This window comes from Biomphalaria glabrata, chromosome 3, assembly GCF_947242115.1.
Source record: "Biomphalaria glabrata chromosome 3, xgBioGlab47.1, whole genome shotgun sequence".
Classification (NCBI taxonomy): domain Eukaryota; kingdom Metazoa; phylum Mollusca; class Gastropoda; family Planorbidae; genus Biomphalaria; species Biomphalaria glabrata.
Genome location: NC_074713.1, coordinates 1,789,429 through 1,911,901, shown reverse-complemented (window position 1 = coordinate 1,911,901; position 122,473 = coordinate 1,789,429). Strand labels below are relative to the sequence as shown.

The 122,473-nt window shown below is 36.2% G+C and overlaps 6 protein-coding genes across 13 annotated transcripts; 3 read left to right on the top strand and 3 right to left on the bottom strand.

Annotated features, from left to right (window-relative positions):
- The first annotated feature begins 3,052 nt into the window (after positions 1–3,052).
- Positions 3,053–15,534, top strand: LOC106054482 (crystallin J1A-like). The gene is made up of 8 exons (XM_056023773.1): positions 3,053–3,282; positions 6,701–6,877; positions 8,065–8,151; positions 9,313–9,396; positions 10,179–10,335; positions 12,690–12,883; positions 13,691–13,830; positions 14,592–15,534. The coding sequence occupies exons 1-6, from the start codon at positions 3,219–3,221 to the stop codon at positions 12,880–12,882; spliced, it is 762 nt and encodes a 253-aa protein (XP_055879748.1). The 5' UTR covers positions 3,053–3,218; the 3' UTR covers position 12,883; positions 13,691–13,830; positions 14,592–15,534.
- Positions 15,535–17,662: 2,128 nt separating this feature from the next.
- On the top strand, positions 17,663–27,557 carry LOC129925010 (cell growth regulator with RING finger domain protein 1-like). Its single transcript, XM_056022862.1, has 6 exons — positions 17,663–17,819; positions 21,586–21,704; positions 22,636–22,807; positions 22,974–23,136; positions 23,670–23,777; positions 25,998–27,557. The coding sequence occupies exons 1-6, from the start codon at positions 17,695–17,697 to the stop codon at positions 26,514–26,516; spliced, it is 1,206 nt and encodes a 401-aa protein (XP_055878837.1). The 5' UTR covers positions 17,663–17,694; the 3' UTR covers positions 26,517–27,557.
- A 587-nt stretch (positions 27,558–28,144) lies between these two features.
- On the bottom strand, positions 28,145–35,607 carry LOC106051483 (adenylosuccinate lyase-like). The gene is made up of 2 exons (XM_056022861.1): positions 32,590–35,607; positions 28,145–31,663 (listed from the first exon to the last, which is right to left on the bottom strand). The coding sequence occupies exon 2, from the start codon at positions 31,654–31,656 to the stop codon at positions 30,208–30,210; it is 1,449 nt and encodes a 482-aa protein (XP_055878836.1). The 5' UTR covers positions 31,657–31,663; positions 32,590–35,607; the 3' UTR covers positions 28,145–30,207.
- Positions 35,608–35,758: 151 nt separating this feature from the next.
- Positions 35,759–82,833, bottom strand: LOC106054210 (TOG array regulator of axonemal microtubules protein 1-like). 5 transcript variants are annotated; one of them, XM_056022855.1, is made up of 24 exons: positions 80,757–82,833; positions 78,392–78,424; positions 76,075–76,219; positions 69,530–69,598; positions 56,018–56,092; positions 49,838–49,888; positions 49,110–49,252; positions 48,614–48,780; positions 48,139–48,416; positions 47,151–47,261; positions 46,494–46,678; positions 45,514–45,742; positions 44,817–44,985; positions 44,535–44,681; positions 42,974–43,079; positions 42,514–42,600; positions 42,055–42,203; positions 41,783–41,941; positions 40,637–40,763; positions 40,451–40,551; positions 40,049–40,244; positions 39,664–39,880; positions 38,718–38,804; positions 35,759–38,583 (listed from the first exon to the last, which is right to left on the bottom strand). In XM_056022855.1, exons 1-24 carry the CDS (start codon positions 82,635–82,637, stop codon positions 38,324–38,326), a joined length of 5,172 nt encoding a protein of 1,723 aa, XP_055878830.1. In that variant the 5' UTR covers positions 82,638–82,833; the 3' UTR covers positions 35,759–38,323. The 5 variants fall into 5 exon arrangements, with proteins under 5 accessions (XP_055878830.1, XP_055878832.1, XP_055878831.1 ...); XM_056022857.1 differs by lacking the exon at positions 47,151–47,261; XM_056022856.1 differs by lacking the exon at positions 78,392–78,424.
- Positions 82,834–88,599: 5,766 nt separating this feature from the next.
- LOC106077411 (RNA polymerase II-associated protein 1-like) lies at positions 88,600–113,528 on the bottom strand. 4 transcript variants are annotated; one of them, XM_056022898.1, is made up of 32 exons: positions 113,510–113,528; positions 110,298–110,535; positions 109,710–109,835; positions 109,483–109,523; positions 109,175–109,285; positions 108,908–109,064; positions 106,977–107,132; positions 106,584–106,718; positions 105,823–105,950; positions 104,325–104,426; positions 103,984–104,085; positions 103,513–103,680; positions 103,040–103,198; positions 101,888–102,025; positions 101,674–101,743; positions 100,639–100,742; positions 100,100–100,155; positions 99,847–99,948; positions 99,387–99,548; positions 98,601–98,733; positions 98,176–98,247; positions 97,909–98,018; positions 96,367–96,586; positions 95,858–96,004; positions 94,998–95,122; positions 93,999–94,202; positions 92,724–92,849; positions 91,638–91,795; positions 91,393–91,525; positions 90,776–90,941; positions 90,233–90,460; positions 88,600–89,407 (listed from the first exon to the last, which is right to left on the bottom strand). In XM_056022898.1, exons 2-32 carry the CDS (start codon positions 110,455–110,457, stop codon positions 89,267–89,269), a joined length of 4,140 nt encoding a protein of 1,379 aa, XP_055878873.1. In that variant the 5' UTR covers positions 110,458–110,535; positions 113,510–113,528; the 3' UTR covers positions 88,600–89,266. The 4 variants fall into 4 exon arrangements, with proteins under 4 accessions (XP_055878873.1, XP_055878870.1, XP_055878872.1 ...); XM_056022895.1 differs by lacking the exon at positions 113,510–113,528 and adding an exon at positions 113,252–113,355; XM_056022897.1 differs by lacking the exon at positions 113,510–113,528 and adding an exon at positions 113,142–113,228.
- An 87-nt stretch (positions 113,529–113,615) lies between these two features.
- On the top strand, positions 113,616–121,071 carry LOC106054212 (BRO1 domain-containing protein BROX-like). The gene is made up of 11 exons (XM_056022899.1): positions 113,616–113,771; positions 114,921–115,124; positions 116,526–116,621; positions 116,991–117,063; positions 117,598–117,706; positions 117,893–117,982; positions 118,948–119,033; positions 119,177–119,258; positions 119,524–119,674; positions 120,044–120,212; positions 120,335–121,071. The coding sequence occupies exons 1-11, from the start codon at positions 113,671–113,673 to the stop codon at positions 120,434–120,436; spliced, it is 1,263 nt and encodes a 420-aa protein (XP_055878874.1). The 5' UTR covers positions 113,616–113,670; the 3' UTR covers positions 120,437–121,071.
- The last annotated feature ends 1,402 nt before the right edge of the window (positions 121,072–122,473 follow it).

Below are 122,473 nucleotides of genomic sequence, written 5' to 3'. Positions count from 1 at the left end.
ATACACTTTGAAAGACACACATAATATAATAACAACAACAACAACAAAACATGGATATCAGATCACGTGGTAGGCACTTCGGATTGTTTACCAATATTCTCGCGCTGTGCCCGTCGTCACAACCCCTCCTGTCTTCCTGAGTAGGTCTGAGCTAATACAGACTACAAACCAATCTTCATTTCAATCTATGTAGACCCACTACAGTTCAGTGTATACTCTATAGGTCAGTGTTTCACAAACTGAATAGATGTTTCATAAACAAGGGAAATAATTAACTTAAAAGGAAGCCACCAAGTGTTCCGCTGAATCCCCCGAATGTGCGAAGTGTTCCGCTAAATACTCCGAATGTGCGAAGTGTTCCGCTAAATACTCCGAATGTGCGAAGTGTTCCGTTAAGGAAAATGTTTGGGAAACACAGGTTTAGCTAGCCCTATGTTTAGGTTTCCATTTCAGACCTTGTGATCTATAGGGTCAGTGTTTCACAAACTGAATAGATGTTTCATAAACAAGGGAAATAATTAACTTAAAAGGAAGCCACCAAGTGTTCCGCTGAATCCCCCGAATGTGCGAAGTGTTCCGCTAAATACTCCGAATGTGCGAAGTGTTCCGCTAAATACTCCGAATGTGCGAAGTGTTCCGTTAAGGAAAATGTTTGGGAAACACAGGTTTAGCTAGCCCTATGTTTAAGTTTCCATTTCAGACCTTGTGATCTATAGGGCAGATGATGTAAAGGTCATCTTTTTTTCTGTGGCCCAAGGTTTAAGAGATTGTCATGTGGCCAGCACAACGACCAACCGCCTTTACATTTCCCCAACTAATGTCAGGTACCCATTAGAGCTGGGTGGACTCAGAGGCGCCCTAAATATCCCGAAAGTAAAAAGCCCAGTCTTCACTAGGATTCGAACCCAGGTTCCCCGGTTCAGAAGCCAGGCGCTTTACCAGTCTGCGCATCTCCCATTTATGTTTAATTTGTTTAAAAGAGTTTGAATATTCGGTGTTAGTTCATGCTACGAGTGTTGCACATTTTCTATGCTAATCTATATTAATTTTATAGTTACCAGGCTATGTCCTTCACGCAGCAGGTACAGGCCTAAAGTGTGAAAATGTCCTTTATTCCATAATTCCTTTTGTTTTTACAGCAGTTGCATATTATCTATCCATCCATCCCAGTGACGCTGCAGCTCATGTGGGCTCTGGCCTGCTTCAGCACACCCCTCCATTCAGATCTCTCTCGGGCCTTTCGTCTCCACGTCCTAACCCCCAAGCTGTTGTAGATCTGCCTCAACACACCCCTCCATTCAGATCTCTCTCGGGCCTTTCGTCTCCAAGCCCTAACCCCAAGCTGTTGTAGATCTGCTTCAGCACACCCCTCCATTCAGATCTCTCTCGGGCCTTTCGTCTCCACGCCCTAACCCCCAAGCTGTTGTAGATCTGCCTCCACATCGTCAAGCATATTCTCCATCGACCGAATTCAATCTTTCATGTCCCCTCGAGCATTCCCGAGCAAGAAGCTGGCTTTGAAGGAGCATATTTGTTGATTTACCTACCGTCGGCACCAGTGAGATATAGCCTAATTGTTGACCTCCTTCAGCCGTAACGACTATGGTTCATCTCGTAGAACAAACGATGTCGCCCACACATCATTTCCCCCTCTCCACGCCGCTGATGTGACCAAAGGAACGGAATATCCGATATTGTTTGGGATCAGTAGCGCCGTAGGTTCCGCCCGACTAGCACAGAGAGATACATGCTTTCCATTAACTCAGTGAAGGGCATTTTTTACCTCACAAAATTCAATTTACGATCCGAAAGAAATGTCGTGTATGGAATTACACGAGAGTTTGTAGCCTATGTTTGCGACAATGCTGGGAGATCTTATGAAATACAGACGTTAGGCCTACTTTAAAAAAAGAAGATGATTACGCCCTACGCGTGTTCCTAGGTCAATCTAGTCATGCATGTTAATCAATTATCTATGTTCGTGCTATGAGTATGGTCTAGTAGCTAGACTATAGACTAGATCTAGATCTAAAAGCACACACAAGATAGATCTAAATCGTCTATGTTAAATATGATCTTAATGCTGTGGCATTTTCCGTCTCAAGAAACGATCTTTTCCCTTTGCAACTTCTTGTGTGACTAAAGAGGCCAATCCTTGATACGCAGCTGGGGTCACATGATGACTCACATGTTGGTATCACCAGGGGCTGTTGCACTTTTACCTTTCTTTCTACTAGGCCTACTGTTGAGCAACCCAGGACTCCTTCCTTTATGCTCGCTCTCCATGGGGATCTATCCAGCGCCATTTTTTCCCCAACTGTTATTAGTGTCGAGTTTGAAGAGCGAATTCATGTTGCGGCGCTCCTTCCTTCTGTTAGATCACCATACAGAATTTCTTGTGTAAGTCGATCTTGTTGCATTCTATGAACGTGAAGGCGTTTTAAATTTTAAACATAAATCAATCAATGAACAACTCAATATAGATCGTCAAGTGGAAGTCGCTAGTTTCTTTATTGAATGACCACACCTTCTTATCTTTTCTTTAAACAAAATAAATAAATAAAAATAAAAAGCAAAATATGACATAGGCCTAGGCCTATAGTTTTACACACACTAGTGACTTTCAAGTGTATAGCATAAACAAAACCAGCTTTAAGAAACAGTCATTTAATCTTGTCATCTGACTCTAGCTACACGGCAAAACCTTCATAAGTTAATTTAGGTTTAATCATCTGGACTTTAATAAAAGACTTTATAATCTAGATTCTAGAATCTAGTTCTACTATTAAATTATTACAATTTGATCTATAGGCTACAAACTCAAGATCTAGATCTAGAAGTTAATCTATCTTCTAGATTAATCTAGATATCTATTTTCTAGATCTAGTGACCAATGTAAACCAGATCTTGAAAGAAATGATTATCTTCATTTTTAGTAATATTAGGTCTAAGACAAATTAATATCTAGGTTACTATGCCAACAAGTAGCGTAACGGTAGTGGCGTCAAAAATCGTAGCATAGCCTAGATATTAATGATAAAGTTATAAAATAATAGAGTCAAGGTTGAGCATGACTTGACAATTTTTTCTCTAGAGTGTAGACTATCTATTCTATCTAGATCTAGATCTAGTTTTTGTCCAGTTAGTTTGAACATGATGTTTCAAACAGAATTACATAAACATGTATTAAACTAAGTCTATAGTTTAAACCAGGCCAGATGGCTGATCTGGAACAAAGAAAGATTGCAGCGATTGTTGGGGCTTGTGTGGCAGATGCAGCAGGTTCTTAACTTACATAATTATTCATAATAATATGAAAAATATGATAATAATAATACTATTAATACTTACTAACTTAGTTCTAGATTTAGATCTACTAGATCTATCTTTTATTGAATAGACATTATAGATCTAGATCTATAATAATAATATTGATAATTACTTAATATTATAAATAATTTATTCTAGGCTAAATTAGACTAGATCTAGATCTAGCTAATCTAGAAAAATACTAGAATTATATAATATTATAATTATAGTCACTATAGAATAAATAGAGATGATAGATCATTGATTCAGATTAATAATAATTAATATCATATGACTTGTGATATCATGACTGATCATGACTAGACTGTCTAGACCTAGATTCCTTTTTTTTTATAATATAAATAAAAGAATACATTTTAGTGCTATAGAATAAATAGATCTATAGATCTAGTAGTAGTAGCATAAATGTCCTAATCTAGACACCCTAAGACGCCTAAGTCTAAGTCCCCTAACTATAGTCATTGTAAGAATTAATGTATAGTCACTAATAATACTGGTCAGCCCTCTGGAATATCCACTCTAGTCTAGCTAAAGTCATTCAGATGTAGGATGTACCCTGTTGTAGATCTTTTTTTCTTTTTTGAAGCAACTTCTGCATTAGATAAGTCAAAATAAGATCTAATAGACTCTACTCTCTTGACTTTAGAATACCGGTAGACAATTATGTCATGTAAAAAAAGATTAGAGCAAATACGCTTACACCTAATTAGAAAAATCCATTGCTCTCAGAAGATATATCCAGAAATCCATGAATTTCACAAATTCACAGTATTTTTTAGAGAACCATGTAAAAGTAGTAAAATTCCCCTATTAGACCTTGCGATCTATAGGGCAGATGAAGTAAAGGTCATCTGTTTCTGTTAATGAAGGTATCATGTGGCCAGCACAACAACCAAACTGCCTTTACTTTTCCCCAACTAAAGTCAGGTACCCGTTAGAGCTGGGTGGACTCTGAGGCGCCCAAATATCTCGATACTGTATTAAAAATCCCAAGATTCAAACCTGGGACCCCGGTTTGAATGCCATGCACTTTACCACGCCTCCTATAAGAAAAATGTGTTACAAAGTAAAGTATATTTATATAGAAGATTTTTAAAAAATTAAAAATATTTGTTTTAAGCATTTATGCCTACTTCTCCCCCGAAACCCCCCCCCCCCCCCCACCACCACCACCACCACCACCACACCACCACCACCTTCCCTTAAAGCAGGGGTTCTCAACCTGTGGGTCGCGACCCCTTGAGGGGTCGCTTGACGATTTATCAGGGGTCGCCTAAGACCATCGAAAATATGGATTATATTTAGTGTATTCTTCTATTGCTCTGTATGTTATGGGAGGGGGGGGGGTCGCGGCAGAGTGGGGGATAGTAAAAAGGGGTCACCGAGCTTAAAAGGTTGAGAACCGCTGCCTTAAAGAGTCTGAGCCACAGTTTTGACATATTATATCATCAATTTTAATGCCCAAGAATAGAGGAATTCAAAAAATAAAATTATTAGTAGCAAGCAGACAAGTATTTAAAATTTAAAGTAGGTCAAGTACACTTACCCGTAATAATAATTTAGTATCTAGCTACCTATCAATAAATGTGATAATAATTTTTATTCTCTTAGATCTAGGTCTATTATCTATATTGTCTATAAAGCGATCTATATAGATTTAATTAGACTATAATATCTGTATTAATTACTAATAGGACTCTTAAAATAAAAGATGACTTGATTTGCCTGTTGAATGCATTATATAGTCTGAAACTAAACACTTAAAACATATTTCTCATGCTAGTCTGTATTTCTATGGATAATAAAGTTAGTATAATATAGATATGACTTTTATAGCATACAATACCATATTAGTATTAAAAATAAAATCATTAGACTAACTTACTTACTCCGTGCTTTTTTTTGTAATAAAAAATAGGTGCCAGTACTCAGTGATGGATTGCCTAACTTTTAACTACTAATAAAATGATAATAATAATTGTTAAAATACAAGAAAAGTAATAATTTCACACACACACACATTGAAAAAGGTGCCTGTACGTGCATACCGTCACAAAAAAAGCACTGGACTTACTAGATGTTACATCTGTTATAAGTACATCTAAAGCTGTGTTTTCAAAACTTTTTCCTCAATGAACACTTAGCATATTCTGAGTATTAAACAGAACACTTTGCTTATTTCTTAGAGAGATTTACTAGTTAATTATTCCAGTAGTTCATGGGACAGCTATTCAAGTCCTGAGAAACACAGTTTGGGAAGCCCTGATCTCTCTAGAGAGTATACTCTTAACATATTTACTTTTACACTAGTGATGCAAGTAGCTATGACATCTTTTGGGGATTCTAAATTCTTTCATCTCTTTATTCTAATATATCCTTTAGAAACAAGGTACAACATTTAAATATTTATACACCATTTTGACATTTAATCCAAAAAGAATATGTAATAAAGTAAAATTGTAGAGAAGATTTAAGTTTTTAACAATAAGCACATCCATCTAGGATGGCTGCCTGGTATGTGCCTCAGATTGTCATCACAAAATAATTGAAGATAATATATTCTAGCCCAAACATCCTGCAGCTCCTCAGGAGGGTGGTAGGCAGGATCGAACTCTGGACTTTTGTGACAAGAGTCAAGTGCATACCACCAGGGCTGGATTTAAGGGAGGGCAGGCAGGGCTACAGCCTTGGGACATCCACAAGAAAGATTTAAAAATTCACTTTTCGAGTGTTCAGCAACTTCGCATATTTTTTCTTAAGCGTTTTTTTTCTTCACATTTTTACCAACAATACTTTTAAATCTGACAGTTGGCATCACTGTTGTAGTTACAAACTGTCTACTTATAGTCAGTGGCGTCACTAGGGTGGGTGTCACCCGGTGCGGTCAGCTCATGGTGTCACCCCCTGCCCACCCTAATGACGCCACTATCTATAGTGTACCCATTATTCTCATAAAATATCTGTAGATCTACTCTGGGTTTACTACATTGCATAATTCCTGAAAATGTAAATTTTTTATAACTTAAGTATGCAATTAAATCATTTTATTATTTTAAATGAAGGAAAATTAAATTTATTTATAAGCATTCTCTTTCTTTTATAATATGGCATACTTTTACATATTTATATTTGTATAAAAGCTTTTGAAAAAAGTGTCCACAAAAAATCTGCCACAGGGCCTCCACATAACTTAATACCACACAACTTGTCAGCCATTGCTGGAAAATTGTTTTATCAATGTTAAATCATCTTGATGATGGCGATGCCAAGTTCTCTGTCTTAGTAGAGTCTAGATGTTTTCTCTGAAAAAGTATACCAGATTGTTTAGACTGAAACTGCCATTTCTGAATGTAATTCTAAATGAATTTAGCTCAGCCTTTGCACTGGGTCTACAATGATGATGTTATGCAAAGTGTCACGCAAGACAGAGAGGATGTGGAATTCTGGGTACCTTCTGCCAACCCTTATTACAAGATTGAAGGAGGAAGGAATACTTGTTATGGAGATCAGGCCTATGTCATGTTGAAGTCTCTTGTAGACTCTGGAAGTAAGCACAATTCATACCATTTTGTTAATTCTGATTAAGACATCTGTATGTGTGTAATTAAAAGTTGTCTTTTTTTCTGAAGGTTATGATTTTCCAAGTTAAATAATTTTTAAGCAGTTAATTAAATGCAGAAATGTAATTTATTTTCTGTCACCTAACTAAAGGGGTCTTAGTAATAGTTTCCAAAGTATTATTTATAATAGGTCTAGTAATAGTTTCCAAAGTATTATTTATAATAGGTCTAGTAATAGTTTCCAAAGTATTATTTATAATAGGTCTAGTAATAGTTTCCAAAGTATTATTTATAATAGGTCTAGTAATAGTTTCCAAAGTATTATTTATAATAGGTCTATAGTCTAGGTTCTTTGTAATGAACTGTTCAGGGGTTTTAATTTAGAGGTCTGTAGAATGAACAATTCAGAAGGTGCAATTTAGAGGTCTGTAGAATGAACAATTCAGAAGGTGCAATTTAGAGGTCTGTAGAATGAACAATTCAGAAATGGTGCAATTTAGAGGTCTGTAGAGTGAACTATTCAGAAGGTGCAATTTAGAGGTCTGTAGAATGAACAATTCAGAAGGTGCAATTTAGAGGTCTGTAGAATGAACAATTCAGAAGGTGTAATTTAAAGGTCTGTAGAGTGAACAATTCAGAACATGTGATTTAGAGGTCTGTGAAATGAACTATTCAGAAGATGTAATTTAGAGGTCTTTGGAATAAACAATTCAAGGAGTGTATATTTTAAGGTTCATGGATATCTTATGGATATCATTACTATTATTATTATAGCTTTTATATAGCGCTACTTTCATGCTTATAGCATGCTCAGAGCGCTTTGGTCCAATCTCATTTGTGGACCAGTGGGAGGGAAGGGGTATCTAGGAGTTGGTTTTCCATCCTGCCTTTAGGCGCTCAGTAAACGCAACTCTGCCCGAGTCGGATGTCGAACCTCGAGCCCCCTTCTAGGTAACCAAGACAAGCCAAGTTCAAGCGCACTTAGCCTCTTGACCACGCTTCTCATCATATGGATAGTGGTACCATCTTGTGCATACAAGCGCCTTAAACATTTTTAAAAAACAATACTTTTATATCTGATTGGGTGCATGCTTTTTATCTGGAGAGTAAGTTTTAGCTGGTACAATAAAAATGTGAAATATCTCTAATAATCTCATTACTTACTATATTATAGGTTTTAATTTAGAAAATCTGACAAAAGCTAACTATGACTTCTTTGGGCCAGAGTCTGAGTATGAGAAACCAGAATCAGATATCCAAGGTAAAATTATTTTTTTTTGTTACCGGTACATTGTTGTTTTTGTATGTGAATATTTGTATCCTGTCACATTTTGTCATCTGTTTGAGATCCACTAACTAATCTCAAACCCAAAACTGTTGTCAGTATTTTCTATCTACTTTATGTTTCTTGAATTATAATGGAAATGTCTTTGATTCTGAAGATAAAAGAAGAGTACATTGTTTTAGATGACTACGCAAACCCAGTTGCCACCTGAATACTTTGCCACACCTGATGTAGACAAAACTGTTGTCTGCTGGAGGTTTAAGTTCTTCATCAAGGGCTTTTCTTTGAGCCTCATGTGTCCTGCAACCTTCATGAGAGCTCTTTAGCTCTTACTGATGCAATCTGCTATCCTCTGTGCCAGTTAGGGCAAAATGGCACCTGATTTGATATTTATAGTACTTCCTTGGGCGCCTCTGTTAACCGACCTTTATTAAACTTGCTAAAAAGGATCACCTTCAGGACAGAAGGCTCAAAAGTAAAGTAGCAATTATACATAAAACACTGAACCATAATCTTCAAATACAAAAACAAAATTTAATAAAATACTCTGAAAGACACAAAGATAAAGCCACATTCCTCGTCCCATATGCTAGGAAAAATTTGTACAAATACTCTTTCTTCCCTAGTGCTATTAGAGCATGGAATGGGTTGCCTGAGCTAGCCAGGAAAACCAGTGACTTGGCAGAATTTAAGTCATTGGTTAATATGCATGACTAAATGCATGACGTGTAGGACGTAATCATCTTATTTTTTGAAGTAACGTCTGTATTATATAAGATAAGATAAGATAAGACCTTACAGCTGTAAAATGATAAGTAGTGCTTCTATACTGTCCACACTGGCCTTAAGCAGAACTTAGTTATTTTATATTTATAAGGTAGTCTTGCCAGCATATGCCCATTATGAAGCCAAGGCACCTTTGATAGAAGTGATCAGTGGTTGAGCCTTATTTGTTTTCTATAGAAGCGGCAAAAAGCGCTGTTGGAATTAGCAATATGGTTGTCTAATTCTCTAGACAGTGATTAATCTTTGAATTATAACATCCCAAATAATTAAATCTTATCTCCTATGCCTACTAGCAATTTACCCTTTCTATTTGCAATCATTGAATGTTTAATTTCTTCATTTTTACAACAGAGTCCTATCCTGTGAACAGACCATGGCGCCACGGATGCCTTAGAGATTTTATCAAAAACATTCATGATAAAGTTACACCACCAGGTAAAATTTGTATGACTTGCTTACTTTACAAAATATAACCCTTTTAGATTTGATTTTTTTCAATCATTCATGTCAATGTGTAAGTTAAGTAGACTGTCAGATTGAATTTAAATCTCTTTGAGAAAGCTGAGATATTTTCAGTTTTTTTTTTTCATTTCTTGTAAACATACGGACGTTCCTCCAGAAATGAATACTTCTTTGTCCTAGCTCAAACTTCTTGCAGGATAGCAGTGGGAATAGTGTCGGCAGGGTTTGATTCCCCGAAACTTTTGAGCACATACCACATGACCTGGCAGCCATCTTGGTAAATGCACTTGATCATATGATTACTCTTCATATCTATTGGCCACAGAAGTTGATGAATTGACATCATCTCCCCCATATAGTGTTTTAATGTCCTAGGCAGTTCGTACTGCAGTGTAGGGAAGGATACCAACCCAAGAAATTGAAAAGTTAACTGTACCAGTACTCAAATTGATAAAAATTTGAGTTGACCTTTAAGAAGATATTGACATCCATTTTTTCATTTACCGTACTATATCATTTACACAATGAATAAAAAAAATTATTTACTTTTAATGGACATTTAGGTCTTTAAGAGGACTTCACTTTCAATTATTTTGTGAAAAAAAATTGCAATTTAAACTTTTTAATTTCATGTTTTTGTATACCGGTATTGTAGTAATTTCAAAGGGGATTTTTTTTTTGTTTCATTGATCATTATCTGACCTCTGATCTTATATCTATTTAAAGTATCTTTTTGTCTTTATTACTTTCTAAAGGTTCTCCTGAGGATGACCAAATTGACTGCGCTGTCAGAATCATTCCATTAGTGGCTATGTATGCAGGTCACCCTCAAATGTTGGAAGTGGTAGAAAAAGGCCTCAGGGTCTTACAAGAATCTGATTTAGCTGCCACTATAGGGCTGGCTGCAGCAAGGTAAAAGGGCTTTTTTTATTTCTTCTTGCACCTCTAACATGATACCCAGAAAGAAATGTGATTCAGTTAAAACTGTTTGTATTTACACTTAGTGGGTACCTTAGTGCCTGACCTTCTCATTACCATTCAGCTGAAATTTAAATACATTGATTCTAATTTTGATATGTATATTATAAATGAATGTATTGTATTATCATCTCTGCCTTTGGTCCAGTCGAGGCCATATTCAATCTACCCCTTTCCTCTTGTCATCTCAGTTCTGGGTGAGTCTCTCCAACTGTCCCCAAGTGTCTTGCCCATCTGCATCCAAATCTCTGCACTTTGGATTTCTGGGCCATCTCCGCTTTCCCTTTTCATGTGGGTACTGAGTGCTTGTCTTGTGATGTTGGATATCCATTGCCAGCGTCTCTTCTTCAACGGGCTGCTGCTTTGTTTTTTTGCAAGTTCCTCATTGGTAATCATGTGTGGCCAGCTTACCAAAAGAATCTTCCTGAACAGGTGTTGAAGACCACCTGAATTTTCTTCTAATCTTATTTAATAGATGTAATATACTAAGTCAATTCATAACCTTAGAAACAAGGCTTTATTTCAATAAAACACGACTGATACACACAATAACACAGTACAGACTGGTCACGATTCACAGACTACGATAATGCAAACACGATTACAAATACTAGCACGATTACAAGCACGGGTAACACACAAGTTCATTTAACGATCACTCCATTCACCCCTCCTTTATTTCTTTCTGGGTCTTAGGTTATAAACATGCGTATGAAGGGAAGGATCCGGAGGTATCTCTGGCGTAGACTTTTCTCCTTGCATGTCGTAACTGTCCTGTACGGGACTCGAGTCAATATTGGCCTCTGGCATTGGGTGGCTCTCCTGTGAGTCACTGATGACTTCTGGCTGGTTGTACATCATTGGGGTGGGACTGTGTGAATTACTGATAGTTTCAGGCACGTAGCGACTCCCTGGTGAGAGATCCAAAGAGTCACCGACCTCTTGAGGCAGAATACCGTTCTCTGGTTCGAAAAATGTCCATTTTTCCCGCACGAATGACACATGCAGTCTTTGGCAGGGCATTTCGCTCTGAGATGCCGACTACCTCCACAAAAGAAACAATTAGTATTCACTGTTGCGATTGTTTCTGAGTCCACCATTTCTTCGGTTGAGATTGCCGATGACGAAAGAGATGACTCTACCAATTGAGGCGGAGTACTAAACGAACTGGATTCTTTTTGGGCCATGTCGAGAGTCTTGGCAATATCTAAAGCCATTTTCAAGTCAAGGGATCTTTTCTCAAGTAGCCTCTGTCTAATTACACTCGAACGCATGCCGCTAACAAAGGCATCGCGAATGGCGTCCTCTTCATTTTTGTCAGCACTGACAGCTCGGAACTGACAATCTCTGGCCATCACTCTCAGCTTGTGTACAAATTGATCAAGACTTTGATCGACTTCTTGTTTGCAAGTTGCAAGCAAATGTCGGGCCAATGTTTCATTAGGGGCCTTCACAAATAAATTCTCAAGAATAGAATTTGCTTCTGAGTATTTAGAACAGGTAGAAATATACTGATATAAGGATGGAGACACAAAGTTGCATAGCAGGTCAAACTGTTCGCTTTCACTAGCCCCTACCTTCGTTGCAAATCTGTCAAAACAAGAAATCCAATGTTTCCATGTAACTGAAGCATTAGTTGAATTAGGATGAGCATCCAGTCTATTGGGACGCAAAAACTTGTCCATTTAAGAATGGTTTTATTGAAATAAATTGTAATATACTAAGTCAATTCATAACCTTAGAAACAAGGCTTTATTTCAATAAAACACGACTGATACACACAATAACACAGTACAGACTGGTCACGATTCACAGACTAGGATAATGCGAACACGATTACAAATACTAGCACGATTACAAGCACGGGTAACACACAAGTTCATTTAACGATCACTCCAATAGATTACAAACATTACTTCAAAAGATAATTATATCCTATGCGTTTCTTGTGTCAATCTAGTCTTGCATGTTGATCAGTGAACTCTGACTAGTCATTTATTGGCTGATTCAGGCAACCCAAGACATAATTACTTGGGTGCAATCTTTAGCTTTCACAGTTCAACTAGTTTTATCCATCAAGATTTTAGTGGTTACATTTATTTCATTTCCGGTAATCAATTTTTAAGAATATTGGATGTGAGTTGTCTTTGATATAAATATTCAATAATTTTGCTGTATACCAAGTCCTAGCACATTAATTAACATTTTTACTGTTGTGTCCTTTTATATAAATTAATATCTGTGCTGTCTTTTGATTCTAATGTGTATCTTTTGAAAACTATGCACAGGATACTGGAACAGTATATTTTGCTTGGTGACCCTGGAGATGTTCTAACAACAGTTTCTAATAAACTAAGCGACGCTCATCGAGAATACCCCCAGGAGCTGGACAAAGCTGTGGCTGGGCAGATTCATCAAGTTGAGAGGGTCAGAAATGAGCCTCATGCTGTTGCGGTGAACAAATATTTCAAAAAGAGCTGACGTACGTTTTGTCATCTTACCTGTTAGACTTAAGTTCATTTTATATCAGGGTGTTATGGGGCTAGACACATGGACTATTGGTTAGGTTTTTTTAAAGCGTTCTTTGTAATAATGCTTGAGATTGACGAAACCTTGGTGATGCAGGATTGCAACAACATTGCTATTCTCACTAGAAGTATGAAATTAAGGAAGGAAATGGTTGCCTGGTCATGCGGTACGCAGGCTAGACTGTCGTTCGGTTGTCTCAATGGACCCAGGTTTATATCCTGTGCGCTGCCATTCCCTCTTGTCCTGTGGGATGTTTGGGCTGGGATGGTGGATTATCTTTAACTCTGAAGGAGCATCAACATTTTACAAACATTGGAAACATGTCAAACATTTGGCAAAACATTTTACAAACATCAGAAGAAAGTTTAAAGCTTCTTAAAACATTTCCAACTCTCATGCATGTGCATTAAAGGTGAAAAAAAGGGTGGGGGGGTCAAGTGCCCTGCTTCTCGTCTCAAGTTGATTTTTAACACTCCGGCTCGACATGGCCTAAATTGTGCCGATGTGCCTAAACTCAAAACTCAAACTCATTTTTAACACTGCTCTATTAGTTGCCTAACATTACTTGGAGAGAGAAACCTGGTTGGTTTTTGTGTTAGCCACATGACTTCTTGTTAACTGAAGGTCTTGGAAACAATCTGCTCGGCATAAAATAGAAATTTCACTAATTTTTACTTTTAGATATCGGTACGTGCAAATACGAATGAGTATTTAAAGTGTTTTTCATTAACTTCAAGCATTACTTTTTTTTTCCTCTCAGATTTGCCTGAGTCCTTTCAGTCCACTTTGCATGGTGTTGTCACTGCTGCTGGCTATGTGGCTGGCATTCGTTCAACCATTAAAGTAGGTGGTTGTAATGCGTCTCGTAGTGGTTTTATCGGTGCTTGTCTTGCAGCAAAGGTAAGAACTAGTAGCCATCACCAATACCATTTTTATCACAGTTGTCTGTCTGCCTTATTGATGTTTTACGAAAGGTTTAAAAAAAAAAAAGAAAGAAAGACTTAATGAATGGCTGAATGTTAGATTTATTTTTGGTGAGAAATGTTTGTTTGTTTTTCAAATGTGGAATTTTTTTAGAGGATGTCACTGTCGAGCTGAGGTCTATGGGGAAACCAGGGAAGTGAGTGGGATTAGGTAGCTATCGTGGACAATGTCAACTGTTAATTATGGAAACATTTCAACTCTACCTCATTTTCCCATGAGAATTTACATTTTTTAATCTGAAAAAAAAATTTCACTTTTTTTTTAATTTATCATCTGATAAAATAATATACTGACATATCGGTACCGGTACTGCAAAGTATGTAAAGTACGCCTTTTAGATCTTGTGATCTATAGGGCAGATGTTGATCTGATTATTTGACCCGGTTAACGAGGGTGTCTTGTGGCCATTACAAAGACCAACCGCCTTTACTTTCCACAATTCAAGTCAGGTACCCATTAGAGCTGAGTGGACTTAGAGGTGTTGTAAAAATCCCAAAATTAAAAAAAAAGTCTTCACCAAGATTTGAACCCAAGATCTTTCAGTTTGGAACCAAGCTTTTTTCCACTCAGCCACCTCAAGTGCAAACTTAACTCTTTGTTAATTCAAAACTTGAGTTTCTCTTAATTGTAAACTGTAAACTGGATTTTAAATTTTAGATAAATTGCCGTTATTTCAGGATGGCCTTGATACAATCCCCGAGAGCTGGAAGCTTAAAACCACAAGGTTTCCAGAAGTTTACGACCTTGCAACAAAGTTGGCGAAGTTAACTGTGTAATGGATGCTGTCCCTTTGATCTCATCAGACTGGTGTACATTGACAACTCAAAGTAACTCTTCACAGACTTTGTTTTTTTAACACAAAACTTTGTGACAGGACATGGCCATCATGCCATTAAATTTGAGCATCTTTGAATTGTTTGTTAAATTGGAGTTGTCAATAAACATTTCTTCTTGTAAACATTTCTTTGTGCCTAAACTCAAACTCAACTCATACTTTTAAATCTATAGTATATTTAGATAAGCGTCACTGCGCTAGTAGAAATTATTTGTGCATACTGTTTCAGATATACTTTTAAACCTATAGTATATTTAGATAAGCGTCAAGAACACCTTTTTTGTCACTGTGCTAGTGGAACAAAATGTTTTTCCTTTATTTTTATTTCTGGATGACAACTACCGTAGCCTACCTTACATCTACCACATAATCTTTTAAGTTCTTGTAACCTTCAATCATTCCAGCACCAGGCTAGAGTGAAACACATCCACTTTCAAAACTGCTGCTCAATAAGTTGAGAATGTTTCTTCAACACTCCAAGCTTGCATACATCTATATGAAAACTTTATGATAACTTTGGCGTAAATTCAGCAACGTCAACAGTTTGATATCTAATTTTGTTTTCATTTGTATGTATACAAGTATATGTGTTGAAAACATTGTAAATGATCCAACAGATTTATCATTACTTCCATTTACACTGTTGTTCATTAACATAATATAATTACTAAAAAAAATATATTGTATTATATACCTTTTAATTTTTTTTTAAATGTGCTGTTTTCAACTTTGTTACAAATTGATGTTAATTTAAATTCCACAGTAATAAAATTTATTATACCGTACATTCAATGTTTCCTTGTCAATTCTGTTTCATAAACATTTGTTTCATTTTTTTTGGTTATTAAAGACAGTTATGTGCAATGAACTGTACCAGCATATAATTTGCCAATCTCTTGCAAATAGCAGAAGACCTCGACAAGATTACAAATTGTACCGGTATAGGAAAAGTAAAAAATAGTACCCCATCAATAAAGGCAGAAGAAAAAATTCAGAAGACCAAATATTCTAATACAAAATGTCAAATGTTTATTTATCTAGATCTGACATTTGTGGATACCTAAATGCTGCTAGTATAATCATAGGCAACAAACAAGCTTCCCCCCCGCTCTTCCCCGAAACATCTAGGAGAAAAACATTCTTAAAAGCTAAAACAAGTTAACATATCTATGGCCTCCTTCAGTCGCGAAGCGACTATGGATCATCTCATCTCGGTAAGATGAATGCCTGGGCATTAGCTGTGGTCAGAATGATGTCGCCCACACATCAGTTCCCCACCTCTCCACGCAGCTGATGTATCCAAAGGAACGGCAGTGCCGATACAGTTTGGGGTCAGCGGCGTCGCTGGTTCTGCCAGAGTGTAGCACTGGGTGCTGCAAACTGCTTTAGGGTCACCAGCTCGTTTTTTTTCTCAGGGTTGACTCCCAAAGCCTTTCCCATAATTGGGTATAGCTGCAAGTTAACATTAAAAAACATCCTTTTTGGACACAATTTAAACAAAAAAAGTACCGTATATAGATCTTCTACTCACTGATTATTAAAAACAAACAAACAAACGCAAGAACTCCTTTGGTACCATTTATTGAATAAATGTCAACATTCAAAGTTACTAGTCTACAGTGATCATAATGTACATTTCACGTGTAATTTTTGGATCCTTGTATGAATGTAGATTATGTTTGCATCGATGTAAAACACAGCTCCTCCAGGATAATTAAGATACTGTTAGTATTATTCTTAGAAGATGACAAAAGTGGTCATCATTCACAGTGGCGGCCTTAGGGGGTTGCAAGTTGGGCAACCGCCCCAGGCCCCGCGCATGACAGGGGCCCCTTGAAAGATTCAGTTTAAAAAACCAGACCAGTTCTCAAAAACTAAGATCTGTTACTCCATATTTATGAAACCTTTTCCTGCATGTATAAGGCTATATGATACCAATTACCATATGCAAGCTCTTAACATGACATTTTTGGTTTCGAAATACCGTTCAGTTTCTTTAAAGACAGCATCTTATGACCTGTCGATTCCAAGAGACTATCATTGTTTAACACTTCACCTTGGCTTGAAAAAAAAAAAACACCAGTTTGCACAGCGAAAAACCAGAAAAGTTCCTCGACTAAATATGTCTGTGACCGTCTAAGCAACTATTTAGTGTCAGTTTTATTGTAGGCTAACTGTTCCGGTTTTCCTCGTAATAAATAGTTAACTTTCCGACTCCAGCAGGTTTAGCAGAAACTATTATTATCTAATTTGTTGATTTTTTAAATGCAAAATGTTTCTGAATCTTTAATTACATTGATTATTAAAAGGCAAAATCTTACAAGCAGAACAATTACAAGTCAAACGGCCAACAGTAAGGTAGGCCTACTATTTTTTGGAACAAAAATAATGTCTTATCTTATATGATACAGACGTTACTTCAAAAGAAGAAGAAGATTACGTCCTACGCGTCATGCGTGTTAACCAATGACTTAAATTCTGCCAAGTCACTGGTTTTCTTGGCTGGCTCAGGCAGCCCATTCCATGCACTAATAGCACTAGGGAAGAAGGAGCATTTCTACAAATTTGTCTAGGCATATGGAACGAGGAATGTGCCTTTATCTTTGTGTCTTTCTGTGTCTTTTATTAGATTCTGTTTTTGTATTTGAAGATTATGGTTCAGTGTTATATGTATAATTGCTACTTTACAGCGTCAGAGGTGGACGAGCCCGCTAACTATAAGTGGTACGGTATATATAGTCTACCCTTACGGCTCACATCCCCGCCTCTGACACTCGCCCAGGGCTCCACGCTCTGCTAAGGCCGCTTCTGTCATTCAACATCTAACCACGATGGATGAAGTAAACACACACATCGTGGAAATATTCAAAAGCTTAATGGCTATGGACCATAATAATATGGACGTAAAAAAAATTAGCACTCTTTGTTGTTGGAGCTACAAAAAGATGTATACCAAAACAAAAATGGCTAGTTTAACATTGCTATGGCTAGCAAGTTACTCCAATTTAACTTCAATTATTGTTATTGTCTTGTGCTTTTTTGCAATGACGATTTTCATAGGATTCGTTAGGTAATTGACTCTATCAAGATCTACCTAATAAAATCTCGTCTCAATGTTGTAATTTTACTATTTTTAGCCTTGGTCAGTTGAGTTGGTGTATCACTCATGATTTATCATTTACGACTACTCTAGAGACACTAGAGTACTCTAGACTACAGTCTTAGAGTCTACTGTGTCTGTGAGTCACTGAGTACTGTGTGTGGACTGTGTCAGTGCCACTGCTGACTGTGGCCTGTGCCACTGTGGCGGGCGACTTGTTTGACTCTTGTCATGTATATTTCTCACACAACTCAAATCATTCTAACTACGTGTCAATTCTGACATTGTCACAGTGACATTCTGTCCATCAATCTAGTGAATCTAGTCTAGCATTAATCTACATTTTTTTAAAAATTAACAAAGAAACTCGAATTATACCCGATCTCTAGCAATTTTTTTTTTGAATTAATAGCTACAAAAGTTTGGTATAATGTAAACAAATTAATCAAGGAACGGTGGATACAAGACAGAACATGGAAATTGATAGATGAGAGGAAAGAGGCCAAACGTAGACGAGATCAGAAAAATGAAACACAGGATCGCAGCCTAGCGGAAGAAGCCTATAGGGAAGCAGATCTGAAAGTAAAGAGAAGCTGTCGGCGAGATAAACGGGACTGGATTGAGCAGAAGGGACAAGAGGCACAAGCAGCTGCAAGCAGAAATGACACAAAAACCCTCCATCGTATTGTCCGAGATCTCACTGGAGCAAAGAGTGGACATGGGGCACCAATAAAAGACAAGCAAGGCAAAACTTTGTTAACGAAAGAAGAACAGGATGCAAGATAGGTAGAGCACTTTAAAGAGACCCTTAACCAACTGTCACCAGACCTAACTTACATATTCAAGGACCCCTCTCCAGACAATGATCTCAAGGTCAAGACAGACCCAATAACTGCTGAGGAGGTTACCATGGCCATTGCAGTGCTAAAGAATAACAAAGCACCAGGACTAGACATGATATCAGCAGAAATGCTAAAATATGGGGGACAGTGCATTGTTAACAGAATGACTGATCTCTTAAATCTCTGTTGGCGAACTTCAAAAGTCCCAGAGGACTGGCAAAAGGGAGTGATTGTAAAGCTTCCAAAAAAGGGCAACTTGGCAGACTGCAACAACTGGAGGGGCATTACTCTCCTCTCTGTCCCAGGCAAAGTTTTCAGCACTGTTTTGTTGAGACGGCTTCAACAGTCTGTAGATGAAAGGCTCAGAGAAGAACAAGCAGGTTTCCGAAGAGGCAGATCATGTACAGAGCAGATTTTCGTTTTACAAAATATCATAGAACAAAGTCTTGAGTACCAACAACGGCTAACAATCAGTTTTGTGGACTTCAAAAAAGCGTTTGATAGTGTCCACCGAGAATCACTATGGAAAATAGTTAGAGAATACGGTATCCCAGAAAAATTCTTCCAGATCCTACGACACCTTTACAGTCAGTCTAGTTGCTGCAGTAAAACAGAAGAGGGAACAACAGAGTTTTTTACAATCGAGACAGGTGTGAGACAGGGGTGCATCTTATCTCCCTTCCTTTTCCTCCTAGCCATCGACTACATAATGAGGAGAGCAATGAACCAGACTGCCTTTGGTATTCCATGGCATGAACAACTCCGATTGACGGACTTGGACTTTGCTGATGATGTTGCACTACTCGGGGCTACAAATAAATGCATTCAAGAAATGACAGAGAGCCTAGACAGAGAGGCACCCAAAATTGGCCTCCGCATTAACTTGGATAAGACTAAAATTATGCGAGTGGGATATAAGGCAAAGGGTGTCCCCGTCAGACTTGGCGAGTTAAAGCTTGAAGAGCTGGACAAGTTCACGTACCTTGGCAGCATCATAACAAATGATGGAGATGCTTACCATGATGTAGCGTGCCGAATAGGAAAGGCAGGGAGCATTTTCCAAAGGCTGCAGCCTATTTGGACTATCCAAGCCATTGGACTCGAGACAAAAATACATCTTCTCAACACAATCGTCATTCCAACTGCTACATATGCATGTGAGACGTGGAAGTCATCTGTCAAAATTGAGAAAAGACTAAATGTGGCTCAACAGAGATGGCTGAGACGGATTTTGGGAGTCAGTTACACAGACCGGATCTCAAACAAGGAAATCCTATGCCGAACTGGAAGTCGAACACTTAGTGAGGTTGTGACTGAGCGTCGCATGAGGTTTGCGGGACATGTTCTACGTCAAAATGAATTACGCACACCAAGAGTTGCGATAACATGGAAGCCAAAACGAGGAAAGCGCAAACAGGGACGTCCTCGTATTACCTGGCGACACACCTTCATGGAGGACCTCAGAACAGTGGACACCAGGTGGGAGGAGGCTTCAGACATTGCCAGTGACAGATCATTATGGAGACAGCTTGCCGCCCAATGCGCCGAACGGCGCGGGAGGACCTAAGTCTAAGTAAACAAATTAAACTTGCGCTGGACCGTCGTTCGGATTTATCGACGGTCGAGGGTTCAAACCCTGCCCGCTCCCATCCTCCGTCGTCCTGCGGGAGGTTTGGACTAGGAAGTAAACTATCTTCAACTCTGAAGGAACATCCGAATTATGTAAAACATATAATATATTACTATCCAGTGAATGATTTATCTGGGAACAAGTTACAATTTGTCGGTGAATGATTTATCCTGAACCAACTGTCTGTGAGCCAGAAGTCGGTGAGTGATATGTCGGGTGAACAAAAAGTCATGAACAAATTGTCATGGTACCGGTACCCTAAAAATATATCAACTTAGATAGTCTAAAAGAAGCAATTTAATAAAGTAGAATGTTAGATGACTAGGTCTAGAATTATTTACTATTTAGATCATTCAGTAGACCTTCTAGCTGTAGATATGATAAAATCATGTGTAGTACATTCTAAATTTACATGATTATCTTATCTTATAGATTATGTTACTTAAAAAGAGAATTACATGTCCCTATTTTTGGGATCTTATACTTTATCTGGCAGGCATTGACCTAAAGAGTACAACAGTCTGGCTTTATACTTATACTTAATATAGCACTTGAAAAAAACTTGAATTTCTTCCATGGTATTTTATAATACTGGTATAGATTGTAAACCTATTTTTTTCCTACAGATAATATATACGGTATGTCAATAATAGCCAATTTGAAATTAGTAAAAAAAATGGTCCTAAAAGCTGAATGTTGAAAGCTCAATCTGTTTTCCGCCCTACTGTTTTCCTTTGTTAGGCTTTGTCCTCGTCCTTATTGTGTCCACCTCTGGGCACACAGTTGTCTGGTAACTGTAAATGATTGCATGAATGATTACATTGACATATATGGATACATGTAGGAGGTAATAACCTAGTTTTCTTCTGTCGTCTTCTGTGGTACTGCTGTTTGAGAAATTGTGTGTCAAGAGTGGTATTGGCCTGTTCAAGCTAATTATCAATTGCTAACATGGCAGGGGAAAAAGAAGACAGGCTTATAAATTATTTAAGTTGAACTTGGAGCTTGATTTTGTTTCTTGTACCGGTACTTAAGTGTCTGTACTTGGAGCTTGATTTTGTTTCTTGTACCGGTACTTAAGTGTCTGTATCAACTATTGTACTTTATTTGAACTAGGTCAATCAACTTTGAAAAAAAAATGTCATCCTATTTTGTGCAGTGAATGAACAAGGAACTCGCACATACAACACTGTATTCTAATTTAATCTTGACACACTATGTACTGGACTGGGTATTGATATAATTTTGAAGGTTTTATTTTCAGCATCTCCTGGGACCAGAGTGGCAGAACCGGTATAGCCACAGGCGTGGCCCAGAGAAATATGGTGAAAGTGTGCAACCCATTTGTCTTGCACCTGGCCCAGACAAACACACAGCTCAAAGGTGATTAGCAGAGTTTTACTTTTAATGTCTTGCTAAATTTAGTGGAAAACTCTACCTCACCTGACCCTTAGACCTGGCTGTGTGGTCATTAGTATGCGCTTTGAACTGATTGTCACAATGGTCCTGAGTTCAAAACCTGCCTGCTTACGTCCCCTATCACCTACCTGTAAGTTTGGCCTAGGGCGTTATAGTCCTAATTTTTTGAAGCTATGTATTGTAACTATATTGTCTAGATGGCAATTAAGGTTTATAATTTAACAATATTGTCTAGATGGCAATGAAGGATTATAATTTAACAGTATTATTTAGATGGCAATAAAGGTTTATAATTTAACAGTATTAGCTAGATGGCAGTGAAGGTTTATAATAGTTTAACAATATTATCCAGATGGTACGGTAATGAAAGTTATAGTTGTCTATCAATATTATCCAGATGGTAATGAAAGTTTAAGACCATTACCACTTCCGGTGTTAACAACCCTGCGGAACCACTACGGACAACTCACAACTGGCTCAAGAAAAACTGGTCGCCCCCACCTCTGTTACATAGATGCATAAAAAGGGACCTCAAATCAGTGAACATCAATACCGACCATTGGGAAGACATAGCACTAGACCGCACCAGATGGAGAGAGACAGTGACCAAGAAAGCTATGGACAGCGAAAGAACATGGGCCTCAGCTCTGGAAGAAAAACGTACAATGCAAAAAAATGGCCAGCTCCTCTACCACCGAAGCGAAAGCCACCTTAATCTGCAATATTTGTGGACGGGAGTGTCTCTCCAAAATAGGGCTCCACAGCCACGTGAAAATGTGCGAGATGAACCATAGTCGTTCTACGACTGAAGGACGCCAACAATGAAAGTTATAATTGTCTGTCAGTATTATCCAGATGGTAATGAAAGTTATAATTGTCTATCAATATTATCTAGATGGCCTGCACATGAAGTTATCCAATCTGTGTCCTAGCAAGATCTTCATTATTTGGGGAGCTAAAATAAATCCATTCCATGACTTGATATTGAAAACTGGGAGACATATTTGCAGCGTGCTGGAGTCTGGGGACTATCTGGCTTTAGAAGCTCTTCATGCAGATCAAGTGAGGTAAGTCTCCATCTTAATAAAACTATTTTTTATTTGCATAATAAAAGATATTTATTGTATTCTTTTTTAAATTGTAGAACAGCCATCATTCTTATTTTCAACTAATGTTTTAGTTGGTTCTACCAAATTATTGAAATAGTAAATGATTGGGCTTTAATTATGTCAGTTTTCCAGAGGCTGGGGAGCACAACTTGAGCCTGCCATGTCCTGCAGCAGTTAGTAGCCAGATTTTAGGAGACATGCCTCGTGTACGTTATCCTGTATCTGTGTTCACTTTGGTCAACGATGAACAAATCGTTACATCTCTGCCCGATGAGGACAATTCAATTGTAATTTTTTTTAATTTTTAATAGATTTATCTTTCTCTTCTCTAGAATAATGTCTAGCTTATTTTTGTGTGTAATGTCTAATTTTATGTCAGTTAACTTATTTCATGTAATATGTATTGTCTTGCTACTATAATAGTTCCCCTTTCAGACCTTGCGATGGACAGATAATGTATAGGTCACCTTTTTCTGTGGTCCCTTGTTAACGAGGGTGTCATTAAGCCAGCACAATGACCTTTACTTTCTTTTTCCCCCAACTAACTAATGAGCTGGGTGGACTCAGAGGATCCCAAAATAAAAATAAATGTCCCAGTATTCGAACCCGGGACCCTTGGTTCCCAGAAGCCCAGCGCTTTACTATTCAACCATCACACCTTCCTTGCTTCTGTAGTCTAGCGTACCGTAATTCTAAGTTTAATGCTGAATGTACTGCTTAGTGATAGGATATAAAAACAAGTACTGTACAGATGTTGTAAGATAAGACTAGATTTGATTAGTACCTATGAAAAATTCAACATTGCTCTTTCTGTCATCAGCTTGGTCTAGTTTCAATCATTCACCTGCAGGATGACAAAGTCACACAAAATTCACACATCATACGCCAGTTTGTGAAGACTACAGGTGTTCAACTCTACTCTTTACAGGTGACTAGCTTTCAGACACTGATACAATAGATATCAGATACCAGTATAGATATATACAGGGTGGGGCATAAAGACACTTTCAGACACAGATACAATAGATATATCTTCAGATACCAGTATAGATATATACAGAGTGGGGCATAAAGACACTTTCAGACACTGATACAATAGATATCAGATACCAGTATAGATATATACAGGGTGGGGCATAAAGACACTTTCAGACACAGATACAATAGATATATCTTCAGATACCAGTATAGATATATACAGAGTGGGGCATAAAGACACTTTCAGACACTGATACAATAGATATATCTTCAGATACCAGTATAGATATATACAGAGTGGGGCATAAAGACACTATCAGACACTGATACAATAGATATATCTTCAGATACCAGTATAGATATATACAGGGTGGGACATAAAGATTTCCCACTTTTGGAGGGGGCACCATATAGGCTGTAGTGACAGTAGAGAGGTAGGACAGACAGGTTTTGTTTGGCCAGGTTCTATCATTAGAACATTTTGTCTTTCTTTTTCCCAAGCCTTCATGAATTAGACAGATGAACATCGTGACTTTGTTTGAAGCATATAATGAAAACAAACTATCTGTAATAGCGACTCTTTGGGATCAGTCAAAATATAGCTGTACCAGACAGGAAAACTATTTTGAAAACCCATTAAAACAAAATATTTTTTTTATACCGTATTCTTTCAAAAATTTAAGCTCGTTTTCCAGATACGGTATTTGGGTTCTTTTGATAGATTCATTAAAAATGTGAGAAAGAAATTTCTATAAATAAAATAAGAACATAAAATTAAAATGTTATTTAACCTTGGTTAGGCCAATAATAGAATATGCATCCTCCATTTGGGACCCCTCAACTCAAGAAAACATTAAGAAACTGGAACAGACACAAAATGGAGCAGTGAGATTTATAACAAACAGATATTAACATTTGACTAGAGTAACACCTTTAGTAAAATCACTAAATTTAGAAAGCCTTCAGGACAGAAGACTCAAAAGTAAAGTAGCAATTATACATAAAACACTGAACCATAATCTTCAAATACAAAATTTAATGAAATACTCTGAAAGACACAAAGATAAAGACACATTCCTTGTCCCATATGCTAGGACAAATTTGTACAAATACTCCTTCTTCCCTAGTGCTATTAGAGCATGGAATGGGTTGTCTGAGCTAGCCAGGAAAACCAGTGACTTGGCAGAATTTAAGTCATTGGTTAATATGCATGACTAAATGCATGACGCTTAGGACGTAATTATCTTCTTTTTTGAAGTTACGTCTGTATTATATAAGATAAGAGAGACCTTTATGTCCCACCAAATATATCATCAGACTTGCATCAGGTGGCCTTATTTTTCTTTCTCAAATGTAACGACAATTTGTTGTTCATCTTACTTATTTCTTCCAAATAATGTTTGTTCTTAAACAGAACATTGAAATGCAGTTTGGGATCAGCAGCGTCACTGGTCTGCCAAAAAAATAGCACTATGTGCTGGAAGCTGCGTAATCAGCTCTTGGATTTTTTTTCTCAGGGTTGAATCCCAAAGTGCAAGACAGCGAAGGTTTCAGCGTTTTTCCCTTCTGATAAGCTGGTAGTTTAACTCTTTCTCTCCGTAATTATTTACCACCTTCTGGTGGAATCAACGCTGGTATCGTCAGGAGAGAAAGAGTTAACAAGGTTATGAGCCCCTCCAGTGTAAAGCTTTCTGGTTTATGTGCCCCCCCTTCTCATGTCAGTGTTAACAGTTCTGAGCCACCTATGAAGACCAGGAGCTGTTGACTGGTTGTCAGAGGCTATTTGAGATGCATGCCGTTGGAGGCATTTTATAATTTATCAAGTGTTTATAACTATTATCACTTCCAGCAATGACAACCTTGCGAAATCTATCCCGTTTTTATATGCTTGTTGTTCTGTTGTCACAGATTAATAATAAATTACTGTAGACATTACTAATTAATGATGATAATAACGAGACTGTCTTTATCAAGGTAGATATATATAACTATCTTTTTATTTCCATCCGATCCTTTGCTTTCGCATAAAACATAAACAACAAACAATGACGTAACATCATATAATATTAGCACACTTGTAACAAAGAGTTGTCTTAGTGAAGATGTCATTTAAATTTAATGCCGACTTTGTCTTGTTCCATTCTAAAGTTAATTTCTTTAATGTTTTCAGCCCTTGTATTTATCAAGTGGTTCTGAAGTCAGTCGCGTGAACAAATCTGAAGCCACCTCTACAACTTTAGATGACTTCAGTCAAGAAAATATTTTGGATACCGGTACTATAAAAAGTGGTAAAAATACAAGAAACAATCCTAAAGATATTTCAAATCATCCTGAGAATGACAAAGACAGTGATGTAACCCATTCTTCCTCAGGCTCAGATAGTGAAGGGAGTGACGTAGAAGAGAAACCCAGAGTCTCTGAATGTGTTGTGTGTCAGTCCAGGCAAGCCAAATGTGCTCTCCTGCCCTGTCGCCATGCCTGCGTGTGTCTGGGCTGTTTCAAGTTACTAGACAGGTGCCCCATGTGCCGAGGGGACATAGACTCGTATTTCTTGTTAAGTGACAGTGATGAGGACAGCCTGGAAGAAGATAGCGTCACTGATTTACAACATCTGGCTGTCAGCGAGTATTTCTCGCAGGCCTGGGAGAGGTTGAACATTCGATTAAATACATTTCTAGGATTTCGGTAGCACAGGGCTGAAATCATCCTCTTTTGAAAGCCTTGGTTAAAAACCCTGTGGTTGTGCATATTTTAAGTACAATAGAATCCAACAGAATACTTGGGGAAACACAAACAGCAGAATAAGACAGAAGGAAATTTAAAAATTGATCCCTACAGAAAGTTCAGATACTTTCTAAAGTTGGAAGTGATCCCAATAATGACATTTTATTTTTGCTGGATATCTGGTTGAGACTGTCTTTCAATGAATCAACTATTTTTTCCAGACCTTGCGATCTATAAGGCAGATGTTGTGAAGGTCATCTGTTTCTGTGGCCCACTTTTAACTAGGGTGTCATGTTGCCAGCAGAATGACCAACCACCTTTGCTTTCTTCCAACTAACATCAGGTACCGTACCCATTAGAGCTGGCTGGACTCAAGAGGCGCCCAAAATTTAAAAATCCCAGTCATCACCAGGATTCAAACCTGGACCTCAATTTGGAAGCCAAGCGTTTACTGCTCATCCACCACGTTTTGAAATGTACCTCTATATTTAAAACCAAAATTTTGTGTTTTCACTTGAAAATGGATTATTTAAATTGGAGAAATTTAATTTTGAGGTAACAAGACAAAGAGTCTCTAACTTTTTTTTGAAATGTTTGAAAACATCTTTAGTCTCAATAGCAAAGGAAATATTGGTTTGGGACGACAAAGGTTGAAAATACATTGGGTTTATTACTAACAATGTCTCTTAGAGCAATATCAAATTTATCCTTTCAATTCTTGTGTTGCTAAAGTGTGTACAGCTTTAAGTTTGCCCCCTATCAAAGCAATATATTAAGACTGGACTGCCAGCTCCATATTTCTTGTAAGAAGTGAAAGATGGAGATTCAGGCTCCAACTGGGGACTATGGATAGTCTTAAGACTCTAGAGGCTAATCTGTTGTCTAGATGTCTTTGAAAAAGGTTGTTTTAAAAAGCATATCTCTAAATGTGCCATTTTCTAAGCCAAGTGTCTGTGATTAATTTCAAATAAAGTATTTATTATAGGCTACATTTCCAGGATTTTGGGTTTTATTTACTGTCGTCTTGGGTTTTTTTTTTGGTTTAAATCCATATAGTTAAATGATGTTTGCTCTAACTTAAACTTATCTCATTCCTTACACAGAGATAGATGGTGTCAGCAGACAAAAGAATAAGTTTATGTAAGAGTGCTAGTAGTCAGTTTAACTAGACATGTCCTCTGATTAGTTTGGCCCCTTCTCAACTTAAGAAATAAGATACCAGTAACTCAGCATTTCAGTTTCATTGTGTGTGACCCACTTATTTACATAAATTATCAAACTGATGTCAGTGTCCTGGACCAAGATACTTAGGTGACTTAAGTTACAAATTAAAGTCTCTTTCTACCCAGACACAGAACCAATTGTTGAAAGTAACACAATAAATCTTTTTGACCCATGGAATAGATTGAATTCTCCAAGAAAACTATTTAAGTAATGACTTGTAAAGTTTAAGTCTAATTAAAAAGCCCAACTAGGGTTTACACAAGGATACTCCTAAGACAATAACTGTAATTTATAATTCAATATATGTGTAGCTCATCATGGCTGTACAGACACACGCATACACAGGAAACAAACACACAGATACAGTGATTACTTCCAGGATGTCTTTAATTGATTACGCACATAAGTCAAAATAGTTCAACAAAATGTCACACAAAATATACATACATGACAACATACACATTGGCTGGAGAACTTTTGAAACAAATGAGGTTAAGTTAGTTCACCCTAACAAATTTTTCCATTTGTCATATTTTCTAAAAAAAAAAAATATTTGCTCATTTATCTTTAAATATTAACAAATTTAAAATTGTATTCTGATAGTTAAAAAATGCTCTAAGAAAACAAACCAGTTGACATTGAGCATATAGACATCACCCCATAAGTGACAGAATGATGTAATGAAACATAAAGTTTGTATTCTTATCAGATCATTTGCAAGTCAAAGGTCTGGACAAAGCATGTGATCTTCATGATGTGGAGTTACTAAGTTACTAACTAATACATCATTTCAAAACTGAATGGACTATTTGCAACAAGTATATTAAATTTATAAAGAATGTACTGTTATAATGTACTGTATCAGAATGGTCTGTTGTATATATATGTTAGCAACAACATGTCAATCTATAGAAGACCAAGACTGTATATATGAGCCTGGCAGTATAAAATACATTTCCGAAGTAGTCTATATACTGTCTAAATAAGACTTGAATGTGAAACAATCCTTCCTGACTCATGTGACTGCCATGTCTAGAAAAAGTCAAATGTTTTCTGGGTTGTAGAAGACATTCATAGTTTGTGCTGGCTATATTACAGGCGTTCAATAGTTCTATTTCAGATTTGTTTGTTCTCTCAGTATAGAGAATGATATTCATTTTGTATTTTTTTTTTTTTACAAAAAAAATGTTCCAACCTAGGCATTTTACATTTGGCCTCACTTGTAATGGACATGTTTCTATGTCTCTTCACACCTGGAGAAAATAAGTAACAAATATTCTGTCCTCTGCACAAAGGCAGGATGGGATACACTGCCTAGTAGTTGACAGAATGTTACTTTCTCACATAAAATCCAGAATTTCATGTTTCATTGATAAAAATCAATTTCGCTGCAAAAGATGCTTTAACTCACTGCTTGGCCGGGTAGGATCACTTGCAACTCTATGCTGAATGAGTGGACGGTCACATCAGGTAAAATCTGGCATTGACTTAAGTTCTGTTACCTGGCCAGGGATAACTAGATTTTGTTTTGTGGGTCATCCTTTGCATGAGCTAATAAGTATACAGGAGCAGTCAATATACAGGTGCTCATCACAATGATATCTGTTCAATTAATTAATAGAGTGGGCTCTATAAATACATACATACAATTTGAAGGATAAGACTAGATTTGACTAGGAGACTAGTCTCCAAAAATTCAACATTGCTCTTTCTGTCGTCAAGTTGGTCTAGTTTCAATAATTCACCTGCAGGACGACAAAGTCACACAAAATTCACACATCATGTAATACGTCAGTTTGTGAAACTACAGGTGTTCTGCTTTACTCTTTACAGGTGACTAGCTTTCAGACTCTGATACAATAGATATATCAGATATAGATATATATATATACAGGGTGGGGTATAAAGACCTCTGCCCTGGAAAAAATGCCATAACAACTGATTTAAAAAAAACAATCAAGGTGGCCACTTTTTTTTTTTCTTTCTGATTGTAAATTTTCTTGAGTTAATCAACTTTTCAACACTCAAGGCAGTATAGAAACTCATCTGTTCCAAACAAAGGGAAATCAAGTTTATAAAAACCCAAATAAACCTGAAAGTGTCATTAATGCCCTTCATCCTGAGCATGGTGGCAGCAAAAAAAAATTAATTAATACGGTATCTGCGTAAACAAAAAATTTCTGTTTGTATATAAAATGGATAAAAGACCCTATAAATAATGCCCCAAACTGAAGAATGAGCATTTAATTGAACACAACAAAATTTTTTTTTTAAACGCAATTTAACCAGAACATAGAATTGCTTGAAATTTTAGACAAAGACTTTTGTTACCGCTGAAATGTACTTTGAACCGTGTCATTTACAATCATATTTCTAATTCATCAGATCACTTGTATTCGAACCAAAACAATTTATTTGTCCTCACTGACATACTAGATTTCAAGCTTGACTGACTTGACCAACTTGTCCTTGTACTTGTCCAATACTTCATCCACTTCCGATTTAATAAATGTCTCAACCTGAGATGACGACATTCCAATAAATGTTGTGGGATTCACGCAGCCGTCCAGTTTTGACAAAATGGGCTTAAAATAGTCGTCTTTTTTTATCCTGTCAATAAGATCACAAGAAAGTCCTTCTTGCTTCATGACAGAAGCACTCTGTATTGCTAGACTACGGAGCTTCTCATGGCATTCCTGTCTGTTACCTCCTTCTTTTACCATGGCCATTAGAATGGCTTCACTTGCCATAAATGGAAGTTCATCCCCCAGTCTTTTGGCTATGACTTTGGGGTAAACCACAAGGCCTTCAAATATAGCCTGTAAAGTCATGAGAATAGCGTCTGCACCAAGGTAGGCTTCTGGAAGAACAACACGGCGGTTGGCACTGTCATCCAAAGTACGTTCCATCCACTGAACTGATGCAGTTTGTAGAGGGTTCATCACCAATGAGATGAGAAGCCTTGCAAGGGAGCAGATTCTTTCACATCGCATAGGATTTCTTTTGTAAGGCATAGCACTGGATCCTATTTGATCAGCTTCAAAAGGTTCTTCAAGTTCTTTAAAACTTGACAAAAGTCTAATGTCAGTACAAATCTTGTGAACTGTGGCACCAAAACTTGCAAAAACTGACAGAACCTCTGCGTCAACCTTCCTGGAGTACGTTTGTCCACAGATGATGAAGTGACTTTTAAAGCCTGCAAGCTCAGTAACCTTCCTATCCAGCTCTTCAACTTTGGCAGCATCTCCATCAAATAAAGCCAAGAAACTAGCCTGTGTGCCAGTTGTGCCTTTGACTCCTCGAAAACGAAGTTCACTGCTGACTCTTTCCATGTTCTTCAAATCCATGAGAAGATCTTGTGCCCATATACATGCCCTCTTACCCACAGTAGAAACTTGTGCAGCTTGTAAATGGGTATATGAAAGACAAGGGAGATCCTTGTGCTCCATGGCAAAGTTTCTTAGCAAAGCAATACATGTGGCAAGCTTTGGTTTAAGTATTTCCAATCCATCCCTGAGTACAATCAAATCTGTATTGTCACCGACATAGCAGGACGTGGCTCCAAGATGAATGATGGGAGCAGCTTTTGGGCAAACAGCCCCGAAGGTATGAACATGAGCCATCACATCATGCTTGAATTTTTGTTCTTCCATTGCCGCCTGCTTGTAATTAATGTTAGTCAAATTTTGGCTCATTTCCTCAAGCTGCTCATTCGTTATGTCTATACCAAGCTCCTTTTCGGCCTGAGCCAAATAAAGCCATAACTTTCTCCATGTTGAAAATTTTTTCTGATCTGAAAAATTAATTTTCATTTCTTTGCTAGCATAGCGAGATGAAAGTGGAGTCCTGTAGGTGTTGTAATCTGTGCTGTCTTGCGACATTTTTCAGCTGTCAACATAAACATTATAAATAAAATAGTTTCAAAGCATAGAAAAAAAATCAAAGAAATCAAAAGCAAGGTAATAAAGACACAAAATAAAACGTGCTTAGCTTATCAAATAAGATGAACAGAAAACAAGGAGATCTTGACTCACAAAAGACATGGGATACAATGAGCTTGGCTCATGACATTAGACATGATACGAGCTCGACTGGACAAAACAAAATAGGAACTGACCCCCCCCCCCCCCCCAATTATATACAGAGAGAGCTTTCCTTCTAAAGGCATCTCAAAAACTACATTATAATTGTCATAATATAAACAGGGCAATAAGAAATAAAAATAAATAAAATCCAATTAAATTATAGCCATAGCTAGCGCCTAGATAGATCCAGTACTTATGATCTAGCATGGAATACTATCTATACACTACTAGCAGGCCAATGATGGGCAAGTTAAAGGAATGTACACTTATATCTCTTAGACTTAGAAATATAATATATATATAAGTGAAACATGACATAGCACTAATAGCTCTATCTCTTCTATATAATTTACGATCTCATGTTTAATTCATGATGGTTGTCACGTGACAGTTTTCTTTCGTTGTTTTATCAGTAAGATCACGTGACTAAATGTTTGTTTACGCTTGGTGAATGAGGTCCAACAGAACAAATCCACGCACTGGATGTAAAGAAACTTCATAAGAAGTGTGTGAAGCTCATAGCTCTAGATCTAATCTAGTACAACTTTAGTACAAGTACACAAAAATAAATTTACTCAGATCTATCAGTTCTACATGCTGCCCACCTAAAATTAAAAGTAGTCTAACCATACCATGTGGACGAAACCAGGGTAGCAATATTGATTATATTCTATATAAAACAATAAAAATATATATATAATATACAAGAATCAGTCAAAATGTATTTACCTGCAGCCTTGAAAAAAAAACAATTATAAAGAACACAACAGGGTTACACAAGGTGGTATTGGGGTAGATGCGGAACACCAAGCTTCGGCAAAGGATGCCAGCAAGAAAAGGAAGTGACCACCTTGCTTGTTCCTTAAATCGGTTATTTTGGCGGTTTTTCTGGGGCAGAGGTCAGCTTCTGTTTGTGGACTGGTGTTAGGTCAAGTTTGGCATCCCAGTATATGATATCCTCCCCACTACATTTAAATTGGAGAAATTTAATTTTGAGGTAACAAGATACGAGTCTGAAACTTTTTCTGTTTGATCTGTAATCTTATTTCAATAGCAAAGGAAATATTAGTTTGGGAAGACAAAGGTTTCTTAGTGTAGTGTATTGTGGTCTTGAAATTGCATTGGGTCTATTACTATCTAATGTCTCTTTGAGGGTGAGCCATACCAAATTTAGATCATTTCAATTCTTGTGTTGTCAAAGTTTGTACAAGTTTCCCACACACCTGTCAAAGCAATATTATAAGACTGGACTCCAAATCTCTTGTAGAAAGTGAAAGGTGTAAAGTCAGGCTCCAACTGGGGGCTATGGATAGTCTTGAGACTAGAGGCTAATCTGTTGTCTAGATGTTTTTGAAAAAAAATTGTTTTAAAAAGCATATCTCTAAATGTGCCATAAGTTTTCTTAGCCAAATGTCTGTGATGAATTTCAAATGAAATATTTATTAGGCTACATTTTCAATTTGTCTTGTTCACTGGTGTCTTTTTTTCTAAATCCATGTAGTAAAATGTTTGCTTCAACTTTAAATTTATCTAAAGTTTCTTACACACAGATTGATGGTGTCCACACTAAACAAAAATTGAGAAATAAGATGACTGTCATCTTTGTTTCTTTTGTGTGAGCCATTGCTGTTTTTAATGGACCTCATTCACCAATCGTAAACAAACAACATTTAGTCACGTGATCTTATTGATAAAACAATGGAAAAAAAAACTGTCACGTGACAACCATCATGAATTAAACATGAGATCGTAAATTATATAGATGAGATAAAGCACCACGTGGCTAAATGTTTTTTGTTTACAATTGGTGAATGAGGTCCATTGACATAAATGACCAAACTAATGGCACAGTGTCCTGGACCAAGATACTTAGGTGACTCAACTTTTACTACTTGGATTCACTGAAGTTAGAAATTGGAGTCTCTTTCTACCCAGACACAAAGCCAATTGTTGAATTAAAAAATATATATATATATCTTATTGTCCCATGAAATCAGCCAAGAAAACTATTTAAGTAATGACTTGTAAAGTTTAAGTCTAATTAAAAAGCCCAACTAGGGTTTACACAAAGATACTCCTAAGACAATAACTGTAATTTATAATTCAATATATGTGTAGCTCATCATGGCTGTACAGACACACGCACACACAGGAAACAAACACACAGATACAGTGATTACTTCCAGGATGTCTTTAATTGATTACGCACATAAGTCAAAATAGTTCAACAAAATGTCACACAAAATATACATACATGACAACATTTACATTGGCTGGAGAACTTTTGAAACAAATGAGGTCAAGTTAGTTCACCCTAACCAATGTTTTCACTGGTCCTACTTTATAAAACAAAATATTTGCTCATTTATTTGTGGATTTTACTTGAAATATTAACAAACTTTAAAATTGTATATGGATAGTTTTTAAAAAATAAAATGTTCTAAGTAAACAAACCAGCTGACATTGAGCATAGAGACATCACCCCATTAAAGACAGAATGATGTAATGAAACGTAAATACAAATCTCTGCAGGTGTATAAAACCAATGGACGGAATTGAAAAGAAACAGAGACAAAAATCAAAAGATCAATACAATGTACCAGTAATTCTTCAGTGTTGACCAAGCAGTTCAGAATGTTGGAACCAGCAATAACACCAAATATAAAGAAAACAAAAACAACTCAAGAGTTTGTATTCCTATCAGATCATTTGCAAGTCAAAGGTCTGGACCATAGACTTGTATATACTGTATCCAGACTGGACATGGAGATCTTTTAAAACTACAAAAAATGTCATGAAATTTAAAAAGTTGAAACAAGGCATTATTTTGTTAAGTAGCTATAAGAGGTATAGTTGTTGTTTTCAACGCTAACCTATGTAACATATAATTTAATTTTTAAATCTAGATCTAGTAGCCTAATTGAATATAAAAAATTAGAGTACTCTCATCTCATAATTATTATTTTGCAATTTTTAGATACATAATCTAGAAAGATCTAGGTAATCAATCTATTTAAATGTACATAAGATGATTAAAATCAACACACATGAATTATTTTGATCTAGGATTTTAAAAACATTATCTCAATGGAAATGGCTTTGTTTCATATATTAGCGTGAATATATAGTTCTGTAATAGCCCATTCTAAAGAAAATCAGAGAAATGATTTTGTATTATTTCTACACTTTGAAAACTAAAGATCATTACTTTTCTAAGCCAGAAATGATTGATTGGGGTGACTTCCCTTAGAGCTTGAAAAAGAGTTACGAACATAAAAATTTCTCTCTATATATAGGTCTGTGAATCGATCAATTGCGGATAAGAATTTGTTTCCGGTTTCCAGTCTAGATATAATATATAAATTTATGGTCTGGACAAAACATGTGATCTTCACAATGTGGAGTTACTAATACATAGTTTCAAAACTGAATGGACAATTTGCAACAAGTATATTAGTGTACAAATATGTATATAGAATGTATTGGTATAATGTACCTTATCAGAATGATCTGATATATATGTATGTTAGCAGCAAGGTGTCAATCTATAGAAGACCAAGACTGTATATATGAGCCTGGCAGTATAAAATACATAAATACATTTCCAAAGTAGTCTACATACTGTCTAACTTGAATGTGAAACAATCCTTCCTGACTCATGTGACCGCCATGTCTTGTGAATGTCAAATGTTTCCTGCCTTATGTTACTGCCATGTCTAATGAAAGTCAAATATTTTCTGGGCTCTAGAAGACTCATAGTTTGAGCTGGCTATATTACAGCTACACATTTGATGTGGATGACTAAGAGCTACCTTCATGTCTTTGTGTTTATTTGACTGTAGCAAATAGTTCTGCAATTTCAGATTCCTTTGTTCTCCAGTATAGAGAATGATATTCATTTTGCTTTTTTTTTTTTTTTTTTTTTTTTTTTTTTTTTACAAAAAAATGTTCCAACCTAGGCATTTCACATCTGGCCGTAATTGTAATGAACATATTTCTATGTCTCTGCATACCTGGAGAAAATAAGTAACAAATATTCTGTCCTCTGCACAAAGGCAGGATGGGATACACTGCCTAGTAGCTGACAGCATGTTACTTTCTGACATAAAATCCAGAATTTCATCTTTCATTGTTACTAATGAATGTTTAACTAACATGTAGTTAGCTCTCAAACTAATCATCAAACCAGTACAAAATGAAATACACAAAGTCACTGTAGAAATAGTTCCTGGGTTCCATAATTGTTACATTCTCAAGCTATTTAGTTGACCTAATTGTACATTAGTTTCCGTGGCTACATAAGTGCACAACAAAAAGATGGATGTCGTCTGAATGATGTCTGAGTAAAAAAAATTGGCACAAGAAACAAGGTAGTAGCTAAATATTATAACCTAACTTTGGGAAGGCATATCAATAATAGACATGCTAGAATGAAATCTTCAATGAGATAAAGATAAATCAAAGGCACAAATACAAAATTTTCTCTCTACGGACAATGAAATAAGTCCTAAGTCAACTGAAAGCAACATAAATGTCAACATAAATTCAAAGGTAAAAAATAGTTCGTCAGATATTTTGTCTCACTTCATTATGACATGGAGCTCAATTGATACAGTTTCTAAATAAGCTCACTTATAAATATTTGATTCATATGTACAGTCACAAGTTTTCTTATTCCACAGAACATCAGAAAAACTGAACTTATTAAGTTGTTCCCATGAAATTTGAATGATATGGAAATTTGACTGTACTTAGAATCATTTACAAAAGAAAAACATGAAAATAAATATGATGATAAAATAAACAAAGTTCTCTAAATGATTATAGTACATGAAAGTTAAATATAATGATAAAATGAAATCCACCTTTGTAGTGTCTACCAATGGAGAACGCACAGTAATACAGTCTATGAAATACAACTGGACCAAAACATTAGAGTAGCGATGAGTGATTTAAAACAACTTAAGTCAACAATGCATCAAAAGAAAGGACAAAATTGATTTCGTTGCAAAAGATGCTTTAACTCACTGCTTGGCCGGGTAGGATGTTTTATAATTTTCGGATGTTCCTTCAGAGTTGAAGATAATTACTTCCTAGTCCAAGCCTCACGCAGGACGACGGGGGATGGGAGCGGGCAGGGTTTGAACCCGGGACCATCGATGAATCTGAACGAGAGTCTAGCGTGCAAACCACACGACCAGGCAGCCATCCTTGCAACTCTATGCTGAATGAGTGGACGGTCACATCAGGTAAAGTCATGACATTGACTTAAGTTCCGTTACCTGGCCAGGGGATAACTAGATTTTGTTTTGTGGGTCATCCTTTGCATGAGCTAATTAAGTATACAGGAGCAGTCACTAAACAGGTGCTCATCACAATGATATCTGTTCAATAAATTAATACAGTGGGCTCTATAAATACATACATACAATTTCAAGGGCAAACAACTTTGGTTCAAGTCGAAAATGTTTAAGTTTATAAATAGCGAAATGAAAAAAAATCTATCTTTATGTACAAAACTGTTCACCTGTTCCAGTTCATAGAAAGGCTTTGAATATAAAGTTATAAAATACAAATGTTTAAGTTTATAAATAGCGAAATGAAAAAAATCTATCTTTATGTACAAAACTGTCCACCTGTTCCAGTTCATAGAAAGGCTTTGAATATAAAGTTATAAAATACAAATGTTGTGAATGTGGTACACTGGTTAAAAATCAAATCACAGATTTCATGACTGGCTATAGTGATATCACAGGCAGGGGCTGGACTGGTATAATAAGAGATATAGCATTAACAGAAACAAAAATACAGAGTATAATTGTTTTGTTTTTTCTTCTAGAATGATTGATAGTAATTAAACATTTTTATTACTTAAATTTTCTTTGAAAACAAAGTGAAACTGGACTTCACACTTTAAAAAAAAAATTAAATTTAATTACAAATGCTTCAAAAACAAAAAAAAGTATTTTAAAACAAAAAACTACACTAGAAGTTTGATCTGTCCTGTTCATAACATTTTATTTTATTAAACTTACTTTTTACAAAAGTTATTCCTTACAAAAACCAAACAATGGTTTAATTTGATGTTCCTAGTTGTGTAGGGATACAACACCAAGTCAATGTCTTTTCCTTGTCTACCCTGTAACACAGTGTTCTGACATTTCAAAGTGCCTAGCTCATGTGTCCAAAAGACACACAGTAATACTGAAACTATTTGTACATTAATAAGTGGCAATGAGATGTCTATTTTAAAAAAAATATTGTGTCAAAACATTTCCTTGTATTTGTTTTCATTTATACCAATGAGATAAACAATGAAATTTACTCTTGCCTGTGTAGGCGGCACAGAATACTGAATGAACTATATATATATATATATATATGTATGTGAGCCAGGTCTATGAGTATTGAAAACCTTAACCCTCTCAAATGTCCAGTTAATAAGAATTCAGTGACCGTGCTGTTAGCTGTCTATCAAGCTTTGTAACATCTGCATTTGCCTTTGTGTGTTACTGGGCTCTGCACTGGCTTTGTCTAGTAAGGCTTGACCCATGCACTCGTACAGCTTGTTGACTAGTGTTGCAGTGGCCTGGCGGAGCTCCACATTGCCCCCATGCACCGCTGCCCCGCTGGCATTCATAGAGCCGAGCAAGTGCCAAACTAGCGGCAGCACGTGAAGCACAATGGGCTGCTGCTTGCGGGGGTAAACTTTTTCAACTAAATCTGAAAGTTAAATTCACACAGGAAAAATTGGACATGTTAAACAAGTAAAGATTAAATAGGTTTTTGTTTTTTGGAAAACTAAACTTACATGTAAAGAGATTGCAAAGTGACCTACGTTCTGACTAAAAACTTACATGAGACCTTGTCTACCATATCAGCCTTACTCTTGGATGTTGCATTGATGGCTTGGTTGGCAAATGGTTGAACTAACATGGTCAGATCTACAAGAAAATGAAACTAATATGGTAAAATCTGAAGGAAAATGTTTTGATATTTCAACTTTAACATAGGAAATAGGTTCAGTGTTTATTTTTAAAAATTGCAAAGGTAAAAGAGAGATAAGTCAGTAACTAATAAATGAATCAAGACATTAAAGGCGTATAAATCTAGCGCGTCAGACATTTACACAGCTAAAACCAACATGGAAATCTCCTCAAATCTCAAACAAGACTAAAATTAGAATCTTTAACTCTAATGTCAAAGCGGTCCTACTGTACGGTTCTGAAACTTGGAGAACAACTGAAGCAACAACAAAAAAAAAGTACAGACCTTAATCAACAGATGATTGAGAAATATCCTAAAAATACACTGGTACGACAAAGTAGAAAACTCCAAACTGTATATATAGAGGTGCAGATCTTAGAGAGGATGTGGAGATGGATTGGTCACACCCTTAGAACAGAAACCAACAACAGAGCTAGGCAGGCCTTAGAGTGGAACCCCCCAGGGAACAAGACGTAGAGGAAGACCAAAAAGAACATGGCAACGCAGTATACTAGAGGAATCCAAGCGGATCGGAAAGAGCTGGGAAGCCATGAAAAAACTAGCATGAGACAGTGGAGAGTGGCCTGTTTTTGCTGAGGCCCTATGTTCCATGCGGAACTCAAAGGAATGATGATGATGACAAAATGAATCACTTCAAGTGTGAAAACTTCATCCTCAGCGCAACGATACACACAGCCTGTAGCTCAACATTAAGCAAATTACTTTCATAAAATTTTTGAGCAGAAAGATTTGCATAGTGAAATAACATGGATGGGAAGAAACAGACAGATCAGGCAAAGTAGAAATTGGTCTCACCCAAATTGTCTATCAGTGCATCCATTATTTCAGCCGCTGTGGAGTAAATCTCTTTATTCTTAGAGCTAAGGTTCGGAGCCACGGCGCTGACAGTGAGAGAGATGACACTCCCCATCGAGTCTTTGATCAAAGGGACAACATCCAGCATCACTTTCAAGGCAGACAGATTGACTTTGGAATTAGAATCGGTCAGTCTGGGCAAAAACTTGTCAAATATCTGTCAAGAAAGAAACAAAATGTGCAATTACAAAATAAGCTAGGAGGTCCATCGATGACACATTTTTTATCAAATATCACACATGAGTTTATATGCCCATGTATTTTACCGTTCAGCAACCAAAGTTTTAGTCAAACTATGTTTGAAAAGTAAACAGAATTCACTGACCTTAATAATTTGAGAAGACACTACTTGAGGATAAGTTTCACACATGGCTTGGAATTTGGAAATGCCTTCGTATCTCTGTTGCCAGTTATTGGCCGCCAACAAATCTGTCATATTTTTCACTTCTTCCATGCGAGCTTCATCCGTTCGAACAAGAGGGCGACGCTGAGTTTGAACGGGAGCTGCACCCTCTGCAGGACTGGATCAAGAAAGAAACAATTATGAAACTGAGCTCAAGAAACTAAAAAAGTTTGGATGGAAATAGTTTGTGATCAATGCTGAGCTAGTTTAGTGTTGCTAAAGTGGAGCTGGATTTATTTACATTCATTCCCAGTTGGATCAAAGAAATGAAGAATCACACGAGCGAGCCCTACTAGACTACTAGCACAACAATGTACTACTGACCTATTAGCTGACCCTCCACGCACAGAAGAATTTGATCGACTACCATGACCAGACTTCCTTGACCTTGCTGATGAGAGCTCACTTGGCCTTTCACCCAAACCCTGGATATTATAAGACAAATTATTGTGAGTCACAGGTAAAGAACTCTATGTAGCCAATGTAGTCAAACACTGAAAGACTTCAAACCTTTTGTTTCAAATTGTCCACAACATCTTGAACATTTCTCAACAAGTTGCCTGGTAAATGTTTGCTCAACATTTTCTCAAACTCTGGGTGAGACATTAACATGTGCAGTATTTTACGTCCATAATATCTGAAAGAAATACCATAGAATGTCTCTTAGCAAGTCCATAATATCTGAAAGAAATACCATAGAATGTCTCTTAGCAAGTCCATAATATCTGAAAGAAATACCATAGAATGTCTCTTAGCAAGTCTATAATATCTGAAAGAAATACCATAGAATGTCTCATAGGAAGTCCATAATATCTGAAAGAAATACCATAAAACATCTCTTAGCAAGTCCATGATATCTGAAAGAAATACCATAGAATGTCTCTTAGCAAGTCTATAATATCTGAAAAAAAAAACCATAGAATGTCTCTTAGCAAGTCCATAATATCTGAAAGAAATACCATAGAATGTCTCTTAGCAAGTCCATACTATATAAAGACAATATAGTTTAGTAAGTCCATAGTATCTGAAATAAGTAGCTGTTCAAAGTAAATCAACATTTCATGAAGTCAAAGTATTTCTCACTGTTTCTAGCTCAGTATATAAAAACAGAAACTACCAAAGAAATATGATGGGGACTCCAGTGATACAGAAGTGAAAGAAGTATGACATTGAATTAATTTTTTTAAGGCATTGACATTACCCAGAAAAAGGATGACAAATTTAAAATTTAGCTAACAACTTTATGATTTTTATTCCCATGGTTTTAGCTTTGGAGTTTCTTAGAATAAGTGGGGAAAATGTTTCTTTCCAAACTGATGCATAAATACCATAAACACAACTTTGCTTTTTATGTCAATAAATATTGAAACAAATATTAAAATGTTATCAAGAAAGGCAGTTCATCCAACTAAAAATTCATTGTTATAAATAAAGTCTAAGTCATTGAAGGCTCAATCAAGGTCATTGTTTTGTTTTTTTACAGAAGCAAAGACAGGAGCTTGAGTTAAAAGAAGCAAAAAAACATGAAATGCTCTGGTCATAGAAATCAGTCATCATCACTATAGAAGCCTATCAAGGCCCCCAGTAGAGTCTTGTACTTCTTCTAAATAGTTTTAGATTCATCCAGAACTGAAACCAAACAGAACTTCCACTCACCTCGTCTCCTGTGAACTATCCATAGCAAAATTGGCAACAGTTGGCAACACCCTATCAGTTATGTCCTTGACCCCACTCAGTATTTTACCAGCACCCATTTTCTCCACAAGTTCAACTACAAACTGCGCCGTAGTTTTACGAATCTGAACATTCTTGTGTCTGTCAATACATAAAGAAAAGAATTTTGATAACAAGTAAACAGAGTATATCAAGAAGAGGATCTTCATTGTAAGCTAATACTTGAGTAACATTCAACTTAATCCAAAACTCACGAGGCACCACCAAGTATTAAGGCCAGCATTGCTCTCTGCGGGCTCAAGTTGTCCACCAGACTGCACAAAGCTTTGTCCACATCCTCTCTGATGAACTGATTACTCTCTCCCCCCTTGGCCAGCAAGGTTTTGGCAGTAATCTCAGCCTCCTGGACAACACAAATGTGAAAATGATCAAAACTTGTGTCATGTATTTGTTATGACTGACTTATTTTATTTCACTATGAAATACAATCTTCATCATTTAATGTTGGGGGGGAACAGTGATAGAGTCTGGACTGCACACTTCTGACATTCAATAAAACTCAAATCAAATTAATCCAAAGTCAGTTGTTTTATTAAGTTGTTTTTATTTTTTTTCTTAAATAACCACTAAGGCTAGGACGTATATGAACTATATTAATGTATCAAGTCCAGGCTGCATGACTGGTAACAAATCTGACTCAAGGCTGTACTTACAGTGTCCATCCCTTTCTTCAGTGATTGAAACATTTCTCCAACACAAACAATGGCTAACCTTGAAACCTGAGACCTCAAGTTTTTGACCTGGTTCCAACAAGAAACAAGTTGAATGATTTTATTCATTAGTCTTTCCTTCATAAAAGAAAGGCAAATTAAGTACAAGAAAAACAAAACAAATTCACATCAAAAGAAAATATTTCGAGTCACCAGTCTACTCAACTTATTTCAAATCAGCCATAAAAATTGTATGAATCTTCTAACAATGTTGAATATCTAAAAATAACTTTAAAAAAAAGGGAGTCACTAACCATACACAACATTGTTGAGACACTACAAGCTTAGCAATTTTTACTTCATTCATTACAGGAATTTTTGGAGCCAGGAAGATAATGATGCGTATAGTAATTTCATAAACAATAGCCAATGTATTAGGATGTAATGATGTTAACAAACTTACCTCAGAGACAATAGCCAATGTAATTGAATGTAATGATGCTAATACTGTATCAGGATGATATACACACATTCTCCTCAACATAGTGATGCCTTCACATTTGGTTTCCCTAAAACATCAAATATTTGTCAATTCATTTGTTCACCAAATTTTTGTATTTCAAGTAGTTTTTTTTAGTAACAAAATGAAAACCAACAATCTCAAAACATTGTAACAAAACACCTGACTGAAGCCTTACAAGTCAAAACATTGAAAGGTGACTACCAAAAATGTAGCCATTTGTACTAGTCTGATTTTTGTCAATTAGTCAAGTCTTTTATTATATAAAATTAAAACATTTTATATTAAAAAAAACAACTTGAAACCATAATCTCATAGTTGTGTTTTTTAAATTGTTATCAGTGTTAGTATTATGTTAATGTTAGTTGTTTCTTGACAAACTTTTTTATTTCAAAACTGCTGATTTTCATTAAATTTAAGATGATGAACAGTTAGTATTAATACAAACTATTCAGCATTATTAAAGCTAATCACCAACTTTGGGCCCATGTTTAAGATTATTTTAAAAAATTCACACCCATAATGTTTATGTCTCTTAGATAGTTAGGGTCTAAAGCATACAGAATGTATGTTTGTTATTATCACCAGTCTACAGTATGTGCCATTAAGACTAAGAGACTAAGACTAAGACTGCTTTATTGATCCTTACGGAAATTTGTTGTGATTACAAGGACTCGTTTCTCATATAAAGACAACACAACAGAAACATACACATAAATACAACAGACAACATGAAGAGTTCATTCAGCGACTACACACAGGTATCTTGGTGCATTTCATGTTCCCTGATCAAGGAGTGGCGGTGATAGAGTCTGACCGAGTGAGGTACGAACGAGTTTTTGTACCGCTCCGTTCTTGTTTTGATTGACAGCAGTCGCCCACTTCGCGACGACCTGGCGTAGTTCTGATGGAGCGGGTGGCCGTTGTCTTCCAAGATTTTTTCGATTTTTCTTAGGCACGTTTGTTCAAAAAGTTCCTTTAAATGTGGTAATGTTGTGAGTGTAATTTTTGATGCTTTTTTAATGATGTTTTCTAGACGTTGCAACAGTTTAGATGAGGCGTTGCCTTGCCAACAACTTATTCCGTAATGTTTCTCTACCAATCTATGTTCTGTATATTATTACAATCACTAATGTTTCTCTACCAATCTATGTTCTGTATGTTATTACAATCACTAATGTTTCTCTACCAATCTATGTTCTCTATGTTATTACAATCACAAATGTTTCTCTACCAATCTATATTCTCTATGTTATTAAAATCACAAATGTTTCTCTACCAATCTATGTTCTCTATGTTATTACAATCACAAATGTTTCTCTACCAATCTATATTCTCTATGTTATTACAATCACAAATGTTTCTCTACCAATCTATATTCTCTATGTTATTACAATCACAAATGTTTCTTTACCAATCTATATTCTATATGTTATTACAATCACAAATGTTTCTCTACCAATCTATATTCTGTATGTTATTACAATCACAAATGTTTCTCTACCAATCTTCTTGTTCCAGTTTTTTCATGAGATCCCTCAGTGCCCCTTCACTGTCTTTGAAAGGCTTCCAGTCCTCTGGGCTTTCCCCATCCAGCGGGGTGAAGTTGGACATGACTGGCATTGGGTAGGTGGACACTGGTTCGTTGCTCCTACAACACCAAACAAAAAAACACAGAAGCTTCACAATTAGTTATTGAGGCTTAAATTACAGTGGGGCTTTTTTTTTTTTTTTAAAAACTATTTTCGAAATAGAAAATCTTTTACATCGAGAAATCAAGACTAACGTTTTTAATGTCTTTCGTGTAGTCACAGCTGGGGCTTGGGGCTTAGGTGGATATGCTGCTAAGGGCTTGGCCAAGGGGCTTGGACTGTTGTTCACAATTATATTGGTTGGTGATGTCGGCCTGTTTAAACTGGTTCCTGAACCAGATGCTGAGCCAGATATTGACAACGCTGAAAAGAAAATTAGATTGTGTGATTATCTGAGATTTTCGAATGGCAATTCTGATCTCAACAGGAATACTTCTACTACTGTGGTGATTAAAAATATTTAATAGGCGTGCATGGTAAGTGCATTGGACTGCCACTAGTTAAAACCCTGCCTGCTGTCAGGAAGTTTCTGATTACAAGTCATTTTATTATTTTACTTAAACAAGCTGAACCAAGTTGTACACTTTCAGTCTAGTCTAACAAAGAGTGTGAACGCTTCTATTTACCCTTTTCAAAGAATTCACCATCAAGGTTAACATAGTTACACTCGGAAATTGAAATAATGAAAATATTTTTTTAATTTCAATTATGGCTTGACATGTAAAATCAAACAGTGTAAACCAATGATTACCAAAGAATTCATATATTGGATAGAATTTTGTTACATTCATCAATCGGCACTTAGAAATCTAAATAAAATAACATTGAAATGTAATTCCTAAGTTAAGATAGTTAATCTTTTTTTTTCCCCCTATGTACGTGAAGACCTACATTCAATCAGACTGTGGATACTCTCAGCACTTGACAGGCGTTTGAGTTTTTCTTGCTGGCGCTCTCTTTCTTTTCGAAGTTTCTCTTCTTTCTCTCTTTCTTTTCTCTCTTCTTTCTCTTTTTCTCTCCTCTCCTTCTCGATTCTTCTCCTCTCGTCCTCTTCTAGCCTCTGTTGATGTTTCATAGCAACTTTTTCTTTCAAAGACTGAGTCAGGCTCAAGTTTGTTTCCTTGAAGGGGCATGATGAAAGAAATACCACGATTAGATTTGAGAGATAATAGGCCTACAGGAATAGAAACTTTAAAAAGACTTCTTGACTCTAGCCAAGTGTGAAGTGTACAAAGTTTTGATCAATTTTACTTCCACACTAGTATACTGCTTCCATAGGTAGGTAAACATTTATTTAAATTGAACAAGTTCGACTATTATGTTATTTAAGCAATAGAGACAAACCCTTAGTGTAGGATTACTATTTAATAGTCGATCAATCGGAGGATGCTTAAAAACTTTAAAGTTGTCATTGTAATAAAAATGGGCTGAAAAGTGTGTGTCACTGTCGGAATATAATATACTTTGAATTGAGAAGCTGAAGAAAAGTCACAGAGTGTACGGAGTTGACTTTTTGTTTTTGGCCGGGAGGGGAGGCGGAGTGATAATGATACTAGAATTATACATGCCCAAAATATGAGTGCAGGCATGTGTTGGTCACACTATAGAGCGTGTCTTTCCAAATAAAGCCCATAGTCTATGTTGTAGAAATAATGATGTGCAGGTTAAAAAAAATAAAAATAGGGGAGCGAAGAGCGAGAGAGAAGGAAAGAGGGAGCAGGCCCTGAAATTTCATTGTAACAGATACATACACTCCTAATACTATTTGTAAACATTAATAAAGCATTTAAAAACCAGCGGATGTTTTTGCAAATTACATGTAGCTCTACAACAGATGGGTCATGTGCAAAACAATAAAATTAAGTCATTACGTCATCAAAATCTTCATCCACACCAGAGGTCTCTGAACTGTAGCTGGACAAATCAGCTGTGCTGTGCATGGCCACACCCACCACTCCAGCTGGAATGGTTTTGACATCCATCCGTCTTCGCTCCAGTCTGTCTTCATGAGTCGGAACAGGTGCATGGTCCAAGTTATTGGAGATATCAAACATACCTGGACAGAACACACACACACAAACATTAAAGTGACGCAGCAACTAAGGTAATTTAAACATGGCCATGTTTCTTAACAAGTTGTAAGAATCAAAAAAATTTGTTCATTTAATGTTTATTAATCTTAAACAGAAGACAGAATAAAAATAAAAGCTGAAAATACTGTATGTTAGCTGAAATTTAGATTTTAGATGTGAAAAAAAAATCACTCATTAATGCAGCCGTGAAAATAAAAATATGTCAAGCAAAATAAATTCATCACTTCTAATGCAAAAAAAAAAAAAAAAAGCTTTAACAAATGAAATGAAAACTGCTGTGTATTACTAGATCTATTGGTCAAAATCTAATGATTCAACTTTAAAAAAAAATATATTAATTTGCTGGATTAAGCCCAAGTAGCTTTAAATAAAAACCCCAGATAAACCCAGTCCCCAATAAATGTTTACCATGTTATGATTTGTATCTTAACCTACCCTTGCCCACAAGAGTGATGCCCTTGTCACCAAGGTCATCTATGTCTTGGACAACACTTCCTGGCAAATACATGATGGGTTGTCCACCAGATGAGAAAGATGACAGTGAGCCTGTAAATGTGGATTGGTCTATTTACCCTTTTCAATGAATTCACCATCAAAGTTAACATAGTTACACTTGGAAATGCAAATTGAAATTATGAAAATATTTTTTTAAAATTTAATTATGGCTATTAGAAAATTGTAGTTTTTTTTTTAAATGACATGTAAAATCAAACAGTGTATACCAATGATTCCCAAAGAGTTCATATATATATGATAGAAACATAATATTGCCAGGTTAGAGCAGATTAAAAGGTAGACATATTTTCATGACATTACTCCAATCAAATTTAGCAAAATTGTAAACATTCTCTGTTATCAGTTCCTAGAACAATAAATAACTAAAAGTACAGGTTTAACTGAGGCAGACGCAAACTCTTTGAGAACCACTGGTGTAAAGAAATAAAAAATAAAACTGTAAAATATGTAAGAAACAAAATTTAAAAAAATGCAAATCAAATCAAAATGTTACTGTTATAGTAATCATTATGAAATAAAAGCACATTTCACACAGTTCACTCTGGTGTTAGATTTTTAATTAAGTGTATTACATAAAAAAGAAAAGCTAAGTGTTTACAGACATTTTAGTGACATGGAAAGTGTACAGTTGTGAGTTGGCAAACAAAAGTAAAATAAAAGAATTTTTATTACAGGTACACATCCAGTAATGTGAAAGTTTTTAACTACTGTCTACACAATAACATATTTATTGTGTAGAGTCTCACAGGTACAGAAAAGGACAGGACAGAAATATTCTTCCACTCACTGGTTCTCTATTACACACAAACCTTTACCCATAAAGTAACATTCAGAGGGAGCACCCAAACTTTGTCACCCAACTCGTAAGAAAATGAAAGAAACACCTATGCCCAAAGGAATCACTTACCTCTATTGTTGAGTCTTCTTTTCTCTTTGAGTTTCGCTGTGGCCATCGGAGGGACAACTTTCCCGTCTCCCCCAGTGGGGTCATCGCCGTAACCTTTGCCTACTATTTGGACATCCGAGTTTTTATTCTCACGAAACGTTACCCCGCTGATGGGATTGTATTCTATGTGCTTCAATGTCCCTCGGCTGGGGCTTTCATCATTGTCTGCGTTCTCATTGGGTCGCTTGGCTTTGTTGTTGTTTATCACGTGGTTTGACTTGGGCTCTGGCTTCTTGACGCTGAGGATGGACATAAGGTCAGCAGGGATTAAAAACCAGTCTTAATTTTGTACGAAACTCATGATGTCTCATTGATTATCACCTTAGTATAAAAGAAAAACAAATATTTACAAAAGTTATTCAATTTCGTAGTCTAGTAGACCAGGAAATAAGTTGCCTGCAAAACTGCGTTTGATTGCGTTGGGTTTATCACCTACCTTTTCTTCGGCTCATTTGATGGGCTGCCACTGTCGTCCGAATGAGCTGAATTAGATGAGGGAGAACTCTGGTTCTTTAAGTTACTCTGTTTTTCTATTTTTTCAAATAGCTTGTCGGCACGTTTCTTAGATGCACTGTTGCGAATAGTTTTTAGGGATCCATTTATCTGAAAGAAGAAAAAGAAAACATTCCATACTTTTAGACTGGAAGATTTTTTTTGTTTTTAAGCTTAACACATTGTGTTCTAACTTTCCATGATGGATGCTAATTATGAAATGCTTTCCAACTCAATAGACCAGAAACTTATTTAGACAGAAGATGTTGTTTTTTTTTTCAAAATTTCTGTATATATTTGGTGTGTTTATTGCTAATATACCACGAGTATACTAATTAAATATCCAAGATTTACTTGTTTAAGTGTTGTTTATTGGTCACTGGTATTTTGCAATTCATATTGCAATATGGCAGCATCCTAACAATTTAGTTACAGCTTACCCCTGATCGAGACTCATCTGAGGCAGCATAAGCACTGTCGCTGTCATCAAACTCAGACGATGTCGAAATGGGCGGCACCTTCCTCCTGGTTGCTGATCCTCTGGCGATGGTAGCTTTACGAGGCACTGGAAATTCATCTTGACCTGACAGAAAAGTACTTTCATTTTAAATATGTTCATTCACTCTAATCAAGGTCTAAGCTTAAACAACAAAGTCATCTTAAAATGAAAACATAAAATCAAGTTTCCTTCTAAAAATTTCTTCATGAAATTATGGCTCAGTTGAAAAGTGGACCAGAATTTTTATTTCATCCAGAAACTGGAAATAGTTTCTTTGTTTTCTTTAGTGTTTACTAACTTAACCAACTGACCAATAAGTTTGTTTGTAGCATTTATAACAAGTTTTCAAAAAACTAACAGTTTGTCGAGAAAGAGATGGACACTTTAATCCCTTGTGTGGTCAACACTGAGCAAGAGAACTGCAAAAGCATCATGTCAAAATAATTTCCATGACTGATGGCCAGTCACATTATCTAGTCCAGCCCAGCAGTACATTATATGGGAGCTATTCAAGGATTAAACCCTTGACAAATGCTAAGATAAGACTAGAGTCAATGACAATACAATGCTTAAATAGGCTTACATTTAGTCTAAAAATGCTTTCTAAATTAAAATTCTCTGACAATACAGTACTTTTTATGTTAAATAGACACCAGATCAACAGAATACCTGATTTAAAAGAGTTTGAGTTGGTAACAAAGTCAGATTCATCTCCATCAACTAAAATAAATAAATAAAAAAAAAAAACAAGACGTCAGCATTAAAACCAGGTGAAATGCTAAGAGTTATTTGCTCTTGTTTCTAATACACACAAGACAAAGAGCAATAACAAGGGTATCTATGTACAGTGCATGTAGACAAGTCGTGTCCAAGCCTTCACACAATAGATGCTAATGATTCTGTCAGCCTTATTTACTTTATCCTTTCATGGTCCCCAAACTTCCATAACAAAATCAATGTCAAAGCATATTGATCTGTTCCAGGATCTGGTTTTGTGCTATACAAGTAGACCATACAGTAAGGAAATTAAAAATAAAAAAAAGCGCCAAGCAGTTAGGTCTTAAAAGAGTGTGACGTCTGAAAAATTCATGCGTTTACTTTTTTCCACACAATGAGTTGATTTAAAGCAAACTTAGACTGCAGGTCAACAAGAGTTCCGCAAAGAATTCTTCATTATGTGATGGCTGCTGTTTATTTTCTAGTTTCTAGACTAACAACTGACTGTAAGTGCTAGTAAGGAGAGGTGTCAATAGTAACTTTGAGGAGGAGGGACGGGGCCAAGGGAAAATTAGTCAAATCTTAATACAGAAAGTTGTTCTTACAAATATTTCTTCCATAAGAGTGGAATCAATCCTAACCCAGTCATGAGAAACATTATAATAGCATTCAGGCCAAAGTAAAATCAAGACATGTAGTTATCAGGTTGAATGTCCCTCGTCTAATGTCATTAGTTAAAAAAAAAAAAGTTCCCCTTTGAGACCCTGTGGTCTATAGGGCAGATGATGTAAAGATCACCTGTTTCTTTGGCCTACGGTTAACGAGGGTGTCATGTGGCCAGCACAACAACCAACCGCCTTTACTTTTCCCCAACTATTGTCAGATTCCCATTAGAGCTGGGTGGACTCAGAGGCGCCCAAAGATTCTGAAATATAAATCCCAGTCTTCACCAGGATTTGAACCCGCGACCCCCGGTATGGAAGCTAAGCACAATACTGCTCAGCCACCGCGCCTCCTGTCTAATGTCATTAAAGTGTCATTAAAGTTTCTTGTAGACTGAACACAAATATGTAGCAACACAGCGCTATTCTATGTTGAACTGAAGGGCTGATGGTAAATTGTGTAGCTGTTATCTATCATCTAATCCCTTAAGATACATGAACTACAAGAGCTGCCAACAATTGACAAAACTCTGGAAATAAATTATTAGGTTCTTTCATGTCTGTTATCATCCAAGCCTTGAACAAATGTCAACAGCTTTTAATCAATATTCATGGTTTGACTTCCACCAGGACACACATGCAATGTTCAATCAATTTTCATTATAAATTTCCACAAGGACACATGCAATGTTCAATCAATTTTCATATTGCTATATCCACAAGGACACACAAGTAAGATTCAATCAATTTTCATATCTAAATTTCCACCAGGACACGAGTAAGTTTCAATCAATTTTCAAGTCTGACTTCCACAGACGTGTAACTCTTACATAACACTGAGGACACATCAAGACATACATGGTGAGTATACATCATTTCAAGGGCACTTCTGATACTTAAACGGTAGCAAATCATTGGTTCAACCTTCTAGAAAGTGATGTGATCAAAGAAGTGAAAACAAAAAGTTTCAGATCTCGGAACAAACACTTTTATATATCAAGTCGCTATTAAACATTTATGCCAACTAAATGATCAGCCCTCCCCCCCCCCACTCCTTCCTTTTGAAACCATGACACAGGTAAGTTGAGGTTCCATTCTAACTGATGAAGTGTAGCACTCTACAATCTTCTGTAGATATGCTCCACTGAAGTCAGAACATTGAACAGCTGGAGACACTCCCACTCACTCCATTGATCCGGTCAACCATGACAACGTTAGCTCTTTCAATGAGTCGCATCCTAAAGTTTCAAACACACGGTGTGGGCAATGAAAAGACATTTAGCCATCTTAGGGCTGTTTCAGCGGCATGATATACCCACTGAGGCCGTAGAATAGTTTCAAGGATTCAGAGCACACCTACCAAGTCTCTAATCAAATTACTATCTAACCTAAATATCAATGTGCAGCTAGGTGCTGAAACAAACAAATGATACATACATATTGAACACAAATGAACAGCAGCCACCAGGGAGCCAAGTTTTTTTTTGTTCCTTATTTTTGTCGCAATTAATTCACTACTTTCTGTCCTTTCAAAACTTGGCTCCCTGGTGTTCATTTGTGTTCAATATGTATGTACTATCTAACATGAAGAGGTTTCACGAACACCAGCGGTTCTCAACCTTTTAAGCTCGGCGACCCCTTTTTACAAACCCCCACTCTGCCGCGACCCCCCTCCCCACACACACAGCAATAGAAGAATAGACAATAACAATCAATATTTTCGATGGTCTTAGGCGACCCCTGGCAAATCGTCATTCGACCCCCCCAAGAGGGTCGCGACCCACAGGTTGAGAACCCCTGACCTAAGCCAAAACGTCAGTGCATAAACAACATTGGACAAACATTGTAATAATGACCAATCCCTTTCATATTAGTCCAGTCCTTGGGTCAGTGCTGCACCTAAAACACATACTAGTGCACCATATCACAGGACATGGTCAACATACACATAATATGATGCCCATCAATCGAACTATTGCCTTTTCACAAGCCTATTTTTCCAGCTACATTGAAACAAATGTTTACGACAACATCATCTTCTCAGGTTTTTCAGCTCTAGCTTAAGAAATTTACCTAGTTTGACAACACAATGTTCTAGATAAAATCAATACCATAGTTGGCTAGTTGTAAAATGTTGTAAAATGTTTGACATGTTTCGGATGTTCCTTCAGAGTTGAAAATAATTTACTTCTTAGTCCAAACCTCCCGCAGGACGACGGGGGATGGGAGCGGGCAGGGTTTGAACCCTCGACCGTCGATAAATCCGAACGACAGTCCAGCGCGCCAACTGCACGACCAGGCAGTGCTTATGCTTCCAATTGTTGACTCAATGGTGGAGGGCTGAAGTTCTGCCACCATGACTGTTGACCCACTAGTTGAAATCCTGCCTCTAATAGCCCCCTGTTACCATGCAGGAAAAATGAACAATATGTTCGGTGGTGCTGCCCGAACATAAGGGAGGGCAAGGGTTTTCCTGGGAATGCATCATGCATCCTCCCAATACAGAAGATCATGTGATGTACAGAGTTAATTATCAAGTAGTGCTTACAATTCATCTCTTTCTTACATTTTTAAATAGAGACAGGTGTCAATGGCAATTTTGTTTCACATATATAGAATATATTACATGCATTACATAGGCATACTTTATGCCAACTTTATGCATATGTCTATTGACCAACTTTGAAATAAATTTTTGAAAAACAGTTCATGCCTTATGTCTTGTACATCATGTCCAGTCCTGCGATCCTCATGAGATTTAAATAAGTTTATTTACAAAAAGATTACCAGTGCAATGGCTGTTTACAATATAAACAAACATATAAACCAATTTCAAATGTAATCAAGTTACAACAACACTGTATTCGTTGAAAGTGGGGAAAACCTGTAAAGAATAACCAAAGAAGTAGACAGAGATCCTCCTATGAAATATATTATAATAATTATGGTCTCGTAATGGGTTAATTCGAGGTCAAGACTCAATGAAGTGATTAAGGAATGAGTTTGTAATGTTATGCCAGTGTGACTGACCTGCAGGGGGGCACCCACAAGTTTGTGAGTAATACTTAACTCCATTGTCACCTGATTGTTTGTTGTTTTTTTTTTGTTTTTTTTTTTTAGCAATTCAAGTCTTGAAGAGTAAGACACAAAACACATTGAATGTCAAAGTTATAAGGGAACATTTCATTCCACAGGATGTTGATGTGTTGTCACTATCTGGTCCTTAAATCTACGTATGGACCTAGATCTATTTATAGACCTATTTCTCTTGATCTACAGACTTCTGCTCCACACTACAAATTTCCCGGTAATCTCTTGTCTCCAGATTAAGTTTCGGGCTTCCGTCAATGCGCGAGAAGACTGTCTTGGTACTACTGGATATCCAATCCCACAAGCGTGTACCAGCAGTAAGGGAAATTTCCTTATCTCCAGTAAATAAACGTGCAAGTTGGTCAACAGATTATTGGGGAGAGTTCTACCATTAGGCGTGCGATTTACACCTCAGACCTCTCCACAGGAAACCATTAGCCTTAAGACTAAGCCCAGATTAAATGTAGCACCAATGTTATCAAGAAAACTATTCAAGGGATTACTAAAACTAAATACAGCACAAACCTTACCCCACACGCCCAATATAAAATTCGCTTGGTGCTTGAATTTAATCTAGATCTAGCTTATTTCCGCATGTCTGTCTTGACGACGTCATTATTTACGTTTGGCAATAGTTAGAAATCACGTGCCATCTTTACAGCCAATGGCGACTCGTGTTGCAAAGGCAGCATCATATGATTGCGTTACACAGAAATTGTTGCAGCTATTAAATCGCCCAATGCGCAACCTCAATTCGAATGAAAGTGATAGATCTACTAAAGCACAATCAAACGAGAAGCTAACTATCCCATTAAGGAGTTTTTATTTCTCCTGCGTAATGGGGGGGGGGGGGGGGGAATAAAAAGCACTGTTCAATTATTGAGCATGTTTTTTCCCTTCAGGAGATGTAGCCACGCAATTTGTCAGCCACAAGACAAGCCGCAGACCTAGACTCACCTTGAACTTGGCACAATATGACAGAACACGCAAACAAAATCAGTGTGCCAATAACTTGTTAGCACTATTAGGATGAGGTGGTAACAATTGTAAGTATAGGTAGGTATACACATAGCCAAAGCTTAGCGGGTGTAATACTAACAGAGATACAGACTAGCCCTAACCAGCCCTAACCACATGCTGACAAGATTTCGTGTGACATGTAGAGAACTGTTTGATTGTCAAGAGTTTTGCCGAAGGCTCTTCGAGCTCTAGGCTAACAAGCCTGCTTGAACAAACCGCTCAGTCTGGAAGAGGTCCAAGTCAATGTCTAAATAAAACACTGCTATTTCTAATGTGTCTGACACTCTGGGCGCATGGACTAGAATACATGGCCGAAGGCCGAGCACACCGGGAACCCCCACCATTTTCCTGTCTTATCAAGCTAACCGTACAGGACTAGCCATTTTGGTGTAACGGTCCCTTGAGGAACGGCGCCTAGATTATCGTTTACCATAGGCCTATATATTGTCAGTAGGCCTATGTCTCTTGTAACAGGAAAAAAATGTCTCTATGTTGTTATTGATTGAATGTTAACAGAGAGCTTTCATTATTGTTATTGTCAATATAACATTAACATACTAAGCCTATATAAAGTCACTGGGTCTTAATATGAACAGTAGAGCCATTATAATGTTCGTGTAATGTTAACTCATTAGGTAAATATGAACATAGGTGTGTGTACTATTAACATAAATTTAACTCATAGGGTCAATATGAATAAAGGTCTCAGTTAATTCATTGGGTCAAAGTGAACATAGGTCTATGTTAATTCATTGGGTCATTATGAACATATGCCTCAGTTAATTCATTGGGTCAATAGGAACATAGGTCTCACTTAATTCGTTGGGTCAATAGGAACACAGGTCTCAGTTAATTCATTGGGTCAATAGGAACATAGGTCTCAGTTAATTCATTGGGTCAATAGGAACATAGGTCTGTGCACTGTTAACTCAGTTGGTCGATATGAACATAGGTCTCTGAACTCATTGGATCCATATGTACATAGGGTCCATGTTAACTCATCAGGTCAATATGAACATACATCTATGTTAACTCAGTGGGTCAACATGAACATGGGTCTATGTTAACTCATCAGGTCAATATGAACATACATCTATGTTAACTCAGTGGGTCAACATGAACATGGGTCTATGTTAACTCATCAGGTCAATATGAACATACATCTATGTTAACTCAGTGGGTCAACATGAACATGGGTCTATGTTAACTAATTAGGTCAATATGAACATAGATCTTTGTTAACTCAGTGGGTCAACATGAACATGGGTCTATGTTAACTAATTAGGTCAATATGAACATAGGTCTGTGTACTGTCGACTCAACGAGTGACCAATAAGGTGTGTGTGTAATGTGAACTCACCAGTGATAGGGTCTAAAAATGATGGATTTGTTGATGTCTTCTGCTCTGGTCGACTGAAGCCGTTCTCCTTGATATCTGGGGGGGAAAAAAAAGGTCAGCAATGTCACAACCTTGACCTTTACAAATACAAACATAATCTAACACACTGGCCTCTTAAGAAACGGACAAGGCCTCGGAGTGCACGAGACGCCCGGCAGACAGCCAGAGGGGAATAAAGGCATCATTACAGCAGACGATGGGGATGCCTACCATGACGTAGCGTGCCCAATAGGAGAGGCGGGGAGCATTTTCCAAAGGCTGCGGAGTATCTGGACAAGCCAAGCTATTGGACTAGAGACAAAATGCACCTCCTTAACACCACCGTCCTGCCAGCAGCACCAAGTATGCATGTGAGACATGGAAGTCGTCTGCCCAAAGTCGAGTAAAGACTAAAACGAGGCTCAATAAAAAATGGCTGAGACGGATCTTAGGAGTCAGTTATACAGATCGGGTCTGAAAACAAAAAAAATCCTATGCCGAACTGGGACGACCACTTCCTTTGGTTGTGACGGAACGCCGCATGAGGTTTGCGGGACATGTTCTCCGACAGTATAAACTACTGCAAACCAGTGAAACCAAGAGTTGCAATGAAATGCAGGCCAATAGGAGAAAAGCGCAAAAAGTGACGTAACTTGGCGCCACACTTTCATGGAGGACCTCAGAACAGTGGACACCAAACGAGAAGAGGCTTCAGACATTGCCAGTGACATATCTTTATGGAAACAGCTTGCCACCCGATGCGCCGAATGGCGCGGGAAGATCTAAGTAAGTATGGCGCCTGCACGGCCCAAACCGTCAAGTGTAGTGAAGTGACACTTTATTAGAAGTGAGAAAACCAATTGGGACCTGAAGCATTGTCCAGTAATTAGGCACTCACAACGAACTAATCACTGGCTTTCCTGAAGGTGTTTAGACGACACAATTCTCTGTAGTGCAACTAAGACAGCAGACCTGAGAGGCATGGAAGTTAGAAATGAGATAATCTATCGACAAACATTTTACCTCTGTTTCTTCTTCATAGTTTCTGCACAGAATGTCCCACACCAACCTGTGGATTACGGTCGCTAGATAACTGACAAGCAGTCAATATTTTATTTTTATCGCATGGTATGTCTCACGCTTCAGTGGATCCGCCAGTTACAGCCATAGAATTTATGCATGGCTAATTACCGTCATTCATTGGGTAAACGCGTGACACACCTTGTTTTAATACTCTAATTAACAATAGAAACAACAGACTGGTCGGGGGGAGAACTAGTCAAGCTATTTAACCATTAGCCAGTTAACTAGGCAAGCCATTTAAACGCTATAGAAGCAAGAAAACTAAACAATTCATTACACAAAACTGGGGATAATGAGACAACTAAATTTGGGTTTAAATAGCAGAACTTCATACAGCAACAGTGAAACAACTGCGCGGGAAAATCGAAAGGAAACAAGAAGAGAATCCTTTAGAATTTATGCCAGAAACTATAAAAGGTAATATTTATTTTTACTACACATTACAAAATGTTCCATTTATCCTGTATATGTATATACAAGAAAATGAACTACGCAAAAAATACATAGGTTAGTGTTCTAAAGCCAAATATAATGGAATTAAAGAAAAATGAAAGCAAAATATTTTAAGAAAAACAAGCTCATATATCAATATCAATATATATCAATACTGCAAGGTTTAACTCCCTTTTCCTATATGAGACGAAATTAATTAATTAATTACCACTTATTGATTATCTAATTAGTTTTTTATTATTGATTCGTGTTTTGTCATGGACTATGAATACAATTTCAACTTGGTCTGAAAGTAAGAAATGGGAGACAAAAACGAGACAATATGTGTACTAGACAGACAGACGGACAGACAGACGGACGGAGTTAATAAAAGCTTTGTAAAAAAAGAAAAAAACATTGCCTAACTAAAGCATATTTAACAAATTAGGTGCAACAAAAACATCATTAAAGGTAGTTATGTCCTTTTCGAGGCTATTTCAAGAGTTTGGAATCATTCAATGTGTTAAAGTGAAGTGCACACATAAGAAAACATTCAAACCTAGTGAGATGGTTTAAACACTGTCCACTACCTGTGTGAGGTGTAAAGACTTCTGACTTGGAGCAGCTCACACCCATCAGAAGTAAGGTGACGGTCATGGGGGGTCAAAGGGCAGATCACATCTTGCGTTATACCCTCCGCCAGGAATCTATCCAGTGTTCAGAAAGTCACTCACAGCGCCGTTCCGCCATGGCAGTCACTACAAGGAGGTCACGTGTCCCAAGACGTAATGTCCCCTATCAGCTCAACACGTTCCTACCACGTGCTGACGTTTCCACGAGAAAAAGCATGTCCTCACCCCTAGGGGGCGCCCACACTACAGCGAGACACTAAAGTGGCGCCCACTGAGGTGTTAATAAACCGCTACTTCAGCTCTTGGTCCTAATAATGTTCGTGAACTGTGAAAACATTTGAACTGTAGGGCGGGAACAATAAATGAGGCTCGAGAGAGAGAGAGAGGTGGGGCGTGTCGGGTGGTAGACTATAACGCGGGCAACCAAGTAAATAACGGCGCCGACATTTTAGGTCAGGTACAAAAAAAAATGTTTATTCCAATCGGATGTTCCCGAAATTTGTAATCTTAATGATCTTTTCACACCAAAGTCTGATCCAGTTTTTTGTTTTACTTGGCTTTTTTTCTTTTTGGTTCGATTCGTGCTATTTGCTCACATAGTCTTCTTCATAGTCAACAGGTGGAACAGTGCAAGATGGTCAAAAGATGTAACACTGTAAGTTGGTCAAAAGTCGAAAGTCAAAAACTAAAGCAAGAAAATACTGAATCATTTATTTCAAGCTATAACTTCGCACATACTAGTTTGAGTTTGGAGTTGTTGGCACATCGGCACAATTTAGGCCACGCCGTGCCCGTAATCCCACAAGGATCACTCTCCTTTACACGAGCTAAATTCCATACAGTTAAATCATTAAAAACAAGGTCTATACACAGTAAAGGTAGTAAAAATGTAGTATGGCCGATGAGCTAAGTTGATAGATAGTCACGCGAATATCGTGGGTTCGATTCTTACACTGACCTTTTTTTTCTCTTATTTTTTTCAATGACAAATAAAATATGATAATTTAGTTGACCATATTATAAAACGAAAATGTAGAAATTGAAAACTTAATTCTTTTTTTTTTTAAATGAATAATCGAAATTTTAAAAAAGTTAACTCAGGAAATCAAATGCGTAAATTTTTTAAAGTGTGTCCCCTATATAATCCAATATAAAGTCCAAATGATGAAACAAAAAGTTCCAGTTCACACTATCCAGTTCAAATTACATATTGCTTTGATATAGCCAGCGAAATAGATATGTTTCACTTCTCCTTTTAAAAAAAAAAATAATTAATTGATTTATATCTCCTAAAAAGTTTCACACATTTTTTAACACAAAGAAATTTGCCGAAACAAAACAAAAAAAATGGAAGAACGAACTGAAGATAATCACATGATCACAAGAAAAGCGCGCGCAAAGATTCTCCGACCTCTCAAGTGAAGAAAGTGCAACAAGAGGAAATAACCCAGCCGATAGCCAGTTGAAGAGTTATCCTCCCCAACTTGATCTTGATAAATGAAGAAAGGTGTTTGGATTTCCCTTTGTTTGCCCCCATCAATGGCTGATCATCAAGAACACGGACATGGGAAATCAATGAGCGTAACAATGGGACAGCACTCCAAAATAATCCATAGTCCCAACATACATCACCTGCACGAGACGGGTGTCAGCCGCTACACCGCAAGAGGTGTGGGTGGTTGTTTGAGGGGGCCGGGTCTAATCTACCTACACTGCTTACATTTATACAAGGCATACATTTGTTACCAATCACAGCTTTCAACATGGAGATTACATTCTTCGGGGAGGGGGTTTCATGTTCAATCTGACACTAATCATTTAAAAGGAAGAATAATCTAGGTCTTTGAAACTCACTCATTTCACCCGGCCCTAAAAAAAAAAGCACCAACTTTCTAAATTATCTGCCCCCCACACACACACAGACACAAATCTAAATATATGGACATCTCTATCTCCTCGTCCTAGTTGACTCGGGCTCAATAAGTTGTCCCGAAGACTTCTGGCTCACTTCTGCTCAAGGTTTCTATAGTAACAAGAACTCAAAAAAACACCATATCGAAGAAACTTACACCACAAACACCAAATCAGAAGCAAAAATTTGATAAAAGGCCAGAACGAGGTCAGGCAAACTTTCGTTTTTATGTCAACTTCAGTTGGCAGACACTGACCATAACGCTCACCCACATTATTTTCATGCAATTCATACTCTTCGTAGTTCAACAATGATTTCTCCCGTTACATTTCAGTGGTGGCCCTAACAACAATGACTTCTCCCAACAGGTCTATATATCATCAACGGGAGAAAACGGGATATATGAATGAGAGCATGCGCACATTTGTGTTGAGTGACACGACACGGTAATGTAACAAACCAGACCTATAACCGCAAGATCTAGGTCTCAAGACAAGTTTGTATTACCGCCATAAACTCGAGTGATAGAGAGCAAGCGAATGACGTCATGCTGACACTGCACTGACCTAAGCAACCGATCCAGATCAATTTCGCTCTCTTCATTCCGACACGTTTTTGTTGTATTTGACAAACAAAGAACAGTTCAACATTAGAACACAGACTTTGAATGTTCTATGGAAGTAATTGTTGAATGTACGCGTTTTATGTCCGGTATGTTTGTTTTAAATAATACAGGAGACAACAGTCTAGTGATGTTACAGGAGACAACAGTCTAGTGATGTTACAGAAGACAACAGTCTGGTGATGTTACAGGAGACAACAGTCTAGTGATGTTACAGAAGACAACAGTCTAGTGATGTTACAGGAGGCAACAGTCTAGTGATGTTACAGGAGACAACAGTCTGGTGATGTTACAGAAGACAACAGTCTAGTGATGTTACAGAAGACAACAGTCTAGTGATGTTACAGGAGACAACAGTCTAGTGATGTTAATGAAGACAACAGTCTAGTGATGTTACAGGAGACAACAGTCTAGTGATGTTACAGGAGACAACAGTCTAGTGATGTTAAAGGAGACAATAGTTTAGAGTGATATTAAAGGAGACAACCGTCTAGTGATGTTACAAGAGACAATAGTCTAGTGATGGTAAAGGAGACAACAGTCTAGTGATGTTACAGAAGACAACAGTCTAGTGATGTTACAGAAGGCAACAGTCTAGTGATGTTACAGAAGACAACAGTCTAGTGATGTTACAGGAGACAACAGTCTAGTGATGTTACAGGAGACAACAGTCTAGTGATGTTACAGGAGACAACAGTCTAGTGATGTTACAGAAGACAACAGTCTAGTGATGTTACAGGAGACAACAATCTAGTGATGTTACAGAAGGCAACAGTCTAGTGATGTTACAGGAGACAACAGTCTAGTGATGTTACAGGAGACAACAGTCTAGTGATGTTACAGAAGGCAACAGTCTAGTGATGTTACAGAAGGCAACAGTCTAGTGATGTTACAGGAGACAACAGTCTAGTGATGTTACAGGAGACAACAGTCTAGAGTGATGTTACAGAAGACAACAGTCTAGTGATGTTACAGGAGACAACAGTCTAGTGATGTTACAGGAGACAACAGTCTAGTGATGTTAAAGGAGACAATAGTTTAGAGTGATATTAAAGGAGACAACAGTCTAGTGATGTTACAGGAGACAATAGTCTAGTGATGTTAAAGGAGACAACAGTCTAGTGATGTTAAAGGAGACAACAGTCTAGTGATGTTACAGGAGACAACAGTCTAGTGATGTTACAGAAGACAACAGTCTAGTGATGTTACAGGAGACAACAATCTAGTGATGTTACAGAAGGCAACAGTCTAGTGATGTTACAGGAGACAACAGTCTAGTGATGTTACAGAAGGCAACAGTCTAGTGATGTTACAGAAGGCAACAGTCTAGTGATGTTACAGAAGACAACAGTCTAGTGATGTTACAGGAGACAACAGTCTAGTGATGTTACAGGAACAACAGTCTAGTGATGTTACAGAAGGCAACAGTCTAGTGATGTTACAGAAGACAACAGTCTAGTGATGTTACAGGAGACAACAGTCTAGTGATGTTACAGGAGACAACAGTCTAGTGATGTTACAGGAGACAACAGTCTAGTGATGTTACAGGAGACAACAGTCTAGTGATGTTACAGGAGACAACAGTCTAGTGATGTTACAGGAGACAATAGTCTAGTGATGTTACAGGAGACAACAGTCTAGTGATGTTACAGGAGACAACAGTCTAGAGTGATGTTACAGGAGACAACAGTCTGGTGATGTTACAGAAGACAACAGTCTAGTGATGTTACAGGAGACAACAGTCTAGTGATGTTACAGGAGACAACAGTCTAATGATGTTACAGAAGGCAACAATCTAGTGATGTTACAGAAGGCAACAGTCTAGTGATGTTACAGGAGACAACAGTCTAGAGTGATGTTACAGAAGACAACAGTCTAGTGATGTTACAGGAGACAACAGTCTAGTGATGTTACAGAAGACAACAGTCTAGTGATGTTACAGGGGACAACAGTCTAGTGATGTTACAGGAGACAACAGTCTAGTGATGTTACAGGAGACAACAGTCTAGAGTGATGTTACAGGAGACAACAGTCTGGTGATGTTACAGAAGACAACAGTCTAGTGATGTTACAGGAGACAACAGTCTAGTGATGTTACAGGAGACAACAGTCTAATGATGTTACAGAAGGCAACAATCTAGTGATGTTACAGAAGGCAACAGTCTAGTGATGTTACAGGAGACAACAGTCTAGAGTGATGTTACAGAAGACAACAGTCTAGTGATGTTACAGGAGACAACAGTCTAGTGATGTTACAGAAGACAACAGTCTAGTGATGTTACAGGGGACAACAGTCTAGTGATGTTACAGGAGACAACAGTCTAGTGAAGTTACAGGAGACAACAGTCTAGTGATGTTACAGGAGACAACAGTCTAGTGATGTTACAGAAGAAATCAGTCTAGTGATGTTACAGGAGACAACAGTCTAGTGATGTGACAGGAGACAACAGTCTAGTGATGTTACAGGAGACAACAGTCTAGTGATGTTACAGGAGACAACAGTCTAGTGATGTTACAGGGGACAACAGTCTAGTGATGTTACAGGAGACAACAGTCTAGTGATGTCAGTATACATCTATTAGTAAGCCAAGTGTTGAGTGTATGTGACACCTAGGAGCGTGTCTTTTTAAATAAAAGAAGTTTCAAACTTGTCCCCAATTCCATGTCTCATAAAAAGAACAAACAACTTTGTCAGCTCTTTAGTTTTCAAGTAACTGGGAATCTACCCATCTTCTGTCGCACCCCTAGAACGTTTGATGTCTACCGAGCCTAGTAAACCAAAGTTTTACACAAACACCCTTGACCCAGATGTTGACCCACTAAGAGTTGACGCCACGTTCACTAACTAAACTAGACTTCATTAACGGTTATTAAATTCAAGACTTAAAAGTAAACTGTAGAGTCTAGAGCAGTACTCCAAAGTCTTTGATACAAAAGCACAGGTGCTGGTTTCAGCTAATTCCTGACCCAATCAATCAATATTCACGCATTCAACAACAAAATTAAACGTCTGGAAGCTTTCAAGTCCTTCATTAAGTGCGGCATTGAAAACATTCACTCTTTCAAAATGTAAGAAATCAACGAATCAATTCGAAGTCCATTAAAAAAAGTATTCCATAAAGATTTGATTCAGTCACTGCGAAGAAAAACAAAATCTCTCAGAGGCATTTTTTTGTTTTCAAAACATTTCACCCTTCAGTTTTTGTAACGGCATAGACTAAACAGTACCAATGTGACCTCAATAGTACCAATCCGAACAAGTGTCTATGTCAACTTTCAGAGTCACAGCTCTACAATGCCTACTACCAACTGAGAATGGGTCTGCGAACCATTTAATTTCTATGCTCAATTCTGTTGTACAAAACTAAAATGCTAAACGTCTTCACATTCTAGATCCACCATTTTACTCTAATATTTGAAATGTTTCAGTCAATTTTCAGGGCACAGGTAGGTTTATCCAGTTTTCAGTTCCTCCAACATAAAAAAATGCCTCCATCGGCCAATATATCCATCAGAACAGAAACACTTACAGTATCTCGTCGGTATGTACGTTGTATTTCATGGCCTTCACTTGAACACTCGACGTTTTATGATCACTGACGTGACTGAGGACTGGTAAAAGAAGGTGGAGGTACATGATAGGTCACAAGTCAAGTGCTAGACTCAACTTTTAATACAACATACAGGCCATAAGGTCGTGCAAATGTTAAATAAGGTTATATATCAAGGCGTCCACAGTAAGATGTGTACTAAAGATTTGTGAGGTTCAGAGAAAGATGTGTACTAAAGTTAGGTTCAGAGAAAGATGTGTACCAAAGTCAGGTTCAGAGCTATAAGTATTACAAAGGATGAAATGTTCAAATCCTACAAACACCAAACAGCGTGTCTATTTGTTTGTTAGAACAAACATCTACAAACAGCTTCAAGTTTTGCTCGTAGAAAAAAAATGATGTTGAAGAAGTCCAGAGACTTGGTTCACACACACACACACTCACCACATTTTATGTTCAGTGCGAGCTGGGGACAAACGTTTATTTGGAGCTATTAACTGTACCGAAGGTAAACCTAAACATCACACACCACGCACACACACACACACACACACAAATACTATAAACATACTCAGGTCCCCCAACTAAACACGCATTTCTCCATTAGAATTGAATGGGGTACTTTCAGCCGGATGGAGCGGGGTGGCCAAGTGGTAAAGCTCGTGGCTTCCGAACCGAAGGGGTATCGAGTTCGAATACCGGTGTAAACTAAAAATTTGATTCGGGATTTTAGGACACCCCTGAGTATCGCGAGGTATTTACACTACTACATTACTGACTTTCGGTCCACGGTAAGTCTAATAACCGAGACGAATAATTGGACGAGCATACATTCCTAGGTGGACATCTTGGGTAATGGCGTATCACCTAATCATGTCATTGTATGGACTGAAAGAGTTTCACATTGAAATTTTCAAGATTTGATCTGATGTCGTTAACCCTTAAAATGCTGAGCTGTGTTACAATGAGTACATACAAAACGGAATTACAATACTTATGTTTGGAGGCTAAACTACCACACGCGCATTTAGGGTTAAACAAAACGTGATGAGAAAACTGAAGTAAGACATTACATCAACCTGATTTCCAGCAAGAAATAAAAACGTGACTATAAAAGTAACGATAGAGTTGGTTATGCACACACAAACTCGAAGACAGACCCTGCAGGTAAGTTACACACAAAACCCTTACCTATATATATATATATATAACCGTGAATGCTAAAAAAAAAAAAAACTATTATATTCAAATAATGAAGAAAACAAGAATATATGTTTAAATAGAAAAATTGACATACATTCATTTGGAGGCATAACTGACCAATATACAGATTAGAAATGAATTGCTGATACCCGCACTGAAGTGATTTGTAATGTCAGATTGTTTGGTCAACCTTTTTTTTTTTTAAATCGCCTCTGGGTGACTACGTACCCTTCTGACTATACAAGTCTGCATTACGCAGAACAACATTTGAAGGGAGTGGGCGCGTCTACTGTACAAGTAGCCTGTTTAATCTATTGTGCAACCCCCCGCCCCCCCTCCCAAAAAAAAATTACACGCCACGAAGAAATAAGGTTAAAATGAGAAACTCTCAAATGCAAAACGCTCGAAAGTTGCCCTCCGATGACGTCATAGTAAAAATAAAGACAAGAAAGAAGGAGAAGTCGGGAGGATTTCATCCCGAACTTCAAAAGTCCCCCCGAGCCAGTGACTTCGTCTAATAGATTGATTGGCCAGGAGCGGTGTAATGACCATTATTGAATTATAATCCATTCCGATAGGCTGGTATTGATCACATTATTAACACCGACAAGAAGGAGAACTCTCCATCTCCTAAAGTTAACGAATGACTGTGTTAGTCTAGCAGACTTGTCCAATCATTCTCAGACTTGTGGTAGCAGATCTGAAACCTCCACAGCTTGCTCGTTAGTCCACAAAACCAAAACGAACCAAGGAATTCCACTCCAATGAGCTACTTTTGAAGAAAAAAAATTCAAGAAACTTGTTAAAAAACTCCCTAATTGTCCCTTTTTTTCCTTCCATTGAAACAACTTGTCTGATTGTAACTGTCCACGCTTGACTGACCACTACACCGAAACCAACTTTGTGCCACTGAAGAAAACACACTCTTTTTTTTTTACAGCCGGACCCCACGGCCTGTCTAAGGGAGACAATCATCCACAATTTTGAAAAGAAGGGAGAATACTGTTGAAAAAAAAAAGGGGGGGGGCAGTCATTACCCTAATCGATATTCCCCCATTGTTAAACCAGTTCAGCATGTTAAGGGCCAGTTTGGACAGTTTCACTACGTGTGACAAGAGAAAGCGAACAAAACAGATCAATAATTAAAATATAATAATTGACGCTGGAAAACAATATTGACGACAATCGTGTTCATTCACCGGAAAATGTATTTGACCATTTATCCTAGAATTAACCCTTAAAGTGCTGAACTGTTTTACAATGAGTGCACACACAAGTCTGATGTTTAGAGGCTAAACTACCACACGCGTTTTAAGGGTTAATGATTATTGAATGTGAAATAAATACGGCTTTATGTAGTGTTGACTACTATGTGGGCCTATATGTGACATTTTTATCCCCCCCCCCCAAAAAAAAAAAATACTGAACCATTGAACTACTATAAACCTATACTGAACACTATAAATGATATACATCAAAATTATCAAAAACAAAAAACATATTAAAACGCACTAAAAAGTAGAAAAAAATTTGTGGCAACGTCTTTTGGTAGTGATTCAACTAAAGCGACGGGTGTGTTTAGTGTGAGTTGAAGTTAATTAATTACGACTAATATAAACTAATTGGCTGATATATTTTTTTATTGATTCCTATGTTGTCATCGAGCGTGAGCCTGTATACAAAACTTGATGACGATCGGATGAGTAGAAGTTGTCAAAAATTCGTTTGCGAAAATCCAACCATACAAGAAAGACACCGAGTGAGAACGCGCCGTAAAAAAAGTAAGCGGTATGCCGCAGACGAGATAATCTTCCATTTTAGTGACTCAGTGGCCGCCTGGCGGGAATACAACTTAGGAAACACAGGAGCAGACGATCGATTTCTGAAACAATGGGCTGCGGGGGGAGGGGAGCGGGTCCACGTATTCATGTTATCTCTTCCAAGTTTAGGTAGGAAATTGATTTAACTACCGGCTTGTAGGGCGCTATAAATAAGTCACGTCTGCTCAAGTGTAAGGACTTGGACGAGTTACGCCCCATACTAGACACACACAGACCTTATTGGACCTCATTACAAGCCGTCAGGGAGACCCAAGAGACACCAGAGCAAGTCAAGCGTGTCACAAATTCGAAGAAACACTGGGTGCCACTCAGCTAAATATTTACCCTTCTAGCCCCAGGAACAAGGATTAAAGAACAATTGTTTTAAAAAGTCGATGTAAAATGTGACATAATTAATGTTTAAATAGACTAGGAAATTTTAAATGGCTTTTAAATCTGAAATCCTGTTTAAAAATTAGGTCATGTTAAGTTTCCGTTAGATGAAACCTCCTCAATGCTAATGGTACTAAAAAAAAAATCATTTAAAATTTGCGCGGCTTTCAAGCAGGAGATTTTTTTTTCCTTTGCAATAATTATTTCAGACTTTCAAATCTCTTTCTAAAGGAGAGGACAATGTACCATCAAAATGACTCGATGACAGTGTCGTCAATATAATACCTTAACGCTTGTAACGCTGTTTATTTTAAAATATTTTTAAAAAATAATTTTTAAGCGCTATGTGAACTTTTAGTACATATTTAATGTGCTAGCATCTCGAGAGTAGCACTTAAACTTTAAAACAAAACCAAAATGTCACAACTGCACCTAAAATTTGAGTAGCACCTAAACTTCAGAGTAGCACCTAAACTTCAGAAGAGCACCTAAACTTCAGAAGAACACCTAAACTTCAGAAGAGCACCTAAACTTCAGAGTAGCCCCCAAACTTCAGAGTAGCACCCAAACTTCAGAGTAGCACCTAAAATCGTGTACCGTTTGCACGCATTGTAAATTATTCCTGCAGACTAATTACAAATTAGTTCATTTAGAAACAGCTTGTCTTTAAGTCTTAACTGAATTCCAAGACCAGCGAGGAGGGGTAGGGACGGGGTGTGTGACGTAGTCGTTCTTTGTGCACCGTTACCCAACAGTTCAAGAGGAATGCCCAATGATCCCCACCCAGCAGGTATTGATTGCCTCTCCTCGACAAGAAATCAACTCTAATCCATAGCCTATTTTTTCCTAATGTAACCCATATCTTGGTCTTAACAAGTACGCAGTGGAAATGAACACACACACACACACAAAAAAGGTGGATTGGATGAGATGAAGAACTAGTCTATCAATAATGCATTGCAACAATTAAAGACTCGAGAGACTGCACGAACCTGGGACACAATTGCGTCACAGTGTGTTTACAGACGCGGAAAACCAGTTGCTATTCAGAGGGCGGACTTCAGAAGTTGGCCAAAGTTGAAGGCCACGAAGAAGTTCAAAGGCACAAGCTTGAGAGTCAGGAAATATATTTCAACGAAGACAATGTCAACGTTTTCTGAACTTCATTCAACATGAGCGGGGTCAATTGATGTCGACGTTCACCTTTATACCCACAACCACCCGCGAACCAGTGATTGCGCACTAGTAACACAATGCTTACAAATATTTTCACTTTTTTTTTTCCAATCCAAGATTTCTTTTTTCCTATCCCGGTTCAACATTTCCCACAATACCATCTTCAGCAAACTGGCAAACTGACAACAAAAAAAAAAAATTGAAGAGTCAAAACTTTTTATCTGTGTGAGTGAGAGACGAGAAACAACGAGGAAGGACGAGACTTCTTTCCGTGTCCACATTTCTTTTTCTCCCAAGCAGCCTTCAATTCTTTTTTCTCAAGCATGCTAACAAGTAGCTGACAACAGTCAACTTGGGTGTCAGAAGTAGGGGGCACATTCATGAAAGAGTATCCGTTGTGTTGTGCAAAATAGGTGAGTGAGTGTGTTTTTAAACTTAATAAAACAAAAGATGTCAGGTGATAATCGTTCTTGCAAGATCCAACTTAGATAACCCAGACTACTTTCACAGGTTAGTACGAATCTTGCCATAATGTACACATTAAACAGTGTTTATAAAGGTCCAGAAACAAATATAAACTAATGTACATATACAAATGGGGGTAACACAAAAAAAAAAAAATTAAACCATCACAAAACCACGAGGCTAAGACCAAGTACAATCTACTCACCGTCAACTCTTCGTACTGACGTCACTTGATGCCGTTTGACTTTTTGCTGGTACAACTGAGTGTAGGAACCTGAAACAGAATCAGTCTCGGTGAGATGGGGGGATACATTCAGTGAATAAAATAAACAAAAACAGCAAGGAATGTTTGTGTGTGTTGTGATTGTAATATCAACTGTTGTGTGTTGGCATTGTATTATCATCTGTTGTGTGCAGTGAGTGTATTATCATCTGTTGTGTGTACCGATTGTATTATCATCTGTTGTGTGTAATGATTGTATTATCAACTGTTGTGTGTTGGCATTGTATTATCAGCTGTTGTGTGTAGTAATAGTATTATCATCAGTTATGTGTTGTGATTGTATTATCATCTGTTGTGTATAGTGATTGTATATCTGTTATGTGTAGTGATTGTATTATCTGTTTTTTATAGTGATAGTATTATCTGTTTTTTATAGTGATTGTATTATCATCTGTTGTGTGTAGTGATTGTTTTATCATCAGTTTTGAGCCAAATTTGAAATATTCTTATTCATCGGGTATTAATGCACCTGACACAACTCGCTAGCATAGCGATGCCAAAGAACCAAGTTTAACCCAGAATGGCAGGTGGTCAGAAGACTAAGGGTGAAGTGACCAGTTCATCAAAGTGAAAGGACCATAGGTGACGTCTTTCTAACCAGTCTTCCAGAGGCGTATCAAATACAATCAACAGAATTCAGTCACACTGACCCACCGCCAACGCAACACACATACCGTGTTGTAATGTAAATGAGTTGTTTATTTTCTGAGTGTGTCCGGCGTGTCAGAAGGTCATGTCCAGTGTGTGTGTGTGTTATAGTACTTCAACAATGTGAGACGTGCATGTATTCGTTCACTGTTGCCTAATCTTGTTCAATAAAGCCAAGATAGTGATTTTCTAGTACTCTGTTATTTCATTACAATTTATTTATCAAGTATCTAGAACTACAACAGTGGTCCATGTAATCTAAGCCTAACAATGCGACTACTTTTGAACAAGTTTTAGGGGAGGTTATTGTTGAGCTAAAAATAACGGACAATTCTTCAGAGCCCCGGGTAAATGTATCAATACTTAATAGCTGACAATTATATAATCAAACACTATACAGTGTTCAGTCATTTGAGTTGACAAACACACACACTGAAAACATTGGTGCTCAATAATCATTAAGGACCTTACAATAATAATAACGAGGTCAACAGTTCAAGTCAAATACCCCCCCCCCATTACCTCAAGTTGTACAGCCGTACAGTGAACAAAGCAGACAACTATACTCGACATTCATACTAGACTTAAATGTTTGCACAATCTCACAGCAGACAATCAAAGAGAAATGCGCCAGATTTTACTCAAGATTCGGGGTAAATACTTTTCTTCTCTCCCCCCAGCAGTCGACTCTACACTCGAACTTGTGTCTGGCACCCTTTTTAAACTGACTGGCCAGTTAGGCTTTCAGCACTACTAGTTTGTGTAAAGAGCCAAAATGTAAACATCATTATCAGTTAGTGAGTCCAGAGTCTACATAGAGGCCACAAATGGAAGCCAAGGAACACACAGAAATGTGTAGATCAAGTCAGAAGTATTCATTTAACAAGTTACAAGTGTTTCATAACAAACTCGACCTAGACCTCTCAACTTTTACAACTGTGGGAGGTCATAAAGTAAGGAGCTAGAATTATATCCCTTGGTCTAGAGAAATGGAAGTACTTCAGTAATATTAGCTTTCAGAAATGTACAAACGGTACACGTCTGAGCTTCCAGTGTGGGAAAGTGAAGAAACTTATAAACTAGTATAGACTCAATTATCTGCCCTGTTAGGCACTCCTTGGGATATACATATTATTTTTTTTAAAAATCGTCTGTTACAAACGTTTGTCACTAGTTAAGTAGTCAGATTTGTTATTGCATGTTTCAACTTTATATCAAACTTAATACGATGAGCACCACTTTTGTAAGCATGGGGAGTGCGGGCTTTGCACTGAGGTTTTGTGGCTTGTGAGAACTACCAGGGCCCGAAACGATCGGCTGCACAATGGGCAAGCTATTTCAGCTGGACTTTGTGCGAGTTTCTTCCCTGCCGCTTTTCTTTAGCCAGAGTTGCTTTCCTGGGCTCAAGGTCTGAAAGGGGAACTTTTACTTTACATCGATTTTCGCGCCAGTTTTCCCCTCGCGGCGCTGTGACGCTGTCATTTGCTTCCGTCACCCAGGTGGCAGGGTCCATGTTGAATGTTTTCAATGAAGCTTTGAGAGTCCCTAAAACGTTTTCTTTGACCACCGCTTTCCATCCGTTAGCCGGTCGTATAAGAACCTTTAGGAATTGTCCTTTCTGCAGATGTGACCGGCCAATCGCAATGAGCGACCTCGGTCAGGTATATTATCTTGCATCATTTAAGTTCAGAACTTTTTCTGAGGCAGGTCACGTGGTCCAACGTCTTTGTATTCCTCCACGTTTCTGAAGCTCGTAGGGACCTCTAGTTTGTAGGCATATTCCTCCACGTTTCTGAAGCTCGTAGGGACATCTAGTTTGTAGGCCTATTCCTCCACGTTTCTGAAGCTCGTAGGGACCTCTAGTTTGTAGGCCTATTCCTCCACGTTTCTGAAGCTCGTAGGGACCTCTAGTTCGTAGGCCTATTCCTCCACGTTTCTGAAGCTCGTAGGGACCTCTAGTTTGTAGGCCTATTCCTCCACGTTTCTGAAGCTCGTAGGGACCTCTAGTTCGTAGGCCTATTCCTCCACGTTTCTGAAGCTCGTAGGGACCTCTAGTTCGTAGGCCTATTCCTCCACGTTTCTGAAGCTCGTAGGGACCTCTAGTTTGTAGGCCTATTCCTCCACGTTTCTGAAGCTCGTAGGGACCTCTAGTTCGTAGGCCTATTCCTCCACGTTTCTGAAGCTCGTAGGGACCTCTAGTTTGTAGGCCTATTCCTCCACGTTTCTGAAGCTCGTAGGGACATCTAGTTTGTAGGCCTATTCCTCCACGTTTCTGAAGCTCGTAGGGACCTCTAGTTCGTAGGCCTATTCCTCCACGTTTCTGAAGCTCGTAGGGACCTCTAGTTTGTAGGCCTATTCCTCCACGTTTCTGAAGCTCGTAGGGACCTCTAGTTCGTAGGCCTATTCCTCCACGTTTCTGAAGCTCGTAGGGACCTCTAGTTTGTAGGCCTATTCCTCCACGTTTCTGAAGCTCGTAGGGACCTCTAGTTCGTAGGCCTATTCCTCCACGTTTCTGAAGCTCGTAGGGACCTCTAGTTCGTAGGCCTATTCCTCCACGTTTCTGAAGCTCGTAGGGACCTCTAGTTTGTAGGCCTACGCGTGGTGATGCCTGCTCCACACATTTCATGCCAGTCTACCATAGGATGCACTGGCCTTGCCAACTTCATTGCCTAAGTTTACGTTTCAGGAAAGTGTACTGCTAATACACGTTCATCTTTCCACTACATTCATTGTCTGTTCGTTTATTTTTACAATACTTCTATTCAAGTCAGAACTTCATGTAACCTGTATCCAGGAACCTGGACAGCTGATCTCAAAAAACGGCTCATTAGATTTTCCTAGAAATTTAATAATTAATGTATACCGCTGTGAAAAGAATTACAAGCTCGCTGGCCATAAGGAGAAAACTCTAGTTTGGTCGTTAAAATATTTTTAAAGAAAAAAATAAATGTAAATTTGGCTTGGGTACTCAGCTAAGTCTGACTTAGATCTAGAGCCAACATCGGTTAGAAAGGACTATCGCGTTCGGGAATTTCCAAATGTAAGGCATTATTGATTCAATAGCTCATTAAATTAATTTTCAGAGTTGCTTAAAGTTTAGGCCTATTGAAAGATTATCTAAGCTTGAATTATATTTTTTTTAACGTAAACCCAATATAGATTACATTTAGATCTTAAAGAGTTCTAAGTCAGAAGTCTATGTTATGTCTAGTGTTAGATCTAGATGTCCATATATAATGATAATATCAATAACTAATCGCTACATTGTGCATTGCTCGCTGGCCGAGTTGGTAGTGACAGTACGTTCACGAAGCTGACTGTGTCAAAATCGATACCCGGTTTGAACCACACATTTTTACAATTATTTATATATATATATTATATATATATTATATACTTTATTATTTTTTTTTAAATGTATTTTGAATGCTTTTCTTGTTCATTATTGTGTCTGTGTAGGTTTTCTCCATGAGCTGGCAGGCATGTCTTCTTAGTAGATGTTGCGAGAACAAGCTCTGTGGGCTACATGCTTCTAAAGTTATTCACGTTGCTCGCAGTTTAGTTTCGGATGAGGCATTACAGTGCAGTCACTGCGCATCAACTTTAAAATATTATAACCAGGTTAATAGCTCCAGCGATTTCAAATATCTATTAGCATGTATGTTTCTTAGGACATTAAGCAAATGAATCATATGTATGAACAAGAAGCAGACCTCAGTGGTTTCTCATTGTGCTGGTCACATGACACCCTGCTCTTTAGCCATTGGCCAGAGAAACACGTGAACTTAACACCATCTGCCCCAAAGATCGCAAGGTCTGAAAGGGAAACTTTACTTTATTTTTTTATTATTTTTCTATCAAAATATTTACTGAGCTAAAAGCAACTTGAACATTTCATTAACCCTGAGTCAATAGAACACAAGAGACAACAAAAGTTTCAAAACAACACAAGTGGCAGCAACATACTGAGTTGAGTTTCTCAAGAATATGATTCTTTCACAGATCAGAAAAGTTGGCAATACAAGGTGTAGGGCCAGACAGTAGCAGGCTTTAAATGTTACAGACTAACATGTTCACCCCCCCACCCTCTCAAATCTCTATTTTGTAAATGCCAGCTTTCACGCCAGATATCAACAGACCTATTATGTCTGTTGTGTGCTCCAATACCCCTTCAGGCAAGGTCTGAATGCTGAATATTAATTTAAATTTACTTTCTTCTCTGATACACTGAGTAGACTAAAAGGTTGAACACTGCAATAATTGAAGTATTTGAGTGAGACCTACATAGGTCAGGAATGTTCCAAAGGTGTCTGGAGTGTCTGCCATACAGTCATGTCTTAGAAGTTATTGATTTTATGTTCTCTCCAGAAGATACGATTTACAGTGGTATGTGTTGGACAAAACGGCTCTTGCAGTTAACACCAACAGTACTGATTAATTAATGACATGCATACCTAGACACAGTTAACTGATGACGTTCACATTGGCACATTTAACTAATGGCATACACCAACACACATTTAACTGCTGGCACATACACTTACACACATTTAAATCATGACATTCACATTGACACATTTAACTAATGACATACACCAACACACATTTAACTGCTAGCACATACACCTACACACATTTAAATCATGACATTCACATTGACACATTTAACTAATGACATACACCAACACACATTTAACTGCTAGCACATACACCTACACACATTTAAATCATGACATTCACATTGACACATTTAACTAATGACATACTCCAACACACATTTAACTGCTAGCACATACACACCTTTTACTGTTGACATACACCTACACACATTTATGATTTGACTGATGACAAGCACACACTTAATTGATAGCACACACACCTATACATTTAATAGCTGACACACACATCTACACACTGATGACATGCACACACAGATACATTTATACAGACACACAAAACCACATTTTACTGTGGTGTTGAACTTCCACAGATAAAATAAACAAACATATTTGACTTCCACTCTTTTGGAAGGAGTCCCCTGGTACAACTATTTGGACTGTTCCCCATCAACATTACAAAGTCATCAATGTCATATGGAGCAACTAGCTTCAGGGTGACACAGTAATCCATTGATAAAGTTTCACTATAAGCAAGCCTTCATTTTGGAAATTAAATTAAAAAAACTGAATAGCATACCACAAAAAAGTTCATACATTTCTTTCTAAAAGTTGAAAATAAAACAAAACATTTTATTACAAAGTCTTCTTTAACACCAACGTAAAAATAAAGTAGATTTCAAAACAAGAAAACTAAATACAATTATCAAAATGTTCAGCCAAAGGACTATGGTAATAGTAAATGAATTAGCTTGAAACATTAATTGTAGCTATCTTGATGGTTCACTTGTCCAAAACAAACAGTGGAGTAGCTGGCATCAAGAAACATTCAACCAAAAGGAAAGTAGCTGGAATCAAGAAACATTCAGCAAGGAGCTGGAATCAAGAAACATTCAGCAAGTAGCTGGAATCAAGAAACAATCAACCAAAAGGAAAGTAGCTGGAATCATAAAACATTCAACCAAAAAGAAAGTAGCTGAAATCAAGAAAAACTCAAAAGATATTTTAAAAAAAAACAAAAAAAACGAAAGTAGCTGAAATCAAAAAACAATCAACCAAAAGGAAAGTAGCTGGAATCAAAAGGAAAGTAGCTGAAATAAAAAAACATTCAAACAAAAGGAAAGTAGCTGAAATCAAGAAACATTCTAGAAACAAAGTAATGCAATAAAAAGGATTTGACAACCTTATGTCACTAAAACTTACCATTGTCTTGGTCTTCAGGAGCAGTCAATACCATGACTGTCGACCTTCGTTTAGGCACAGACCTATCAGATACGGCGGGCCTCTGTTGGGGTTCTCCAACCCATGTTTCACGAGGCTGAGGCGGAGCATCATCGACAGAAAAACTCTGTTTAAAAAAAAAAAAATACTGCTTTTTGTTATAAAGTTCTTTCAATCTTAAGTGTTCTCATGAAACAAAGGACTGTCAACAATTATATGTATAACTACAAGCTATTTATTATTCTACTACTTTCCTATGAAGTTTAATTGTGAATCTATGTGAATATGTTTTACAAGAATCCACACAACCAGATAAATATTTAAAATTATTTAACTTTTAGTAATGTTCATTTGACTATGGTCCCTTTTTTCACAATTAACATTTAAAAAATGTGTTCTAAACCAATTAGGTTTTGAGTCTAAACTGATGAAAACACCAATAAAAACATGAAAAAATACAATTTCTTTTTTATTAAAAAAAAAGGGGGTTAATAAAATGTTACTTTGGTTACAAGAAATTGTACTGATTACAGGATTGTATTTAATTAGAATTATTTTTGTATCTGCCATGTTTTTTTTTCGTTGATTATAGACAATTGGATGAAATATTTAGTTCACTTCTGTACGTTTCCGGTGTGAGCTTGAAAACAGATTATGGGACTTCAATTACATTTAATTTAAAGAAAAATAGAAAAGAATCAACTTTGACTTTGAAGCATTTCTTAGTCATCACTGAGTAAAGAATATTTGGCACCAACATTGAATCATTTTTTATTTTATCTATTTGTAAAAACCCACCTAAATTCTAAGGTATACTACAGTGCTACTTAAATTTAGAATTAATACCTTTTACTCTGATATTTTTCTAGGAACAAAAAAAACAAATCCTAAAAATTAAAAATGTGTTCTGTTTTTCAACAATATGTGTTTAAATTATATGTCAATATATGTAAGCTGGACATATTTTTTGTTTGCACACATCACTTGAATATAAATAAATCTTGAGCTGCTTTTTTGTTGATTTTTCTTGAAATTCTGGCATTGTCCTTTAAGAGTCCACAACCTTCATTGATAGCTACTTTGAAAAAAATGTAAATGTTATGATGACGGAAGGAATGAGCCACCACTGAAACTGTGTCCCTCAATCAGACTTGTTAACATATTCTTTCATGAACTTATTAACATATTCTTACATGAACTTATTAACATATCTTAGTACTTCATTCAGAAAGCCAAACATAATTTCAATAAGTTATATTTATAGAAAGACCTGATGAGTATTTCATTATTTTTTTTTTCACTTTTAACTCTTTCTCTCCGTAATTAATTTTCCACATTTCGGCGGAATTCTTCATTTTGCTCATTACTATTTCACTACCCTGTTATGATTAAGCTTCAATAACTTTGTTGTTTGTTATCAGAAAATGTTTTATATTTGGTATAGAATTAAAGGATAACGCAAAATAAAGTTTATAAAATTAAACATTAATTTAATTTAATGAGGTCAAATCAACGTTAGTATCGTCAATTAGGAGAGAAAGAGTTAAGCATTATGTAGAAGCAAATCTTTTAATATACTAACAAACATATTAAACAGAAAAGTTAAAAATAAATGTTTTAAAAAAAAATAAAATAAAATGTCCAAACATTTTTGCTAGCATGACTAAGGTTATTTAAGGAGGAAACAAACAAAAAACAGTCTTCATGTAGGATGTAAAAGGAATGACTGCTTGAGGATGAGAGGAATGAAAGACCTTTTGTCAGCAATTCACTTGTTGAACATCAGCAGTTCAACAAACAAGACAGGCGAAAGTATACCGATGACCTCCTTTGGAATCTTATTTAACTCATCTAGATAGAATGTCATGTTAATATTAAAACTACTGCAATAAGATTATAGCTCCATGAAATTGATCTACAATACTTTAATAAAATTAATCTACAATTTCATATATGCTATTCACATTGAAAAAAAAATGAAAATGCTTAGCATTATTTAAATGAATTAAATGTTAAAATGAAAAAAAAAAAAAAAAATAGCCAAATTAAATTAAACAGTATAGTAAAAAGAAAAGCAATATATAATAATAAGTGTTAAGAATTGGTTTGGCAAGGTATTAGCTAAGATTTCAGAATTCTATTTTTGTATATAAAAAGATAAAGCCAGATTTACTATTATTTCAAAGCAAAAATATGTAATTTTTTTCTGATAGTAAACTATTAAATCTAAAAGTTAGTTGACTGAATCTCTCTAAAAGTACAAAGTCAAACATGAAGTAATATTTCCAGTCAGACTCACCACAACCCTTGCTGACTTCACAGCTCTTGTTACCTTAGTTACAAGTTAAGTCATCATTATATTAGTGAGTTTCTATTACAAATTTAGTTTACATAAAATTAAGTAGGCATGAAATTAAAGCTAAGAACTACTATACAATCATTTACAATGACATTTCAAACCACTTTGTCATGATTCGCCCAGGCCATTGAACACTGACACACAATGCTTGAGAAATCTTTACATATTACTTGATCAAAAAAAAAAAAAAAAAGAAAAGAAATGAAAGAAATCTTAAGCCAGAGAAGGTTCAAAGACTAAAAAAAACAAAGATTTACTGCTGCAGGGGTAAACGACTGTATGGAAAATACGAAAAACATGCATATATGTAACCCTTGGTCCGGCAGGGTTACATATATGCATGTTTTTCTTATTTTTTATAAGCCAGAGAAGAAGCGAGTTTGACTTTCATGGGAGTCGAAAGATCTTGGATTTTCAAACTAGATTTCAGGATAAAACATTGAGTAAACACTAGTATGTTTCTAAATCTAAAATTATATCAAATGCAGAGACATTGTAGGTCAGTGGTCAAAAGCTTTTAGTGTAAACACAGGCCTGAATTCTTAACAAAAACATCTAGAATACATTTGACATCAAAATTTATGCTGTAAGGAATTTCCATTAAATTCTGTTAAGTGTAACATGACCAGGACCAATATTGAATTTTAGAAGCAGTACTTTTCAATATTTTATCTTGGTAGGCTACAATACATTTTCTCTGGGTTCTATAATAGCAAAAATTTGAAGCAAAAAAAAAAAAAATCTCTAAATTTGGGCAGTAAAGCAGATTTGATAGATTTTTTGAGGCTATGGTATCTCCCCCACCCTTGTTATGGTAATAATGAAGAACACAAAATATAGAATTCATTAAAATCTCCGTCCAATATTTCAAAATTTGGAGGTAACTAACTTGAAACATTTCAGTACTTCACAAAATTTAAAAATTGAAGTGTATATAGGTCTAAAAAGAAATGAATATAATGCTGATTCTGTAATACATGTGATGATAAATCTACTGAATGTTGTACCAGTGTTACCACATTCTTCACAAGAAAGACCTTTGCTGCATGTAAAATTATTGTAAATTACGCATCTTCATTGTTCTTAAAATATTCAAGGCAATATGAATATTATGCTTTAGTCAGGTCGATATTTGTTGCTTGTAATTGCAGAGCATAGATATAGAAGAATGGACCACCCTCTCTATAGATATAAGAACAGCTGTGAGAGATTTGGTTCTGAGAACTTCACAATGCTCCTGCGACAAAGGTCAAGAGACGGCAAAAGGATGATGATGAGATGATGTAAAAGAGGCATCGGCACTATGCACATGCCCACTAATATATATATATAATATAATATATATGCAGCTTGGTTGTAACCCTGACCAACTATGACAATAATCAAGGACTTTACTTTTCATAACCATTACAAATACAGATAGCTAAACTAGACCTAACCCAGTATTGTCAGTAGTTGGTATATACATAAGCATGGTAAACACAGTGTTTAACATCCTTACACTTCACACTAAAGGCAAAACAATATCTCTACAATCACTATATCATATATATATATATCAGTCATTTTGACTGTTGGAATAACATACAATCTGTTTTTTTTTTTTTTTTTATTGATTGTAAGTTGTATACTATAAAATCTCCATGAATATCAGTGATTTCAATCTGAATCTGGTGCACAACACTGATGGATTGTTATATGTATTGTTCATTATTTAAATAATATCTTGTTTCTTGAATATTTAAAGATTTTCGAATTTTAGTTGAAATCAAAGACCATTAGGAAAATGTTTTAAATATTATATATTTTGTACATTTTATTTTTCCTTTTAATTTGTCCATCTCAAGAAGCACCATACAAGACACTAAAATACCATTACAGCATGGTAAGTACTAAGTACTCAACCAAAAAAAAAATTATTTCTGTCAAGTCAAATTTTTTAAAAAACATTTTTATTTCCTACATTAAGAGTCAAATGTAGCCACAACAGATTTGGACGTCACTATTTTTTTTAAAGAGAATAAGTTCTGATTATTAGAACTACTATATGAAGAGTGGGCCTTTTTGTTTTTGTTATTAGAATAGTTCTGAATGTTTAAAATATTTATTTTTAAAAATGTAAACCGAAAATACTTCTAATTAGACTGTTTTAAACAGCTCTATACAAAGATATTGATTATATATTGAACTGAACTATCAGAACCTAACTGCATCCTTTGATGCTCATGTTCTTGTGGTATCATCAAATACAGAGATAAAATATATCACAAAACTGAAGTTCAATGAACAAATTTTAGATACATACCTGATTGGATGTCTGGCTAGGCAGATTATTGACTGGACCACTCCTTTCATCTCTGTCTTCTTCCCATGGCAATTTGTTACGACCTCTCCCAGCGCTCAAGAATCTTCTAGGGACAGAAGAAGGACTTGAAACTTCAGTCACAACAGGTGTAGACCTTGCTGACGTATTCACAGATTCTAAATCCACGGAATCAGATCTGGCAGATCTAGCAGTGTTGGAAACCGCCATAATCCACTCAGTGTCTGCGCTCTGCTGAGCAGAAGATGACCTTACAGTAGCAGATGTTGGGGTCTGTGTGGCATATTCTACAAGACCATCTGACGTTATTTTGGGGAGTTGTTTTCTGGCTAGCCTCGCTTGAACAGCTGCCATTAAACCTTCCCCATCTGTGCTCAGCTCCACTTGGTCAACAGCTAGCACCAAGGGCTGGAGTTGACCGTGACCCATCCCTTGCGCTAGGGTGGCAAAACACTCTAAGGCTGCCTGCCTTACAGCCCTTTTCACATCGGTTAGAGTTGGTCCGACAGCCTGGCAAATGCCGGCCAAATCAAATTCATAACTAGGAAATGTCAGAAGAGCTGCAATAATGAAATTGATCGTCTCTTGTCTCACACGCGAATTTCTGTGGCCCAAGTTCTCCTCAAGAACGTCAATCACCGACTGCGGAGATGTAGTTCTCATCAGCTTTATGACGATGCTCATCACAAGTTGTCGTACGACTATTTTATTGTCTCCCATTCTTTTCAAGAGGGCAGCGGTCAGAGGCTTTAAGAAAATTTTGGTATTTTTGTCTAGCTTCTCAACTAGGCTTAGAATAATTTCAAGAGTAACGTTGATGATTTTGAAATTGGAGTCGTCCAGAAGGTTGCTAAGAAAATGTATGAATGAAACTATGTGCGGTAGAAGGTTGTTGGTAATTTCATGTGTACTGCTAACAATTATCTTAAGTTCCTCCACTGCTTGGGCCCGTGTTCTGAAGTCCTTCTGATCATTAATTCTGTTGAGTATATGACTAGGCACAATGCCAAATTCTAAACTTTCGTCTGAATAACTTTTTCTACTATCATTTCTAATACTCAGTACTCCTGGATACATGTTGTTACCTCGCTGATGAAAGTCATTGTCCGTTTCGCTGTAAATGGCACTGTCTTCACGTTTCCCAGACAACTGTAGATAATATTTTTGCAATGGCACAGAAAGTTTACCGAGATACCCTAAAAAGTTTTTCTCTCCAATCATATTTTCTATCTTTTTTAATGTCGATAGTGAACTATCTCTAAGGTTATCTTCAGGGGAAGTATCTAACAGTTTTTTAGCTAAGGAGTTGATTATTTTAGTCAAATCTTGAGTGATAAATTCTTGAGTCAGCAGCAGGGGTAGTGAGTTAATCATTTCTCTTCTAATAGCAGGGTTTTCATTGTCAAGGCCAGTGTTTACCAATGCTTCAAAAATGTTTGGAAGATTGCTGGTGTGTTTCATGTACGAATGTAAAGCTTGAACCACTCTCCCTCTTACAGTTACTTTGCTATCCCCAATATTTGCAAGTAATCTGTTTAAAACTAAGGACATGTACGAGTCAGTGTCGTTTCCAAGATTGGGAATTATTTCCTGCAGCAACTGGATGCACTTCAGTCGGATTTCCCAGTTAGAATCACACAAAGCCAACCCCAGGCTTCTAAAAATGGATTCGCCATCGGCATACGGTAACCTACCGCCATTTCTTTTGACAGTAATGATTAGCTGCTCAAGCACTTCCACTCTTTTTTTGAAACTGTCATCTTCTAACTGACCGGCCACATCGTCGTCTTCTTCCATATTCCACCGATCTACGTTGAAATTATCAAGCGCAGAGAATTTGGCAACTTGGACTTTACTCGCCATTAAAGAACATTAATCTATTCTACAATAACTACAGCAATGAAACAAACCCATTTGGAATTATTTAAAGCAATAAAAATTGTATTTCCATGCTGCAAAATCAATCAACAAAAACATGTTTGACAAACAGTGACAAACTAGCAAGATTTACAACTATAACTTGAAAAATGGCGTCTCACCATCACAACATAATTGTGTTCATCACGTGACTAGTACCCGGATCCATCTCTTAGTAAACTTAACAGGTTTCGCTTTTTTGTGAAAACTATATTTTATATATTATTATTTTCTTGCATATTTTTTTTTTTATAAGGCTGTAAAAAAAGCAACTACAAACAAATGGTGGGCATATAAGATGTCCTGTATATTATCTCTGAAAGACATTGTTGGTAAACATTTTTAAAAGCGGAAAGTTAAAAGAAATAGATCAAAGAAAGTGGAAGATTAATGTTTTCTAGTGCTTTATACCCGTAGGCTCATTATAAAGAATTACATGACTGCAGTTTATGAAAAAATTTTTTTCAACTCAAACAGGAACATAAGTCTAAAATGATATTTAACTTTAGTAAGGCCAATATTAAAATATATATCCTCTGTTTCGGGATCCATCAACACAAGAAAACATAAAGAAACTAGAACAGACTAGATAGAGCTGTGAGATTTATAACAAACGAATATTCACATTTGATTGGAGCAGTGTTTCCCAAACTGTGTTCCGCAGAACCCTAGTGTCCCGCGAGGCCTGAGTAGGTGTTCCGCGGGCTACTGGAATAATTAACTAGTAAGCCACCACATGAATTAATCTCTCTAAAAAAAAAAAAAAGCAAAGTGATTTGCAAAATACTTAAAATGTGCGAAAATGTTTGGAAAACAATGGATTAGAGTAATACCATTAATAAAATCACTAAATTTAGAGACACTGCAGGACAGAAGAATAGAAAAAATTAAACACTGTACCACAATTTACAAAGCCTAATAAGATACTCAGACACAAAGATAGATGAGGCCCATTTCTTAAAATTATTCCATATGCTAGGACAAATTCGTAGGACTACAAGAGCGCTCCTTCGACTGCACTAGTATCGTTAGAGCATAAATCAGCCAGGAAAATCAACGACTTAATTAGCAGAGTCTAAGCCACATATATTTAAAATGCATGATTGACATATGAAATGCGCGTAATTATTTTCTCTTTTGAAGTAACGTCTGTAATTTATAAGATAAGTAAGAGCGTAGGCTACATTTGCACTAAAAAGTCTTGAATCATTGTAACATAAGAACCAGCGTAACACAGTCATCCCCCTCTTTTTAAAAAAAATGAAATAAACTGTGTTTCGTGTTCGTAAAATATTGTTTGTAAAATGTTTTACATGTTTCGGATGTTCCTTCAGAGTTAAAGGAATATATGTACCTCCTAGTCCAAACCTCCCGGAGGATGGCAGCGGGCAGGGTTTGAACCCGAGACCATCGAGACGAATGAATTATGGTGTTGCAGCGCGTATACAGCTACCCAACTTTATAGATTTAGATAGATCTATCCTCGTCTAAGTTCTGTGTGAAAACTATTGACTAGGCTTATCTATATTCTAGAATAATCCATATAATAAGGCTTGTCTTCGAGTCCGAAGATTAATGAGGAATGTATTATTTCCCGTGGCTACGCAGCCCTAGCTGTATAGACTTATAATATAGCTGTCGATGGGTGACTTCCTGGCCCTGGCCTATGCGCGCTGGACTGTTGTCTCGATTGCACCGGGTTCGAACCTTTCTTCTTCGATTCTAATTATTTCTAAAGGAACCTCTGAAACACTTTAAAAAAAAACAACAACTGTGTAGTCGATCACGTGATCTGCATAGTAGAGATAATAGTCATCCAAGTTGTCCGATTTTGCTACATTTTGTTTTTGAAGCGGATTTTCCAGGGACCAGTCTCAAATCGACACTGCGTGGTTTATGAATCTTGCCTACAACTGTGATAAACATTTCTAGTGTCATAATCTGCAAGGACAGAACGCCAAATTTTCACCTCCAGTGAAGGCCTACAATTAGGCTAATTTAGCATTTATATCTTAAGGATCGTTTTATTACTGTCTCCTTTTTCTTACATAAGCAATTTAATTCTATTCGCCGAACTCGTGTGTTGAAGATAGGCCTAGGCCTAGATTGTTGCGCAGTTGCATTGCAAAAAAATAGAAATAAAAACTTAAGTAATCGTATTAAGTTGAAAAATAACTGATTCGAGATTAATTTAATGTGACGGAATAGGTCGAGTATAGGCCCTAATATCTTTCGTAGTCTAAAGGCCTGTGCTTTTTTTTTTTTTTAATTTGTTAGCTAAATTCAATTTGAAGTTAAAACCATTCTATGTTTGTAGACATTTCTATAGGCTACGCTCGTCGTAGATCTTTCATTCATTAAAAAAATAATAATATTAAACTTGGTCATTGATAGGCCTATATGAAGATGTCAAGTGTAGGCCTAATTCTAGTTTTTAATTTCTTGAGTAATTAGAAGAGATCATCGATTCACTGCATCTTTTTCCAGTCATGTACTGTTGCTTTAAAAAATATGTTATCACGTTGAAATCATTGAAAGCTTCTTGATCATTTCTCTGGTTTTAAATCCGTTGTTCAAGTATCCAAAACTTCAATTCTAAAAATCTAAACAGAGCAATTGTCATAGCCTGTAGTTTATTACCATAGTATTTGTATACAGCGCTGGCAGAAGAAAAGCGCCAGAGAATAAAAGCAAGGCAAACGACACTAGCTCCAGCTGGAATAACCTGCCCAGTGTGCAGCCGAACATTCCGGGCTCACATAGGTCTCACCAGCCACACGAGGAGGCACAAACCCCAGTGCAAAGCCCCATCCCCCTGGATGACAAAAGTGGTCATCATCGAACCACGATGGACGAACTATATCTGTATAGCCAGGCAGCAGACGACTCTCATTGTGTAGAGAAGGCCCACCAGGGCCGGTTTACCTATAGACAACACGAGCTACAACTAAGGCTTACTAAGGGCCCCACGGAAATATTTAGCACTAACATAGGCCTGTAGCATCTGGACTTATAAAGGTCCTGTTATTGAAAGAGGTTTCTAACAAGAAAGTGATAATAGATAATAGTGAACAAATAGATGCTATCTTACTAGATTTTTCTAAGGCTTTTGACAAAGTTCACCACCATAGTTTGCTTAAAAAATTAAAATATTTCGGCATTAATGGTCCACTGCATCAGTGGATCAAAGACTTTCTGATAGGGAGAGAACAAACTGTAATAATAAATGGCTCTAAATCAACACCGATAACAGTAAACTCAGGTGTACCTCAAGGTACAGTCTTGGGTCCACTACTATTTTTAATTTACATAAATGATTTACCAAATTGCATTAGTTCAGGAACAAAAGTCAGATTATTTGCAGACGATTGCATAATATTTAGAACAATAAAAACAACACGACACAGATATTTTACAAAGAGAATTAGATGAATTACAGAAATGGGAATCAAATTGGAGCATGTCTTTCCACCCAGAAAAATGTCAGTTGTTAAGAGTAACAAAAAAACTAAAACAAATTAATTCCACTTATCTTATTCATGGCAAACCAGTATCACAGACTAAAAACGCAAAATACCTAGGTGTTATAATAAATGAAAAACTATCATGGAATCCACATATTGATGAAACTACAAAAAAAATCAAACAAAGCATTAGGATTTATTAAAAGAAATTTCTATAAATCAAATAAGAACATAAAACTAAAATGTTACTTAACCTTGGTTAGGCCAATAATAGAATATGCATCCTCCGTTTGGGACCCCTCAACTCAAGAAAACATTAAGAAACTGGAACAGACACAAAATAGAGCAGTGAGATTCATAACAAACGAATATTCACATTTGACTAGAGTAACACCTTTAGTAAAATCACTAAATTTAGAAAGCCTTCAGGACAGAAGGCTCAAAAGTAAAGTAACAATCATACATAAAACACTGAACCATAATCTTCAAATACAAAAACAAAATTTAATAAAATACTCTGAAAGACACAAAGATAAAGGCACATTCCTCGTCCCATATGCTAGGACAAATTTGTACAAATACTCCTTCTTCCCTAGTGCTATTAGAGCATGGAATGGGTTGCCTGAGCTAGCCAGGAAAACCAGTGACTTGGCAGAATTTAAGTCATTGGTTAATATGCATGACTAAATGCATGACGCGTAGGACGTAATCATCTTCTTTTTTGAAGTAACGTCTGTATTATATAAGATAAGATAAGATAAGTGAAGAATGATATCACTGCAACTTCAGTGTAACCTTTAAAGAAGCCAAATAAGGAATGAAAGGAGATACTTATTTTGCTGACAAAGTCGTAATTATATTTCCAGCTTTATATTTAGTATTGCGGGTAGTTATAAAAAGAGATATATGTTTATTGTTGTGACCCTATTGGCGTCACGATATGGTTAACTATGTACGATCAGCTGACATGTGATATAGTTTAGCGTGCAATGTTGATGGACAAGGGACAATACTGATATAAACTTTGCACGTGAATGTGACCCGTGTTGTGGTCATGTGATCAGAAGCCAGAGACTGGGTGTGTAAGGCAGGGCAGTCTAAGACAGGACAGCTAGGAGACCGGGACTGTGAGTCGGCCATGAAGTCGGTCCTGGTGGAGTCCTCGAGTCCAGGAAGAGACAATAGAGTTTAGTACGTCAGTTCGGTAATGTACAGTTTATCATGTAGTAGCTCATTGTGCTGCCAATTGTGTCATATTGGCTGTTTTATTTACTCCTTATTAAAGTACCAGATCAATTGGAACTCTAGTTGTCAAGTTCTTGAGTTTGATGTGTGTGTTAGCAGTGGTTACAGAAGTGCTGATCAGGGGAGAGAGAGAATCGTAACAATATGTATATAAATGCTTTGGTAAATCAAATGCTCAGTGCCCTCTGGTCCAATCCAGTTTGTAGACCTGGGGGGGGGGGGGGTGACTAAGACACTCGGCACACCTCAGACGTCTTTCCTCTAAATAAAGTAGAAACTCGAGACACAAAACAAACACATTGAGACAGTGCATGTAACAAGCATTCGCATTTTAAATTTACATTCAACTTTATTTGTAGTGTAAGGGAGGTAATTACACTGACAATGGTTTCACACACAGGTTAGACAACAATAAAACCTATGCAAATATTGAATGTTTTTTTGTTTTACATTAACCAACAAAAACAAAAACACACACACCTGTAATTAAAATGTAAACATGGGCAATAACTCACAGAGAATGAGTTCATAAGATGTTATTGTCTGGAGTTACCTTTTGTACTAATTGAGAATAAATAGTGTCAGTGATAATTCAATTTTCAACAATAAAGCAATGTTTATTGCCATTTTCTTGGTTCACAAAACATACATAAATATTTATTTAATCCTATACAAATGTAGGACAAGATAATATTTGTAACTTAGATTGTTGGCTAATGCTAATTTTCTTGACATGGAGGTGGAATATCAGGCACAAAGGGCACCGAATTGTTAATAGTGAAGAAACTCCAAGCCCAAGCTACTCATCTGAGACAGACTCAACCAACACATTGCTGCCTAAGTGATAATCTTAAAGGCAAAGACTGGACACCGCTGCCATCTTGGTGTGCACAAAGTATGAGATACTACTGAACTTCAATCGGGGTAGGAGCTTCATTACTTTAACAGAATACAGTGTATAAAGGTTTCTATTTAAAACGAAAGATGTACAAGTACTTTCACACGTTTCAATGACTAAAACTTAACAATACTCAGCCTCTGTTCATTGGAGATGGATAGACTCAAGAATATTACAAATCCACAGGGACAATCTTAGCTTTCACTTGCTCTTACTATCAACTTGTAGTCAGGGAAAAAACGTTTCGCATCATCATTTTATTGAACTATTATTAGCAGATTACAGGTTTGATACATTAAACGGTATTAGTTTATGTGACTAGAAACGCTAAATCAGGTTTCTCTTATATTTTGAGAATATGCAGAAAAAAAATGCAGATTACAAATATGTAATTTGATTTCCTCGGAGATAAATAGTTTTTAAAATATATATTTTTAAGTTTTATTTCTTATTACTATATATTGTCATTGGAAATACGCCATTTTGGTTTTAAGGCTTAATACTAGACTATCTCCCTTGAATTACTTGCCAACATTTTTCTGTTGCTGTTTTGTCTTTCTTTCTAGCAGCTATTAGATCTAATATTAAAATTCATTTAAAATAATAGCATAAGAACAAAAAACTCTCTTTAAAAAAGTTATTGAAAAAAGGAAGAAACAACTTCATCAATCTATTATTAACATTTTTTTAGACCCTCATTTCAGTACATACACTTAAAAATTCATAAGTTGACAGCATAAGAACAAAAATCTCTTTAAAAAAAGTTATTGAAAGTTTAATATAGATAAGGGAGATAAATATGCTTAAAAACAACATGGTGGTCAGTTAAGGTATGTGGGCATCTAAACTATAACCCTATTTTCTTCAAACTTTCAAAATAACTCCTTTTGAGTCTAGAGGGACTGCTTTCTTGTGTGGACAGTGTACTTATCTCTGCACAGACTAGAATCTAATTAAGCTACATCTCATCAATATTTGCCAGGTTGGGCATGAATTAAATTCATTTGCTGATCCACCATGTTTTGTCTGCTGGCTGGCAGCTGGCCATACAGTTGAAGTCCATACTTAGAATCACTGTTGTATTGCTGGTAGTAGATAACATCCGAGACCTGAGGAAAGAAAAGAAGGAAGCATTTTAATTAAATATTTGGTCCAGTGTAATAGAAGAAATTGTTTTTAAAAAAGATGAAAAGAAAAAAAAACATTAAAGAGTTGACTTTTCAGTGACCTGCACTTTTTCATTTCATGTTTCCCACCTACTTTCTTTATCACACCATAATATAAGTCTTATTAAAATTTGAATTTAAAGCAGGATATTGGCTTTCTACGAACAGCTTTTCTTTTTCTAGAATGTTGTTCTAATAGTTATATATAGATTTTTTCAGTTTTCTCAGAATGTTGTTCTTAGGATTTCTTATTCAAATGAACACATCAATTAAAGTTTCATTCAAATGAGCACATCAATAAAAGTTTCATTCAAATGAGCACATCAATAAAAGTTTCATTCAAATGAGCACAACAATAAAAGTTTCATTCAAATGAACACATCAATAAAAGTTTCATTCAAATGAACACATCAATAAAAGTTTCATTCAAATGAACACATCAATAAAAGTTTCATTCAAATGAGCACAACAATAAAAGTTTCATTCAAATGAACACATCAATAAAAGTTTCATTCAAATGAACACATCAATATATGTTTAGATAAAATAAAAACAAATTTAACACATTTTGAGATCTTTGTACAAAGTTGAAAAAAAAAAATTCCTATTTCAAAATGTCTTATAAGAAAAAGAAGCTTTCATCATTGGATCCTATAAAGTTGTGATTTAATTTCATTGTTTTAATCTATTTGGTTTCAGCCGTCATGAAGAATTCCATAATAAGTTTTTATTTGTTTGAAATATTTAATAAAAGGCTCGACTTTATACCTGGTCTCTATGAGCCAAGATTTGTGCCCACAGGTTGTGTCTCAGAGCCAGATTCCCATCATCATGAGATACATACAAGAATCTGTTCAGGTGGTGGACAGCCACAAGGTACATGACAGGGGACCAGGTTGGAACCACTGCCTTGGTTGCTAGGGCAACAGAGTAAAGCTGCAGCAACCGATGATCAGTTTCTTCTGGATACAGAAAGTTTTCTACAGGTATCAGCAACTGCAAGAGAATTATAACGATGTTACCACTTAACAAACCAAATATCCATATTCAAATATCCATGAATTGAAAGTATTTTATATTTATTTATTATTATTTATTAGGATGGCTGCCTGGTCGTGCGGTTTACGCGCTGGACTGTGGTTCAGATTTATCGATGGTCCAGGGTTCAAACCCTGCCCGCTCCCATCCCCCGTCGTCCTGCGGGAGGTTTGGACTAGGAAGTAATTATCTTCAACTCTGAAGGAACATCCGAAACATGTAAAACATTTTACAAACAAACATTTGGAATTAGAAAAATAAAAAGGAGTTTACCTCCTCCAATGGAACACGCAAAGTTCTTAACATTTTCCTACGCTCCTCCCAAATTCCCCGCCTCAGCAGGGGACTGTGTTTCTGTTGAAGTGGCAGTAAAACATACTGGGCAAAGACTGGATCTCCAAAGGACTCAGCTTCATAGTGATCCAACACTTCTTGAAAACTGAGGGGGGAAATTCAAAGACAACAAAAGTAAACTCATAAATTTTTAGTGCATCACAGCGAATGACAAACAACAACAACAAAATCATAAAAATTCCCCTTTCAGACCTTGTGATCTATAGGGCAGATGATGTAAAAATAATTTGTTTCTATGGCCGATGATTAATGAGGGTGTCATCTGGCCGGCACAACGACCAACCGCCTTTACTTTTCCCAACCAATGTCAGGTACCCATAGAGCTTGTTGGACTCGAGGGCACCAAAGGATCACAAAATTAAAAATCTCTGTCTTCACCCTGATTTGAACCCAGGATCTCCAGTTTGGAAGCCAAGCGCTTTACCGCTCAGCCAATATTTAAAATTCTAACACAAATTAGCATTCCTGTTGACTAAGTTCTTGATATTAAATAGAAACTATATAAATGATAAAGAATAAATGCAAACAAAATTTACAGATCATAAAAAGAAGTGATTCCTGGAATTTTTTCCTCCAAGTCCATTTTGTGTATCAGTTTGTGTGACGTCAGCACTCTTAGTAGTCCAGCAAGATAATGATGCACTGGCTTTTCAAGGAAGAGATCTGAACCTGGTGGGACATAGAAAAGATAAAGCCAAGAATAGAACTTAGAAGTCATAATGTTTAGCTTATCACAAATGTATCGCTGATAAAACTTTAAGATTGTGTGTTCCATTATCACCTGCAATAAAAGCACAATAGATTCTGGACAGTCTCAGCGATACAGACATACTGTCCATTTCTGCTGGCCGCCAGATCTCTACAGCATAGATCCATTTCAAGACACTGGTCACCCTGGCTACAGTTTGAGGGGATACATTTTTGTCAACCTTAGCACCCCTGGAGATTAAATGATTTAAATAAGACACATATGTGAGACATGACAGTAATAAGAATAAAAAATTAAAACTGAAACTAGTGAAGAATTACAGCATTAAACGGGTTGCCTGAATCAGACAGGAAAAGCATTATTACTTGTCTCTAATTAATATGCACATGAACACAGGGATACAAATAGGATGTAATTTTCCTTTTAAAGGAACATCTGTAATTTATAAGATAAGAAATGCACAAAAGAAAACAATGCTGATTTTAATTTTCTCTACAGACGTCAGAATATTAATATTTTTTTATATACATTTTTGAAAAATATTCCTTCAAACATTTATTTCTAATAATATAAAATATTGAAGGGCAGTGTTTTTGTGAGAGAAATTATAAATTTACGGTTACTTTTAATTTATTTTTTTACTACGGTACGTAACAATGCATGTACACAAGAGCAACTACTGACTTGTGTATTAAACTGACATCAGTATGGAACATAGTTAAACTGACACCAGTATGGAACATAATTAAACTGACACCAGTATGGAACATAGTTAAACTGACACCAGTATGGAACATAATTAAACTGACACCAGTATGGAACATAATTAAACTGACACCAGTATGGAACATAGTTAAACCGACACCAGTATGGAACATAGTTAAACTGACACCAGTATGGAACATAATTAAACCGACACCAGTATGGAACATAGTTAAACTGACACCAGTATGGAACATAGTTAAACTGACACCAGTATGGAACATAGTTAAACTGACACCAGTATGGAACATAGTTAAACTGACACCAGTATGGAACATAGTTAAACTGACACCAGTATGGAACATAGTTAAACTGACACCAGTATGGAACATAGTTAAACTGACACCAGTATGGAACATAGTTAAACTGACACCAGTATGGAACATAGTTTCTTACATGTGTGCCATGCTGTTGTAGACGTGGATCAGTGGCATGAACACCCAATCTTTTGGCATCAAGCTTTCTTCTGGATTTCTGACCAACAGTGACAGAATATCAGCACTATTACCCAGATAAATGTTTCTGGAACAAAGAAATAAAGCTACTGTTAGTTTGAGACTTGTTTGTTTGTAAAATGTTTTACATGTTTCGGATGTTCCTTCAGAGTTGAAGATAATTACTTCCTAGTCCAAACCTCCCGCAGGACGACGGGGGATGGGAGCGGGCAGGGTTTGAACCCGGGACCATCGATAAATCTGAACAACAGTCCAGCGTGCAAACCGTACGACCAGGCAGCCAGACTTCACTTCAAATATTTACATTTCTAATTAAAGTAGATGCTCTGTTAGAAAAATAGTTCAAGTTTGCATTATCTATAAGAATAATTATTTAAAAAAACAACGACAACAACTTAAAATTAACACAGTGAAAGGTGAAATGGTTAAGTTGATGATTGCGTGTGTTTGGGGATTACACCTGTAGAAGATGGCACACACATTTATGACATTTGTCCCAAAGAAAATTGTGGAAAAGTGTCATAAATAAACCTATTTTTGTACAAAAGATAACATTTGGAGGCACATTTGGAACAAAAAGTCTAATAGCAGCGTTGTAATACGAGACTGGATGTTTCTGTGGTTCTTGTTTCTACACAGCAATAGATTTAGTCCTCTTGTGGTAACACATTCTTCATTTTATGCACATCCACATATTGATTTTAACCCAATAACTTAATCTCCTAATCCAAGAGAGATAGCATATACACAACACAAGCAAAATATTTTTGAAAAACTAAAAAAATAGAACAAAAAAGTCTAGTTTTAAAAAAATCTTTGGAACAGAAGCCTATTAAAAACTCAATTAGCGTGGGTAGAACAAATATACAGCAGTTCCCAAACTTTCATTTGAAAACTAAAAAAAAAAAGCTATACACATCTAGCTATTTTTTTTTCCTAGAATCACCCCACTGTTTTTAACTCTTTCTCTCCATAATTATTTACCACATTCTGGTGGAATCAACATTGGTATCGTCTGTTAGGAGAGAAAGAGTTGAAAAGAAGCTGCAGGTTAACTTCCTATGGCACTGTAGCCTATTACGTCTTTACATCATTCTATCACAATAGGAGCTAATGAGTTGGATATGACCTATGCACATCAGAGGAGCTTGAAGGAAAACAATAAATTAAAATCATTTTTTATTAGATGTCATCTTAAAAAACAAACAATTTTTACCTTGAGGATTGAACAGCCTTCTCCATGCCACTAAACGACATTAAATATTGCCCCCTTATCTGATTGAGAGATTTGAAAGTTTCTTGGAGTAGCTGCCCCTGGCTAACATTGATGTCCTCTTGAGTCGCGCTTCTGAGGTGAAGTGTTTCCGATAGTTTCAAGTTGGTCAGTGACTGAGAGGTCAGTGTGACTTCCTCTCCTTCACTACACGCAGCAGGTCATAGCAATATGTCAATAGAGAAACAAAGTTTTAAAGCTCAGTAGCAAGACAGGTTGATATTTTGTTTTTTTTGGCACATCAGCACAATTTAGGCCATGTCATGCCCATAAACTTCCCCTTTATAGCTCAAGATCAAAATGTTATACAGCTAAGTTATTAAATTAAGGTCCATTCATAGCTCAAATAGTAAAAATTTATATAATTTAATAAAAAAATCTGTTGTAAATATATATATATTTACAATTACTTTGCCCTATATCTCAAATAAAATATTCGTAGTCAACCCCACCTCCCGGATTTTAATGTTGTAAGTACCCTCTCAGTATAATTGTCATAACAGATGAGTAGTAAATTTAAAAATCAAGAAACCTTTCGATATGCATTATCTACTTATCAGACCAATCATTTTAAAAATAATTTTATTTCTACTTGGTTTGCAAAGTTTGCAAATAAAGATCAGTCATAATTTTAGTTTAAAAAATGTCACAAGTAAATTTCAGTTTAGGCGCAATGCTTCTAGATTGCCTAAATTCAGAAATTCTAAGTCTACAAAGGGCTAGAATGTAAAATTTATTTTATCAATGACTATGACCTGTCCCCTTCTAGTCTAGCCAGGTTTTTTTGAAAAGGTAGGTCTTAATGTTCAATACAAAACAATTTGTTAACAATGATTTGATAAAATGTGGACAAGATTTCACTCCATAAACTATTCTATAACAAAATATCTCTAAAGATATATCAAAAGAATATAAGTATTATCTAAGTTAAAATGTCCCCACCTTATGAAAAGAGTGGAGAAAATGACTGTTGATAAAAGATCGTGGGCCAGATGTTCATCCCCAAAATGAAGTCGAGACAACAGTCGCAGGGCAACTCTGTGAGCCACATCCATTTCCAAACATGGCTGAAAGCATAACAACAAAATTAGCATGGACATAGTTGTATTCAAGTTGGCAACATTTTTCAACATTGCTAAAACTAGAACAATGCTCCTTTTGGTAATTTGAAAACATTGTCCAACTTGCATACTGCAAAGAGCAGGGTGCTTAGGACATCTGAAGTTATCAGCAGTAAATGCCTAGGCTGGCTTGGCCATGTACACAGAAAGCCTCAGGGACGACTTCAATAGGATATATTGTATGAGGATCTGATAGAGGGCATAAGAGCTGCTAGCCATCCACTTCTAAGATATGCTGATGTTATCAAGCGGGACAGAACTGACACCAATAGTTGGGAGAAAGAAGCACAGGATAAATCCACCAAGAGGGCAAGCATATAGAAAGGTCCTGGATCACAGATAGTGTACACACCAGTAGCTGGAAAAACACTGAAAGTACTGCGGCCTCTAGTGATTACAAATGTTTAACCTGTGACATGAGTCACAAGAGAAATTGCAAGAGGAAAAAAATCATTTCTTTCAAGACATAAAATGACATAACTATATAAAATTATATATATATATTTTTTTAATTCATATTTTTCAGAAAAAAATTTACAACACAGGAATTTAAACAAAAAATAATGGGAATAATAAAAACTACATACCAGTACTGTAGATGCAACAATTATTTAGCTATTAATGTGGTAAATGATTTACAAACAAAATAAAATTAACCAAATTTAAATCCCAAAATCTCACCATAAGACAGCAACATTTCAACCAATAAAATTGAAATATATTTTCAGGCTGAGTAAAGTGTGACATACTGACATTGGACTTGCCAGCAGAGACTGTCTTTTTCATGTACAGTAAAATATCCTTGTTCTGGACGATTGATGGCAACAGCTTCAATGAAATGAAAGAGAAAAGAACAATTATAACATACAGCTTTTAGGGTACAGAGCAAAACATTGTGAAATGAAAAACTATTATCCAGTAAAATGACAAATTGTTTTTGAAATATAATTAAAAAAAGGTGCAGATAATTCTTGAAACAATCCATTTTGCTATTTTGATTGTATTAAATAAAAAAAAAAATAAAAAAATAAAAATAAAAAAAAATTAATGTGTCAACTGTTAGACTAATATTGAACTGAAGTCCAAATAGAAATAATTTGATCTGATAATTATTAAATAATAATAGTTTACTGGTGTCATTGGACTTTTACCAAATGATCTAGAAGCCTCTGAAGCCTACATTTACTTACAAACTGTATCATGTCTTTATTTCTGTGACAAAGTGCCAAACACAATCTCAGCAATGAGGTGAAGAATCCAAACGGTGAATGTGGGAGAAGCAATGGGACGCTAAACGTCCATCTTTGCCCTTCATTTGCAGGGACATTGAAAACTCCAAGAGACGGAAGATTTGCAGATGCTTCAGACATTGGAGCTCCACCGCCCTCGATTAAAAGATTGGAATGTGAGCTGAAAATGAAAAGTATGTCAGTGTTAGATCTACATGTCCAGCTTACTTTAAAGAGTTAGAGGAACTGTGGCTGAGTGGTAAAGCGCTTAGCTTTCAAATCGAGGTGTCCCTGGTTCAAACCCAGGTGAAGACTGGGATTTTCAATTTTGGGACCTTAGGGCACCTCTGAGCCCACCCAGCTCCAATGGGTCCCTGACATTAAGAGGGGAAAAGTAAAGGCAGTTGGTGGTTGTGCTGGCCACATGACACCCTTGCTAACCTTGGACCACAGAAACAGATGGCCAATACATCATCTGCCCCATAGATCGCAAGGTCTGAAAGGGGAACTTTATTTTAGAGTTAATTATTTAACAACCTCCAGCAGTTAGATAAATGTATCAGTTAAATAATGTGGAGATTTGACAAGTGGATGCAAGTTAAGTTAATTAAGTCAGATAAAAAAAAGAAGAAATTTTTAAATTTGCGTTGGACATAAACTGGAGTATCTTTATGGACCAGTGTGACACCCTAGAAAAAAACAATATTGTCAAGAATCTTTCATGAGCATGCCTGGTTTTTTTAATGGAAGAGTAAGATGCTACTGAACAGGCATGAGTTAAAATGTATATAATGTATAAAGGCTTGAATATAGTGAAGAGATTTTGCATTTGGCGAGAGAGAAATGTACTTGTCATAGTAAAATGTAAGTTTTCTTTTCTGTTCAAAAATAAAATAACGTCTGCATGACAATAAAATATGAATACTACACTTGAAAATCTGCAAAGAACAGTCCCAAGCCTGGATAAAAAAGGCAGATGGTTTGGCTATAGTGCTAGTGGCTCTACCCTGTTAAAAAAAAAAACAAATACAGAAACCCAAACAGCAAACTAGCAGACATCGCCGACCTAGGAGAAGATGGACCTCCAGCTGAAAGGTGTGTGACACCAGTCGGTGAAAGCCAAAGTCATCTAGAAGCCGACAGGCCAAAAACCGTAGTCTCCACCAGTACTATCACCACCATGTCAACAAGACATAGGGACAGTTGGAGGGACTCGTCCAGAACCAAGATGCCCGGAGGAAGCTGGTTGGTGGCCTATGCCCCAGATGGGACCACAGGCTGAGATGAGACTACAACTTAAATTGTAATTAAGAGATTTAGAATTAATTTGATTGATAATTTGTTTAAATGTAATTGGTATAGTGCAAGCTTGCTACCTCATCAGTATATTTATTTAATTCAATCAATAACTCTGACTTAAAAACATAGACATGCATTTGCTATTTAGGTTGAAGTCAATCTGTCTTAAACTTGAGAAATGAAAACATAGAAATACAAACCAACCAAAGATTGTTGATAATGATGGACAGACCAAAGGAGGACAAAAATGGAGACAGCGATGCGGAACAATAGTCTTTGATGGAGTCCAGTCTTGACACTTCATCTAGCCCTCGCTGTGGATTAGTAACCCAAGAACTAATTTACATCTGTTCAAAAGTTGTATATCTACAATTGTTCAGATAAAGCATATTTCAAAATCAAACTGAATTTTAAAAAAAAATCCAAATATATATTTGTTGCTAAGAAATAATGTGAAAAGTTGATATAAACCTGTTTGGCCTCTGTTTCGTAAAAAGTGGCCAGGAAGTTGAGACACACGGTGGCAAGATTCAAATCTTGTTTCTATAAGAAACAAATGTGAAAAGATATAGAATACAACAAATTTAATTTAGAACCATTTTAAATGTAATATGGAAGGTAAACTGGTTATTATATCATTATGTTACTTATGTTTCTATAAGAAACAAATGTGAAGAGATATAGAATAAATCAAATTTAATTTAGAACCATTTTAAATGTAATATGGAAGGTAAACTGGTTATTATATCATTATGTTACTTATGTTTCTATAAGAAACAAATGTGAAGAGATATAGAATAAATCAAATTTAATTTAGAACCATTTTAAATGTAATATGGAAGGTAAACTGGTTATTACATCATTAGGTTACTTATGTCCCATTAAAAACTCTCTACCTGGACTGGATAGTTGGATCCAATGTCGTTTAACAAAGAACGTGACAGACTGACAATTGGTGGATGAAGTGATATCACATGACTCCAATTGAGGGAAGGACTGAAACTCACTTCTGCTTGGGATGAGTCTAAACTAAAAACCCATAAAACATTTTGATAAATATTTATTTCAGTTACAGATATTTCAAAGTTACAATTTCATTTTAAAGAATAATAATATTCTGCATTAAAAATAAAACTAGTGAAATAATATTCCATAAATGTAACATATAAAATGCAGAAAGACTTAAGTGTCACAAATGGACAGCAGAATGAAAGGCCTGAAATTGAAAGCAGCTGGGAAATTAAAATTGTGACTGAAGTTTTTTTCTGTACAAGAGAAAATATGTGCCCTCTGTTTAATTTCACTTTCTGAGTAATCTCTAACCTAAAACTGTTATCACCAATTTCTGTCTGAACATAACTACTTTGGTTCTAGATTAAAAGCAAAATAAACTTAAAAAGACTTAAAAAAAAAAGCTTATATTAAGAGTAATTGTATTGATTAGATTGGATTATTCATGTATGATTGAGCTAGACATATGGATCTGTACGATAGAAATATTTTTCCAATTGTTTTTGTTTAGCTTTCTCAATGTGCTATGATCCTATCACTTGTCTGGACCAGTTGTGAAAGAGGAGGAAAGAGGTTTATATTTGTGGGACAATTTGAATGTTACATCATCTTTACAATACCTAACATAAACATGCAAAAAAAAAAATGATATTGACAAAGATAGTACTAACTTTAACAAATTAATGTCAGGTGGGGAACATCCAGCTAAGCAGACCAACTTCTCTAAGACTGATATCAAACCAATTTCATACGTCAGTGAGTCTCTATCTTCTGCAGATGACCATGTGACTTCAAGTCTGCTAATCATGGAGACAATATTGCTGTAAAGGTCACTGAAAAAAAAACCCAATAAAGACTAGAATGTAATTTATCTTGTTTACCTCCTTCAACTGAAGAGCGACTTAGGGAGCAACATTCTTACAATAGTGGCTCATTCTGCAGTTCCCCCCTCTCCATACAGATAATGTGTTGTATCCGATACCTAGCAGGTTCTGCTAGGGAGTAGCACTAAGTGTAGCAAGCTGCCTAATAAATTATGGACTCATCAATAGATTGCACTCAAAATCTAGAAATTCTTTTAAAAAATAAACAGGGTGCTAATTCTCAGCAGAGATTAGCACCTAAACTTACAAGTAAATTGAAGTTGAGATTCCATAAGTAGCAGAAACTCTCCACAACGCCAAGGCTTCAGTTTGTAGATTGATGGATTTCACTTTCGGTAATTGTAAATCTCTTTTCAAAATATTTGAAAACAATATTTATAAAAATCTTACGTGCACAATGACTTTAATATGAAATACTAAACAAAATAGTATATTATTAAATACTAAACAATGAATTTTTAAAAATACCAATAATGTGGAAGAACAAAACTTTGGTGTACCTGGCACTAACAGCAAGGAAACGTAAAACTATTAGATTGAGATGGTATCTTGAGTCCTAGAAAAAGAAAAAACAACAGAAAGCAATTTATATCTCAGAAATCACTACTATCTTGTATCTTAAAGAAAAACTTGAAGAATGCATCTTTAGAAATTAAGCCTGTAACTCCCTAGAGAACACATGCAAATACATAATAGTAAAAAAAAAAGATAATCTTAAATCATATATGAAATCTTAAAACAGTCTTTGGTATAGTGAATACTGTTTGTAAAAATTTAAAAAAAAATATTCTCTGTAATTCTGAGATATTAATTTTTAAAAAATCAAAATATGAATTTAATGCAGCACCAGATTTCGAAAGTTTTATCTGAATAACAAAAAACTATTACCTAATAGCATGTCAAGGTAAAAAATTCATTGCATGAGAATTTTGTTGTGCCCTGAAATGTTTGTTAGGCTAACAATGTACTGACAATGGATGAAAGAACAATTTTACATTAAAGAGACTAAGCAGGTTTCTTTGTGACAATAAATATTTACCAAAATAGATGCCAAATTGCGTCCAGACTGACACATTAGTCTGATCAATCTCAAGGCAGCAGGAAGTGGTACTCCATAGACAGATGGTAATGGTTGGGCTGGATCTAGGCATAAAAATATTATATATATATATATATATATATATATATATATATATATATGTATATAAGATATATGGAATAAATACAAAAACAACACTTAGCAAGGTAAAAATAGATCATTTTAAGACCATCAACTGTAAGTGGGATGTGTGGATGAGTGGATAAAACCACTTGGCTATGGCTTGGCCACCTAACAAGAGTGCCTCAAGTTCAAAGTCTGACTCAAGGAGAGCTGTTTGCTGAGCGCCTAAAGGCATCACCCAAACCTTCTCCCAGATATTTCACCCCCCCCCCCACCCCCATGCAAGAAATTGGATCATAGGCACAGTGAGAATGCTGTTAGCATGAGAGAAATTAAAATTAATTAAAAAAAAGAAACAGATGAAAAAGAAACATTTTTATTTTAAAGGCATGTTTTCTATGTCAACTTTCTATTTTTTGTAAACAGTCAAACTTTTTTTTTGTAATAACAATGTCATTCAAAGTATTCATCTGTAAAGAAAAAGAAAATGCAGGTGGCTGCATGTGTTGTGATATGAACTCTGGACTATTGTCTCGGAAGTCCTGGGTTTGAAACCTGCATGTTGCCATCCCAGTCATACAGGGAGAGAAGTTTGGGGCAGGAGGTAATATTCTTTAAATCTGAAGGAAACATGTCAAACAAAAAAGAAAACATATTTTTCAAAAAATAGTATGTTGGATGTGAGTGACATAAACCACTTGGTCACCATTCAAAGGGGGGGGGGGGGGGCTGAGTTCAAATCCTGACTAGAGATGTGTTTGCTGAGAGTGGAAACCCTCTCCCAAATACCCCCTCCCTTATGTCCACAAAAAATATTGGACCATTGTCGACAAAAAATATTGGACCATAACACTTGAGCCTGCTAGAGCATGATGTGGTCTACAAAAGTGATTTATTAAAAAAAAGTCTCACCAGCTACACTCCATGCTGTGGGGAGAAACTCTTGAACTATTTTGTCCATCAGTCCTGGACATTTAAAAATCTGTGGTGGAAATGTTTAAAAGTAAATCAGAAAAATGTCAAGAAATAATATATATATATATCTAAATGGAAAGTTTAAAAACACAATTATTTTTTTGATTATGATTTTTTTTAAACACAAGAGCTAGCTGCGTAACACACAGGCCTCGTATGCCATAGTCCCAGAATGCTGAGCAATTCTTTGGAGAATTTCTAAAATTTGAATGATAGTCTCTGGCTGTAGCTGCATTTTATCAAGCAAGTAGTTGAAACGAGTGAGTAGTTCCATGCGTGTAACAAGTGCCTGAGTTACAGAAAAAAAAAAAGACATGAACTTAATCTTTTGGCAATGACAGATAAGTGCCTACTTAAGCTTGTGTAGAGTTTATGGGAATCTATTATTGATCTAATGGATAAGGGAACAGCTTTGTAGAATTGGGAGATACCGGAGAAATATACCTCGGGTGGAACATCAGCTGTCCTCACATTCAAATGATACATGGGTTCAAAAAGAATCATGGGCATTAAAGCACAACGACCAACAGCTTTTACTTTCCCAACTTATGTCAGTTTCCAGTTTAAGCGGGGTGTCCCAAAAATCCCAAAATTTGAACCCAGGACCTCTAAAGCCACCACACCCACCATAACTTGAGAACTTGAGCTTAACATAATATATTTTATTTAAACATAATATATATATATATATATACATATATAAATAGATGTTTGCAGTACAATGATATGAGGTAAAAATAAATATAGAAAATAATAAAAGCATACACTGAAATGCGAACCATAATAACTGACTGTCTAACTCGAAGTCCTTATTTATATTGTTAGAATATATTTTCTACAATGACTGGAATCAGATTGTTCTTGAAAAGTTGTTTTTTTAAGATTTTCCCTAGAACCTTAATCAGACTTATTTTTTAAATACTATCCAATTTTACAATAAAGCTTATAAAAATCTCATTTCCAGTTCATGTGTGTGTGTAAACGTTCCCTTTTCAGACCATACAGTCTATAGGGCAGATGATGCTAAGGTCATCAGTTTCTTTGACCTACCATTAACGAGCATAAGGCCAGCACAATGACCAACCGCCTTTACTTTCCCCAACTTAAGTCAGGCGCCCATTAATGTTGAGTGGACGCAGGGGCGCCCCTAAAAATCCAGAAATTCAAAATCCCAGTCCAATCCAGGACCCCAGGTTCGGAAGCCCAGTGCTTAACCACTCAGCCACCGCACCCCATCATGTGTGTGTACATACAAAGCAAAAACATTGATCTGTTTTTTAGAACAAAAAAAAAGACAACTCACCAGAACCACATCTCGTTTGATTACGTCTGCATCTGTTTCCTCTTCTTTGTTCTCTTCATCCATGTCCTCAGGTTGGGATTCTTTCTCCAGAGTTGCCGCTGGTGTTAAAGTTGGCAGGAGGTAACCATTGAACCAAGGCCATATCAAATCTTTGCCTTTCTGGAACACACGTTTGTGCAAAGTAGTGACAATGAAAAAAATGCTTCCACCATTAACAACAGCATGGAAAAAAGATTCAAATCCATGTTTTAAATTCAGAATGGGAAAAAAAAAGATTCAAATCCATTTTTAAATTCAGAATGGAAAAAAAGATTCAAATCCATGTTTTAAATTCAGAATGGGAAAAAAAAGATTCAAATCCATTTTTAAATTCAGAATGGAAAAAAAGATTCAAATCCATGTTTTAAACTCAGCATGGAACACAGATTGAAGTCCATATAACAAGCTGGTTTTATATACACTATGAAGTTTACCTCATCCAATGGGCTATACAGTAAAGCATGAAGAGCATCGACAGCAGCAGCCACAGCGCTAGGTACATTGTCATCCAGAGCCCAGCGCAGCAGAATGACCACACCTCCGTCCAATATAGAGGGAAGGACTGGACTACTTATCCTGTCTGTCAGATGTCCAGATTTGGCCTAGGAGACAGATTAATTAAATATCCATTAAAATTGTCTTAAATATTAGTGAATAGTTCACAATTTGAAATTGCAACATTGTACTCTCGTTGAATGATTTGAAATTAAGAATATTTTTGTCAAAGATAAAAACTAATTTAATGTACGTTTCTTTATTAATAATTTGCAACTGATTGAACAAATATAGTTACTTTTTTCATAACTCTGCTTCACAAGATAATGTTTAGTTCAATAGTCTCCTTATGTCAATGACAATGATTGGTATTAAAAACAAACACATGAGTGATAATAGCTGTTACTCACATTAGAAATAACTCTGGCTAAAGTATGTAAAGCAAGAGATCTCTGTTGAATATTAGAACTCCTGGACAGTTGGAAGATTTCTTCAAGGGTGTAACCAGCTCTCTGTTGACAGATTTTGTTTACATTACTTCAAGCATTTGAACAAAAAATAGGACTTAAAAATCATTCATTAGAATATTGATTGAGTGCGCATAAACTATAGTCTGTATTATATAAGATAAGATAAGAATCATGCACTACACACAATCTCTAATAATATTTCATAAGTGGGAGTCACCAAGGAGAGTAAAAGTTTCAGAGGAAAAATATTCAGGAAAGAACAAAACACAAAAATGTTTCACCTCAGGTTCATCTCCATGATGGTGAAGGCCAAGGTTGACTGGCACGTCTGCATCCACAGCCATGAGATTTCCCTGGAAGTCAAACCTGGCAGGTCTTCCAGTCTAAAATACAAGAAAAATTATGACAAAAGCAAGACAAAAAAAAATCTGGACAAAGAGTAGCTGGTAAATACTTTTTTTTAATTCTGAGATTGTTACATATTTTATTTTGAATACTGGTTCTCTATTTGTCAGTCTACTAGATGATAAATAAAACTATAGCCCAGTCTACTCATTTAGTCAGTGGTAATAAAATAAGTGCTGAATAATGGTTACCTATTAATCAGTCCTACAGTATTACAAGGTCTTCGAGTCATGCAAAGACCATCCTTCAGGAAACAGTACCAGGAAAAAGAAGAAGAAGCAGACAGAGAAAGACAACACAAAGAATGCACGAGCCTGCCATTGATAGAGGTTCTATTCAAGGCAAAAGACAGAGAGGAATGGAGACAGTCGACAAATCTTGTGTGGTGGTCCGACGAACCAACAGACTAAGTGATAGGTGAAGGTGACTAATCAGTCTACTTGAAAAATAAAACTATTGTCCAATCTATTCATTTAGTCAGTGATAAATAATAAGATGCATTTCAATCAGTTACAAGATGTTATAAGTTCAAATACCTGTGGTTATTAAGTTTTTAGTTTGAATGAAAGTTTTAAAATTGTTATGACATGATTAGGAATTAGTTATTTGTTTCGGGAATAAGGGGAAAGTTTTAATTAGCGACAAGTGACGTGACAGATCTTTAAAAAATAAGAATGCTCTAAGTGACGCTAAAAGGAAGACGCTTCTTGTAGAGTAGTAGACTTGAGTACGACATAATTGACATCGGACGATTCCATTCTTGAGTATTAAACATATTTGTAGAACAACATATCAGCGTCGACTACATATTTGCTTGTTTCGGCCTTTCGCCGGTGTTACTGAAGTAGTTGAGTTCAGCGTTACTTCCAGTCAGATCTACACTAGACAGATTGCCAAGAATCAACACCGCGTGGAGGCTTTAACAAAATAAGCAAATAAACTTTTTTTTTTAATAATGCAACATGCTTCATGTTAAATATATTATAAATATTTACCACTGACCTACTTTCATTTTACTAGTAAAAAAGCATTAAAAATTATGCATTTTTCTCTTCCTTTTTATTTGTGATTTTCTAGCAAAATAAATTGCAACCCCTTTTCAATTTAAGTAATTGCAACAAATAAATATACCACTATCATCACTTGTTATGTCTGCAACTCTTTCCCCTCTAAGGTACCCTTTAAACTCAAATGCAACATGCTCATCAATCTTAACACATCCCATCTGAGCTACGTCCCTAGACATCTTCTAAGTAAGTGGTTTACTTGGCAGACTTTGACTGCCACGACAGATTGTTCTATTTAATCAAAGCTATTTCTTATATTCAACAAAATAAAATCATTATACATTCAAATGTTTTTAGGGGAGCAAACCTCTGTGGAAGTGGAGCACGGTGCAGGTAAATCTTTCATCCATTCCAGCTTTTCTCTCTCAACATTGGACATATTCAACCAGGTACCTTGAGGCTTGAAAGGTAATTCCACATTAGACGCTGGAGACCCTATTAGAAAAATTAAAGAAGCAAGTTGTTTTTTGAATCCAAACAAAACGTTCCTGCTCTACAAAAAACTTTTCTTTAATTTCTCCATGACTCTGATATAACAGTGATATAACAGTGATAATACACTGATATAACAGGTTTATCTGTTTTTATGGTCACAAAATTGCGCGAGCTGGTTCTTGGCCAGCACAATAAAGTTCCCCTCTCAAACCTTGTGGTCTATAGGGCAGATGATGTAAAGGTCATCTGTTTCTGAGGCCTACGGTTAATAAGGGTGTCATGTGGCCAGCACAACAACCAACCGCCTTTACTTTTTCCCAGCTTATGTCAGGTACCCATTAGAGCTGGGTGGACTCAGAGGCCCCCAAAAATCCCTTTCTTCACCAGAATTCGAACCCAGGACCCAGCACAATGAATGACAGCAAATTTTTTTCTTCAACCCAAACGTCAGGAAAACCCAGGTCAACATTTTAATCTCCACAATGATTTAAATTGAGTACTTTCCCATTTTTTTTAATGTCAGTACTTTTCAAAGGGGCCTCATGTTTTAACTCTTTCTCTCCTAACTGACGATACCAGAGTTGATTCCACCAGAATGTGGTAAATAATTACGGAGAGAAAGAGTTAACAAACCTGAATTTTTTTGTTGTTTTTTATATTCCTTTTTCACAGAGAATGTTTTTTCTTTAGTTGTAGCATCTCTGCTTGCATTCATCTGCTGCACTTTGTCCTTTCTCCTGGCCTTCAGAAATTCAACTAGTTTAGGATCTATATATAATAAAGGATTCAAATATTAAAAAATGGTAGAAAAAAAAAAGAGAGAAAAAAACTCTTCTTTCTAATTTTACAAAAGTAATATTCATACAAAAAAAAAAAATAATAAAAAGATCAAACTAAATAGTATCTATAATAAAGGATTCAAATATAAAAAAAATGGTAGAAAAAAAATGAAAGAAAAAACTCTTCTTTCTAATTTTACAAAAGTAATATTCATAAAAAAAAAAAGATCAAACTAAATACCGGTACCTAAAGTTTGTATCAGTTTCTGCTGTTCCTCAAAAATTTCTTGTTCTGACATTGAGGACAACTTTTGTAAATTCTCTTCATGAATTTTCTGTGACTCAAGGTCACTTCTGGAAGCACTCAGTCCAGCACCATAATTAAAACAAGGTCCTGGTATATCTGAATCAAATTAAATTATTACATATTATAGTGCAGACATTTAACTGAATTTGTGCTGGCTTCAAAGACCCCTTTTTTTCCCCATCACCATTCACACAAATCATAGTTATGCTGACAGAAATGTCTCGAGTAAGACATTAGATTGGAAAGAGAAATAAGAGGAAGAAGTTGAAATTAAGTCACTCTAGCTAAGAGATAAAAAAAATTAAGACATCTAATCAGACGGTTTTAATGGAAGAAGCATGGCCGAGAGGCACGGAAAACCAACCCCTAGATACCTCCTCCCCCCCCCCCCCCCCCCCCCACTGGTCCACAAATGAGATTGGACCAAAAGCTCTCTGAGCATGCTATAAGCATGAAAGCAGCACTATATAAAAGCTATAATAATAAAAGAAGAAAGTCATCTCTTGATCATTTATAATGTAATTTTTTCCCCCCAGAAAATATCTATTTCTGTCAGCTAATGGAAGGATAGCAAGATGATGGTGGACAAAGGAAGATTTCAGGGACATTCTAAAAACATCATTGAGAGTTTTCAAAATGGATCATTCCAACTAGAAGCATCATGGTGCCATGTGTTAATTACTGGCATGAAAATTGCAGAGGACAAGAAAACAAGCTTAGAGGAGCAGAAAGTCTCCGCGATCCTCAAAGACTCCATATGGAACTAGGTTGCTAAGTGGTCAGCAGGCTCACTTAGCTGCATGAGGAGGCATAAAAAAATGCAGTTGCAAAGCATCCTTATGGATGATGGAAGTGGTTGGCAGCCTTATGGATGATGGAAGTGGTTGGCAGCCTTATGGATGATGGAAGTGGTTGGCAGCCTTATGGATGATGAAAGTGGTTGGCAGCCTTATGGATGATGGAAGTGGTTGGCAGCCTTATGGATGATGGAAGTGGTTGGCAGCCTTATGGATGATGGAAGTGGTTGGCAGCCTTATGGATGATGGAAGTGGTTGGCAGCCTTATGGATGATGGAAGTGGTTGGCAGCCTTATGGATGATGGAAGTGGTTGGCAGCCTTATGGATGATGGAAGTGGTTGGCAGCCTTATGGATGATGGAAGTGGTTGGCAGCCTTATGGATGATGGAAGTGGTTGGCAGCCTTATGGATGATGGAAGTGGTTGGCAGCCTTATGGATGATGGAAGTGGTTAGCATTGAACAACAATGGATAAACTATCTATAACGCAATAAGAACATTTATGGTACAACAAGGTAATCTCTTAACCATTCGTTAAAAAAAAAAAGAAAAAAAAAAAAGTTAGTTCTAAATTTTTGTATTTCTTTAACTTCTATTTATATTACAGTGTTTATGAGATAAGATAGACAGAGATAGAGTTTAAGTTAAAAAGAGGTAGAAGTGACAGAAAGAAAGAAAGAGGATGTGAGAAACTAGAGAACTCAACCGGTAGAGCAAAGAAAGAGAGAGAGAGAAAGTGAAGAAGAGAGAACGAGTGAGAGACAAAAAAATGGCCTCTTAGAATTAAATTCTAATTAAACTTTGTTATCTCTACTCTTACATACTAGTTTCTCCCAAAGAGGATGGCCATCAGCAAAGAACTAAGATAAAAAAAATATGGACGAAAAGAGGCAATACAGCAAACTTATATCTGTGCCCTGGGTGCAGTCAGCTTCCCAAAGTGAGGATTGGACTTCATAGCCACCTTTATATATATTTTTTTCTTTCGACTTCTCCATATATAAACAGTTCCTTGACGGCTGATTCTAATCCAATTTTTAGTTGGCATGAGTTAGCATTATATGCCACATTTACCTGCTCTCTTCACCCGCAACACTTTATCCTCCGCTGCACCAGACTTGTTTTCGAGGACAGGTTTTGGAGGAGTGGGCTCAACTCCAAAATATTTGACACTGTGAGCCTCAACTTGCTGTGCAAATAAGCTTTTTCTTTTCGCCCTCGGCTGCTCAGTCTATGTGACCAAAACAATATTAGGAAAAAAATATATTTACAGAATAAACAAAAAACATTAACAATATAACGTTAACTTTATTTAGTGAAAATGTGGTTGAAGGATGTTACTTGTAACTTTGTATTGTTGTCTTTTATTGGTAGATCCATGGTAACAGCTGACGGAAACGCTTGTCTCCCAACAACAGGGGCTATATATACTTCATTTCTTGTGTCCCTTTCCTAGATAAGATGAAATACCAATGTTCAAACAATGTATACCATCATGAGTCAGAAAATAGCTAACTACAATTTGAAATAATTAAGTGCTAAGGGTGAGTTTCAGTAAATATTAAAACAATTATTTAACTTTTTGTAAATAAGAAATGAGACTAAGCTCATTCCCTTAACATCAACAAAATCAATCATTTTTTACTTACTATTATGGTAGTGAGGACCGCAGCTAGCCCTCTATCTTGCTCTGAAAAAAAAAAGTTAGTTCTTCAATTTTTCCTCTAAATATACCAGAAACATAATTTAATCAAATGTAGTTATCATTAATAAAGCCTAACTGTATACCCCTACAGCTCCATAAGTCTTAAATGTCCTAGAACCAGCCAGTGAGTAAGAACAAGTTAACAGATAAAAGCTTATGAGAACAGCTTACTATCCATCATTTCCTCTAAGTCTTCATCTTCTTTTTGAGTAGATCTCTGTCGTGAGACGTCTTCACTGAATTTAACTTTAGACTTCTTAGTGGGAACAGTTGATCCTGGAACAGAATTTTCCACTCCTAAGAAGAAGAAAAGTGTTATTCAATTTAATTTAACATATATGACAACAGTAAATAATATTTCAATGGGACTCATTGTAAAATTCTAGGTAGAAATGAGTTGCTTAAAACTGTATTTCAATTTAATATCAGGTATCCTTTCTCATTAAGACAGATGCAAAATTTAGCCATCAGGTTCATAACAAAACGAATATTCCCGTTTCATTAGAGTCACACCAATTAAAAATCCAAAGATTTAAGAGACTCTTCAGGACAGAAGAATAAAAAGTAAAGTAGCAATAATACATAAAAACACTGAACTCTAATTTACAAATACAAAACCTAATAAATATTCAGAAAGACACAAAGATAAAAGCATGCTGGGTTTGAACCTGTGATCATCTAACAACAGTCCAGAGTTCATGCCACATAATCAGGCAGTCATTCAAAGTAAAACATCAAACTTATGTTAAATACAGTTACCTTCCATTGGTGTAATCTCAAAGTCACTTTTGTCATGTTCAGTTTTTCTTTTATCTGGTCGTTTGAATTGAGCCGAGCTGGATGCATGAGAAGATAAAAACTGCTGCTGTAATTTGAGTAAATCTTCTTCACTCTCTTGGGGGTTCGGCCTTTTGATCATTTTGTTAGTTTTTCAATGTAGGTTTGCTGCACCAGTCACAATATGTATATTCTAGGACCTACTAGTTGTACGTTCTCCCTGACATTTGGTGATAAAAATTAAGACAGTTATTTCTACAATGTTTGGTTTCCTTTCATTTAAATTCACTACTTTGTTTTCTTGTGTATTTTGTCACTACATGCCTAGAGTCATTATTAAACTGACCCAATGGTTAACTAAGTAAGGAAATGTTATTCAATTTAATTTAAATTTATATAATATAGATATAATATAGATCGAAATCTATATCAGATTCAATACAAAAAAATCCTAGAATCTAGATCAGGCATGTCGAACAAGGCATTCGGGGGCTTCATGCAGTCCGCGACCACTTTGCATGGGGCTCACTTGGCAACTTAAAAATTATCAAAATAATGTTAAACTATTACGCTGGAAAATAAGAGATGACAAGCTACTTGAATTGGAAAATAGTATTGTTAAACTGAACAACGAGAGTGAGTCTGCAGTGAAAGCCAGCTCCATTTTGTCAAACTTAATTGCAAGCCATAGCAAATCATTTAGTGAATGTGATTTTATGAAGGAGTGTGTCGTAAGAGCTGCGGAAGTAATTTGTCCAGAAAAGGTGAAAGCATTTAAAGAAATAGCGTTAACTAGGAACACTATGGCAGATAGAATAAATGACATGTCAGTCAGCTTGCGTGAACAATTAAAAATCAAAATAGTGATTTTAATCTATTGTCATTGGCTTTCGATGAGTCATCAGATATGACGGGTGTATCACAGTTGGCTATATTCATAAGGGCCTTTGAAAGGAACTATGAGATACATGAGGAGCTACTTGAGCTCTGTTTTATGCATTACACCACAACAAGCGAGGATGTTTTTGAGAAATAACAGAAGGTGATATTGCAGAACAATTTATTTTTGGTAAAGCTAGTTAGTCTTACAACAGATGGAGCACCAACCATCAAATGAAATGGTTTTGATGCAAAGCTGCTTACAAAAATAAGAGAGACGTGCTAGTTTTAAATTTGCTCATTTTCAGTGCAGCACCAAGAAACATTATGCGCAAAGCAATTACAGTTCCAACATGTCATATATGGCAGTTTTCAATCGCTCTCAATTTCATTCGTGCCCATAGTTTAAATCATCGCCAATTTTCAATGTTTCTGGGTGACATTGGACACGAATTTGATTGTGTTCCCTACTACACAGCCTCTCATGTCATACAGTATTGAAGAGATTTTTTGCACAGTGTGAGGAAATTGTATTGTTTCTGAGCATGAAAGGTGAACCTGTTGAACATTTCCTAACTGACGAATGGGTTCAGGATTTGGCATTGGCAGCTGATCTCACTGGTCACCTGCAAGATTTGAATTCGAAACTTCAAAGTAAAGACAAAATTGTCACAACTGCGTGTGATGATGTGAAGTGCTTTCAAGCAAAATTACGACTGTGGATAAACCAAATATGAAGAGAAAATCTTGTTCACTCCTCAACGTGTCAGGAACTAAACAGATTAAATAAGGCTACAACATTTGGTAAATATGTCCTACACCTGGAATCGCTTTCAATGACCGTTTTCGTGACTTCGTTTCATACGAGCAAGAATTCTCATTTGCTCCTGAAAATGCTGCTGGTAATGTGCTACTAGAGCTGATAGAATTGCAGTCAGATTATTTGTTGAAATCGAAGTATATATAGATTTGGCTAAGCCAAAATTTTACAGTTATTTACCTGAACGGTACGCTGAATTGGGGAAATTTGCAGCTAGAATTCTTGCTTTGCTGCAAGCACTGATATCTGTGAGCAGTTCTTTTCCATAATGAAAGCTACAAAAACACCTCACCGTTCAAGATTATCTTATCAAAATTTGTCATCAGTGATGAAAGTGTCAGTGGCAAACAAACTTCAACATATGACATTAATAAACTTGTATCACAGAAAAGATGTCAAGCATCAGGACAAAGAAAATCATAGTTTTATTTTTAATTACCAAATAATACTTCAAATTTAGCTAAGGGACAGGTATGCCATTAATTATTGTATTCTATTGTATTGTTTCTAATTTACATAAAAGTAGTAGGCTGTTTTGCAACAGATTTTTTGCTGCGGCCCCTCAGGTCGCAGTAACTAAGTGTTTATGTGGCCCATACACCTTAATGAGTTTGACATGCTTGATCTAGATATAATTAGATTTAATGATTTAACTAATAGAGAGCTTCTTTTTTCGTCTCACTCATCTCTTTTTAAACTAGACATCTAGGATCTATATATATATATTACTAAGAGTAGTGGCAAGTATACTAGTATAATATAGATTATAGAGTAGTACAGCAAAAATAGGTTTCTATATTATTTTATGTATATAATAATAATATATTATTTATTTATATTATTATAATTTTGTTCACTTATTAATTAAAGTTATATTATATATATATACTAAAATTGAAATAGAATAGGCTACTTAGTTAACTTAAGACTATAAGACTGTTACTGACTGTATCATACTGTATGTAAGTGTATCTCAGCTAAATTAAGCCTTTAAAACTTTAATTACGCCTAAGCCACCTAAAGGACTTAGTCTAGACATTAGTTGTTATTGTTAAGGTTAGATCTAGATTCTAGATCTATAAAAAATTAAAAAATCTAGTTTTTTTTTCTATATTATATGACTATACTTCATTCAATTCATTGAAGTTCATGCATCAGTCAAATATCTGTTAGCTCTATTTATAATTATAATGTTTTGTTTTGTGTAAAGCACAAATTGTAAGACAAATTTCCTTACAGACAACAAAGATTATTAATATTATTATTATGGATCCAATTTTACTTTTCTAATTTCTACTTTCGATTTTAATTCGCTGGTCACTTGCCAGGTTTTTGAGAAGTAAATGCTATTAGATCTATGTATAGAGTCTAGTAAATAATAATATATCTCGTTTTATCAGATATATCTAGAGAGAGAGATCTACTTTAGATCTAGATCTAGATCTATTTATTTTGTTTGTGCCCACAATATTTCTCACGGAAAAAACATTAATACCTAAATTATAATTTTTAATCGAAAGTGAAGGTTGTGAAGTAGATCTAAAAGTGAAAGGGAAGTTACAAATTAGATCCAGATTTAGAAATAGATTTATCTAAACATCTATAAATAGCAAAATCTGTCACAGTCATCTGCACAAAATACTTCCGTCAACAAAGATGGCGTACTGGTTTCATCGTAATCCACTTAAAGCTACTGGTCCAGTTAATTATGAACTGCATGGAGTATCAACAAATGATGCTACAAGAAAAATATTCAGGTTAATCTCTGACTAGATCTAAAATAACTTAAGATTTCGCTTTAGACTTAATTTAATACAAGTCTCACATTGTTAAAACTTTTTATTAAATTTTTTTTGCTCTGAGACTCTGAGTCTGACTCAGTGACTCTTGTCTTGACTGTCACTCTATCTATTGACTCTGATTGTGAAGTCTGTCAGTGTCACTGTGATACTCAGGATACTGGACTGGATAGTGAAATTCTTTATGTTATTCCTGATAGTGAAGTGATATGGCTGATATGGATGGCTGCCTGGTCGTGCGGTTTGCACGCTGGACTGTCTTTCAGATTTATCGATGGTCCCGGGTTCAAACCCTGCCCGCTCCCATCCCCTTTCGTCCTGCAGGAGTTTAGGACTAGGAAGTAATTATCTTCAACTCTGAAGGAACATCCGAAACATGTTAAACAAACAAACAGTAACTTGAAAACTCAATTGGTAATGACTGGTATGGTGTCATTCATTAGCCTCCTTCAGTCATAGAACTATGGTTCATCTCAAATACTTTTTCATATGGCTGTGGAGCCCTATTTTCAAATTTGGGTGTCATTAATGATTAATTTATTTTATAAAATTTATAAATAGTCTTTGTTTATATTAGTAGATCTATATTACAGACGTTACTTTAAAAAAGAAGATATAATTACGTCCTACACATTTCACGTGTCAATCTAGTTATGCATCTTAATCGATGAGTTAAACTCTGCTAAGTCACTGGTTTTCCTGGTCGACTCAGGCAACCCATTCCATTCTCTAATGGTGCTAGGGTAGAAAGTTAGCGTATGAAATAAGAAATGTGCCTCTATCTTTCATAAGTTTCATTATTTTATTTGTAAATTATGGTTCAGTGTTTTATGTATTAAAAAGCTATCTAGATCTAATGATGTCAGACTAATGACTTGTGAGTCACTGACACTAGATAGTAGGTTAGAATGACGATAATCTATACTATATAGATCTAAAATGTAAATATGCTAGTCTAGTGTGACTCAGTCATTGTGAGTGTGACTGTCATTACTGTCAGGTCTGTCACTGTGACTCGTGCTTGGTTTGTCTAATCATAATATACCATATAATAAACCATAAATATAATAATTCTTCCTTTTTTTTTCCCATTTTATCTTACTACAGTGATCTTCGGATGACCAGAACCAAACTTCTAGATCTACTCACTGATCCAGAGAACTCCAAAGATGTGGTAGAAAAAGCAGAAGCCGAGTACTTGGGTCTACTCCAAGGCTTGTGTATCCCGATGGAGCCGAATGAGACTGAAAACAAACTACGCAAGCTCGTCAAATTTGTTTGGAGGAACAGTCTTCATGGCGTACCAACAGTGTAAATGTGTATTTTGATACACAACATAAACTTATGATTTTCACCTTCACCTATCCCTTAGTCTGTTGAATTGTTGGGGCACCACACAAAATCTATTGACCACCTTTCTCCATTCCTCACTGTCTTTTGCCTTGGATATAATTTCATTTGATGAAAGGCCTGTTCATTTTTTTTATGTTGTCTTCCCATCGCCTTATCTGTCTGCCACTTCATCTTTTTCCTGGTACTGTTCCCTGAAGGAATGTTTTTGCGAGCCATGAGGATCTTGTGATGTGGCCATAAAGATTGCATTTTTTGAATTACTTAGTGTTAGTTCTAAAATAACCCATGCATCAATGTTACTAAAATTACAATGTCCTGCAGACAGTTGTGCAATTTTTTAGTAAACATGTAAAATGAATCATTTACATAAAGTAGAAAACAGTAATGGCATATTGTCAAGTTATTAGACAAAGAAATCCTGCAGTGTCTTAAGTAGCTTTGAAGACCTAGCTTTATTTGTACATATTTTGCGACTACTGTTGCAGCAGAAGCCGTTGTATGCTAGGGTTTATTGCATTAGCAATGCAGTTTTCTAACCTTATCAGAATTCTGCTTCTTGTGGAGCTCAATCAATTAAAAATGCAAAATGTCTGCTCTTTTGTTAACAGTAAAATAGTACCCCATAACCACAGACTTGCCTTCTTTCCTACAATATTGAATAAGCTGTCTTGAAACTTTATGGCCTAGTTACATTAACTCTTTGAGGCCGTAAGAACACTCCCATGGTTGTTTTTACCCAGCTATAAAGCTCTCATCAGCTCTAGCAACGTCAGTGTTTTAAATTTTTTTTTTTTTCTCCCGTATATGTTTTTAATTGCTTAAAACATTATCGTGAATAGTTTCCCTTCATTTTCTAATAGAAAGCAAAAAAGTTAAAAAATTTTCACTCCAAAAGGGAAAAAACATTTATTCCGTCCAAGTGTGGAAAATAATTCCGGAGTCAAAGAGTTAAATTGGTTTTTCTAATTGTGAACATAGCTCAGTAACAAGAAGCAACATTTAAAAAAAAAATGAGAAGCATTAAAACCTTGGCTGTATGGGCTGGGCAAATTCTGTTTGGGCAACAACATTCTAACCATAGCTGATACCCTGTCTCTCAAGATGGCAGCCAACAGTAAATAGTAGTCTTAAAAAGTCATAATAGTAGTGATAATAAAAAGGGTTTTCAGTTTTTCTTGGTTGTTTCTTTTAACATAGTTTGTTTTTAAAAAAAAGCCTCATGTTCCAAGCTGTTGGTCCTCAGAAAAAAAAAGGTTCTTGTTTTCTTGCTTGTATGAAAGATTTTGCGGTGAATGTTTAATATCAAGATAGTACTTTTTAAAGTTTACATTGTAATAAGAACATGATTTCAATTCACAGTGAACGCTCAGACACAGTCTTTGAGTATTTCTCCATGTTGTTGAATGTGGCATTATGGTATAGTAAACATGCAGCCAAGATTGCAGCTAAAGAAGAGTAGGTATTGCTCTGAAATCAGTTTCATTGTCACAATTGTTTTGTAATAAGTAACATTGCACTGTTTCAACAAAACATATTTACTAGTCATTTTTGTTTATTAATTTTGATTATACTGATAATCTTATGTGCAAGAGTTACATAAACTTATACTTGAGAAAAAATACTTCCTATAAACTAAATTATTTCAACCAGAGGATACTTTATATTATACATTTTTAGAAACTAACTTTTTAGTTTGCTGTTATGATTGCTGTGGTAATCTACAAACTGTAGAGGTCAGGGTTAAATTAATGAAATTAAATAAAAAAATATTCTATTTTTATTTTCACTTACAAGTGTGTTGTCAAATATTTCAATGTTTTCCAGTCCAGACATGGAGGAAGCTAAAGAAATTCACAAATGTTTGAGAATCGCTGCTGGTATCTTTCAGTTTTGTAAGGTAAATAGTTTTGTTTGTTGCATTTACATTTTAATAGAGCCAATATTTGGTCATCATCTTTCCTTTGTGTTCCTCGAGGAACATCATCATCTTTTCTTTGCGTTCCTCATGGAACATAGGGCCTCAGTAAAAATACGCCTCTCTTCACTCTATTGTATTACCATCTCTTTCCTGTCCTCTTGGTTTAATGCAGTACACTGCATCACCACATTCTTTCTGGTCTTCTACGTCTTGTGCCCTGGGGGTTCCACTCTCAGGCCTCTCTGTTGTTGGTATCTTTTCTAAGGGTGTGTCCAATCCATCTCCACTTCCTCTCTTAAGATCTGTACCTCTATATTTCTCAATCAACCATCTCCCACAGTTTGGTGTTTTGAATTGTCATACCAGTGTATTTTTAAGATATTTTTGCAGACGTGATAGTAGAATGAATTTTGCAATTTTAATGATACAATACGTTCACTAATTTTTTAAATACAAGTATTTTACTTATCCAAGATTTATTTATGTTTGTGTGACATGGTAATTTATTCTCAGGATGATTTAAGAGTAAAACTACTAGATCCACCAACAGAAGGCTCACAGGACACAGATACTAGAGTGCTGGAGGCTTACATTCACCAATGCACTGCTGAGGCCCAAGAAAGTAAGATGTTGTTTTCTTTGGTGAAGAGTGTACATCCAAAAACATAATGGTTTTAACTTGCCGAACTAAATTCAGAGTGTTTTTAATGATTAGGCTTCTCGTTACAATCTCCTTTATACAACACATATTCCATTTAGATGAACTTATTTCAATTAGCTGCTACGTGTAATTTTTTCTTATTTACAGTCACTCTAGCAAGAGCAATAGAATTGAAGCATAATGTTAGCCTGGTGTCAGCTCTGGCCTTTGAAACTGCTCAGCTGTATCAAAAGGGAGGTAATAAATCGTATCATTCATATTTACATGTTATACATTCGGGAGACCTTAAAAAATAATGACTGAATTTTCTCAGCATTTCTCGTCTGTCTCTTAACTTTGGTTGTAGGGTTTGCTGCGACAGTTTGCGCAACCAAATACCTCCATTTTTTTCCGGTCAGCAGCTGTTAGGGTATCAACAGAGAGGCGGTCCATTCTTTTACATTATGATTTATCCAGCCTGTTTTTCTTTGGGGGGGACAACCCTCTCTTTGTTCTCAGTCCACTGTATATTGAAGGATGACTTTTGACAGTGAGTCATGATTGAATACTAAGACTGCTTTATTGATCCTTATGGAAATTTGTTGTGATAATCTAAGGATCAATAAAGCAGATACAGATTAAATCAGATATATTATATTGTGTATATTATGCATTGGTAGTAAATATATTGTATTACATATGTGCTAATATTAGAAGATATTACGTCGTTGTTTGTTGTTGTTTTATGTGAAAGCAAAGAATCGGACGGAAATAAAAAGTTTGTTATATATGTTTACCTTGATAAAGACAGTCTCGTTGTTATCATTATTAATTAGTAACGTCTACAGTAATTTATTATTAATCTGTGACAACAGGACAATATATATGCAAAGATACATAAATAAAAATAAATAAAAGTTGTTTTTTTTTTTAAATCAAATTTTGCTATGGCCTAATTTTAAACTATGTAACCAAACATCCTGAATCCTTCTAATATAGTTAAAATAGAACCTCAAAGAGTCCTAAATCTAGCCTAAAACTTTCAGATACATCAAAAATAAAGCCTTGTCATAAGCTAGTCTCTTCTAGTTTGTATCACAACTGAAAAAAATAGTATTAGTGTCTTTTTTTTTTAAGAATAGTTTTGGAATGCTATATATAGAATGGATCATTGATGACTCAAAGTTGGCATGTTCATAACAGATAAATTTGTAATGTTTCAGATGATGCGCTTGCAAGTTTAGATCAGAAAGATATTGGAAAGTGGAGGAAATACTTTCAGCTGAAGCATAAATTTTATTTGGCTTGTGTTAGTACTGAACTAGACGAATTTAGTGCAGCTTAGCTGTATCTGGTAGCCAACAGAGAAATATAATAACATTAAGTCGAAATAATTTAAACAAAAATTATTATTATTTTTCATTATTTTTTTTTTTTTATTTCTCTTGTCAGGCTCATAGTTACAATGGAGAGAATTTATTAAACCAAGACAAATGTGGGGAGGCAATACGAGGCTTGCGTGAAAGTGTAGACTGTGAGTACAACTTGACTCCGCTCTCTAATTAAAACATTCTTTACACAAGAAAGACATTTACTTTCAGACTGTATTATTTAGTTTATACACTCACTGTCAGGCTGTGTTGTTTAGTTTGTAAACTCATTGTCAGGCTGTGTTGTTTAGTTTGTACACTCACTGTCAGGCTGTGTTGTTTAGCTTGTAAACTCACTGTCAGGCTGTGTTGTTTAGTTTATACGCTCACTGTCAGGCTGTGTTGTTAAGTTTGAACATTCCTCCTCAGTGTATAGCAAGGCTGAGCAGCTGTGTAAGGACTATGCTGCCACCAAAGGCGTGGGAGCAGTTGCCAAGCCACAAAACCATTTGTTTTTCAGAAAGCTTGGAACAATTATCAAGAGAACTTTGGACAAGTGTGAACGAGAAAATGGATTAATGTGAGTCATTTCAGTTTATCTATAAATTGTCAACTTTTGCTTTATTTAAGAATTACATAAACCTACCTGGAGAGTATTATCACAGTGGCCTTAATCACTTTCTGGTTTAAGATTATTGTGAAAGACTATATCACTTGCAATATTTCTTTTAGGATGTTCACTATTCAAAGTAAATTTGTTGCCGTAGAATAGAGCAAATCATAAACCAAATTTTTCAACTTTTGGCTTTACTTGCTCATCAAACATAACACAGGCTTTGTAAAGTAATGAAAATGGTAGGTTATTTGCAAGGAGTTATCATGTTGTATTTTTTACAATAGTACAGCCTCTCCCTCATTGTATACTGACTATATTTACTTACACATCCAGTTACCATCAAAAAGTTGCTCCAGATGCTCCTTCATTGGAACTGAAGGCCACCTATGGCTTGGTCAGTCCAGAAGAGTATAAACCCCCAGCCTTGAACCAGCTGTGGTCGGTTGAAGTCTACAAACGTTTCAGCCCCCCTCCCAGCGCACAGAAACCAAGCAATGATAAGGTAAAAAAACAACTTAATCATTGAAACAATGTTATGTTCATTGGTACATTGTTTTATCGTTGCACATTATTTTATTGACACTCCAATTGTGTTTCAATTTATGTTTTTCTTCTTGATTTAAGGCCAAAGGCACGGAAGAGAACCCACTTCTGGCTGTTAAAGAAAAAGAAATTAAAATGTCGGAAAAAGATCCTAAAAACAACAGCGGCTGTGTTGTATCATAACAGTGAACTTTCACCATCGTTGCCAACTTTTCTCATCCTTACATGAAAGAAACACTGACAGAACTATTATCCTAAGCCCTAAGCTGATGCAGGTGATCTAGAAATGAGTCAAAAGTCCAAGTGGTTTCTTAAAGTAACTTGTTGAGATGCAAGTATTACAGTTTGAAAATGTCTCTATAATTAACTTACGCTGTATGTAAAGATTACATTTTCAAAAACACTTTTTAACATTTTCACCTTTGAATTTTTTTTTTTATATATGTGCTGCCAGCTACTGCATTTTTCTTTTTTGCCTGTTGCCAACTAATATGCTGATTAGAGGGCTTAGAACTGCTAGTCTGTTGAAATAAACATATTAACAATTATATAATGGAGTTGAAACACAATATAGATAGGGCACTTTGACGTGCAAAAGCATATTATGCAAATAGCAGACACATACACATTTTGAACTTAAGTCAATGTTTTAATAAATAGACATTTTTGTTTTATTTCTGATGTCTTATTCTGAACATTTGATTCAAAACACTGGTTGCCACTATTCAATTCTACAGAAGGTTTTTTTTGTTGTCACCACTAGTGTTGGTTGTGATTTTCTGGAGGGCGAGAAGCTGGTACAAAGCATTTGTTAGAAAGCATCTTTTCAGATGCTGATTTCTTCATGAAAGCTGTAGAAAAAGAAAGATCGATGTCACATGTTTGGGTTTTATTCAGGATTTTTTTTCACGCACCTTGAGTGTAAGACAGTCTACTCACTACAATGTAGGCCTTTCACTCTACTGGCTATACTATTGAATCTAGACATTTATTATTTAAAAAGACACCACCAAGCAAAGCATTGATAATTTGGACAATTTATCAGACAGGGAATTTAGTGTAGGCCGGGTGTTTCCCCAGGCTTTTTAAAAATATACAATCCTCGCATTTTAAGGTTTTCGGTCTTGGCAGTTTGCTCTAATACTGATGTAAAAGAACATCTGGGTCTAAAACTGTAACTGGAATATCCTTGGGACAAGGTGGGGTTGGCCAATGGTCCATTCTCCGCCATCCACAGAGCTCTCCAAAGGAAACTATTTTGCAGTAGAAAGCTTAAAGTGGACTGTGCCCTGTATATGCCCTGTGGAATCATCACATCCTGGATCCAGGCCCCTTCACCAGTTCCAGAAAAAAAGTTCTTGATGGGTTTATATCCAGTAGTAGAGTGTAATGAGACATAGACCTCCGTCAAAAAGCACAAGCACCTAGAGGGGGGGGGGGTGTTCCACTATTATTCGCTTAGTGAAATGCAAGTGGAAAGGCAGTGGGGTTATTTATTACTCTTGGTCATTTCCAAAAGTAGAGGTTTGGAGTTTTCCTTCTCCAATATGGGTTGCGTTTTTTAGGCTGACATGCCCCATCAATACGAAGCTAAACTGGTTTTCAGGCGCCAGTGTTCCGCCTTTCATCCCTTCTCCTGTCAGTTTGTAAGAACAGGTTCCACTGGATTTTTGGGAACATGTGAAGGCCAGGAGCTTGATTTGACTGTTAGAGGCATTTAGAGACACAAGCCATGGGAGCATTTTTTGGAAAGTGGGAGCTTATCTATTTTTCCTTGGCACAGTCTGCAAAACAGATCACAGCTCAGCAGCAAACAGCTGGCTAGAAGAAGAAAAATCAGACAGGGGGAAAAAAGAAAATGTCAGGAATTTGTTAAAGAACTAAAAGTGTTCCATAGAAAAAAAACACTTTGAATACCTGGGCTACAGTATCGTGAAGGCTATAATCATAGAACTCACCTAAAAATTCTTATTTCCTTTGGAAGTTTTCAAGGAGATGTCTATGTATTCAATTCTTTTATGGATTTGTTGTAATAAATATAATATCATTTGTATTCCTTTACACTTAGGCCTGAAACCAATTATATTCGTTTGGTTAAACTTATTGTAAACAAAAATGTTCTTCAGTCAACTCTCATATCTAAGCCTGAATGGTAGCCTACATTTGTATATGATAAGTTTATCAAGACTTTCCCACACCTCCGATATTGGATACAATAAG

Coding starts and splice junctions, on each gene's coding strand:
- LOC106054482 (XM_056023773.1), top strand. CDS start 3,219: ATGGCTGATCTGGAACAAAGAAAGATTGCAGCGATTGTTGGGGCTTGT. Junction 6,878..8,064: donor GTCTCTTGTAGACTCTGGAA/GTAAGCACAATT, acceptor ACTATATTATAG/GTTTTAATTTAGAAAATCTG. Junction 10,336..12,689: donor ATAGGGCTGGCTGCAGCAAG/GTAAAAGGGCTT, acceptor AACTATGCACAG/GATACTGGAACAGTATATTT.
- LOC129925010 (XM_056022862.1), top strand. CDS start 17,695: ATGTATACCAAAACAAAAATGGCTAGTTTAACATTGCTATGGCTAGCA. Junction 22,808..22,973: donor CTTCATGCAGATCAAGTGAG/GTAAGTCTCCAT, acceptor TAATTATGTCAG/TTTTCCAGAGGCTGGGGAGC. Junction 23,778..25,997: donor TTCAACTCTACTCTTTACAG/GTGACTAGCTTT, acceptor TAATGTTTTCAG/CCCTTGTATTTATCAAGTGG.
- LOC106051483 (XM_056022861.1), bottom strand. CDS start 31,656: ATGTCGCAAGACAGCACAGATTACAACACCTACAGGACTCCACTTTCA.
- LOC106054210 (XM_056022855.1), bottom strand. CDS start 82,637: ATGGCGAGTAAAGTCCAAGTTGCCAAATTCTCTGCGCTTGATAATTTC. Junction 69,599..76,074: donor TCCTGAAGACCAAGACAATG/GTAAGTTTTAGT, acceptor ATTCTGTTTCAG/GTTCCTACACTCAGTTGTAC. Junction 56,093..69,529: donor GTCAGTACGAAGAGTTGACG/GTGAGTAGATTG, acceptor TTTCCCCCCCAG/ATATCAAGGAGAACGGCTTC.
- LOC106077411 (XM_056022898.1), bottom strand. CDS start 110,457: ATGATCAAAAGGCCGAACCCCCAAGAGAGTGAAGAAGATTTACTCAAA. Junction 100,743..101,673: donor CACAGCATGGAGTGTAGCTG/GTGAGACTTTTT, acceptor TTTTATGCCTAG/ATCCAGCCCAACCATTACCA. Junction 95,123..95,857: donor TGAAATGTTGCTGTCTTATG/GTGAGATTTTGG, acceptor TTATGCTTTCAG/CCATGTTTGGAAATGGATGT.
- LOC106054212 (XM_056022899.1), top strand. CDS start 113,671: ATGGCGTACTGGTTTCATCGTAATCCACTTAAAGCTACTGGTCCAGTT. Junction 119,034..119,176: donor ATAAATTTTATTTGGCTTGT/GTTAGTACTGAA, acceptor TTCTCTTGTCAG/GCTCATAGTTACAATGGAGA. Junction 120,213..120,334: donor AGAAACCAAGCAATGATAAG/GTAAAAAAACAA, acceptor TCTTGATTTAAG/GCCAAAGGCACGGAAGAGAA.